Below are 144,179 nucleotides of genomic sequence, written 5' to 3'. Positions count from 1 at the left end.
TGAAATGGAAATACTTAAGGAAACCTAGAAATTACTTTGGGTTTTAGTTTATACTGCAGAATTAGGCAGATGTTGTGGATGTGGAGCTCTTCCATCTTTCTTTTGGTGCATTAGAGGGTAGTTTCCCCCCCCTCCAAAACACTGCAAATCAAGGCCTGTGTCTGTTTTGGTAGGAGGTTTGGGAAGCCTCGCCTCGCGTGCCACTGTGTGTGCATCCATCTCAAAGTTTACCCAACAAGCAGGTGGAAGGGGGCACGGTGGGCGCAGAGCGGGCTGACGGATCCTTTCTTGCAGCCTCCTCTCTTTGGCCCCGAGCTGCCCTCTCCGCTCGCCCCCCATTATTTGTCCCGACGGCCGAGCGCGCGGCCCCAATGAGCCCTTTGGAACGGAACGAAAAGAAGGAGCGAATTGCAGCTGTGACGTGGGCGTTGTTGTTCCATTCACCGCGTTCGCCATGGCAACGGGGCAGAGGCCCTGGAAGCACGCGGCCCCTCTCCCTGGACAGCGTCCTAAGGGCAGAGAGGCAGCTGGAAGTTTCTCCTCCTGATCACTGCTCACAGTCTCACGGCGCAAAAATATCCCAATTATTCAACTTAAAGTGGGTGAAAACTGGATTAAATTAAGATTTGGAGCATTTGGACATAAAGTTTTATTCACGCGCGCATAAATGTGGTCACTATGTGCAAATTCTGTGCAACTTTTACGCACCGTTTTGACGCACGAAAGCAATAAACGTGACCCACTGACCCAGATCAATGCTAATAATTTCTTTTTGTCGAGCTTTTCTGTTTACACTCGGCAGCCTGATTTCTCCCTCCACTTCATGCATGCTGCAGAACTGCTAGTATTGTTGGGCAGAGTGATTGGGGTTTCTGTACAATCTCCCGTGACCAATGAGCGGGGTGCTGTCAGGGGTAACCACATCTGTCAACCGTTCTTGGCCAATAAAGAGCGGAGCGAGGCGGACCACAGGTGCGCGCCTCTGCGTCCCCTTGGCACAGCGCCCGGGAGATGCTGGAGAGAGACGCCTAGCTGCCCCGTGGCGCAAAAGAGTTACTGTCAAAGGCAGCCTCCTTTTAACTCCGGCTATCACTCTGGCTCCGATAGTTATGGCGACCGCAACATCGAACCACTACAGCGTCCTCACCACCCCCAGCAGCGCGCCGCCGCCGCACTCGGAGTCCGGGAGCATGCAGCAGGCGGCAGCGTACAGGGACGCGCACACCTTGCTCCAGAACGACTACAGCACGTTACCGGGCGGTGGACATCCGCTCAGCCACGCGCACCAGTGGATAACAGCGCTGTCTCACGGTGACAGCGGGGCGCCCTGGCCATCTAGTCCCCTCGGAGAGCAGGACGTGAAGCCCGTGCTTCACGACAGTGACCGAGAGGAGCTGCAGAACTCCAGCAGTCTGCAGCAGCAGCAGCAACAGCAGCAACAGCGACACCCTCACCTCGCGCACCAGCAGGCGCATCACGACGCCAGAGCATGGCGAACCAGCACAGCCACCACGCACATCCCCGGTATGGCGACATCTGAGGGCCAGAGCCTGGTGTATTCCCAGTCCGGCTTCGGTCTGATGCCGGGGGGAGAACAAGGGGGGATGCACCACCACCCCCTGCGGGACGAGGACCACCACAGCCATAGCCCGCACCTTAGTGAGCACGGAGGCGGCCCCGGGGCCCACCAGCAGTCTCTCTCACACCATCACCAGCACGGGGGCCATCCGGACCACTCAGACGAGGACACGCCGACCTCCGACGAGTTGGAGCAGTTTGCCAAGCAGTTCAAGCAGCGGCGCATCAAGCTGGGCTTCACCCAGGCGGACGTGGGACTCGCTCTCGGGACGCTGTATGGAAACGTCTTTTCTCAGACCACCATTTGCAGGTTCGAGGCGCTTCAACTCAGCTTCAAAAACATGTGCAAACTCAAGCCCTTGTTGAACAAGTGGCTGGAGGAGGCGGACTCCACCTCGGGGAGCCCCACGAGCCTGGATAAAATCGCGGCACAGGGAAGGAAAAGGAAAAAGAGGACCTCCATCGAGGTGGGCGTCAAAGGGGCTCTGGAGAGCCATTTTCTCAAATGTCCAAAACCGGGAGCAGCGGAGATCAACTCCCTGGCGGACAGCCTGCAGCTGGAGAAGGAGGTGGTGCGGGTTTGGTTTTGTAACAGGCGGCAGAAGGAGAAGAGGATGACACCCGCTGGGGGACAGATACCAGGAGGAGAGGACATGTACGGGGACACCCCTCCTCATCACGGAGGACAAACTCCAGTGCAGTGACCCCTGTGCGTTACTCTGAGCAGAACATGGACCCCTAAAGGAGGAATAATGCCTCCTTATTTGTTTGATTATCTGTGCTGGACCGCTCGGAACTGGACCTCAGCCAGGTTAAATGTTGGACCCACGGACACACACAGTGGGGATATACAGTGGCACTCAAGCACTAAAAATACGCATAGCAGAGAGCTGTATGGAGGTCTCCTGCCAGGCATATCGGGATGGTGTGTGCTAACCAAAAAAAAAAAGAAAAAAAAAGAAAAAAAACAGCGACAAATGCTTTTCTATAGCTTCTACCGAGGCGCAATGTGTCGTTATGTAATGTGTCATTAAAGAAAGGCAGAGTGCGATGTGGGCACGAGGTGTCCGCGAGGGGGGAAACATATAAAAACAAGCTCGGGGCTCGATGAGAAGTCGCAGTCAGTGTGGGTAAATAAACGCCATCTTTCCATCATAACAAAAGCAACAGGGGTTCTTCGCAGCTTATGGCAAAGAGAGGGCTGAAATGGCAGACACCTGCTGTACAATGTTCAAAATACAAGCCAATACCAGCCAACTGCTTTTACTATTATTATTATTATTATTATTATTATTATTATTATTATTATTATTATTATTATTATTATAGAATTCTGGTAATACATTTAATGTGATGTATTAATTGTCAGCTGCAGCCATAATTTATTTAAATTTAAAATGTTCTCCCTTGCTATATTTTTATGTTCACATAATAATAATAATAATAATAATAATAATGCTGTGAACAATAATAATAATAGGATAGAGACTGGTTCACTTTACTGCTTTCCTTTCTGTGCAGACATCTCTGTGCGCCTGTTTACAGTGTGTTTTTGCTGTTTGTTATTTCTGTACTTTTTCCAAAATGCTGTGATGAGAAAAGACCGAGACTGTCCGGCTGGATCACTCAAAGCAATCCAGCCCCTTTTTGCCTTCCTTTTACTATGAAGATTTAAAAAGAAAAAAAAGAAAAACTGAATATGATATCCTGGTACCAGCTCTGGCCGCAGTGGCTCTACTACTGTATGATTCATTCATCCACTGAGGAGACTATTTGTGGGATGTATCTCAACCTTTTTTTATTTGTATGGCTTCGTTTGTTTGTTTGTTGCTGAGTTTTTCTGTCAGTCTGTGCCAAAGCACAAACACAGACACGTGTTCTTGTGCCACTTAAATCCTGTGATTAACAACCTGATCTGATAGTGGGAGGTTTTTGAGGGGAGTGAGTTGGGGATGAATTCTCTGACTGAAATCTAAAGAAAATATAGAAATTAAGAAACTCAAATCCAGCTGAAGGATGTAGATGACAGCAGAGAAAATGTAATATTTTAATAACCCGAAATGTGAATTTTTAGACAATTTCCATTTTGCATTTTGAAAACTTTCTGAATGTATTAGGCCTATATACGGGATGCCCCTTTCCTTTTTAATTATTTCATCGCCAATTATTGAAAAATGAAACATAGCAATATTGTTATTTTACGTTTTTTGTTTTTCGTTATTTAAGCGTATATAAATAACAATTGGCCCTTTATTTGAAGGCCCTGTATTTCTGTAATCACATCACATGTAATCCTTCAGCTTAATTTGAGTTTCTGAGGTGGAAAAAAAAATCAAAACCAAAACAAAATAGCATAGACCTGAAATCTGTGATCAAACGAAGAGGAAAAAGAAATCAACGATTGCACAATTTCTATATGCTTTTTGTCATTAAATCGTATTTGTTTTCTATGAAAAAAATCCAGTCTTTGCACGTTTATTAAAAAAAACGTCGCATCTCTGACGACTAGCTTTATTATAATTATGTATTCATTATTGTTTTCTTGCACGCGGCCTTGCATTATAATTATTGCTTTTATCAGTCCGTCTCGGCTGCTTAAAATTGTCCTTCAGCTGTTTCGGTAAAGTGTTTACAGCCGCTGATGTGCTCTGATACTGTTGTGAGGAGAGATTTGCGTGAAGATGCTCAGACAGTCGGTCAATGGGCTGAAATTGAAACACACTGTAGTGTTAATTAATATTTTCATCAGGATAAATATGGAAATTAATTGACAATTATAACGAGACGTAAATCAGAATATCAAAAGCTTTTCTGTTTGTTTGCACGCAGGCAAACGGCAGGCCTGCCTGTAAAATAAGCTCCACACAATAACATATTATAGGCCTGATTACAGGTGTAGGACAGCAGCTGATGCATTATAAACAAGATTTATTAGTGTATTATGTAAAATCTGGCCTGCTGCCTCCATGTTACATACTGAAATAATTATTAACATGTGCTATGTATATTTCCATTTTCTCAAAACATTTTAATAATTTTATAAATGTTAAATAACACACAACACCGAAATATTGTGTAAAAACATTTAAAAAAAAAAAAAAAAGAAAAGTAAATTAGAGAGTTGAGGAGCTGCAGTGTAAATTTAAAATAGCAACATTGAACCTCTCTGTTGTTTTCAAACATTTCCTAATGTTTTTATGAAGTAAGATTTTTAATTTAATTTGAACAAAAATAGTGGGGTATCATATTTTTAAACACATCTTTGTTTCACTTCATGCCTTAATATTTATAACATGCTTGGGCTGATTGGTGTTTCACAGAGAAACAGTCTGCTGATGCCACCTAGTGGCTATTAGAAGCAGGGTTTGGTTAGATTGAGATGTTTGCTTCATCATCAGTGATTGTTGATATTTTTGTATATGACAATGCTCTTTTAGAAATGATAACACACAACCAGGGCCATGATATCATTTAGGACTCTGGGCCAAACGTAAACACCTTTTGGGCTGATTCCAGTATTTTTCCATCACAGCTCTAATTTTCTCCACCAAAACTGAATTCTTGGCAGTGTGAGGGCTATGAAACTCTGAGGCATTTAAATTGTATTTTTTGGGAGAAAAACACTTTTTTTTTAACATATCTGTAATTTTCTAATCGTTTCACAGAAGTTTACTGTATATAATTATGTAATCTGGTACAAATTAAAGGAAGCATAAATTTAGAGAAACAAACCTATTTAGAATTTAATCAGGTGTGTTGAGTTTACAAGCATTTCGGGACTGTTTGTTATTTACGACGGGAAAGCAGGTGGTGCAAAACAGGGAAGGCACTTCAAATCATTTTTCAAACACAGGAAAGGTAGTTCTGTTTTTATTTGACTTTATGGAAGGACATTCAACTTCAATTTGTTGTATTTTGTATTTATTTTAAAAACTTCAGAACCCCAAAAACCTGCAAGCGGGTTTTAAGGGCATGCTTTCTTTAATCATCTCCAAATTCACACCATTTATCACAGCCAGAAACTGTGAAATATGGTTATTTATGGTGGAGGGAGGGTCATGAATTTTCCTCCAGCCACTCAGGGAGGCTGAAGGGAAAAATATTTGTAGCTCTTGGGAGGGTCATGGTATTTAATGACTTTTGGAGAAGTTTCTTGAAAATAGCTGATCCATGTAAATAAAATTGGCAGAGAATATAAATGAACGGCTAAATGGAAGATCCAACTAATTAAAATATTTTTTGGAGGGTTGTGGGCCACTCAGCTATGGCCCTGCTTGTGACCAATGACTCTTATATGATTTTGATGTTGTAAACATTGCTGCTTCTGCTCTAAAAACATGAAGTTATGTTTAAAATATTCAGTTATAATCCTATTCTGAATCTATTGGATTTTTTAAAAAAATGATTCCTTGTACAATTTACAGCATTAATTCTTTAAGAATATCTTTCATATTCAAGTAAAATGATATAAATCCTAAATAGAACTGAGTCAAATCTAATTGAATATGGACCTTGTGAATTGGAATCAAATCGATTAGGGAAATCAGTAGTGATATTCAGCCCTACTTATAATGTCTAGGTAAAGACAAGTCCTTTAAAAAAAATAAATAAAATAAAATTGTTTAATAATGTGATGACATAACAAGTGAAGACAAGTACAGGGACATATTAACATGAAATGAAAAACAGACAAACAAAAACAGCAACAATTTTATTCATCTAGCCCAGCATCACATCACAAAAAAACACATTTGGTTCAGTGAGCCTAACAATCCGCACAAAGTTATAATAATAATGAAAATAATAAACTAATTTAAGAATAACTGGGGATGAGATCAAACAGTAACATCAGAGTTAATGAAAAATTTGCATCTCTGTTTTCAATTTATTTCCTCATTTCTAAACAACTAGAAACAAGCGACGTACTTCAGTTTCCTTATTTAAAACAACCACAACTGTACATGTATTATACAGGCTTTTATTTTGAAATCTGATTGAAGATGTGCAATTTCAGGGCAAAAAAAAAAAAGAAAAAAAAGAAGGAATATTTTTGTGTGGGGGGGGGGGGGGGGTGGGGGGGGGGGGGGGGGGGGGGGTAAACCAGGTCTAAACCCAGCTCTCTGGAGGACCCTGTTGCCTGGATTCTGTCCTATCAGCAGGCGACCATCTGCCCTCCTCCCGGCCCTCACGCTCGTACAGGCATCCTCTGCATTATTCATATTTACACACACTCTCTCTCTCTCACACACACACACACACACACACACACACACACATACAAAGGCACATTCACTCCTCCCTGCGCACCACGTCCCACCTCACACATCATGCACACAGCCACGTGTTAGACAGCCAGCCTCGCACACACGCACAAACATGCGCGCGCGCGCACACACACACACACACACACACACACACACATACAAAGGCACATTCACTCCTCCCTGCGCACCACGTCCCACCTCACACATCATGCACACAGCCACGTGTTAGACAGCCAGCCTCGCACACACGCACAAACATGCGCGCGCGCGCACACACACACACACACACACACACACACACACACACAGCTGCTACCTCTGACACTGTACGCCATCTCTGACTCACCAGAGATGGTTTATACTCGGGTGTCATTGTCAGCTCTGAATTGTCTCCTCTGTCTGAGATCTCCCAGGGATCCGGCACAATGGCCACAGAAATGCAACCAGCCAAAGTCATCAAATATCATTCGTCTGTTTGTCTCTCTCCCTTTTCATGCCCTTTTCTCGCCCTCACCCACGCACAGACTCCACAGCGGTGCTCCCACGACTTTCTCTTTCTCTGCCCTCCTTTTTTTCTCTCTCCGTTTCTCCAGAGCTCCAGCTCGAGCACAAAGAAAAGGGCAGAGAGCTAATTCTTCTGCATTGTTGGGTGGGCTTTGTATTGTCATATGGTAGCAGGCACAGAGGGAGAGGGATTATGAGACAGATATATGCCAGAGCATACCCACCTCTAAGTGCTGATACTGAGCAGACAGCGGTGCCCCAAGATTTTCTTAGGGGCAGCCAGATTTGGCCAGTACAAAAAGAAAATGTCAATACAACGCACTCTCATCCCAACTCATCAAATACTGCTGCTTTATCAGTGGACCTATATGACACGTTAGGTGTCTTCCTGCCTTAATTTTGAATATTCAGGGTCTCTGTGTCAATAATCATTACATTTATAATGTCTTTTTAAAATACACTCAAGTTTTCTGAGAAAATGTGGAGTTTGTTACATGCATACAGTCTTTTTCAAATGCAACATACAAACACTTTGTTTTTAGGTTTACATCTTTAAATTTAGGCAACAAAAGTCCATAGTTTGGTTAAGAAAAACATCATGGTTTGGCTTAAGATAGGTACGGTTGTCACTAATGTGATGTAATGTCATGTGACATATGACCCTACAGTAGAATGCTGCACATACTGTATGAGCACGCTACGTCATTAAAATAACTCATTTGACCTTTGGTTTCACATGGGAAACAAACAGCAGGCATGCAGGTGAAAGTCTGGAGTTTGTCTTTAAAGGACAAATATGCAGCTTTAATTTGAAGGAATACATTGATTGAAAGGAATAAAACATTTACTGAGAACAAGTCTTCTCAAGCTTATTGGAGTTCATTGAAGATTAAGGGGTGTTTGGACAGGGATCTTGGTGTCAGAGACTGACACACAGGCACCTTTTGCAGCAGTATGATATGCACTTGGTTGTTGACGCAGCAAGCAACAACCGAACTCATTAAATACCGCCGCTTTGTCAGTGGATGTCATTGTCAGACACTGATGCACAGACACCTTTTGCAGCAGTAAGAAACGCCCCAGACGGCAGCAGTTTGTAACACCGGCAGCAAAAACTGAAAGAGCGAGGAAGTCTGCATTGAGTGGTTGGCCAAACAAACTCTGGACTTTCATCCAGAAGCTAGCTGTTTGTGTCCTATTTGCAACAAAAGTCAATTGATTTATTTTAATAACAACTTAGTGTGCTAGTATGTGTAACATCATTAGATGTGATGTGTGAGTCGATGTGGGTTTTCATGCAACACAAAAACTGAAACAATACAAGAGGAAAATACCACAGCTATATTTAATGAAATATTATAAGTAGCCCATTGTCAGACAGCTTTTTTTTCTCTAGATATGATACATTCATAAGAATCTTTTTCAATGAGTACAGAGCGATTTCTTTATTAATTTGATGTTTTTTTCCCCCCGACTCTCTTATTTACAGTTTGATGAGATTCCACAAGTGTTTCAGCACAAACAACACCACAAAGACAATATGGCTTCTAAAGTCTACAAGCAGAAATCTCGGTGGAGAGCGACACACACTGCAGGGCTGAACCCCGACCTCTGACCTCTAACTGCTGAGGAACACTGAGACAAATGAAGTTGTCCACAGACTGATCTGGAAGGACAGTTTTCCTGTGACGGGTGAGTAAACAGAGGGACGCTGATCATCAGCTGATCAGCAGCTGATCAGCAGGACGGCTGACCTCACCATGCTGATCTGAGCTCAAACACTCAGTTTGGGTTTTTACCTCAATATTTAGTTTTTTATGGCTTCAACTGAAGCTCTGCAGAGTAAAACCTCCTGATGTTTTTTTATGACAGTATTACTTGCAGCACATGAGGGACTGTAACATTTGAACACAATGATATTTATGCTGTGATTATAACATTTAGCACATGACATCTCAAAAACATGGACACATGCAACTACGGCAGTGACTGGAGACGTGAAATATGCAGTTGGTTCAGCTGAAGTCAGAGAATCTACAGTATTGCACAAACACACAGATCAATACACTTGATTGACTCGCAGCCACAGAAGAAAAATGTGTAAACAGAAGAAAAAAAGTGCAAAACAATTAACATTGTTTCTTAAATTCAAGCACAGCCACCATCAAAATCAATAAATATAAATATTAAATAAATAATAAATTAATATGACATATAAAAACATAGGTCATATGCTGGCACTGATATAAAGTAAACAGTCAGTTTCCATTTCTGACTAAGGTTGAGAGAAGGCAAGAACATGCAGGCGACAGGTTTTAAGACACAGAATCATTTTTTTCAGTTTTAGACGGCATTATTGTTTTGAAATTAATCTGCACATAAAGGCTTTGTGTCTCCTCACTAAAGGCTTCGATTTGAAGCCCAACTTAATGATGCTTTTGTTAAACAGAGAATCCAAAATGCAGTAAAGGGACAGTGGACCACATGATCAAAAAACCATATTTTTCCTCTCACCTGTAGTGCTATTTATCAATCTAAATTATTTTGTTGTGAGTTGCTGAATGTTGGAGATCTCAGTCGTGGAGGAGTCTGTCTTCTCTCCAATTTAATGGAACTAAACTGCTAACCAACACTCAGCTTGTGGTACTCAAAGTGCCAAAAAATACATCTGAAAAACTCAACAGCAATGTCTCTTTTCAGAAATCATGATGCGGTTACTCAAGATAATCGACAGACCTTCCTGTGAGAAGTTTCATGTAGGAACTATTTTCTTTTGACTGAACTACACCTGACAACCATAACACAGTGCAGAAGGAAGGGTATACTTACTGCCAGCTCACCAGGCAAATGTTAACTCACTTCAGAGCAGTTTTGGTCACTTAAAAACCTAAAATTGTTAAGCATTTAGTTGTTCTAAAGGACCCTTGAAGGAGTCGGATGTTCAGTTTTTCCACAAAGTACATTTTGTTTTAGTGGTTTTAAGAGTCCAAATATTGTTTTTTTAAAAAAAAAATCTAGGATGGCAATGGCCAAAATGCCAAACTTAAAGCTTTATAATGGCAGTTCACAAAGCAAAGGATTATGTAACGGTGGCTGCAGTCATTATTTTATACAGACTACGGTTACAGCTCATCCAGAGAGGACGCCGTTAATGTTTGCATCCTGCACTGTTAGAGTACCAACCTCTTATTCATGAGTAGGTGCACGCTTTCTTGTGTATTGTGATGCAGTTTTCGGGTGTAGTTTGGTAGAAAGAAAATAGTTCCTACATGAAACTGCTCACAACAAGGTCTGTGGATTATCTTGAGTAACCGGGTCATGATTTCTGCAAAGAGACAGTGCTGTTAAATTTTTCACAAAGACTTTTTTGGTGCTTTGAGCACCACAAGCTGAGTGCCATGTTGTTCCATCATACTGGAGAGAAGGTAGACATCTTTACTGCTGATATCTCCAACACTCGTAACTTACACCAAAACATTTTAGGCTGATATATATTAGTTCAGGTAAGAGAATTTTTTTTTTTTTCGTCTTGGGGTGAACTGCCCCTTTAAAGCGAAGGAGCCGCATGTTATGAAATCATCTTTAGAATTTTTTTTCCAAAACCATCATGTCATGGTCATTATCACCATTGTGGTCTATAAACTGCTTCACTTTAATGCTACATATTTTTAACTCGTTATAAAATTTTGTGCAGCAAAACAGTTCTGGTCAGGATTTATTTTGGTTATAAAAGAATTATGTGCTGACTTGTCAGTGCCCTCTAGTGGACAAACAATGTGATTGAGACACTTTTCTGAATTACCACATACATATTTTTGGCTTTTTACATGCTGCACTTTCTTTATACATAAATATGCCAATGCAAATAGTGTTTTATCTACACTGAGGTCTGGTCATACTAGCATTTAAAGTGGCAACATTTTGCAAAAATTTCAGTTCATTCAAATGCCTGCAGAGTAACGTCTAACACCAGTCTGAGCAACATTGAAATCACGACTGTTCGTGAGTGTGTGTGTGTGTGTAAGAGAGGAAAGAGGTGCCATCACTCACACACAGAGGGTGACTCATGGACTGAAGCTCACATCCTGTGCACCGCTTGCCTGCATCCATATTGTTTGCCTTAACACGCAGTATGTTTGTATGTGCATTTGCTGAGTGACAAACACACATAACATCGGCCGGCTGACCTGCACCGAATCGTCACACACTCCAAAAACACCACGCAGCCTGGCATAACAGTTACCTGCATCTGCTCTGTTATTGCTTAACACCATTTTCACCGAGCAAATCAATACTTTAAATCACAGAGTGTCACAAACGCCCAAAAAAAAGGTAATTTTGCAGGATGGCTACATCTTTGTGTGGCTGATTCTGCCAGAGGCACCAACAAACAAACAAAGCTAAAAAAAAAAGAAAGCCAGCTAAAGAAATGTAAATTATCTATGTGAAGTGTAAAGGGAGATTTTCGTTGGCACGTACCAGCCATGCACTTTCATTCAGACGATATATCTATTTAATCTATTTCTACATGATTGTTTGACTCGCTCTCGATGCTCCAATGCATACATGTCTATTTGACCTAAAGCTACAGTCTTTGATGATAATCCAAACTAGAGCTGTTCCGATACCGGTAACTTCAATACCGTCTAAAATGCTGAATCGGGTATTGACGAGTATGCAAGTCTATGCACCGACCTGATACCACGTAATTTATTAATAAACTTTACAGTAGTTTCACAACCAGATAAACTATTAAGGGTGCACTTTTTGGTTTCTCTTTGCTGTCTCAAAGCACTGTTGCAAAAATTATGTGCGTCATCATCTAAATACCTCTGTGAAGTTTAGCTCTTTTTTTTTTTTTTGGTTTTAACACACTTTTTTAGTTGTTTTACTTTGTAGTAATTTCATTTTGTGTGCTTTTCGTATTTTACATTGCTTGTTTTGGAGTTGAATATTTAGATTTTCTATTTTTGTTCTATGTTGTCTGTCTTGAAAAAAAAGATTTTTAATCTCTAGAGGTTTTCTTCAGGTTAAATAAAAAAAATACAAATAATTAAAACCCAGATAAATTATTTTTTGGTGCTCTAAAATAGCAGCCAGTTGTGCTGTGCAGCCCTGGGAACTACTGTTGTAGAGCTCCAAGGAAAAACTGATTTACGTTAAACACTGCAACGTTAGCCGTTAGCAAAATGTCAGAAATTTGGCAACGTCTATGACATTCGCTCTCTGAATGTTTTTCAAGGGGTCTAACCTGAGCCCTGCCATAATGATGACAGCCATCATTTCACATCCATACTGGATTAACAGCACGCAATTTATTTTTATTTTTTTAATGCGGTGGTATCAGATCGGTTATCTGTATCAGCCGTTGCTCAAGTTTTAGAAATCGGTATCGATTGAAAAATGGTATCGGCGCACCTCTAATCTAAACAATACAGGCACCTGACAATGCATGTTGTCACATTATGTTTATAATGTGGAAGAAAATGACATTTTTTGTCAAAATAATTGTCTTAATGACAATGAGTGCTTGTGGCAGATTGCGGTTTACTACCCATTATCCTCCATTAACTTTTACTGCACTATTTAAATTTGGGCAGCAGGCATCACTGTAATATCCCTGCCATGGAGACAGAAACGGGAGGTCCTCATGCTGATCCTGGACCAGCAAAGCGGGCGTTTATTCATGGAAACTATCACGAGACGATTCATGTCCAATACTGAAATACACCTACAGTATTTACACCATATGACAGAGGGGATGACTCTATATTTGCAGGCTATCTATACTATTTATACTCATATATAATCTATTAAATCTTATCCATTTATATATTTACACTGAGTTGTATTCATTCGCATGAATCCCTGTACATGTTCCCTACGATGTCCTATCAATACAAGGCGTTTAGGGTTCACACACACGAGGCCAGGCGGTGCGAGTTGCTACGAGGGATAACGGGGGTCAAGACTCACGTATTCGCCACGATTATGACGTCAGGTGGTGACTGCAGATAAGGTCGACCACATGGAGGAGTTTCTCAGCAGTGGCGTCATTTACTCCTGGCGTTTTTAATCTTGTCCTGCCTCAGTTTTCTCTTTCTCCCCACTGAAACTTCTCTCATTCGGTTTATCTCCATCTGTTTCCCTTTTTTTACTCCCTCTCCTTCTACTGCAGTCGTTCCTCCACTACAATATGCAAGCAAGACCTCCTCAACGTCTCCACTGTCGCAGGAGACACCAACAACAATTCACCGTTATGTTCTGTTCAGAGAGGTAGGGGACGCATGTGTGCAGGCGGGACACAGCTCCCCCCTGTGGTGAGCAAATGTGTGGCGTGTACTACATCTTTACGTTTCGTCAACACTTGTCGATTTCAGAGCACTCTGTGTCCATGTCCGAGTCGTACAGCGAGTGGCCGGTTGGGTCGCTGTCGGGCGACAGAGGGTCCTTTGGTGTGTGAGGGTGGGAAGTGTGCGTGTGTGTGTTGTCCTGGAAAGTGTCCGTGCCGGAGAAGAGGCCCAGGTCGGGCAGTTTGGAGGGCGCATCGCTGCCCTCTGTGGTGTCGCTGTAGCAGAAGTCCTCCAGGTCCACGAACCACTCGGGCCAGAATCGCCGGCGTATGCGCTCACAGTACATGGCCAGGTTAATGAGCTCACCTGGAGGAGGACAGACAGCTGAGTGTGTAAGGTGCTCTGAAGAAATCATGCAATCTTATTGATGATTAAACCTCAACAAATGCTTGATTAGTCAGTTGGAAGTGATTTTGATCATTTATTAATAATTGAAAGTAATATTTCACCCCTCAAATGACCATTTGTATATCAGTTAGGCCTGTTCACCTCGTGTTACATTGAGTTCCAAAGAAAGTCATAGGGGTCTGTGTATAACAGCAAAACTATATCAAAACATTTGTTTACAGTCTCTTCTCAAACAGACAGCCCTTTCCACCAGGGAACTGAACTAAAGGTGAAATTTATCTACAATCTCTCCAAAGCCAGACTCCACTGACAAAAACAGTAATTTTACCTCGCTGAACACAGGAGCTGTTGGTCTACCACGTCCAGCTAAAGACTTACTTACTAAAGATATGAGAGGAAATACAGTATGTTCCTTTACAATATGAGCAAAACGCTGAACTCACCTTTTATCAGCTGCTCTGGTCGTGTTCCTGGTAGCGTCCACATTGCAGGGGCCAGATGACTGAACACTGCAGCGTCGACTGTTGAAAGCTTAGAGCCCATAAGATACTTCTTATCACCTGAGACAGCACAAAAAAAAATCAAATAAATACAATCTGTGTGTAGACGTTCTGTCTTTCTTCAAGACATATTAGTTCTACCTTTTTGAAAAATAAGCTTCTTGGCTTCAGATTTTATATGAGAGCGTTCTCATGTCTGAAGAGTAAATATAAACCCAGATGCTGTTTAGCTTATCTCAGCATAAATACTGGAAACCCAGGGAAACAGCTGGCTTGGCTCTGACCATTTATACATTTGTACACTAAATGTACATGAGAGGAAACTGAGAGGAAAAAAAATACTTCAGGCCACACGGTAAAAGGCATCAGCGATCATTTGATGCATTAAGGGTTATAAAACTTTAACCTCTGAGAGCACTGTTAATACAACAGCACACTCTCAGATCTGCCTTTTTCATCTCCAACCACAAACTGCCAGAGGTCATGCATTGACTCCAGACTGCAGTGCTAACTTTTCACCACCGGAGGTCAGTATTATGCTTTTATTTGATTAGTACAAACAAGATGTCGCTGGTTATAGTTCTCTGGACACACATCAGAAGCGATTCTATTGGTTTTACTTTGCCATTAAAGCTGTGGATCTGCTTCCAGGGCACACAAATTGTGACAAAGTCTCACAATTAAACAGTGAAAGCTCTTTCGATACACATTATACTCATAAATGCTGAAGAAAAACGAATTATACTGTGCTAAAGGCTGTCACATAGCCAAATGAATCCCTTGAAACCTGAGCAAACTGGTGGTTTGATTTCTTTCAAAAACATGGGTAGAAGGCAGTGAGCAGCTTAAAATCACCAAGAAACTAGTTTAAAGTAAAAAAGTAAAAAGAAAATTACCTAAAAATAAGCAAAAAAAGAAAAAAAAAAAAGATTTTTTATCTGTATAATTTTTTTCTGTTACATATTTCATATTGTGCAAATATAATGTTTATATAGTTTTCTGAACATTATTCTCTACTTTTTTGTCTCTTTTATTGAACTGATTTTCAGGGTATTTTCTTTTCATCTTGAACTAATTTCTTGCAATTTGTGGGGCATTGCAAGAAGGTTGCTCATTGCCTTTTCCCCCATGTTTTCAAAAGAAATCAAACTAAATTGCTCAAGACATTTGATATACAAAAGATCACTGGGGCGTAAATTATTACTTGCAATTTATATTCTTTCTGCAAAGCACCCCACAGATAATAAACATAGATCGTAATCTTCCAAATGATGAACAACATTATTTTTTCCAGATGTCTCACCGAGTAGCGTGGCCAGGGTGCGCATGTCCTTCTCCATCAGGGCGTAAACCTCATCCTCGGAGAAACGTCCGATCCCGTGCCCGTACATCTCCCTCTTGACGATCCCGCCGGTCAGGTGACTCAGGATCCACTTGAGCAGGTCACTCAGCGGCCCGCTCACTGCCAGCATCTTCTGCGTCTCCTCCAGGTTGTCCACCCACTGACAGTAAGCTATGGTCCTGCAACACAAACACACAAACACACACACACACACACACACACACACATCTCAGGGTGAATATTCTACTACTGCTACTAGAACATAATTTCAAAAAAGTTATGTATCAATTTGGCAAATACATTTTTATGATTTATAATTCCCACTTCTGCCCCTTATCAATGAACTGTATTGATTTAGGACAACAAATCTGCAGTTTGGACGTCACTGGTTCCTCACCAGTAGAAATGCTCCTCCACCATTTTGGTTATGGCACGAGACACGGCCTTCTCCTGCGGCGTCAAGCCCTTGTTGAGGCTCGCGCCCAGCCTCTCCTCCAGGAAGTCGATGATGAATTCGGTGCCACACACCTGCTCCTGGTTGTATTCAATCCACGGCATCTTTCCTTGAGGTGAGAGCTTCCCATCAAAGTAGTTCTGTGAGAGAAAAGAGGATCAGGAGAGAGAGAAAACCCCAGTGAAGGAAAAGATGTTGAAGGAATGGAGAGAGTGGTTGATGATTGGTACTAGCTGAATTAAATTGGATTTGGATCAGGACAAAACATTTAAGTAAAATTTTAATTATCCTTTGCAGGAAAGCTGAGTGACAGCAGCAGCAGAGACTCCGAAATGAACAATAATTAATCAAAGCTGAAGTCATTATACAATTTAAGAAGAAATATGGATTAAAAAGTTCTCACAATTAATTGGGTTGCAACAGCAAGGATTAATTTAGTCTGAGATTAACTCTAATCAGAGTTTAGTAAAACTAGGTTTAAAATGAGTAAATCCAGATTTAAAATTGATCTTGGTTTAATAAAGCCAGGTTTATGTGTTTAAACAGAGTTTAATTAACAGGGACATAGTATTTTCATATTGAATTAAGATTATGTATATATATATATATATATATATATATATATATATATATATATATTTATATAAATATAGATAATCAACATGCTATCAGCACCTAGATTATTGCTCAATCCATCTCAAAAAGTTAAACCTCCTTTAACTGAAGGTTTAAAGTTAACCCTTGATCACACTTTAAATTTGAGTCTAAATTTTTGGTGCAATAGAAATAAATCTAATCTGGGTTTAGAGTAAATACTAGGCAGAGATTTAAAGAGAGGTTAAAATTGAATCTCTTGAAACTAAGTTTTAAGTTTAGTGCAACAGAATTTTACCTTAAACCATGATTTATATATGTAGACATCCAGATGTTTGTGTATTACATTTTAATTGCATTTTATTTGAATGATGTTTTACCTTGTTTTGTTATTTTTTATGGTTTTGTATTATGAAGCACTTTGTAACTCTGGTTTAGAAAAGTGCTATAGGAATGAGGTTTATTATAATAATAATAATAATAATAATAATAATAATAATAATAATATAATGATAATGATAATGATAATGATAATAATAATAATAATAATAATAATAATAATAATAATAATAATAATCAGGTTTAAAAGATAAACCCTGTTGCTGTAATCCAGCCTCGGTCAAACAGATGTGGTGCAGACACATGAGCACAGCTGTACCTTGTAGGGCAGATCAACCATACGGAGGTAGGTCTCCAGTTTAAGGCAGAAAGGGGACAGGGACGGGACGCCAGTTTTGGGCCTGGAGAACTGGTGGAGTATGATGGCATCTTTAGAGTCCAGCTCTTGCTCCTTTCTGTGTGGAGGACAGAAGGACAGAGCTGCAGATCACTCAGAGGGAGAGGCTTAAAAAAAACCAAACTTTTGTTTGTACTGATCACACTGTGGGAACGTAATCCTTTTCACAGACACATTAAAGCCGCAGTTGCCAACACTATATTCACACAGTAGTACATGAGGCAGATAATCCTCAGAAAATCTATTTCCTTTGCATACTTTAGTATTGCCTCTAATTGCCTCACTGCATGTAAACAAACACAATCTATCAGCGCCGAGGAGTCTTTAAAGCAGCTGTCAGTCTTGTCAGTCACTGCTCATGAACTGTGGTGTCAAACTAGGCAGCGCTAATCAAATATGAATCAAGATTCTGCTAAATAAAAGCTAAATATAAGGCTAAAGCCAGCAGCTGGTTAGCTTGGGTTAGCATTAAGACTGGAAACGGGAAACAGGTCGCCTGGCTCTGTCTGCTGATGGCAAAATGAATCTACCAGCAGCTGTAAAGATCACTAATTAACACAGTATATCTGCATACATAAACCTCAGGGGTAAAAATAAGACATTTTAAACCTCAGGGGTAAAAATAAGACATTTTAGAGGGTTATTTATGTTTCAGACTGAGGAAACTAAAAAGATATTTATAGTGTCCTTGTGTCACTTCCTGGAGACTCCACTGGTTTCTTGGCAACCTCTCAGTGACGTAGAGAGTCCAGGTTTTGTCACCTTGGGACGGAGCCAGGCGAGCAGTCTCTCCTGTTTACAGTCTTTATGCTGAGCTAGCCTAAGTATGTGGCGAAGGCTATCGTATGATTAATAAACGAAATGATCTGTAACCAAGGTCCTTTATCCGGCCCTGAGTGATCGTCAGCCCCGGGCCATTTATCCCAGCCAAAGGAAAAAACTGCAGTGTCAGAACGAAGAATAATGAAAGGTTATATTGCATTCACATGGAGACTGTTGGAAGCTACTTCAGTGACAAGAGCAGGCCAGGAAATAGCAACAAATTTACATGGGCACAATAACGCAGAATTACAGGGAGCTGTGTGAAGAGCTGAAATGCAAACACAAGCCTTAGGGACTGTACTTTTTTTTAATCAGCAGACTTGATTTAGTTTCTTCTCTCTTTCTCAACCCTCCCCAAAGCTACAAATATTTTTCCTTGAGCCTCCCCTGAAGTGACACAAATAACCACAGACTTATATATGTATGTTTTTTGGGTTTTTTTTTTTCAAAGTTGAAAACAAGAGTCAAAAATACTTTGTTTTCACCATTGTCATGCATGCAAGAGCACATAATTTAATGGCTGTGTTTTGTTTTTGTTTTTTTTACACGTTATTGCAATCCAGTTTTGGCAAATTAGGATCGGATGAGAAATAAGATTTTAGGACATTAGAGGCTTAGGACCTCTGTCAGAGGGTGCAAAGGATCCTCCACTGGCACTTTTTGTTGTTAACAAGCTCTATTTTATTCTGGCACAATATGTATATATATATATAACTTTATTTGTATTGTGAATTGGAAGAAATTGTTTGGGGGGCCACCTATCTGGGACCTCATTTGGTCCGCGGGCCGTTAATTGAGTATCACTGCCGTGGATTACAAATTAGTTCCGACTACGCTGATGCCATGACAACAGCACTAGGACTTCTAACTGAGCATGTATCACTCCGCTTCACAGGTGTGCTGAGCCCTATGTTAACCTACATTAAGAGTCGTCGTAGCGAACTTTTCACCGCAAAGAGGAACATTTTTTCGCAAATAACATTCAAGTTAAATCATAAATGGTCAACAAAAAAGGATGAAGAGAAGGAAAGAAGCTTGGATACCTCACTGTAAATCTCCAGGTATGCTCGTATGACATTAGCCAGTGTTGAAACGGTAACGCGCTCTTTTATAAAGCTTTTAACTCATCGGAATCAAACTTATGTCACCAAAGAGACTGTCAACAGAGTTTTAATTCTCTGCTCGCACAACAAATGGAAAAATACAGTTAAATGTACATGATATAAAGTAGCTGACCTGTGGTAACGTGTCGACCTAGCTTACACGAAGTAGCTAGCTAGTGTGTTTAAATGTCAATGTGTTGATTGGCGACAGTCCAGTTGCAGAACTATTTGTGTTGGCGGAGCGAAATAAATCGTTAAATAAACAAACAAAATAATAATCTGTTGTTTGTGAACAAGTAAATGGCGCTTGTGGAGCTTTTTTATAAAAATAATGTCACATTTAGTGGTGTACTGAATATCAGCACGGCTGTGATTAACTACACTAAAGCTCAGTACTCCCTCTAATGTGTGCTTAAAATATATTTACTGTAGCCTAAGGGACTGTTCACTATGTTTGAGAGGGAATGAGGTGGTGCAAAACGAGGAAAGCATTTCAAATATGTTTTTAAGCACGAGAGGGGCTTATGGTTTTTCGTTTGGCTTAAGTCCTAATTTTACCGGATGTGTATGTAGGCTATATATTTATATATCACGTTGTCATGAGGATATGTATGTATTTATTTATCAGTGTCTTTATTAAGATATAAACAAAGAGTAAAGAGAACATGAACAATGTATTAAAACACCACAAAAAATGGCTTCTTCAGACTGAAGTCAATATTTGGATATCTGGTGTCAAACATGGAATCGCATAAACCTAACAAAAGGGAGATTAAACTATCAATATTGAGCTTGAGCTTTGGACACGTCTTGAACTTGGTGTAAATACACCACAAGATAAGTACAGTACATCTCATATATTCTGCCCAAGACAGTTCAAGACATGATAAGTGGAAACACTAAATACATTGTAACTTTAGCCAGTTGAAGTTGTTCTTTTTTTCTGAAATATTTTCATTTTTACTACTGTATACATATTTACTTAGCTCTGGTTGTATTTTAGTAAAGACACTTCTGAGAAATAAAAATGTATGATTATTATAACCTTGCTAAAATAACGTAAAGTTTAAGGTTGCCTAAGACTTTAGCACACTAGCCTACTATATCTATACATCTCTATCTATCCATCTATTTATCTATATGTATATATATAGAGAGAGAGAGGAAGAGAGAGAGAGAGAGCACCTCCCTCTACTTCGATAAATAAAGCACAGTCCCTAATAAGGCTAAACATGATCATGAAAGACTTTTATTTGGGGCATTCTTTGTTGTAGTTTTGCTGTGGGCCTGTGATTTGTCAGCTGCAGTGGGCCTTGACTGCAGGTAACCCTAGATGTTGTTTTCAGATCAATAGACTCAAACCCTCATTCCTGCCAGTGCATAATCAATAATAATTTAAAAAAAAAAACCCTACAAATATATTAATCTATCATATTACAATTTCTTTTTAAGCAGCTGGGGCTTCAATGTAAGACTGTTTACAACAGAGGGATTTTTTTCCATCTAACTGCAGTGCTTTAGACTGAAACCAAACACCGGAGCGTGTGTGTGGAGCAGAGGGGGATCACAATGAAGCAAACACAAGAGGAACCTATACATCATGTCGCCTTGTCCTTGAGATAAATGAAAGTGACCTGATGTCAAAGTCTATGATGTCAATCCACATGACAGGAGAGTTGTTTAAATTAGGCCCAACAAACAACAGAAATTAGCCATAATTTGTTTATTATCATTATTATAGTGATTGTTTTGAATGATCAAGCCTGAAATATGAAGCATGACCCTTGCAGGAGGTCACTCGTGCATGAATTCACCATAATAAGCTAATAAAGATGGGGATAATGTGTGTTTGTGTGGTGGTGGTGGTGGTGGTGGAGGGTTCAGTTACATCACAATCCACCCACTCACGACTCCTTATTCTCCCCTGACTCCTCCGCTCTCACCCCGCCCAGCCTGACGAGATTAAGTAATATCAAACCCCAGAGAAAATACAGCAGAGCTCTGGAGTGAAAATGTGAGCAGAATGAGCGGTTTTCTGATCGATGTGGCTCACAGAGGCCTGAGTGTGAAAGTGATGAGCTCTGCAGCTTCTCTACAGTCTCCTCGGCTCTGACAGTGTTGTTTGGTACCTGATGGCCAGCAGTTCGTGCAGCAGATAAGCAGCGGCAGCCAGCAGAGCCCCTCCGGTCAAATACAGCGTCTTCCGCCACCACGAGTCCGAGCCCAAAGCTGACATGATCCCGCCGTAGTCCTGCAGTGGGTACGCGATGATGTACCCATAAAACGAGAGCTGCTCATCGGAGCCCAGCAGGCCGGAGGAGAAGCTCTGGTTCTGGCCAAGATCAACCACACACGACCGCGTCCAGGCAAACCCGACGCGCCAGTACATGCTCTCTGTCTCCGGCCACTTTCCGCCTCACTCTGGCAGCTCGGGGCTTCATCAGCGGGGGCTTCATGGGTGCACGGGGCTGCAGGTGCGGGGCGACTGCGCGAGGAGCGGCCGACTTGACACGAGCATCCCGCCCGGAGCGTGTCCCCGCAGCGGGGTCGACATCCTCCGCAGCCCGCCGGAGCTCGCTGGCTGTAGCCGCCCTCCTCTCACCGTCAAGTCAGACAAGTAAACAACAGCGCGTCCGGCTCGGCCTTTCAAACTAAAAGTTGATTATGCTCTGCAAAATTTTAGTGATGAAAAACACCAGAGTGAAAGCAAAAATGTTACAAACACCAAACCTGTACGCTTCAGATTGATTCACTGACAGATTAGATAACATTAGATTTCACTTTGGTGTCATAAATAATTCTGAAATTTGTCTAGCGGACATCATCGTCAACCATTTCACCTGTACAAAAACACAAACACTTAACTCTTTCTTGTTTTAATTTTAAGTATGAATCACTTATCCTAAGGGTAAAAAATGACATGCCTTCATTAATCCCCTAAAATAAAGAAGCTTGATTGAATTTTATACCCCAAATCTACAGTATGTTGCATGAAGAAGCAACGTCTTTCATCGAAAGCTTTTTAAATATCTAGGTTTTCCCTTTTCACAGTGCAGAAAGACTACATTTAAGACTGCATTTAAACTGTCTGAGAATAAGGCCTACCAGTGTATCTCATAGACTGTAAGTAATAATTATTATATACAGTCTATGAGTTATCTCTAGTCGCATTTAATTTATTCATGCGGCCCAATATCACAGATTTTCCCCAAGTGGGCTTCACAATCTGTTCAGCATAACTTCTGTCCTGGACCCTGACTTCAGATAAGAAAAAACTATAATGGGGAGATAAATAAAAGGAAGAAATACTTTCACTGCTCAACTCACTTTACTGCGATTATTATTCTGATGTTTTTGCTGCTTTTGTTTTTCTCCTGACAATGAAACATATCGTTTTATTTTGAAAGGGAAATCCTGCAGTCTGCGGTAGCTTCAGTGTTTTCCTCTGCTGGCTTCACGAGGATAAAGTGACGTCACGGGAACTGACTGTACCACCTTGGTACCAACACCTAGAGGCAACCACAGGTAAATACATCTTCTGATACTATGCAGTCATTTTTTTAAGTTTTAAGAACAAAAAGAATAAAAATATATAACTTCTTGTGTATACTGCATCTACTATAACTCCAACCCCCCCCCTTTATTATAAACATGCTTTATTTTAAAGTGTCAAACCTAATTTGTAAAATGTTTGGTATTCTTTGTTTGTGCCACTAGGGGTCCTACCACAGCCACTGTGTTGAAGCAGTGACTGTACACATTACATACAGTCTATGTGTTGAAGTGACATTGAAGTTAGGTAATGGGTATGAATGTGGCTTTTGTAACATGCTGGAAGTTTCCCAGCTTGAATAAGAGCAGCGCCACATTTGTTTGCACACCATACATTTTTATTACCATAAAATGATCTTCCAAAATGATAAACAGAGACTTTCAAGTAATAAAACAATTTGAGGGGCAATGTTTTTACCAGAACTAGTGGAATTATTTAGGTTGGGTGAAGCCCTTTAAAATTTAATGTGTCATTCATGTGAACAGTCATGTAACAGATGGAGCCTGCTGAAGGGGAGGAAAACGCCAGAAGGCGAAGCAGAGCGAGGCTGCATCCAACTTGCCTCAATGGCTTCTCTGTCTCACTTGTCTCAGTCACTCACTATAAGAAAGTGTCAAGAAGCCTTGAACACCATGTTTCTGTACCATTTATTTTTCCACAAGTGACAAAAGTAAAAGAAGCCGTTGAGGGAAAAATTTAAGATGCATCCAAATAGGACTGTTTGGCTTTCTGTTGTTATAATGCATTTTACAGTCTGAACAGGAAAGTGTGCTTTTATGAAGTGTTTTCTCTGTAACCAGCAGCTTTCATTTTGTAAGGCTTTTCAAGCACCGTTTTCTGAGTACAGCCACACACAGCTCACACTGTATCACATCACAAAAATATAGACATCTACAGATATATGCACACACATATTACCACAATTCAGCTGTTAAATAGATGGCAGATTGAAAATAAGAATGTACAACCAAAGACAAATCTAGAACGATTGTAATTTGCGTTTAGTCCCCCCCCCAAAAAAAGCCTTTCTTCGACAAATAAAAGTTTTACAAAATATAGCTCTAGCAACACATTATTCTACAGCTAAAGCAGAATAAATGTAAAATAATTACAATAAAAACAGCTTTGCAGCAGACAAACAGAATCATGACGGTGAATCAAACAGGGACACTTTCACCTGAAGCACAAGCATGAAGCTAAACCAGCTCATGATTTCCATTTAAAGGAATATGTCAATCCCAAATGACTATTTATATATCAGCTACTCACCCTGTGTTACATTGAATTCATGAAGAAAACTTTGCTTTCTTACATACCTCCATTGGAAACAGACATTTTGATTTAGTTTTGCTGTTATTTAACGTGGACCCTATGACTTCAGTTCATTCAGAATTTTCTGATTTTGGATTCTTTGTTCACCATGAAGGCCAGCAACAAAAACAAAGTATTCTTCACAAATTCAACACTGAATAACTGCTATCCAAATGGTTATTTTGGGGGGTTGAAGTATTTCTTTAAGTTTCATTAACTAATCAAAAACAAGAAAGATAAAATAGATGAATAGAATTATAAGGCTATTTACAAAAGGGAGGAGGGAATGGGAGGGAGGAGTTGTCATGATTCAAACAGTATATTCTTGTATTCAAAGAGTTAATTTCTGTCATAAGCAGGAGCCTCAGTTGCAGTTGCACTGGGCGATGTCCAATCAGATCTGCACTGATCAGATCATACTACAGAGAAGACTACTATAGTCCCTGAGGAATGAAAAACCACCCAGACTGGTCACTCATATTGTGTGTGTACACACACACACACACACACACACACACACACACACATACAGACACACAGAGACACACACAACACACACAACACACACAGTACTTGTGATCAAGTTTTCTCGAGTCCCACGGAGCTCCACATGAAAGACTCGCTCCTCTGGGCTGTTCAAGGATCATCAGGATCGTCACGACATTAAAGCAGGTTTCTACTGAAGCGTCACATCTGCTCTATCAGTTTTCCCCACAGCTGCCCTCTCCCCTCCCCTCCACATGTTCCTCAGTTTTTAGTTCGTTTCAAGTCTGGAGCACAGTACAGAGCCTCGTCAGAAACACGTCAGTGGCTGCTCTCTCAATCCAGAAACCCATAATGACGGGAGAAAAATGAAGACGTGGCTCTGACAGTTTGTTTGGGGTGTTGGTCGAAGATATCGTTAAGCTGGAATGTGATTTTTTTTTTTCCAGCAGACGTCACAAAGGTCATGCTGTGTGACATTTTAAAAAAAGATTCACCCCTCATTGTATCAACATTATGGACTCCCACGGAAATACAGACGCAACGCTAAGACTGGCTGTAGGAGTTACTTTGGTTCCCATTGGAGCTCTGGTCGCTCTCACTGTAGACGACACAGGAGACAAGATGAAAGAAATAATTACAAAGTGTCCAGTGATTTGCCGATATGCAATGCACTTACATGTTACTATGATACTGGTCGAATACAGCTTTTGTTGTTTATGTGCAGCTTAAAAACTTTATACTGTACTGTATATTTAATTTGAAAAAAACAACAACAAAATATATCAATGCAAATATGTATATACTGTGTGACAGCTGCGTTACACGCAGACAGGACAGTGTCAGGTTTACCTGTTCGGAGGAGGTTTGGGTTTTGGCATCTTGTTTAGCACAGCAGCTATCTCCTTTCTGTCATCGAAATTTTTCCACTGGTCGTAGAGCTTCAGAATGACACGGATGATCTCCAGGATCTTGAAAAACACAAAAACAGAAGTTAAAGGTATACTGTCCAGGTTTCCCTAAAATAAATATATACATAGACTCACACAAAAGTAATCCCTCTTAATTATCACATGTGACCCAGTAGCAGTGTGTGACAGTGTCTGTATCTGCAGAAAAGCTGCCCTCCACCTGTGTTTTCCTATTTTCTGCTTATTTTGGTTTGTTCGGGAAAGTTCTGTTAACCTTTGTGTAGTGGCGTGTCGACCCCAGTCAATAGCAACTCATGGTCAGACCGCTATAAAAACATAGTGACCAGGTTATACCGCTGCTCCATCTCTCTCCTCTGTGGATGTGAGCTGCAGGTGTGTGTGTCTTGTTTGATCAGGGCCAAGGTTAAGCCACACACACACACACACACACACACACGCACACACACAGCAGAGAAGCTGAGCGGACACGATGAAGCATGCACTGCAGCAGAATTCACAAAATTTGGCAATGCAGCATTCTCCTGCAGGGTTGTGCAGAGATGTGTGTTTGTGCTTTTTAACGTAACCACCGTGAAACAATCAGAAAATTGAATGTCTCTGATTCACTGCTTTCTTTCTCGCTCCCTCTCTCTCTCTCTTTATTTATTTACTCTCTAGCTCACTTGACCACAACTGCTGCTGCAGCTGAGGATGAGGAGCCAAGATTGAATGCTGTTTACAAACAGTAAGTGACAAATCCTTTATATTATACAGTAAACGATCAGTCTTTGTCACTCTGACTGTGTGTTAAATGCCTAAATCCCCACTGAACCTGGCATTTTATTTATTTGTGTTTGATTTTTGGGCCTACACAATTAAATGTGTTTGTGATCCTAATGACAAACACACCAGCACAAAAACAAAGACAGCTGGAAAACCAGACTGTGGCCACAAAATGCACAAAGGCATGCCAAAAAAAAAACAGTGGCCAGTGTTGTAACAAAAACAGTGGAGCTAAATGTGGAAAAAAAAGATGATGACCTATTTTTATATAATGCAGACACTATCTGCATTTAACATCTGCTTTTTGGATATCAGTTAGCTCAGTTAGCTCAGCCTCAGGCTGTGAACTATGAGAACTATGAGATGACTAACACTGCACTGTGCTGCTTTAAAAAGTGACAGGTTACATGTTGTAACTTCCTCTCTTAAAGGGCAGACTGATGTTTTTGATTCTGGGTTTTGTTCTCTCGTCACCAGAAAAATATGACATTTTAGAAAAAATTCTATCTGTGTCAAAAATACATGTTCTTACTTTGTCCATGTCAACAGAGAGCTCTGCAAACCACTGCCGGGCATCTTTCTGCTGAACCACACAGGCGACATGCAGACAGGCTGTGGGAGGAAGAGGACAGATCCTGTTACATCTAATGAATCTCATTTCAAGTCAGTAACTGCATTAAAAAGCTACGATGAGAAACGCATGGGGACAAATCTTACCCAAGGCGATCATGAAGGGAGGGTAGAGCAGACACAGATCCGTCCTGTATGTGTCATTCACTATTCGCCTGGTTCAGATAGATAACAGACACTGAGTGAGCCCCAAAAATACAGCAGCTACAATTGAGTATTCAAGGATTTCAGCAGGGACAGATAAACGGACACAGGCAGTGTCTTACCAGGCCAGAGGCAGCAACATGTCCTCCTGTCCCATGTCCTGCACATACTGCAACAGTGGTCTGTAAGGGTGGTACACTATCAGGCAGCAGTCCTGAAAAAAAAGATAAACAATAAGTAACCATACATCTAACAAAGCACATACAGCCTGCACAGTAGAGTATCAGTAGAGAGGCAAAGTCCCTCCCCTTCTGGTGTCCCCCAATGGACCTTATTTTGGAAAAAAAATTCACAATAGTTTAATCAGCTGGTAAGCAACAGAATGAGCCAGACTCGTTTCTCGTGAGTACATCCCGGTACTGTACACACAGGAATTGTAGCTTTTTCAAGAAGTTATGACGAACCTTACACGACCTGCACAGTTTTTCTAATGACATACTTTCAGTTTTATGCAGAAAAAGTTTAACAACAAACTGCAAGTTTCTTGACATAGAAAATTATGTTTTAAACTGACAAACATCATGTTAGTTATTCATGGCACAATTTGAATGAGTTTATCTCTCGCCATTAATTACTGTGTTATTTTTATTTTTATTTTTTTTTTAGAAGTAAGATCCCAGTGGTGGTCCACCAGAAGCGGATGGACTTCATCTCTCTATGATGCAAAGCTCACTCCACTTACCATCAACTCCAGCAGGTAGAATTCACATTCTAATATCTGCACAAAAAACACAAATAAAAAACCTGTATTATACCCCGTTTTACAATACATCAAAGAAAATACAGGTGACTTCAAAATCAAGTACGATATATATCTTTGGGTAGTTTATTACGTTTCCCTCTGAATTATATAGTATTAAGTATTTACTGCATATCTGGCAAAAGCTATATTTTGCTTCATGTTTACATTTCCAGATGAATGAACAACAACAAGGAGTGTAAAAAACATCCAACTATCAGAAATGTAGATCACATAAACTTTTTTTATTACCCTCAACGACCGCAGCTGTTATCGTTATATTGCCCCTGTTTGTCCCCGCCACCATCACTATTACTATGTCTCCAGTTTGGACATGAAAAATGATGCGCAGGAGTCGCAGCATCCCGCTAACTCACTCTCTGCGGTGTGAACCACTCCCTCTTTTTATCGCTCTGCCGTGGCTCGCTATAAATAATAGTTTACCAGCTTTCTGGACAGGCGGCATGTCACAACAGCCCCGCTGACGTCCTGGCAACTGGGTGGAGATGCTGGATAAATAAAATCTTGACGGTGGACACCACTTCACACCACAGTGAGAAATGCTGAACAAAACGAATGCATGCACGCAGGTAGCTATCTCCCACAGCAACAAGATTTTTATCGGAGGTTTGTGAACATTAGCTCTGGAATCTCACGTACTGATAGACACCAACGTGGCAACACTCTGATACGGTGTAAGGCGGTCCTGCTGAGCTGTAATGTAGCGCAGCAGTGCATAAATAACTTTGCAGAGGAAGCAGAAAATGAATCAGGTGGTTGATTCATAGCATCGCTGATCCACTGTGAGTGGTTTGAACTGGAGAATTATATCCAGCTTTGTTTTACTTTTTAAGCACGGCCGCATTAAATTTAAGTTTGAACTACAGTCCATCTCGTTTCAGTCTTCAACTCTAGAGTCAAGACAACCTTTCAAGTCTGACCCTTAATCAAACTTTGTCCGTGTCATTACATTTAAACACACAAATCAGTCACTTTTTGTATTGGTCACTGTGTTATTAGATTGCTGACAGGGTTGTAATTTTACTTGTCCTCAGTATGTTTGTGCATTTACTGTTTAAAGTTCCTCTCCTGGCTTTGATTAAACCCCTAAAAACTCATCTCCGTTCATCAAAATCACATATTTAATAGATTTTTTCCATGACTGAAATTCCATCATGACTTAAAATGGCTTAGATGTAACTCTGCACCTGGCCTTATTTAGGATGCATGTATTTAGGAAAATGCACACTGGACCCCGCCCCTCAAACCCCTAATAAAACAGTAAAAGTTAACATGAGCCTTCAGCTTGACTACGTTCTCTAATAGCTAATAAGAGGGTGCTAATGTTAGATTAACCTTGTCTCTGATCACCGAACTTGACAAGCTGAAGTGAAAGTGAAACTTTCTCTTCTGATACTTCTTGTTTCGCTGTAACTTTATGGGACGACTTTCTTAAGTCTTTGACATCACAAATCCTAGAAGCCAGAATAAGTGTTTTTTAGACTGTTATTGGTTCTTTGCAGTTCCCAGTTGACTATTTATTTCACTCATGATTTGTCTTATAGGATATTAAAAAAAACACCATATAGACAGGTTACCAAGGTTGATTTTAAGTGGTAGTTTTTGCATCGCACTCAGTGTAAATTGCTCTGGAAAACAGAGTCTAATTACACAGATGTTTCACTTACATGATTCATTCTGTAAGGAAACTCCTTCGGAAAGGCGTAGGAAAATCTTGTTTTCACTGTTCAAGAAAAATGAAACATGATTATACCGTCTCCACTATAGGGGAATCACAATTGTAGGGATTTCTACTATTTAAGAAAATATCTGATGGCAACTTACACACAGATGTTGCTGCAGAGATCAGCCTGGTATTTGACACAACTCCAAATTCCTGAAAGGGAATAAAATTTTGATCTCAGATCACTTAACAGAGCACTTTTGCCAGAAGCTGTTACTTTTTTTAGTGTAACATTAGTGTCCTACAGACACAGCAGAAACGGCCATACCTCAACTTTAGAAGCCAGGAAAACACAGGTAGGAGCCATGAGCACTGGATCGATACTTTTCAGGGAATACCTGCAAACAAAAGGAGATTAAGGTTTATTAGTCATGGACGAGGGGGATTTAAGCACAAAAAAGCACAGTGGAGATTAGGTGACAATGAAGATCGCGTTTACACTGCTCAGAGTACAATATGTATTACACATAAAAGGGGAACTCGCCTGTTTTTTAAAGAATAACATTTAAGTTGTACAACCACATTACTAGAGCCTGGTGATACAGAGAATATCAAATATCTAATTTTTTAACAAATACCTCGAAATAGATATTGTCACATTATTGTACAGTTGGATATTGGTGCTTTTACAGAATATTTAGAGGAAATAATGAGATTTATGCTAAATGGTTGTCAGTAAGGTAATTAAGAATAAGATTAAGAAGAAAACTACATCACTTTACTGTAATGCAGTCTTTAAAACCAGGAAAAGACAACTCTTAAAATAATCAGATAACCAAACTCTTAAGATGTAATCTAGTCTCGTACAACCATATCGATACTAATTGATATTTATAGCTCACCTGGCATAGAAGCGTTTGAAGTAAACAGTTGCAGTGGCGATGACCTGCTGCCGCAGCTTCAGGTGTTCCCCCAAAGCCTGGATCACTGAAACGGACAGAATAAGACACTGACCTATAAATGTCCATACGAAATTTCAAAATTTCCTTCACAGCACTCAAAAAAAAGTTAATTTTTAAATCAGTCAAAGTATGAGACAGCAGCACAAGTTTTTCTTAACTTCCTTTTTCTTTTTTAAATCAAGTGGTTGCTTGTCGTTTAATTTTCGATAAAAACACATCCAAGACAAAAGGTCAGGAACTATAGATCTTAATAATGATTCATACACACATTGTCCAGACTTCTATAAAAATAGATTCAAAAAGAAAAATGACAATCCGATTATTTTTCTGGCTCCAGTGTTGTTATTGTGCACAGCAGAAAGGCATTTTATATTGTATTCCTATGTTTTTTTTTTTATGTGAATAAAGTATCAGTTTGAAATCTCAATCTTCCACCCAAACTTCAAAACAGCCAGTATGTAACTAAAAAATACATGTTGGGTTATAAATAATAAATAAAAGGCAACAACACTGCCCATATACGAAAAGCAGAAACAATGCGATATATTTCAGTTGAACTGTTTAAGTAACATAAATACGATGCTGCGTTATTTAATGTAGTCTAAGAAATAAAACAACTGTTGTAAATGAATGCAGATCTCAAAATATGAAACGCAAATAAAGAAATGTAATAAATTACCATTGGCAAAGAAAATCTGCAGCTTCCAGTACTCCTCTTCTGAGAGAAACTTCAGATCCTTCTGCCGCTCTTTCATCAGATCCTGTTTGTCCAAAACCCACTGCAAACTTTGACGAATAACATACAAAATATCATTTCTGTATACTCAAAGTTTCGCTGCAAACTGTCATCGACCAAGCTAGCGGGTAGCACGACAATATCAACATTAAACCCGTGTGTTAGCCTTTTACACTGCTGTCGCAAAGCATGAACAATATAAAACGAAGGTCGCATAATTAAGCTTTAATAATAACCTTTGTCTTTAATAGTTTTGTTTTCTGTCTTTGTTACATTTTATTTCTAAATCGTAGCACTCATTTAGGAGAAAGTGTTAGCAGCCTCACAGACTCCGCTAACGTTAGGCCTCACAACACAGACGGCGATTTACGAAATAAAAACCTAACAGGTCAAATTTATTATCAAAACTTACTAATGAGAACTTTGCCAGAAGTTTCCCGCCATGTCGTAGCAGTTGAGGTAGAGAAGGACACTTTAAATTGGCAAAAGTTTCCAACAAAGACGCTGATAGCACAAGCAAAGTAGATATGCTAGGCAGACACTGGAGTCACATCAAAAACGTCCCGGAGGAGGATTGGGAGCACAATGGAATGGTTCCGGAATTTTAGATCCGCATGTCAATCTATGTAATAATAATAATGCGGATAATACATAATTCCGCACTTATAATGTCAACCTATATAATAATAATAATAATAATGCAATAATACATTATACTATAGGCTATTTTTCTTCAACAAGTATATGTATGGCTGTTTTCTTATTGTCTTAAATTCGATATAACCTTTTGCAGTGGTGCAAAGTAACTGAGTACATTTACTTAAGTAATAATAATAATAATAATAACAATACTGATAATGATAATAATAATAATGGTTTTATTGTATAGTACTTATCTAAATAAAGTGACAAAGTTCTTCACAAAGTGCATAAGAATAAAACAAAGAAATATACAGATACAATAAATAAAACAATGTGAAGATATAAAAGTGTACACTGGGGCATAACAGAGCAAAAGTAAATTAAACAAAATGTTTATATTAAAAATGTACTAATCGGTCATTAAAGTACTGTACCTTAGTGCAATTTTTTGGGGTACTTGTACAGGGAATGTGACTAGGCTGTGACTTTGTTTTTGTTTTTTTCTGTCATGACCCTCCCTGGAGCTACAGATATTTTTACTTGAGCCTCCCTGAGTGACTGGTTGAAATTCATAAATACTTGAAGTGCCACTCCCATTTTGCACAACCCCATCCACTCTCATAAAAAACAAACAGCCCTCTCTACTTCAGTACATCTCAAGTGATGTGATTTTTACTTCCCTAAAATTATCTTTACATATTTAGTCACTTGTTACTTTACAGATTAGGAATTAATAAAACATGTGATCAGTTTATAAAATATAATACTGTGCAATATGTAAATAGCTATATAATGCTATCCCACAGATTATAAAGGAGTTAAAGTGTATTATTTGAATGCTGCTCATATATTAAATTATAAATAATGATATTCCAATCATAAAATATGTAATAATTTAAACCCTCAGTGAGTATTTTTGATATAATATTTTGAGTGAAATCCTGAATTCAAGACTTTTCCCTCCAACAGTGTATTTTTACAGAGTGGCATTGTTAGTTTTACTTCAGCAAATTATTCAAGTACCTATTGCAATTAGAAAAAGATAAAATTAGAAAAAAGGTGGGTATATGTGTGAACTGACAAACTGATGAAATCAAAAACACTATATTATTTATTAATTAATCTTCATTTAACCAGGCAAGTCATAAATAACAAATTCTTATTTAAAAATAGAATTATTATGAATAAATGTTACAGTGGTGTGTCCCATTAATGTGGGCTCACACATTCTCATACCGGTCAGTCAACAGATAATTTAAGCTTTATTATAAAATCCAGATTCTTTCAGCCACCTATAATAATTTAATTGACGTCACCTTGATAGATGTTTGTGGGGACACTCACTGTTGGGTTGGGGAGGTTCAACATTCCTCTGTAGTGGTCAGGGTGAGGGTGGGGCTGCGGGTATAAAGACCCCACCACAGTCTGAAAGGTGTGAGTGACCAGTTTCCAGCCTCCAGCTGAAGTTGAAGTTAGTTACAGGAGCGTCAACATGAGCCGCAGTCCAGAGAGAATGTCTTCTTACCGCCGGCATTTCGAGGGCACATTTACCGGCCCTCCTGCCTTCCAACTCCGGGTGTCGAGTCCCTCTCCCACCCACCCGCAGGGACACCCGCCACCGGTCGGCCAGCTACACCCCGCAGTGGTGGGATGATGGGGCGCAGGGCCCTCTCCGACAAGGCTCGCATGACCAGGTAAGAATCAATTATGATGGGTTTTTTTGTGTGTGTTTTTAAAAATCAAATATTTCACTTTAAATTACGAAATGTACTATCCTTTAGGTTTCATTTGTCCCCAATGCAGCTTTAATGAGAGATAAATATCACAGTTATTGTAGTGTGAGGACATTAGTGAGCTTTATGTTGTGATATTGCCTTCCGAGTATTCAGTTTCTGCTTTTGCTTTGCTTGTCAAAGCACTTTGTTGATTCAGTTTTTGAATAAAGTTATTATTATTATTGTAATTATCATTATTATTAATACATTATTAGTATAATTACTATTTTAATTATTATTATTGTTGTTGTTATTGTTATTATTGTTATTACTGAATGCACTCGTAGAAATAAAGGTGTTTCTAGAACCAGAAAGAGTTCTTTGGCTTGTTCCCATTGGAGAACCCTTTTTAGGATGTCCACTCTGTCCATTGAACCAACCCCGGGGGCTCAACCCAGATCCCTTTCAGATCCCTTTATTCTATTCTTTATATATATGTATATATATATATATATGTATATTTTTTTTTATTTTTTCATGTTCCAAGGATTAAATTTAGACCCACCCAGGGAGTTCAACTGGGACCTTTTATATTCTATGTTTTCAACAATTCTTTAAGAACTTATTCTTTTAAAAAAAAAAAATCTGTGGTTCTTTATGAAACCCTTGGTCACAAATTACCCTTTAAGAACTCCTTTTTCTCAAAAGGGTTCCTCAGAAACAAATAGTTCTGGGTAGAACCACAGTCCTTCAGGAAGAGCCCTTTTTGAACCCTTATTTCTAAGAGTGTGGGTATTTGAGTGTGAATATTTAGTACCCCCATAATTCAATGAACTCCCTTCAAATGAATAAAAAATACATTTGAATAAAATCAAAACAATTGTTAATCTCCTGGAAATCCTTTTCTCTCCTCAGCAGTGTGAGTATGGGAGCGCTGTGCTTTGGTATGTCCATTGGGCTTGGCCCAAAACTGGACCTGGAAGCAGCTGCAGCAGAGAACCAGGCCTTCATGTCGACTCGCAGCTCTGAGAGGCAGGAGATGGTGGCCCTCAACGACCGTCTGGCTGCGTACATTGAAAAGGCAAGAAGAACAGCCATTCACATTTGCACGCTTCAGTCCTTTAATGCAACAAAAATCATTAATATTTTAATTTCTTGGAATCTAAACTTTTGCAGTCTGACTTCTTTTTGGCTTTTACCACTGTCTTTTTGTTTTTAGCCCATAACTTTGTCTTTAATTTTTCCCATAAAGTATAATGACAAAATCAATCCATGTATAAAACAAGATACTGTCATCTTACAGGTTTATGTCTATTGTATTTCTTCCTGTAGGTGCGAAACCTGGAGTCACAAAACAAGCTGCTGGAGGCTGAGATTGAGGTCCTGAAGAGCCGTCATGTCAGACCATCAGGCCTCAGGCAGCTGTACGAGTCTCAGCTGAGAGAGCTCAACAAGGACGCAGAGAAAATGAAAATCCAGAGGGTGAGGGAGGTCATCTGTCATGACGGAAACATATTTTTAAATCATGGTTTGTTGTGTATAGAAACCAGCCATGCTCTTTCTACCACATTATCTGCTGTATTTCTTTTTCCATTTAACAACTGTTTGATCATTGTATATCTGATCCATACAGGATATGTCTTTGGCTGCCAAGGAGGCCATGTTGGGCCAGTTGGACACGCTGAAGGCGAAATACGATGACGCTGTGGGAGCTCGCAAAAAGACAGAGCTTGACATTGAAAATCTCCGTCCGGTAAGAAACACTGGGAATTTTTTTAAAACTTACGTTGGTCAATTTGCAGAATTTCTTTTACTTCTCCAAAATATTTACACCTTATGTGGCTCATTATCTCAGGATGTGGATAGAGCAACTTCAGCACGAATCGCGTTGGAGAAACAGCTGGAAAACCTGGAGGCTGAGCTGGCCTTCCTGCAGAGAGTTCACAAGGAGGTAATATACACTCGTCTGCCCATCTCCTGCATACTGTGTTTATGAGTCGGCGACTGGCATTCTTTTCATTTTGTCATTAATGGTTTAATGGGCTGCTAATTATTGCAGTGACAGGTAAATCGAGACCTTGTTGATGGATAGAGTGAGTAAGGCTGTAAACATGGCAATTATCAGCATGGTGTGAGGAGCTCATAGTAGGCTGAAGGGGGAAGCTGTGTGACTAACGTGTGGTGCAGAGTGGATAAATGTTTACATATTACTAACCCAGATCAAATACTGTTTATATGTCTTTATAAAGTATTGGTTATAATATTGCCACATGTGGGAACAGGGTCCAAGCAGATTTTTGAATTTCATACAAATCCTTGTTTACAAGATATAAACTTATGGCAGAATATCGTAAGACTGCGAAGCTCAGCTCGGCCCTAGCATCCGAAAATGTACTCCCAGTTTGGTTTCAATTGCTTGAGCCAATTTTTATTTCATTGTTTCATTTACGTTCATTAATCATTTGAGCTTAAAGTCCTAAAAATTAACAGTTTAAAATGGATTGATGCATTGAATTTTTTATGGTAACTATAGATCAGTGATGTCCGTGGACGATTCCGCCAAAGTTTTAGGATGTTTGGACCAACATTTTTTGATGAGTTCTCAAAAACAGGGTTTTGAGAAAATTGAAAAAGTTGCAAAATTTGACATTTCTGGAGCAGAAGAAGAAAGAAAATGTAAATTATTTAAAAAATTAAAATGATGTTTTTGACTCTGAGCCAAGTAGTTTTTGAAATAATTGTGAAAACATAGCGTTGGTTGCTACAGCGTCACCTTCAGGTCATAAGTGCCAATTTATGGGTGGAATCTGCAAACCACAAGGAATCCCAAACCTTAACCTTTTGAAAGCTGGATCAACAGATTTTTTTGTGCTGCCTTCAGGCGTCTTTCACAAGCCATTTAACCCTTTCAAACCAGAGGGAAATTGCTTTTGGTGATCTGTAGTTTTTTATTGAACATACACTTGTTTGTTGTGCACAGAGAGAGAAAGAAAGAATGAAAGAAACATACAAAGACCTGTATTTCAAACCTAATTTGAGATGCAAACCAGACTATTTTACTGCTGCATGTATCACTGTGTTTCTAACTCTGGTTGTTTCTGATCCACTCAAAGGAAATTGAGGAGCTGGTGCAGCAGATCTACTCAGCAACCGCTAAGGTGGATGTGAGCTTCGGCCTCCCAGACATGTCCTCTGCTCTCAGGCAGATTCAGTCTCAGTATGACAGCATTGCCGCCCAGAACCTACAGGTAGGATACAACAGTTAAACCACATCATTGTCACTTTGACTCCGCTAAGGTGCGTCAGTTTTAAAGGGACAGTTCACCCCTAAACCAAAAATACATATTTTTCCTGTTTTGTGCTATTTATGTCTAGATTGTTTTGTTGTGAGGTGCTGAGTGTTGGAGATATCAGCCGTAAAGATTTCTGCCTTCTCTCTGATATAATGAAACTACATGACACTCAGCTTGTGGTGCTTAGAGCGCCAAAAACACATTTAAAACTGTCCCCTTGGGTAAAGTGTCCTTGACACCACATGAAGAAACTGTGACAGATACTAGTACACCTTTAGCATTATTGACACATATCTGATCATTAGAATTAGGGTTATAAACACTCTTAATGTTTGTCACTCTCCAGGAAATGGACACTTGGTATCGCACAAAGTTTCAGGACCTGACCGACGCCTCCGCCAAACACGTTCAAAGCACTCGAAGTGTGAGAGAGGAAATCGCAGGCTTTAAGAAGGATGTAAGCATAATTGTCTGTCATTGTTTAAAGTTACAGCTACTGCCACATCTCAGCGTAAAACAGCTGCGTGTTTGTATGCGTGTGCATAGCTACTTAGCAAGGAGCGTGAACTGGAGGTGCTGAAGACGAGGAACGAGTATTTGCAGGCCCAGATTCGTGATGGAGCAGAAAAATTCAAGAAGAAGGAGGAGGAGCTGCAGGTGAAGGATGCATGCAAGATATTTTTAACAGATATAAAGACCTTTTCGATTCATCCTTTGGCCTTAAACTCCTTTAAATTAAGCATTCTGTTGTATTCTTTTGCACCAGGAGCGTATAGTGGCAATTGAGTTGGATCTGAAGCTAACCAAGGAGAAGATCGCCCTGCTGATGCGGGAATACCAGGACCTGCTGAACGTTAAGATGGCTCTGGAGATTGAGATCACCACCTACAGGTGAACAAAAATCTGTTTCTCATTCATTATTTTGCAAATCAATTTGAAATCCAAAATCAGAAAATATGAAAACAATTCTTGATTCATTTATGGATTTGATACCAAAAAATGTATGTTTGTTTTTTATTTTTTGGATTTTATGGTCAGATCAAAAAAAGGAATGAAAAAACAGGCCACCGTCTGAACTTGGTTTTTATATTTCATTTGTCTGACTTGTTGTTACCTGGAAGTTTCTCCTACGAGCAAGCGGCTACCCTGCGGTTCCTCTCTGTCTCATCACAGTGTACAAGACTACTTGTGCTGTGAATCTTTTTAAAGATTACTTTTTTGGGATTTCAAATTAAATATCAAAAGAACAAGTGATACAGATTAACAAAAAAATGCCCTTTCCGCAGTATGTAAACCTGATTTACGCAGGATATTTTTCATTTTGTATGTAGCATTCAATCTAACTTCACTCCTTTTTGTTTATTTCAGGAAGTTGATCGAGGGGGAGGACAGCCGTCTGAGCACCATGGTCAGAAACCTGTCCCTGACTGGAGGCATGCATCTCACTTCCAGCGTTAGTGTGCATGCTGCCTCAGCCTCAGCCTCAGCCTCAGCCTCAGCCTCTGATAGCTCCGCCTCTGCAGCCACTTCAAAGATAGACAAAGGCCCCACTGCCTCGACCAGCGGCAAGGATGAGAAATCTGGGGGTGCTGCACGAGTGGAGATGTCCTCCTCAGACACCCAGACCGACGGTAGCTTAGAGGAGCAGGCGACCGAGCTGTCTGAGAGGAAGACCGTCCTCATCAGGTAGAGGACACCGAATGTCCATCATCTAACATTTATGATTTGATAATCAGAATCTCTTACTGATATTGTAAAATTTCTTATTTCTCCACCCGTTTTTTCCCAGAACAGTTAAGACAGATGAGGACACTTATGAGAGCGACACACAGGAGCGCACCATCACTATTTCTGGAGCAGCGGACGACACAGATGAAGAATAGACCGTTCATCAGCCAGAGTACCATGTCATGTTGTTTTGGTTTTTCAATGCTTTAAAAAAAACCTTCATTTTGAATTGGAGAGAAAACACAGCTTGTACTCATGCAAATTTCAAGGGTTTTGTTTATCCTCCATGGAGTGTGTCCAGTCACTCTGCTCTGCTTGCTCCTAACTCCCTGCCAGCCTTACACTGCCTTTCTGCCCTTTAAAATCCTCCTGTGTGTCGGGAATTTGTCTGTTAAAGTAACAAAAATAAACAGCAAGCAATCATAGTTGTGGTTTTTATGTGAAGCAAAAGAGACTCTCAAAGCATTTCTCTTTTTCATTATTTATTTAAACCTGAGCAGCAAAGGCTTTCCAACAGAGTTATGGGAAAAAACAGCTGCTACAACTCCCATCATGTAAACTTGTGATTTCACTGTTTCCAAAAGAAAAGAAATTACCGACAGTAACCAGTCAAAAAGATTCAAATTAATCGGAAGCTACATGATAACCAAAAGTTAACTGAAACCATTGAAGGAATACTTCAGATCCCCAAATGACCATTTGTATGGTTGCTATGACCATGCAGCAGATGCAGCAGCCAGTAACATGGTTAACCCCTAACATCCCGGACCAAGCTATTGCACTGGATTGACGGACCTTGTTCAGAGCCGACAGGACACAAGACTCCAATGCAAATTCTATCTACCTTGTACACTGTACATTGTAGCTTGTACCTTGTACATTGTAGCTTGTACCTTGTATATTTCACCTTCTACATTGTACCTTGTATATCAGATGCTAGCCCAATGTTATGTTGAATTTGTGAAGAAAGCTTTGTTTTTCATTCCTGTCTCCAGTGAACAAAGAATCCAAAAAACTGATGAAAGTCTTGATGAATTTAAGTCACAGGTGTCCACGTTCAACAACAGCAAAACAATATTAAACCATCTGTTGAAAACCTCTCACAACAACTCATGCAGTACAATCCAAGTCTTATCCAGTCGTATGCTCAGCACTTCCCAAATACTTACATTTCCGCTAAAACCTTGCTATTTAAAACAAAACTTAAAGTTATCTATGCTTTCTCTAAGGCCAGACTTCAGCAGCTCCCGCATTTAGTGAGGTAAATTCTCTGTTTTTGTCAATGGAGTCTGGCTTTGCAGAGAGCGTAGATAATTTAGTTCTCCATCAGAAAGGGCTACAGAGCATATGGCTGGACAAATGACACTTGGATTATACTGCAGTATATATACTGCAGTTGTGTGAGAGTACCTAAACAGAATTTTTAATATAGTTTTACTGCTGATTAACGCAGGCCCCCGTGACTTCAAGAATTTTATCCCTTTTTCGATTCTTTGTTGGAGACGTGAGAAAAATAGTTTGTTCTTTATAAATTCAACGTAACACAGGGTGAATAATTGATATACAAATAGTAATTTTGGGGGTGAAGTATTCCTTTAAAAACTTGCTTTTGATTGATGTTTCAATTATGGTATATATACAATAAACAAATACCTGCAATGCGTTACAGATATCCGCAATGCGTTTCAAACAAGTCCTGTTCACCTCCTCTGCCTCCCTGCCCGTCACTCATCTTTGTGCCACTGTTCAGTTTGTTTGTGTTACGTTTTAATCAACTGTATAAATCCTTCTTGGGTATCATGAAAGGCGCTATATAAATTTAAGATGTTATTATTATTATTAGTATCATTATTATTGAAGTAGCTTATTTATAGTACATAGAAAGACATAATTTACGCATAGGCGCATGGCAGCCTATTTGAGATAACAAACATTACTTAAAGTATCATAAAATCCCTTCAGTCTCCCCAGTGACAAATACAAAGAAGTAGAAAACTACAGTGAAGTACCAAGTGCAATTAACAGTACAAAATAATTTGGCATCTCACTGAAAGGAAGCAATTTGATAAATTACTTTAGAGAGTGTTGTCGATTGAGATTCATTGCACTGATCGATTAATCAATGTTTGAAATTATGCGTTTCTAGTGCAGTGGTTTGGGTTCGTCCCCGACTCCCCCTGCAAGACGATAAACTGCAAGGCTGACTTCATGTGCCAGGGCATCAGCACTCTCCTAAAACACAAAGATGTGTCAGAGACTTAAAGCAAAAAGACAGAAAAAATGTCAAAAAAAGAGGATCAAAAAGAAGTTCTCACCTGTGTCTCTGCTTCAGCGTAAACTCTCACCACGTCCTCGGTGCCGGAGGGTCTCACAAAGGAACGGGCCTGTCTGTAGTTCTTCACTAAACTGTCAATGGTCTCCTGCAGTCCTGCCGGGCTCACTGCTCGTCTCTCTGCATCTGTCGTGTCTATGACCCTGCGGTCTGACACCTACAGGCAAAAAATCAAGCGCAGATACGGCTATCTATAACTGCTTGAGCACATATGTATATGGAGAAAATGGCACTTATTGGAGTACAGATTAAACCGCAAAAAAGGGAAAGCCTAAAATAACAACTCTGCTCTCCTTAAGTCTTTGAAAGTGTTCTTGACCGAGACATTGACACCTACCAGGTCTAGGGTTACTGCAGTCACAGGTATATCAAATTTACAAACTTTTATTAATAATAAAGGCCCTGATGTTGAAATTTAAGGACTCATTATGAATGTCATGTTAAGGTCAAAGTTTTTTGCTCAAAAACTCATCATGAAATTAAAGTTTAAACTGCTATTATATAAACACTACCTTTCAGAAGCAGCTCTCCACAACATGAACAGTTGAACAAGGGGAGAGTACTGAGATGTACTCATCACGTGCAGTATTTTGTACAGATAATATATCAACTCAATTACACATTTTCCCTACAATTCAAGGACTTTCAAGGCCTTTTCTGTTGTAGCTTCGTACTTGGGGCTACAGAAAACACTTTCCCCACAAGATTAACTATCAGAAATATCATACATTATGCTGCATAAATGAATGACTACCTTGACTTTGAGCTGCCTGTTCGGCAGGTCACTGTAGATGGCGTCCCACTGCTGGACAGTCAAACCCTTGATGGCCAATATGGCCTCAATCAGCAGCATGTCAGAAATGGCATCACCTACAGTCTTTGGAAGATAAAAACACAAATGCTGTTAAAGGGCAACCATTGTGCTTTTCCTTAGTTCATGTCATTTATATAATGTTACAATGTTGTATACTCATGTAAAACCAGCCAAAGGTGCAAATAATGAGGTAAACTTATGTAACTTATGTAAAACAGCAGGGCTTCATGCCGTTCTGACAACTCTGTTATAATGTTTTTTTCTATTTTAAAGACAGGCTGCTTTTAGCTTGTCACAGATTTCTTTATATGGTCATCTGCTCCAGGCACGCTGCTTCAAGCGTCTACAGTAGCCAACATACAATGCTACATGTAGCTACATGCTAACGTCAGGGAAACATGTAAAGTTGGTTGCTGATGTTGTTTATTTCTCTGATTTCAGAACATATTCCTGCTAAAATACATGTCTGGTTGGCAAATTTCTTTTTCCTAGTACAGTGAAGGCATAATCATCCTATTCTCCCTTTTTTTTCTTCTGATGCCTTAATCTGACATTTTTACCCTAACCTTAACCTTAACCTAACCAACCAAACCAACAAAGGCAACGAGTACCAGCTAATCAAGATTGTATATAGTTATAGTTTATATAGTTTAAGAAAATTTGATTATTAATTATCAATTATTTTCAATAACTGATGGAGAAAGGGTGGGATTTAATAAGTTTGCACTTTTCCCCACTACTTTTCGGACATGTCTGTATGTTTGTGTATGTTTACATGTTCATTCTTCCCTTTCCTTTTTTACATGTTCAAACTAAATATCAATTTCAGAGTAGGCCAGGTAATGCCTTCACCATTCTGGGAGAATAAAATTTGCATCTGTTTTTGTTAAGTAGCTTTTATTTGGTGCTGAGACGCCGAGATGTTGAAGACCAGAAAATGACGACCAATCAGAGCAGACTGGGCTTTTAAGGAAGGGGGTCAAACAGAAACAGGCACTAAAGTGTGTGCTTCAGACAGAGGCTGAACACATGTAATCCAGCACAGACAGTATGAAGAAAATAAAGTGTTTTTTAAACATTAAATCATGTAAACATTTTCTGGTAGAAACCTTAAAATACATGTATGAACCTGAAAGTGAGCATCGTAGGTCCTCTTTAATAATGCTGTTTTGCTTTGTTGGTTCAGTGTGTGTTAGGGTGCCCGTTTACCTGGTTGATGACGTTGATGGTGTTCTGCAGCAGGAGCGCTGCTCTCTTCCTCTCGTCGTCGGTGCCGGAGTCCTCTGCCAGCTGCTGGATCTTCTCTTCAGCTGATTTACTGAACAACACCTGAAACACATCATGACACAAGTGGTGGAAGGTAAGTACATTTACTCAAATACTGTACCTGCTTACAACTTTAAGATACTTGTATTTCACTGAGAAATGCTGTACTTTTAACTCCCCTACATTTATTTGACAGCTTAAGATAGCAGTTACTTTACCAATTTAGGGTTTTACTCACAAAACAATATGTGACATATGATGTTTTGATGTAGATTATACTAACTGATAGTATATTTATGTACAGCTAAAAAAAATATGGGGTTTGCAGAAAATCAATTATCTAGATAACGAATTTCATATTTCACAGGTCCAACCTCAGATTTGCTGCTTTTCCTTTTAATGATTTTGATTTATTTTTTTAATGATCATGAGGTTTTTCTGCATGAAGTACTTTTACTTTAAATACATTTTTGTGATTATTATTCCTAAGTACTTTTACATTGTGGCTGTTCTTTTACTTTAGAAAAGGATCTGAATACCTCCTACTCAAATGATTTTAGCACCTGTATCAGTAATTCATTAATGACGCCAGATATGCAACACTGACACAGGGAAGAATGGTTTTTATTATTGTAATATACTGGTGATAACTGGTGCTTTATGTGATCTCTTTATGTGTGACTGATATACTCACAGTGCCGTGACCGTTGGCCTCAAAGTAAACACCAATGTCAAACTCCTGGGCTGCATGATGAAGGTGCTTCACTCCAGTTTTAGTACACCTCACTATCACCTAAATCATATGAAAAGTTGTGAAGTTATTCATATATATATAAAAAAAACATTAATAAAGGAAAAACACTTGCGTTTTCTCACCTTCATAGTGTTTTCCAAATAGTTTGTTGAGCTTCCGTTTGCATAAGCAGTTTGTACTACTGCTATCTTCAAGTCTAAACCAGCCTGTGTAAACAAAAACAAACTATTTACTAAAGGTTTGCGCACATGTGCATCTATTTTGTGTGGTTTATATATAAGAGTATACCTGTGTGAGCAGCTCTTTCAGAAAAGTGCTGATGAGAGTGGCGATTTTATCTCCATCCAGCAGGTGAAACTGTCCTTCAGAGTCAGCGTAGTAGTAAACTATTCGGTCAGCGTCACCGTCAAAGGAACAGCAGCGCTCCCCCGGGTTCATCTTAATGCCTTCACATAGAAAGAAGAGGAGAGAGGCGTGAGATGGAAGTGGTAAATTTAAAACTGCACCTGTGTTTCTAATAATCAAGTTTTCTTTTGGTTTTATATGTTCATTTATTTGACAAAAATTACATTTATTGGGACAAAGAAAGTAGCACAAATTAGTGTAAAACCAAATATTACAGTGATTATTTAGCCAATTTTCTGATTAACAGTCTCCATCTTGTGGTCAAACTTTACACCTGAGTTTTCATATGAAATCAACCCCAGAAACATTATGTTATATCTGCTAATTTGTTGTCGCTTTACTTATGATACTTAGTAAGAAGATGAGTGTTTTCGTTTTGAGACAAATCATTTTGATCTGCATCACATCTTGTGTTTCTTCTCCTGACAGGTCTAGAAAGCAGCGCTTCACCTGTTGGAGGCTTTTGCTGCACTTTGACAAAGTCAGCTCCACACTGGTGGTTGAGCTTTCCTTCACTGCCGTCGTTGAACAGCGATATGTGCAGCTCCTTCTTCAGGTGACTCTCCATCTCACGCACCTTTAGAGCCCCAATACCATTAGCACCATCCACAGAGAGGTGCTTCTGGTCATCTGTGCAATTAGACGCCTATGAGGAAGAAAAAGACAAAGGGAAGGGAAGCAAAAATACATCCACACAAACACACCCAAATGTAATTAAGTCACAAATCAATAATGCACGCCCTGTTTTCTTACGTTCTTCGTGAGCTGAATGAAAGCTTGGCAGAGCTTCTTATAGTATCCTTCCACTGTGGCTTCTCCGTATTTACCCTGTGTGTTCTGACAGCAAACCATGTAGTGCAGCTGTGGGGTCGTCACCAAACCATAATCTGATGGAGTCAGAGAGCAGATAGGACCGCAACAAGGAGAAAAAGAGGAGAAAATGTTTAAAAAGTAAGTAAACGACTTAGTTTATATGGAATATACACGTTTAACTAACTCCACCTTTGCTGTGACCATCGAGTGCAGATACTCCGTCCAGTACTGCCTGTGAAAGGCTGGCACTGCTGCTTCTATAGTGAGAGGACACGAGTTTTTTAGTCTTTAAGAGTAGAGTGAGTAGTTTTCTGTCGCAGTAAACATTAATTATATCAACGTAGACATGATAAAAGTGCGTGTTATTTTTTTCATCTACTGTTATCTAGAAGACAACAAACAAAAATTGCTTTAAGGTACCTAGAATGTATTTTCCCAAGTTGTTGTGTCTAACTGACTAATGGAGACATTTTTTGTTTTTAAATTGGTCCAGTATTTAGTGAGAGTGCTGCAGCAAGCAGCTGCAAAACAGACAATTAATGGGCAATTGTGGACCGGCAATTTAAGTGCACTAAGTGTATATTTTTCCACTGACAAGCTCAGATTATTTTTTAAGTGTCTGACAACATTATGGAAGGGATGCCTATAGAGACAAACCTTTTTTGTGAAAAAGTCAAAACCTTTTTGTTACATCAGAAACAGCTACAAAATCTTTGTCTCCAAACCTACCAGACCCCATTTAAAAAAACAACAATCTTATCATCGTGAAACACACTTCATTCAACTGTTGTTCCCATTAGTCACTTCGACACAAAAACATAAAAACTTACGGTTCAGGTTGAGGTTAAGATCATATACCTGGTGTCTTTGCCCACGAACACGTTAGCCTCCTGGCTCATGTTTATGGCCTCCTTCTCTATAATGTCCTTCAGAGCAGCGAGCAAATCTTCCTGCTCAGCGTTGGCCAGCTGGGTGGCATAGCCCTCCCATGTCGGCGTCACCATTTCACCCATGGGGTCGACCAGCTTCACCCCGTTGTCCTCCTACACAAGTAAAGAAAGACAGGAGAGAGGAAGTTTGAGGAGGAGTCGAGGATGTTTAAACTTTACTTTTTATAATCACATAAAATTTGCTCAGATGTAACCTATTAGTCCATTTTCTACTGAAAATATGAAAAGAAAACAACATTCTGGGGTCAAATAAGAAAGGCTATGACTGGAAAAAAATAAATTACCTAAAATATTTACACAAAATTCTAATTAAATCATAGATCTATGGCAAAGACACATTATAATATTTCTGAATGCCTTTCTCACCTCAGGGTTGTGCGATGCGGTGACCATGACTCCGATGGTGGCTCTGGTCTTCTTGGAGCGGAGAGTGGCCAGCAGTCCCATCCTGAACATGATGTGGTCCAGGTGTTTGGCGTTGGTCCTGAAACCAGCGGTACCGTACTGCAAAACCAACCCTGCAGGCTTCGGGTGCAGAGCGGACTGCTTTGATACTTCCTGAAACTGGGCCATCGCTGAAACACATTACAAAGACAAAAAACAACAAAAACAAAAAAGTCAGTGGTGAAAGTCACACCCTGAGGTGGGGGAATCGAGTCACAGAACTTGACTCGAGTTAGACATGAATCACAAATTTGAGGACTTGAGACTTGCTTGACCAACATTCGGTGATGTTGTTAGGCCAGACTTCAGTACTTGATGTTTTATTAATAGCCCCAGATCTAAATATATAGGCTATATATACATTTCAAGAATAAGAATGGGCCTAATAACAATATATTTTTTAAAAGCCCCAAATATAATAATAAGTCACTGTGTTCATGCATTAAAGCTCTAAAAAATAATAGATCATTTATCAAAAATGCAAGTTTGGGTCCTCTGTGTTGTTCAAGCAGCACAGTTTGAGCGCACTGCTTATCATTTAAATGTTGCTGGTAAGGGTGGAGCTCATTTTTCTGAGTAGTTCATTCTTTAATAATACATTATTTATTATTTGATTATGGCAATGAGTATTAAAGCAGCATAATATGGAAAAACTCAAGTACAGTAACATCAAAGAATCAGAATAAAAAATATTTTATTGATCATAGATGTTTAAATAAGTACAAGTTTAAAGTATGTAAAAATATAAAAGAATACAGTAATAATAGATACGATGTTAACACACGATGTAAAATATTTAAAATTCTAATTATGTATAATGTGCTGAGTGTGTAAAAATATAGAACTACGGGCCTTATGCTACAATAGTTTGTAAAGATGAGTTGCAATGACAATAAAAATCAATTAATTTTATAAATATACATACATACATACATATATACACATATACATACATACATACATACACACACACACACACACACACACACACACACACACATAACATATATATATATGTATATATATATATATATATATATATATATATATATATATATATATATATATATATATATATATATATATATATATATATATATATATATATATATATTGCACAATGAAATTCCTGTAGATGAAATATTGCACCAATTCTACATCATGATTCATAATTATTCTGAAAAGGCAAAAAGTTTTATAGGTCAATAAGATGCAGAAAGACATTAAAAAAACATCAAAAAAGAGCTTTTAGTTTAAATAAATAAATAAATAAATAATCCTCCTACAGAAATCCAGTATAAGCCCCCAATGTTTTAAAATCCTAGAAACTAACATTGATAAAACAAGACTCAACTTGACCTTAACTTTGTATTTATGGCTTAAGGTTTAACTTACATTTTTAGACAGATTTCTTAAAGGCTCTAGACTTGTTTCAATCATATTTTTGAATTTTTTTTCTAGATGAAGTTACGTTTTTTCATGCGCAATGCGCTCGAACCTGGCAACCCACGACGACGTCAGAGCAGCAGAGGCCAATGCACGAGACGGCTAACGAGGAGGCGGCTAATCCAAAAATGATACAATTTCGGTGTTTTGGGGGACGATAGTACGAAGAAAATAGCTGCCTGAAGCTCAGAAATCAGCGGCACGACGACCACATCATCCGACTTCACCTGTCACTACAAACTCCACGAAGAAAGGTGAGCTAAAGTGTTTTTTAGCTCGCATATCAGCTGGTCACGTTAGCTTGCTAACGTAAACAGGCTGCAACAGTTTTCTTTTAAATTAAAATTAAAAGTTTTCGTGGCCACTGTGTGTTAACTGATATAAATGTGGAACCTGCGAAAAGATCATCAGAATTTCATATGATTTACTTGTGACTTGATTGATTCTCATCACAGATGTGGTCGACTGTAACGAAGTAGCTACATTTACTCAAGTACTGTAGGATACTCAAGTAGCCTACACGTTTGAGGTACTTTGTATAATTTGAGTATTTGCACGTTATACCCTGCTTCACTACACTTCAGAGGAAAATATTGTACTTTTTACTCTATTACTGTTATTTGATAATTAACTATAATACTACATATTTGCTCATGAGCCTTGTGAAAAAAAGTTAGTCAATTATTTAGAAAATTATTATTATTTATTTAAAAAAAAGTTGTATGAGGATTTGCTTCATTCTTTTTTAATATAGTATATTTATTACATTATTTAAACATTACGAATACTTTTACTTTTAACACTTTAATATATTTGCAGTATACTGTAGCACAACAATTCAATACAGCAATACAAATTTTTAATTAAGTCAATCAAATGTTTAATTAATTTATAAAGAGGTACTATCATGGAAATGTCCTTAAAGTATCAGAAGTAAAGTACTTCTTATGTAGCACTATGATCTGTTAGTGTTACCATCATATTATTGGTTTATCATTAGGGCTTCAACAATAAGTTGATTAGTTTTTAACTAACTGCACTAAAATTGATAATTGATTAATCAGTTGAGTAATTATTTGAAGTAAAATTTCTTTGATTCCAGCACAACAAACAAAACTAACAATTAATCGATGAATCGACATTAAAAAATAATATAGTTTCAGCTCTATTTATGATTGCTTTGTGCCACTATTGTTGCTGCATAAAGAAGCATTTTGAAGCTGTATCTGGTTGAAGCTGAGCAAATTTAAATATTTTATATAGAAAATACACTGAGAAAAACTTATTTTTACCCATTCAGATGAATTAAAACATAATGTACATGTCTTTAAAAAGCCTACTGAAACAACGCCTAGACCATATAACATGTCAAAGGACAAGAAGAGGGCAAAGTTTGCAGCAAATCACAGCAGCAGTTATTAAACAGATAAACTCAATAAACTGAATCATATCAATTGAATGACAGAGCAGCTCACTCAGACTCACAACAACTGGCTAAAAATACGTGAACACAAAATAAAAGCAGCTGTTTCCAGTGCTATACGCAAGAGACAAACTGAAGTTATAAATATAAGCGCATTAAGCTGTTTTTTTGTCCACATACCGTTTTATTTTTCTTGATCTTCAGCAGTGAAGTGTTGTCAATGAAACTTCCTGTTTCTCCGGTTCCTCCTCTTCTGACGACGTGGCTGAAGTTCCGTGTACGTCACGTGACGCAAGGACGCACAGCGTGCCTTTTCTCAGTGCTCTAATTTGTGCTGATGCAGGGACGCCCTGAACACCACAAACACGCTAAATTACTACATGCATATTTAGATTTTTTTCCTTTTAATTGCTCCATACACATTATAAAAAAGTTAAAACAAAAAAAAGTGGATTTTCGGCCGTCACACTGAGTTTAGGCAAAAATTTATCTTGGAAAAAAAGCATTAATCTGCTATTTTAGGTCCATATAACACAAAACTTGAGCCTAAACACATTTTTAAACCCTTATTCAAGAATTTTCAACATAGAATAAACGTTCAGTGTCAATGAAACATCTCAGACACGAAATTCTTTACAAATAGAAAAAAAAGTCTCCAGCATCTACAGTGAAAGTATATATATATATATACACACACACAGCGATAGAGGGTTTACTGTTAATCTGTCAGTTCATTGCAATCCACTACCCTTGAGATACTGTACAAAGCTCCAAATCCTCACAAATATTTGATCCTTGCTCTTATTAAAGAACCTTATCCTTTCTCAGTACAATGTATCCATCAGTTCTCTTCCACATATTTTACTGTTTGTTTGTTCTTGTAACAGCATTGCGTGTAAAATTATAACAGCTGATCATAAATACAGATGTATACATGGCATATTAAAGGGTCTGCTGGAACACGTTTCACCTGCATGGTCTGTCACCGTGCATGCAATACGTGCAAACCTGTGTGATGCAAAGCATGCAGCAGCACACAAGCTCGTGCATTAACCCTTTAGGCGAGTTTCTCATATAGTGACTCCCCTTTAAGAGATGCGACGTGTGTCATCCAACCCTGTTCCGAGCACCCGCTGGGGGAGGAGAGTCTAGATGGACGTATAGATAGGCCAAATAAATAAACAAACGACAGGACGGAGGGGAGGAGGGAGAAGGAGAGAAAAAGGAAATTCCCTTCTTCACGAGCATCTTGCGCTGCGCAGTGCTGGCGACACCACCGGGGAGCGGTGCGCATTTTTCTGTCGATCTGAGGAGAGGAGTCACATCTCTGAGGAGAAACGCACAGAAACACCGCAATCTGGAGGAAACTGCGGGTTATTCTTTTATCTTGAACGCTTCTTTTTTTTTTAATGCGAGAGGAGACACAGCCAAACCCGATGCCCCCTCCAAACGGGATATTTGACCGACCTATGGAGTGTTGATTTAAGATTTTTATTCCGTCTTTGGACACGCAGAGGAGCGTCGCTTGCACCGCATTTTTTGCCCCACGGGTCTATTTTTGCGTGAAATTGCTGCGGGGTGAGAAAATAGCTTTCATTGCCAGTTGAGTGTTACATAACCGAGTGGCATTAGCTGTCCAAGGTGCTGAACTGAACGGTCGGAGCCTATAACGGGACGAGCCGAGGGGGAATTCACAACCTTGCGTAAGTCTACTCATGTCACCGCGCATATCATCAACGTGACCGCACGATTTGATGCGAATGTAACGTTTATGTGGCGCTTATGAGCTCATTTTATGTGCTTTCTTTCCGCCCACACAGAAGGTCACAGGCCTACCAGTCGGGGGAAGAGGAAAGCGAAGGGATCCGGGAAGCAGCCGGGTGCTATTCCTACATTTTCTGTCACCGTGGTGAAATACATTCCTGAGGTGGTCGATTCAACGGAGAGAAAATGTCGGGGCAAACGCTCACGGATCGCATCGCCGCTGCGCAATACCAGCTAACGGGATCAGATATGGCCCGGGCTGTCTGCAAAGCCACCACTCATGAAGTGATGGCGCCCAAGAAAAAGCACCTGGAGTGTAAGTCTTCTTCCTCTTTCCTACACGCTGGCCTCACTGGGCCTTTAGAGGCTGCACGCACATCCACCCCAAACCACACGTGCTTTCACAGGCATGTAATTATGACCAGCCATTTCTTAATTCCCTTAGCTTTAATGGGTGTGGTGCCCTAATGAATTGATGCAGCCATGGTGATGACCCCTCTGGTGACCCTTGGTGTCAGCCTCCAGTAAAGATGATGGAAACCCAGAGAGAGAGAGAAGGAGAAAGGGAGAGTGAGGGAGGGAGAAAAGGTCATATTTTAAGGCAGAGTGACAAGTCATCCTTAGAACATTTAATTTCTCCTCTCCTGCAAAGCCACTTCCCTTACAGAGTTGGAAAAACGACAGTAAGCTTTGGCATTGAAAATAAAATTTTGCATTAATAAAAGAAAGTAATAGCACTCTTAAAAGGTCCACCAAAAGTAAGACCCATGCATTAAAATTATTTTATTTTAAGATTTTTTTTTGCAAAGTCACTCGAAGGACTGTGAGTCAAGATAAGACAGAAGTCTATTCATCCTGAGGGAAATTACTCTGCAGCTGTTGCAAGACAAAGTTCAAGGAAGTACAGATACAAAGCAGGCAACGTTCAAGGTCTGAAGTAGAAAAGCAATGTATAGCACATATAAAATATGATATATATATAAAATTAAACATAAACTAGACAACAGTAAGGTACAATATATAAGAACTAGCTCACAGTAAGGTTCAAAATATAAAAATGAAAACTAGCTAACAGTAAGGTCGAGAATCAAAAACTAGGTAACTGTAAGCTGCATACAAAAGAAGACAATGTTCTCTTTTTACTATAAATCATGCTTTCCTTCCCCCTTCCTCAAATTTCTTCTCTCTACGCCAAAACAGTGACAGAGAGTTGACACTGAAAAAAACTTTCAGCTTGTAAAAAAAACAAAATTAGGTCATTTTGAGTCTCATTGGGGCAGTTTGGTCTCTTTTGAGGTAATTTTGTATACTTTTGAGTTCATTTTGTGTCTTTCTTTGTAGTTATTTTGTTTGTCTTTCAGGTAATTCTGGGTCCGTTTAAGCTCATATTGTGGTTCTCTGTGGTTGTTTTAACCGTTTCTGTAGTTAGTTTGTCTCCTTGTAGTCATATTGTGTCTTTCTAAGGTCATTTTGAGTGTCTTTGGGGTCATTTTGTCTCTTCTGATGTCATTTTGAGTCTCTTTGTAGTGATTTTGTGCATCTCTGAGGGCATTTGGGTCTGTTTAAGCTCATTTTGTGTCTTTCTGTGGTTGTTTTGCCCCTTTCTGTTGTTATTTTGTGTCTCTTTGAGGTCCTTTTGTGCCCCTTTGTGGTCCTTTTGTGTCCCTTTGTGGTCATTTAAAGCCTCCCTCTGGTCAGTACATTTTAATACCAGTGACATTTTGAAAGTGAAAGCCAGGGGACCCCTGACACTTTTGGCCCCTGGGCCTGTGCCCAGTAGGCTTGTTCAGTAACACATCCATGGGTATAGGGCCATAAAGTCACAGCTCTGAATAACATTATCAGACCTCACAGCTTTATTGACACATCTCCAGATGACAGCAGGGTCCACCTTATGACAAATCGAGATTAATCACTGTCATCTACCACAAATAGTGAGTCATGGTGTGACGCTGCACACAGATGACGGGCGGTCAGATTGACATTAGTGTCTTTTAGTGTCTGTGTGTGTCTGTGTGTGGTCGCTGGGCAGGTCTGGTCCTGTGTCTTGGGCTAGGACCTTATATCTTGTGATCCGCTCCCCTTTTGAATAATTGAATAATCAGCCAATGACTGTCTTGCATTATTTACACAGCCAAAGGTGACCATGCTAATGCTAGCAATGCACCAGAGACCAGTGCTTCCTCACTCTCTGCTGTTTGTATTCTGTGTCTTTAACTTTCGACTGTGCAGACGTGAGCAAACTGTCACTGTTACAAGTCATTACCTGTTTGTCTAGCTACAGGAGGCTGCTTCTGTTACCTCAGACACTCCAGACACATGGAAATATTCTTGCAGCGCTTTATTTATAAGATAATCCAGAAATTAGGGTACACACACACACACACACACATGTTGATGCTGTCTTCAATGAGGTTTTTAGTCTGTGAGGTTGAGCTGTATCCATTTCTAGGGCAATTCAAGCTTCTTGTATGTAGGCCACTGTGCTTCTCTTGCATGTGTGTCTTGGCTGGAGGAAATTCCTAACCTCAAAAAACTCAATGTTGATGAATATTTTATGTCTTCATGGCCAAAAATAGGAAGTTACTGCAAAAAGTACAAGCAGAGGCCGACTGAACCATTAGCTATCTTTTAGCATGTTTGATTTACTGTATTTGTTGATATATGAAAGCCAACAGGTCGTGTGCCTTTATCACAGCGACACAGCCGTTGACCCTTGGGGTGGGTGTGGGTGTGTTGTTAGTGGTGGTGGTGCATTGCAGTTGCCGTGGCAACAGATTACGAGTGTCAGGGGATGGCACTGTAATGACAGAGGGCGACTGTGAGAAGGAAGAGAACAAATGACAGGCCTGTCATCTGTGGAGTGCAAAGACAATCATAGTCAGGGGCGCAGGTTTCGTTTCAGCTTTGGCGTGGACACATAGCTATGAAAGACGGTTTGGGGGTCCTATAGATCATTTTGAGCATCAAACAGTTAATTTCTTGGATTCTGGTGTATTTTCATGCATTCATTTTTGCATTTTCTGCATCACTTCATTAAAGATGGAAATCCTCAGAGGCCCCACGACACAATATTATCATGATAATTAAGTCACAATATAATACTAATGCGATTTTACACCTGTTGTGATATTCTGAGAATTGCAGTATATCACAATTTATTTCCCTTTTCAGATGCATTTTTGCCATAAGAAAAACTTGATTTATTTATCTAATAAGATGGTTTTTTTGTCTGTTCTTCAGTCATTTATATTGCAGGAACTTTAAATTTAAATATTCTAGTAGGCCACAAAATGTTAATTTGTATTTTTCATTAGTAATCATTTATTTAATGAATAATCAATACTTTGCATCCATGTTTCGATACAATTTGGCCACAAAAAAAAAAAATCTGTAATTTTGTGAAAATAAAAGTCCTCTGCTGCTTTAATGTGTTTACCTGGGGGGACAAATGCATGTTTCAGATACTAAGGGATACATGTCCTCTGCGTCCTCCGTCTCTGTGTAGATTTTTTTGGGGCATTTTTTGGTCATTATTAGACAGGACAGCTTCAGTATGAAAGGGGGTGTGTGAGGGGATGACATGCAGCAAAGGGCCGAGGGTGGAATTGAACCCACGGCTGCTGCGACAGGGACATAGCCTTTGTACATGGGGTGCTCGCACTACTAGGTGAGCTACTGGGCGCCCCACTTAATGTATTTGTAATTCAACATGATTCAACATGGCGCAATGTAAACGTTAAACCGCCTGAAGTTGTTGGTGTGAGTACAGGTGTGTCACAACTGCCTTTTCACCTATGATTCAACTACAAAATAAAAGCTGCAGCTGTAACATGTGCAGCTCTTTCCTCTGTATGGAGAGGAAACATTTCTTTTTGCTTTGATTTCTGCTTTTGATTTCAGTGCAGAAACACAGGTCTAAAAGGCATGCTGTCTCTCTCTATTAGCTGTATAACACACTCAAATTCAGTATTTCAGGTCATTTAGTCATGTGCTGTATAAAAACACGGTAGATGCAGTGAAAACCGCTCTGTACTGGAGGGCATGTGTTACAAATTTCTAGAAAATGTGGTCCATGCAAGGTCAACTAAAAAGAGCGCAGTTCACTCAGCACCAGAGGCAATAGGTTTAAATTCATCTGAGGTCATGTTGAAAGTATAGTGGGAGTAGAAATAGCTGTTTGAGGATTGAAATCAGTGTGGACCTGAGCAGGGAGCTGATAATCACGTACAGAAGAAACGAGTAGTTAGATTATGTCCAGTGTGTAGTGTAATGTGCATCTGTGAGTCACTTTAGCTGGAGCCACAGCTATCATCTCTGTTTGTCTTGTTCAAATAAAACTAATTGCAGGAGTGTAGTCCATAAAGGAATAGTTCAACTTCTTTGGAATTACTGTTGTTTGCTTTCTTGCTGAGAAATGAGAAGATTGAGATTGATATCACTTTTCTTTGACAGCCAGAAGCCAGTTGGCTTAGCCTGGCACTGAGACTGGAAACACGGGGGAAACAGTTAGCTGTTAGCTCTGTCTGAAGGTAATAAAAACCATCAAGGTTCCTTTAAACATGATTTCTACATCTTAAGGCAAGTTATGTTTTAAGGCTTTTTAAAACTGTTTTAAATGCCATTCTGAATGAAATTTAAGTCCAATTTTCCAATAACTGAAATTGAAGAAAAAAGGATTTGGGAAAATTTCAAACAAAAGTTTACCTATTATATAAAATATGACTTTTATTGTTGACTTTTCTCACTCTGCTTTTAGGATTTCATTGTCTTGATTTGCATTGTACTGAGTTTGAATTATTTATTATTTTGTATAAGATACACAGAGCTTCTTTTGCATTGCCTTCAACCTGTCAGAAATATTGGTTGAATTGCCAATTTTTGTTGAATTTGCTGTTGTTAAGGGTAAAGTGGGAGCTGGCGAGTGGACGGCGGATTCTTTGCTCTGAGCAACTCTGCCATCAACAAAATATGAATGTTGGTTCCACTGATCTGATGTGAGAGGCATTTGGTAAATTATTTTAAAAAATCTGTAATCTGCAATGTCAGAAAAAAACAGTTAATAAAATCCTACTTTTCACATCATAGCATTTTTAAGACTTTAATACCAATTAAGGCTTTAAATTTTTTTATTTTTTACAAAGATTGAATTCAGTGCATTTAAAGACCTTGTAAGGATCTATGTGAACCTTGTCTAAAGCTCACTGATTACCACATTTGCATCTCTTTTATTTAATCCAAACAAAAACCGATGTGTAAAAACAGCTGCTGCTTTACAGGGCGTTCTGTGTCAGAGTATTTCTGAACAGGGAGCTTCCTGAAGTCTTGTCACTGTTACCTTGAGACAAAGTCGGGCTCGCTGTTTCTCTCCTCTTTCTACTGTTTGTGCAAAGTGAACTAACTGTGGTAGCTGTGGTAATGTCCGAAATCACACCCTATACACTATATAATGCACAGTATTTACTTTGTGGTCTTTTACTTGAGTGTCTGAATTCTGAGAGTGAAATCTTTTAAGTGTTAGCGTAGTGCTAACAGTCCAATAAAAATACAATTCCTCGCATTTTGTAGGCACAAAGGTTGGCAGTTGTACAACTCTACACCTGTGGAGGTTTTAAAAAAGCTCAATTTATTGCTCGCTACTGAGTGTCTTTTATACAGGGAGTAGTGAATGAAGGACTCGTTCGTTTTTGACACAGCTCAGATGTAAATCAATCCAGCGGCTGTCAGGATGTCACCTTAACTATCTGAGAGGAGTAAAACTTTCTGAATGAACCTACACATCAACACACAGTTAACTTGTGAATTCTTTCTAATTTGATCTTGAATACTCCAGCTACTACAAGAGGGGTTTGCTGAGTAAACTATAAAAAACAATTACAGCAGGTACGGACTAGAAAAAGACACTTGTACACAGACAGAAACACTCGCACAGCATGAGGCCTCAGTTCATTCTTAGAGCTCTCCTGTGGGCCGTGGATTACCGTCTACAGGCTTTATTTAGCTCAGCCAATCCTCATTAGACACACACACACTCGTATGTCGATGTGTGTTTGTTTCAGGTAATGATACCACAACAGAAAGCATGGATTATATCCCAAGATATGGCCCATTAAACACCAGTAAACAGATATAATAGCATATTTTTTTGCAGTTATTATCGTGTGAATTATGAGCTGAAAGTCTGGCTGAGGAGAGCGCTGTGTTCATCGTGCTTGTATTAATATTAAGTTGTAGCTGTGCCAGTGACATGATAATGTTATATAATCACATTTCAGCCATTGTGGGCCATGTCTGTGTGTGTCTCTGTGTGTGTTTGTTGAAAATGCTGCAGGGGAGTGTAATCATCAGCCATTTCGCAGAGAAGTGAGGCTAAATGAACAGAAAAAAAGCAGATATAATAAAAAATATGGGTGCCTTAAACCTATTTTGCGTTGGGAAGATATTAAAATAAACATGAATCATTATAACAACTCAACAGCAGTGGTGACGAAAAGCTGATAATAGAGATGTGTTGGATGGTGTGAAACAGGTGGTGTCATGACAGGTGTGTGTACTGTTCGGGGGATGGGCGCCACCGCAGAAAGACCCGCACCAGTGATTAGTAATAATCTGTTTACAACCCGCCCCCCACCCGTAACCCCCAGCCCCTCCGTCCAGCCCGATATGACCTTGACCAGTCTCACTGCTCTGACTCTCATGTCTCTTCATTTCTTACACATTCACATTAGTGCTTCTCAACAGACTCCCCGCTGCTCCCTCGAGGGTCTTTCTCTTCCTCGCAGTCTGTCTCTAACTCACCTGCTTGCTGTATTATTTTCAGTCCTCGCTTTGCTATCTACTCGCTCAAGGCAAAGCCAAGGCCTGTTCAATATAACGGCCTTCCTCTCCTTCTATTACCAGACGTGCCTGCCAATATTTGCTGCAGTCGTCTTTGGCACTCTCGATGGATACACTCAGTGCTGCCCTTGTTGCTCGGCTGTCAATGTCAGGAGGATGAACAGAAAGATACATTTTCAGATTATGAGATGTGGCGGCACAGTGGTGTCGTGGCTCGCACTGTCGCCTTGCAGCAAGAGGGTCCCAGGTTTGAACTCTAGATGAGGAACGGTTCGGACCCTGGGTTGAGGGGCCCCTTCTGTGCAGAGTTTCCATGTTCTCCCTGTGTCAGCGTGGGTTTTCTCTAAAGAAACTCTTAGACAGGGCCCATTCATTCCTATGAGAGCTGCTCACTGGCGCATGAAGCAAAAAAGCTCTTTTTAAGGGCCCATGAGGCTTTCACACTAAAGACTTGTGGTGGCTGAGTGTGACTGAGTGTGCAATCAATGCAATTAACATGCACAGTTCTTAAGGACACTGTTTTTGTGGCACTTTAAGACTTTTAATGATTGGAAATGACTGATCTCTGCTTTTATCAACATTTATATATATTAATTACTTTTTTAATGGTTGACTGAGCTCACTCTTTTTATTGACAGTATCAAATGAACTTCATTGATACTTTAACTTTCACTGCTGATCGGGATTGCTTTTAATCAGCTTTGGTTGTGTGCTGCTATGATGTTTTATGTGTCTGTTTATTGTGTGTTTGTACAATTAAAGCTCTGAACTGAACTATTTGAGTGGGTAACTTCCGTCAGCATACTGACCGGCTTCTAGTTTAGGTCTTCGCTAGCTTGAATTGCGGTCTAAAAAATGTAATCTTGTGGCTCTTTTAGACTTTCCAAATGTTATCAGACTGGATGGAGTAAATCTAGATAGTGAAGTTTGTCATTTCACCAGGGTTTTTCCACTCACCAAAAATCCCCCCGCGACCCTTAAGTCGATAAGCCAATGAATGAATGAAAGATGATGAGATGTTATATATTTCAGGAAAGTAGAAGATATTGTTGTTCTGTTCTAATTCTACCACTCCTGTGCCCATAACAATACAATATGAGCCCCTGTATCCATTTATGTTTTTATGTCACTCTCTCTATATATTTGCAAGACTTTTTCTTTGGCCATCTGTCCACCCCTTTCTCTCTCTCTTAATAAGAAACTTCCACATCACATCATCCAAGAATAGTTTGGACCCGAGAACCCCCTCCTGCTCTGCGCCTCTGGTCTGGACTCTATTGGACACCTCTTTGTCTGTCTGAGAGTTTTAGGAGGAGAGCTGACACAGCATTTTTCTGTCTTACTGCATTGTCAGCATGGGTGTGTGCCCTTGTGTGTGTGTGTGTGTGTGTGTGTGTGTGTGGACTCGTGTGCCAACATCATTTCATATGTACATCAGGTCTTCCTCCTGGCTTAATATTCTCATGGGTGTCTGGAGCAGCTCTGCAGCGAACACTTAGCCTGCCAGCTTAATCAAAGTTTAATCAGAGCTGTTCAAATTATGTCTGCATTTGTCTAAGACTAAACTAGCCGTGCCTCTCCTCTTACATATGAAATTTCTCCTTCTAGAAGACTCCTTCACGTCATCAGAGCCTCAAAATTTCACATGTTAATGATGATACTGTTTCTTTTATTCTGTGTTGCAGACCTGGTGTCAGCCACCAACACCACCAATGTGAATATCCCTCAGATGGCTGACACGCTGTTTGAGCGAGCCACCAACGCCAGCTGGGTGGTCGTCTTCAAGGCCCTTGTCACCTGTCATCACATGTGTGTCCATGGCAACGAGGTTGGTGGTTCATATTTATTCGATATTAAATACAAGGATTAAAGTGGTTACTACTTTGTTTTAATGCCTCCAAACTGGTAATAGCCCTGGCCGAATGCATTATGTATTCGGGTTATCTGTCCATCCTAATGTCTTTAAGTCTTTCCGTCCCATTCTTGTGAATTTTGGTGGTCAAAGGTCAAAGCCGAAGGTAACTGTGACCTTGTGAACTTCTTCAGATTTGGCATAAACATCCACTTGGACCTGACAGGAGAATTTGGGATGGGCGTATTTGAGTTTGGTGGTCAAAGGTCAATGTGACATAGCAAAACATGTTTTTGGCTATAACTCAAAACTTCATACACCAATTATGATAGAATTGGATAGAAGATAGATAGAATAGGATACAATGATGTACTTCACTGGGACATCATTTGTTTTGCAAAACACTTTTCTGGCCATTACTCAGCATCATAAGTGAGGAACAGAGGGGTAGACATTTGGTCAGATGTTAAACTGGTGACACTAATCTTGAAACTGTGCTGATTATATAGATCTTTCTTGCTGTCGGGGGGAAGATGTGTGTGAAACATCCATGTTTACGCACTTATGGGTGTAAACTGTAACTTGACTGGTGTGCGGCGGCATACAGCCACAAGGCGCTTACTCTAGTTTTGAAATTAACGATGGACATCACTTAATGGATTTGCTAAATTATCCTCAATCCAAACATACAGTAAAACTCTCAGTTATTAACTTGTGTGGTTTGAGGTTCGGAAAGCTCAAACTGGTCTTCTGAGTGCTGTTTGAGTTGTCTGAGGTGCTCAGGGGAGCTAGCTGTTTTGTGGTTAAATAAAGTCTTTGACCCCAATTCCTCAAAGTAATGAAATGAGTCCTGAGGGTTCAGTGTGTGAGCAGTCGTCCGTTGAATCAGACCTGTAGAAGCTGTTATGTGATAGAGTGAAATGTTGTTATAAATGTACAGCAAGAAAGGTTCAAATTACAGGTTTGTTTTGTTGTAGTGTTTAACTTAATTTCTTTCCTCCACTGGCCTTGATGGGTATAATTAATGTGTTTCCTTCCCTCCTCCTCAGAGGTTCATTCAGTACTTGGCTTCCAGGACCTCCCTGTTCAACCTCAGCAATTTTATCGACAAAACCGGCTCTCACGGTAAGAACAACTTCACAGTTTCTGGCAGAAAACAAACAGGAAGAGATGAAAACAAAGCGAGCCATCTGGCAAATAGGAGGGGAAGACACAAACTGCAGGAGGGACTGGACATGATCACACACATAAAAACAGATGCTGGCATTTCTTTCTCTAATGCCCGATGTCTCAAGTGTGATTTCACTCTCATAATCAGATTTTTATAGCTAAATGTTGTGGATCTGGATATTTTCTTAGCTTTTGGACAGTTAACTTTTTCCCAGCACCTGCTAAAAAAATGTATTGTTGTAATTATTGTTGTTAAAAATGCCAAATCTGAGGTAGAGCAAACTGGCTCGAAACATCACTTGTTTTGCCATCCACCATACCCTCCACCTCCAGATGATAAAGTCATCTCATACACATGTAATCTGATCCATGATGTCTCCCCGCCTGCTTTCTTACATGCATTTCCTGTTTAGGCTATGACATGTCTACATTCATCAGACGGTATGGACGATACCTGAACGAGAAAGCCTTCGCCTACCGCCAGATGGCTTTTGATTTCACCAGAGTCAAGAAGGGGTACGTCAAACATGGTTTTGCTTTCCCAGTAGACTTTTGCTTCCTCATAACTCTACTTTCGACTGTCTCGACTAAGGGTCGACCGGTGTTGGTTTTTCAGGGCTGATACTGATACTGATTATTAGTAATTAATGAGACTGATACCTGATATGCATTAACAATAAAAAAAGGAAAATCTGTCTGTCAATATTTAAAATTTTGAATATAACAGTCTCCAACATAAAACTTTGCTTAAATGTCTTTAACAAATGATCAATCAAAACTGAAATGTTCAACATCATATGTGGCAAGGTCCCAGCAACTTTTTTTATATAAAGTCATGAGAAAATAAAAAAAATGAAAAAGAATGAATAAAAATAGTTCCCTGAGGTTTTACGAAGTAAAAGTTCCTCCCATGCTGCCCCTTTCTTTGCACTTTCAGGATGATAAACTGTCACCCCATAGTCTAGACAGTTCAGGCTTTTTTTTCTATTATATGCTATATGTAACATCTTTTCTTATCCCTGTGAAACATCTAACACTAATGTTCTTCAGTGCTGACGGCGTGATGAGAACCATGACCACTGAGAAGCTGTTGAAAGGCATGCCTGTTCTGCAGACTCAGATTGACACACTCCTGGAGTTCGATGTGAGTCAGACTTTGGCTCGATATCTGTGCTTATTTTACAGTAACAGCAACATAACAAACAGGTAATCCCAGGGCTCATCTGTTCTCTTCCTCCTCTCAGGTTCATCCCAAGGAGCTCAACAATGGGATCATCAACGCTGCATTCATGCTTCTCTTCAAGGACCTTGTCAAACTGTTTGCGTCCTACAATGATGGAATCATCAACCTATTAGGTCAGCAGACCATGAGTACCTCCCACTTGGCACCTCAGCTATAAAAACATGCACCACAGAGAATCTGAACCTGCAAACTTTGTTTCCCCTAAATAGAGAAATACTTTAAGATGAAGAAGAGTGACTGTAAGGAGGCCTTGGAGATCTACAAGAGGTTCCTGACCAGAGTGACAAAGATTGGAGAGTTCATGAAGCTGGCTGAGGTAAGGGGCAATCATCAGTCCTTGAAGCTGGAGTTGGCAGAAACCTGAAAAAGACAAAACAAAAGAGAGTGGGGGAGGTTTGCAGCAGGTGGTCTAACCAGTGTAACAGCAGCAACAGAAAGTTTTCTGATCTAGTGGGGAGTCAGAGCTATGCAGTCCTGTTGCAGGATTTGGGTTGCTGCAGCTGACTGTGGGTTTGTCTCAGGAGCTGCTGTCCGCTCTCCTGATGTCGAGCTCCTCTGTAGCGGCAGAGAGTGAGCAGGTGACACACTGTGATTCTAGGCTCTAGCTAATGTTAGCTACATAAACGTTAACTTGAAGCCACAGCTGTAAGCCTCTAATTAGCCAAATGCTATTGTACTAGCTACATTTTCTCGCCATTCCTGTAATGCTTCGCCGATATTGACACACGTTTTGTTTCGTTTACTGTCAGACTTTCTTTTAGACTGTCTTAATAGTCTGTGTTCCTTTCTTAGGTTGTTCTGCAGTGCAGAAAGTTGTTTTTAATGCTGGAGTAGTAACACTGCAGGATTCTCTGCCATTGAATCAGGCTTTTACCAAAGGAATGTGCACACCCGTCTGCATTTTCAGCACAGCCAATAGGAACGCCTTCTTTTTGAAATGACCTGTGATTGGCCAAAGTCTAAAGCTTGAAAACAGCCAAGAGGAGGAGCAGAAGTTTAGTTTTCTCTCAGACCACTTGATGCTCAAAGTTTATTATGGGATTTTGTCGAATGACACCAATAAAACTGCCTTCTCCAGCTTTAATACCACCTTAATAATAACATATTATATAAGTCATGTGTGGGAACTGTGCAGTGTCGTAATGCTGATTTCAAATTCTTTTCCCTTTAACAGACAGTTGGAGTTGACAAAAACGACATTCCTGACATCAACTACGTAAGTTAACACATATCTTCACTCTTATGTTTTTTTGCCTGGAAGTATTGAGACCAAGAATGTAAAACACATGAATAAAACCAATCCCACCTCACACACACATACAGAAACACCCATGACTCACCATAAATTTCCCCACCCCAGTGTCTCCACCCGGGGGTAGTGGTGGATCTAGCAGACTCAGATGACGAAGACTGTCCTTTTACACCTCTTGAGGACCCGGTAACCACAGAAACTCAGGGTGCCCTGGCTGAGTGCCTGTTTACAGGATGGCGTGTCGGCATGTTGAGCCTAATTAAATTTCAAACACACAAATCACGTGTGTTTTAAACATGCATGTGGGTATTGCAGTGAGATTTTCCAAAGCCCTGTCCCTCTTTCAGCCACTTGGACTTTCACAGCCTGACATTGTAGGAGATTGTAGGAGTGATGCTAGAGATAAGTGGAAAGGATTGTTTATTGATTACTCCCGTTTCGATTTTTTTTTTTTTTTTGTCAGGCTCCCAGCAGTATCCTGGAGAGTCTGGAAACACACATGAACGGTCTGGAGGATGTGAAGGGTGGAAAGAAGGGGTAAGACACTGTCAGTTTGGGTGCTTCTTGCTCTCACTGGGAAGCCAGATAAGAAGAATTAGGATTGTTCAGATCTGACAAACTCCCTATTTATTTTTTATAGAGGAAAACACGTATTTAACCAAAAAAAATGTTGGTAGAAACAGGCCTCAACAAGTGCTATATTTCTATAATTTCCTTTAACCCTTCCTCTCTTTTATCCCCTTTTATGTTCATTTGGAATCACCAGTGAAGGGTGAGCATATGCTGTATGTTTTGTTTGGAGTTCACTAACTTCTCTAGAAAAATTGTTTTGGTTTATTTTACCGTCATTTCCCTCCCGCCAGGTAAACTTACACATTATTCACATGTGAATCACAGTGTGTAGGTGATCTCCATGTGAATAGCAACATAACCGCACCACAGCTAAGCTTGGGTTTACCTGTGGAAATGTCTGTATTGATGTGATTACATGTGAGAAATACATGTTTTAATCAACAGTAGGTCACCTCAAGTGTATGATCACATCTTGACATGCAATGTGAATCAGTATATGAAGGTTTTTTCCAAAGATATATTGATTAATATCCCAAAATTTTAAATGTTATCTGATAATATGAGATTATTTTAAAAAATTGGACATACAGTTTATTGCTTTGGAAATTAAATCTTCTTTTGATCACATGATGTAATTCGTCTTGCATATTTGTTCTTTACCTTTAAAAATAGACCTATAAAATACTCCTCAGTCTGTGTCCAGAAGATCTGTTTCAAGCAAAAGAACTAACAACTCCTTCTTTGCTCTTTCAGGTCTCCAACAAAGGTGAGAGTCAACATTCAAAACAGTCAATATCTTTACTGAGCTCTTCCAGTCTGATGCACCGCTGTAAAAGGGGCTTCTCTGTCTGTCTTTCAGGGGTCTCCGACAAACAATGTGTCTCCAACATCAACTCCTGCCAAGTCTTCAAACGCTGTTCCTGCATTGCAGCCTCCTCCTGGGGAGACAGCTGCTGCTGCTGCTGCTCCTGAGCCAGCTGAAGAGTAAGTGCCCTTTAAACTCTGTGACCTCCTCGCTGCACCATTCTTGCTAAAATGTGAATCACATTTTTTCCCCAAAGAATCGAGATCACAATTCTCAAACATCATTTTTTAATTTAAAGGGCTTTTTAAAGGGCTTGACTTACATATCATGTATCAATGGGCTGGACCTAAACCTAAAAGTCTCTTGTACCAATAAAAAACCCTTTAAGGCTCTTTAGGTTTCTTAGTTTAGATTAGAACATCATTAACTTAAAAGCTACTGAATGTAGGAAAAAAACAATGGAAAGTTGTGGCTTTAATATCAAAATCAGACCATTATGTGACGCACTTGTTTGTCTTGTCTTGGTCTCAAACAATGATCTACTGCTGTCTGCTGCTTGGCAGCTGTCTTGCGTAGGCATCCACCATCCCTTCCACCTCCTCATAAGAAACTCAGCTCATACACATGTACTCTGAACAACATCAAATACTGATGATACATATAAAGAATACAAATGTTACATATCTGTGGTTTGCAGAAACGTACAATGTTTATTCTGGCGACTGTACTGATCAGCTGTGGTTTGTGCTAAGTGCTTATTAGCAAATGTTAACATGTCAGTACATCGTAACGTCACAGCTTCACTGCATAGCTGTAGATCTTCAGTCTTGTTTTTGGCTATCGCTGATAACAACAAGAGGGCCATTCAGAGAGCACAGACTTCTGCCAAAGCCAAATGCTCTGTCTGGCAATGTTAACTAAAGTGAAAAATAATTTGTGCATGCCCACTGCATATATTTAATGGATTCTTCCTTGGCCCGTGTTACACCCTTCCACCAAGTTCCATGAAAACCGGGCCAGTATTTTTTCTGTAATCCTGCTGATAAACAGACAAACAATCCAACCAACAATCAAATCAAACCTTATTGGCAGAGGTTATAGACTTTACTTACTTCTGCAACAAGCAGATGTTAAATAAACACCTTCTGCAATGTATGGTTTATTGAATGTCTCTCCCTGTTTGTGTCTCTCTCCAGTTCCTTGTTGGACCTGGATCCGCTGTCCTCCTCAGGTCCCTCAGCACCATCAGCTGCCCCCACGTCTTGGGGAGGTAAGTTTCCCTTCCTCCTGCCAACTGGTTTATTTGATATGATGCAAATCCACTGTGTAGCATTTACAGTATATCAGTGAGTAAGTACATAAAATAGTTTGTCTTGATAGTTGAGTTTTGGTTAGAAATGGCTTAATTTGCAGTGTAGGAATCAACTTTTCATTATATTAGAGTAAACAACCAGGGAAGTGTCATAAATTGTTTGGCCCTTTGAAATCAGGAGCGAATCACTTTTCTTGTATTTGTATTTAGACCTTTTAACCCCGAGCACATAGGTGCGAATTTAAAATCATTTTAGAAAATAAATACTGTTAGATAATAACATATACATTACATTACCCACATATACATTACAATACATTAAATAGTATTTTTAATTATAGCTAAAGTATTTTCTGTAGATTTAATATTTAAAATTTTATTACAGAAGTATCGTACCTTTTTACACACTTTTCCCATGTTATTTTTCTTTTTTTTCTTTTTTTCTCTGTTTTCTTTCTTTCCCTTTCATTTTTTAAAAACATTTTTAGATTATTTTTTTTTTTTGTTCTTTTTGCTAATTTCTTGCAAATTTTTGGGTCATTTCTTCTTTCATTGCTCATTGCTTTTTTCAGAAATCAAACCAGTTTGCTTAGGTTCCAAAGACTTCAGCTTAGACTTGAACTGAAATGCATTTTCCCTCTTCCTTTGCTTTCTGCTTACGCAGATCTTCTTGGATCAGGTGAGTCAGACTCTTCACTTCAGCTCCAGCCTCTAGTCTAGACGTGTTGTAGTTTTATCTTTAATCATCCTCCAGGACACCTCAATGTCAGTGGCTCTCTTTCTGAACAAACTCTTCTCTGAAATTAAGGCGACCTGGAAACAATATCAGTGTTTTAATCCAAACTGAACATAAAGATAGACTGTAATGTACAACTGTGACATGGTTACCTCCCTGTTTGTGTCCTCAAGCTGTTTTTTTTAGTCTGAGTGGTCTCTTTGTTTCTCTCTGCCCTCTCTCTCCCTTCCCTCCGCATACTCCATTGTCTGTTTTTGCTTTACAACGGGGGCTTTTTTGGTTGTTTTTTTATTTGTTGGTCATGATCGGATGGTGTTGGATCATTTAACTTTACTTTGGTTAAATTTGCTTTGCTTGGTGAAATCCAAAATTTCTTAATTGGCTTTAATTTGAATTGGACCTTTTTGTTTTGGATTGCTTTTGTTCACTGTTGCAACGGTGACTCAACTGGTTATTTTGGTTGCTCTTTTGGGGTTTATTTTGGTACCTTTCTTTGGGGATTTCGAACACCCCGTTGGTACTCGCAGAAATGGGCGATTCCTTGCTATCTGAACCCACCCTCACGGCAGAGCCCGCCCCCTCCCCTGCAGCAGCAACGCCCACTCCTGCAGCGGCAGAACCCGGAGTCTCTCTAGCTCCTCCCACTAGCACAGCAGCCGCCACCTCCCCTGGCGCCGCCAATATGGATCTGTTGGGAGGTTAGTGGGCTTCCAGAAAATTCTCTACGAAAGAATCACTCTGGGAAGCTCAACCCCAAAAACATCACACAAATATAATAACACAAAGATGACTGCATGCTCTGACACAAACAGTATGTAGACAGAACTATGCTGATTTATCACTGATGTCTGTACTCTACTCACAAAGTTGCATCATCAAAAACAGTATTTATGATGCACTGATGCACACCTCCATCATTTTCAGGTATCAACTGCCAAGTGTTCCCAGAAAAGTAATCAATTAAATAATTATGAAATACATTTTGTAAAATATATAAATTAACTGATAAAATGTGAAATAATTTAACTCAACTCATTAGAAACGTTATTTCATTGTCTGTTTCAGCTACTTTATGTAGTACACTGTCTCATAAAGCCCCACTTCAAATTTACCGAACTGTCCCTTTAAGAAGCAGGGGGTATGCGATTGGCTGAAAAGGTGACAGGGCAATGACTGGTGATAATGCTGCAATCTGCTGTACTCAAAATTTGGGAGAAAAAAAGACCTCCGACACAAAAAAGTGCAGTGAAATGGTCTTTGAAATCAGGTCTGGATGGATTAGCAACATGGCGGCGTACACAGTCAAGGAAGTAGAATAACTTTTGTATTTATTACATAAAGTAGTATTTAATGTAGTGTGTGCTGCAACAGTGTTGAAGATTCAATACAGATGATTTTTGCTTCGTGGAAGTCTTTGCAAACATGCGTATCTCTTTCTGCATCTAAAGAAAAAATGAATGCACACAAGTTTTACCACCTTATGCTGTTGTCTGTGGTTTACATTATTACACTCAGCAGCAGTTGACACAATTTTGAGTTGTACGTTATTTGAATGAGCAAAGACGAGCAAGACAGTTGACTTGATTTGATACAGCGTTTTCCTTCCTTAATGTCGCTGTGCCAGTTCATGTAGGTCATCTGTAGATGCTAGTAAAGCTCAGAGGCTTCACATCGAAGCATCAGTTAGCTGTGGGCGTCCATATTGTCCCAGCCAGATGCACTGGGACACATTTAGATCATAAGTCGGGAATATCAACTCCTAATTTTTATCATCTGACTTGCAATGCATTGCAACATAACACCGCTGTCATTAAAAGTGACATTTTGACATGAAATGTGACTTAAAAACAAATAATTATTGGGGTAAATGCTATCATGAAATAAAAAGACTTTTCAAAAATGAAAGTAATGATGAAATAACATTTCTCAGTAATGGGTTGCTTTATATAACAAATGATTGCTTCATTTATTATTTCACATTAAGTATTCATTTGATGATATACTTTATAGTTACTGATTTATTTAATATGACCACTTTTAGGGTTTCATACATAATAGGATGATAGCACACAATCTCATTCCTTCACTTTCACAAACACAAATACGGTACTCCTGCACAAATACTCCACACACTCACAGACATTTCCTGCATTATGTAATTATGTTCAGCCACACGCTCACCTTCGGCTTGCATATAAACATACTGCTGCACTCATTCTCCACATGCGTCTTGTTTGATAGGCAGACGTGCTTTTCTTTGACCGCAGTGAAAAGCAATTCTATCAAACCTTGTCACATGGCTACAGCTACAGACGGCAGCTGTAACACTTGTAGATTTCAGGCTTATTTCGTTCGTGCAGTAGATGAATCCTGTAGTGCCTCCTGTCTGTATTCCCATTTGTCCATTCACCTGTCAGTCATTAATGTTCCGTATTAAAGCTACAAAAGCTACCGATTGTTACAGATGAATACTAAGCTCACCTTTATTTTCCTGATGCTCTCTTCTCCTCCTCATGTTTCTTGATTCCTCATTTTCTCTTTTCGTCTTTATTTCTTCATCTGTCTCCGTCTCTCCGGGTGTCTCTGTCCTCTGCTGGGGTTTGTGTGAACCCCAGATGCCTTTGCAACACCTGCTCCTGCCACTGAGGCCTCTGCAGCAGCAGCTGAAGGTGGGGCCGCTGCCACGTCCGCCCCAGCCGCCAACGCTGGAGCTGGTGGGTGACAGAAAGTCTGTGTGTGTGAGCGTCTGTTTGTGTGAGTGACTTTGAGCCAGTGGTGGAAAATACGTGTGCACTGAGCGTACAAAGTACCTGATTGAACTAGCTCCACACTGCAATACAGCAACAAGGCTGTTTGTGTTTTCTGCTTTCTGTAGATCATAAACTGGTGGATATGATGACTTTTTGCTAGAGACTGTTCAGCTTAAGCCTCAATATTTGAGCATTATATCATGTATATACCCATTAATTGCACTTTTAAGATCCCTTGGTGATTAATGAGGTGTATTACCAAGTAGGGGGGTAGATTATCAAGGAGGGGAATGCTCGCCTAAATATTGAGGCTGATAGGCGGGTATACTGTAAACAGCCAGAAAAAGAGGTGGGTTTAACCCACTGCTAGGCAACAAAAACAAGGGCGCCAAAAGCGAAAAAGAACTCTGTGACTAAAATTACAATTATCATCCATTAAATTGCCAGAGAATTCATCAGAAAACATCGGCAAACACATCACAACTTGTGAACCGGGAGCGTTCCCAAAATTTCCACTTCAGCGGTCATAAAGAGCACAAGAGGGAGGTGGTTTTTTTAACTTTTCTCGTAAATGTAGTAAACATGGTCCAATTTAAAGAAAGCAGAAGAATGGTAGCTATTTTTCTCTTCATCTAACTCTGCAAAAAATAAATAAACATATTCTCCAAAATATAGAACTACTTCCTAAAGTAAATTTTGACTGACAATACTTGACTGATTAGTTCATGTCTTTATTTCAAACATGTAAAATACAACAAAAACAGGAGTTAAAAACATATGAATGACAATAGGAAAAAAAAGACACAAGAAATTCCTTCTACAAATTGCCTTAATTTACATTTGCGAAAAGGAGTAGAAAGAAGTATAAACTTATTTAATCCTACTCCTTTACTCAGTGAATGACTCCCTTGAAGAAATCCTAAATATGTTATATATGTACCCTTGTACACATATATACACACCTATATGTAAAAATGTACAATTCTGTCAATACATCTGTTATACAATAAACTATACAAAATACAAATATATTCACATACTCATATACATTCATATAAACAAACTAGATATTTACACATAGCTATATTCCTGTCTAAATAAATATCCATGTAAACACCTGGTCATTGTCTTAGTCAGCAATCCTGGAAGACATTTGAACCCAACACCCAAAAAAAGTATGGATAATTGTGCCTTTTCTTTGTTTTGCCATTAACACACAGAATGGACCTAAAGGAGACTAAATTTGACAAAAACTTAACAGGATTAGAATCATTGGCTGCACCTTTATACAGCTTTCAAAATAGCCCTCACAATGGAGTATTATTTTGTTTTGGTATTACTGCTTTACTGAGGTCAAGGATCTGAATGTTTTTTCAACCTCGGGTTTGATGCCACGACTGTGAATGAAACAGATGTTTGGTAACTTACAGATGTGCTTGTGTCGGCGTGGATGTTTTAATCACAGTTTCATCTCAAGGCTTTGTGCAGGGACAGTAGGCGTGCAGATTTGCTGTTGGTGTCCGCACGGTGCTATTGTTGTTACCATGGCGATCATGCACAATGCTCTCACTTGTTTTGTATCTTTTGGCATCAGAAGATTTGTGCGTTTTCTGTTCTTGAGAAACACTGCCTGTGGCTGCTGTCTGGTTTTAGTTGTAGTTTAGTTGTGGTTTGTTGCTCAGGTTTATACACCGTGACAGTGTTTTTTTTCCCATCAGACATGCTATTTTAAGCGGTTTCGACTGATGGCAGGAGTGTGTCGGAGCTCTGCACGTTCTGTCCTATTCTTCCTTTCAGATTCTTTTCTTCCTCAGCTTTCATGTCTAAAGCTAGGGATGTCCTGCTTGGATCAGAGGGATCAGTATCGGGCCAGATAAATGCACTTTTCAATAGATAGGGATTGGTTATTTTGAGCATGTTCCCCACCTGATCCTTTGTCAATGTCCGTCGTCACACAGATGGACGGAGAGCATGATTTGTGGCAAATTTTCAGGTTTTATGGTTATGCTGCTGCTCAAATAAGTAGAAACTGTTGCTACACAACTTTATGTGGAATTGGTATTTTTTATTGTTCATTTTTAGTGAACAAGTTTCACAATAATGCTGTAATAAGCGAAATTGTGACCGATTTTTATTTGTAGTGACCGAGAATAGAAAAGTTCAGCTATAACATGACTGTGAATTGGCATTATGATGATATTATTCATTTATAGTGTTCTATAATTTTATTATAATGCTACACTAAGAAGAATTGAGACCAATTTCTGAAGACACATTTTGGTTTACTTTATTTTCTTGAAAAAGCAAATGCTGCACTAAGTGGAGTTGTGACAAGCCACATGAAAATATTTTTAATTTTGTTTACTTTGTTATTTTTGTAAATCTACATACAAAAAAAACCTAAGGAACTGTTTGGATGCAGACATTTTCTCTTGTATTGTGTTGTAAGGCTATTAAACTGTCAAGCATATACAGTGGATCAATTTTAATGACTTTAAAGCACTTGAAGTGTGCATTGTGCAGCTGTATTATCCAGGTAAAAAAAGTATCAAATGACTCGAATTGTAATTGGGGCAAAAAGTAGACTCGATTGGGACATCCCTATCTATAGTTGGACTTTTATCATCCTCACATAAAACATGCATATTCTGTCTTGTATTGAAGTCACAGACTAACGTCCTCCCTCCCTATTCATGTGTCAAATTTCCTCCCCACCCCACTTCTTCCCCAAAAGACCCCTTTGCTGCCTCGGATGGCGGCACCAGCGCAGCGCCTTCAGGTCTAGATCTTTTCAGCATGATGACAGCAGAGAATGATAACCCGGGCAGTTCGCTGGATGCCTGTTTTACCTCTGTGGTGCCCCAGCCCTCCCCCTCCCCTTCCCCTTCACCGCTCTTCACCTCCAGCACCATCACCACCACTGCAACCATTTCAGCTCCCATAGCTCCCAGCACCGCCAACCCTGCGACTGACCTTTTCAGCGGTAAAGAGATGTGTGTGGTCCGGTATCTTAATGCTTTTTGCTGTAATTGATTGGCATCCTCCTGAATCTGATTCTGCTTGTCATCCTCTGCCCTCTTTTATTCTTCTTTGTTGGTTTCATCAGACTAAAGTACACACACCAAAGACGTTTTTTCACTTGGCTGCTGTGTGTGAGAGCATCCTCACCATTTTAAAGCGTTGTAATATTCCCGTCTCTGGGTGCGCATGTGTTTCGTAGATCTCTTTGATTCCATGCCAGACACGAGCTTCACCAAAGCCGACCCCGCGCCCAGTGTTGACTTGTTTACAGCAGGTACCCTGTTGCAACTCCTTCACTCTCATTTCCTGTCTTGCCGTGCCTGTTTTTCAGCTTTGTCCTTGGCTTTGATCAAAGGAGGAGAGAAAGAAAAGGAAATGAGATTGCTCTCTTCTGGGTCAGCTGAAAGCTATTGAGCTGAAACGTTTACTAAATCACTGTCACCTTCTTTCCCATTCGAGCATGTCCTGCGTGTGCTTGATGAATGTGCATTAGAATGAATCACAGTTAATAGTTTGTGTGTTTTTGTGTATTCGGGCTCTAAACATCATCTCCACCTTGCCCTCCTCAGCGGATGTGTTCAGCTCCCCTGCCCCTATCCTCTCCTCCGCACCCCCACCCAAAATTGACACGGGAGCCATCATGAACCTGTTTGGTGGTGGGTAACTCAAGTGACTGCCTGCCCTCACTCTGCCTCCCCATGTTTATGAACACGTCACCAGAAGAGGAGTAGAAACTGTGAAAGATCACATGAAAAAAATGATATTGATGTTAAGCTTTATCAGTGTCAGAAACACTGGGTAGCTCTGTTGTTGCATAATTTATTTTTGTGTTAAAACTCAAAGATATCTTGTTACTATGAGAATTCTTTCTTTGTGGGTTTATCATGGAGGTATTATTAGCAGATATCTTAGTGTCAAGTTGTCAAATACCGACACATGGTCAGTGGCCCTCAGCCTTAGATATCAACACACTCAGGCACCATTTAGCAGCAGCATTTTTTGATGCTCCGAGCAACTGTTGTAGTGAGCTGCATATTTTGTGGAGCTGGATGAGTTAAGCCAACTCTGGACTTTCACTCTGGAGACCACTGTTTTTGTTCCATGTCAAACCAAAAGTCAGTAGTTATTTAAATGACAACATGGTGTGCTAATATTTAAAGCAGACTAGGCTAGTGACATATGTCATGTGGTGTTATATAACATTTATAACAAACATACTTATTTAAAGCCAAACCATGATTTCCTTTCTCAACCTAACTACGTACCTTTGTTGCCTAAACCTACAGAGTTGACCTTAAAAACAAAGTGTGTGACCCACGTTCTAATTTATTCTGAAAATAGACTGTATCCATTTAACAATCAGAAACTGCATTTCCTATTAAATTGGAAGTTTGTTTATAAAAGACACAATGCATGTATGGACCGGAAATTTTAATCGTGGCAGGTTGCCACAAATAAATAATGTGTGGGAAACCCTTGAGTTGATATGTAGGGCCACTGACCAAGCGTTGGTATTTGATGAGTTTGGGGTGAGAGTGTGTTGCTTGATTTTGTTAAAATATACAGATTATTTATGAACTTCAAGCTGTGACTTCAGACCTGGAATTTTGTGTTTTATTTAGTTTTTTACTTCTTTTTTTCTGGCTTTAGTGTCTTTGAAAATGCTCCTGGACGCTTTACTCTGACTGTCTAATGAGTATTACATTATGATGTTGTGTGTATGTGTGCATATGAGAGTATGTTTAAAATTCTGAAAGCAATGTTTCCCTGTTTATTCAAATATACGTGCATCTATGTGTTTTGCCTTCCTGTCTAACTCTAAGCACTTTGTTTGGCATTACCAGCGTGAAGCCGAAGGCTCACTGTTACCCCCCTTCTTTGCCCTCATGCTGCGATGGGAATGGCTCATCAACCTACTTTGACCCTGCGTGGCACGGTTTGGTATATTTTGGGTTGACCTGCCAGAGTCCACAGGAGGAGATGCCACAGCCGCTGCTGCTCCTGCTGCCCCCGGTGCTGAGCTCATGTCAGGTAAAAAAAACTTTTTTTTAAAAAACCTGTATAAAATTTTGAATATTTTCATATTCAGAACAATAGTGGAATATTAACGTGCATGTCAGCAGTCAGTTTGCTGCTTTGTGGAGTCAGTCATCCACTGTTTCTATTAACTTTGGTAATGGTTAATGAAATAGTTTGCTGTTAGCTATTCTACATTTTTGTTTTATGTTTGTATATTCTGAATACAGAATTACTACTCATTAAAAAGCTTGGGAGTTATTTGACTGTCTCTGGTTCAGTATTAAAGCAAAGTCACTGTTGAGTCCTACAGATTCACACTGTGTCCATATATGGTCATATTAACGTCATCATCGCGTCATCTTCATTTGCATAGTATTACTGTGGTCATTACTGTCCCGGGGGAATACCTCCCGTCTTTGCCACCTTTCTGTGACTGGTAACGGTAGTAGTTGTTACCATGGCAACGTGAACCCCTCCTCACCTGGTCATCTCCTGTCCTGTGCTATTGGTCTTCATGTTATATAACTGACGGTCTGCAATACTACTGCTTTGAGGCTTAACTCTTTCTTTCCCCTCTCTCTCTGTCATTCATGCAATAAACTCGAATGGTTTCACTGTCGCCCGCTCCTTTAAACCCTCATTGCATTTTTTCTCTCTCTGGCATCTGTGCGTTTTTTACTTTCCCCCCTCTCTCTCTTTCTCTTTTCCTCCCTCTCCATCTGGCTCTTGGGCTGGCTCATTGCTTGCTTCCTGCCATTTGATTGGGTGAGTTCCCTTGCTCTTTAACACGCTAATTTCCCACAGTGCACTGCTGCATTGCAGTGGTGCAAGGCAAGCTCAGCTGCACTGTCCCTTTCCACCACGAGATGCTTGACGGTTACAGAGAGTGTGTGAAATAGCAGTAGTGTTTAGTGCTTCTTTAGCAATTACCCCAGCTTCATTGTAGCTGCAGCGCTTCTGCCCTCATCATAATTTCTGCAGCAATCACACATTTCAAATGTACCAACAAGCACTGAAAACAAATTCTCGAAACTGTGCATGTTGTTTTAATGGTACAATACAGTTTTATTTGCCACATACACGGTCTCAAATACTGCTTTATATTAATCCTACTTAAATATTGTTAAAGTCGGACCAGTTCTTATTATGCCCTTATTGCAAATTAGCATAGTAGTCAGGAGCTGACCTGACAGATGTCTCCTGTTGCAGATATGTTACACACCATCTGCACTAATTGACAAACCATATGTCTTTTTTTTAAAACCTTGAAATTGCCCTTACTATATACTTTAGATGTTATTTAATTTCTTATTTTATAGCTCACATTCCAGTGCTACCCTCTTCTCTCTGTTGTCATGGAGACTTCTATTGGTTGTCATGGTAATCCTCAGTAGTAAGGAGGACTGCTCGCATTGAAGGATGCTAATATCTCCCTCCCTCTCCCCTCCTCCCCCTCCTTGCTCCTTCCTCCCTTCCCTCCCCTCTGTAGTATTTGATGGACTAGGGGATGTAATGAAGCCCACTTTGACCCCTCAGGGGGGAGATGTTGACACCTCCATGGCTAACATGGCAAGTAGTAAGTAGTCCTTTAGATGTCGTAGATGTTTATTTAAATACTCGAGGGAATACGCTTATTTACTTTCTCTGTGACAGTTAGATGAAAAGATTGACGTCATGCTCATGTCTGTCAAGACATAAACTATATCAAAGATGTGAATGTAGCCACCAACACATCACCCACTGGTTTGTGGAATACTGTTTTGAAGCCTCGAGTTCGGCTTTTTAACTCAAAAAAGAAAAAAAAAAACGGTCAACACAGTGTCGCTTTCTTAAATGCAGTTCATTAGCACATCATGAAAAATCATGAACTCTGAGCTTTCAGAAAATTTCCACTTACGAGGTTGTGAATACCACATCAGGAGAGTGTTCATATGGTCAGCTCTCGTAAACACGGTAAACACGTCCCTATTTTAATGCAGCACGTGCCATTTTGTTGCTAAACTTTAAGATATATATGAGCATATATAACGGTATAAATGAGGTTAAATAAGTGTATTTCCCACAATGCTGAACTCCTTAAATTCCTTAAAGTGTGGGGCTAGAGACAGGAGGTGATTAGCTCATCTTAGCGTAAAGACTGGAAGCAGGAGGAAATAGTTGCAGCACTGAACTCTCCAATAAAGTACAAATTGGAAGTTTTAATTTTTGTTTGTGTACATATTTCAAAAGAGAGGGTAAAACCTGTTGATTAGTGACCTTTAGAGGTGCTGGTAGCTGCTTCCAGTCTTTATTCAGAGCTAATCGCCTTCTGACTCCAGCTCCGTAATTCACCTTCTTTTATAACTTCATGTATGATGTGTGGTCATTATGACATCGGTAAATGAAAACAGTGTTTTTGCAGTACTGTTCTCTCTCTTTCTCTGTGTCTTTCTCTCAGACCTCACAATGGGATCCGCAGCGGCACCTCAGGTAGCTCCCCCCTGTTGGGGTGCTCCCATGGTAAATGTTGTCTGTGTCTTATAGCATGGAGTGGAGCCGCATGACAGCAACAGACAGGGCATAGCAGCAATCACAAGCATTGCCTTCATCTGGCTCTCCAGGTTCCCGGTCCAAACACAGACCCAGGAGAGGCGTGGCAGTGAAGAAACAAAACTTATAGTAACCTGTAGCAAACTATAGGTTACTGGTGGGTCTTATTTAAAGGGCGGTGCCATCTGTGTTCTTTTTTAGTGTTTTTTAAATGGAAACACAGCTGTTAACAAAAAACGGAGAGCAGTAATCCCCCTTCACCCTCAGCACGTGCGGTTCACTAACAAGATAAGATTTTATCTTGGAGGTGGAACATAAAATCTGTAAAATCATTAAATCTTAATTTAACCAGGTGAAGATGCATTGAGATTTGATATAACTCTGCATTTGTACTTTATAAACACATAAATAGATCCATAGTCAGTGTATTACTCACAGTTGATGCAGTTTGTGTGCTCCCAGTGTGGAGGAGCAGACAGGAGTACCTGGGTTCATAAACTAAGCAATTTAGTGTTCTGCGGTGGACACTAAAGGTCACTCAATAGCACAAAATAACTAATTGTCCAGAGGCAGTGGTAACAGTAAGTTAAATGACTGTTTTTATCAAAGGAGTCTGGTGGCTGTGGACTTTAGGCGTAGAAAATATTTTTAAGCCTAGTAAAAAAAAAGGGACCATGGAAAAAAAAACAACTGACACTACTGAAAGATACCATATGATATAAAAGCAAACAAAATAATGGAGCCGCCCTTTAAGTAACACAGCTCATAGAGCCTCGAATGGCACAGATACACTGGTTATAAATGTTAACAAAATTGTCCAGATCAAACTCCAAACATTAAGCAGATTTTAACATGCAGTCTGTCTTTAAATCATTGTTATATCTCTGGAATATCAGCTGGAGAGTGATGAAGTGGCGAATGATAGTGCCAAATTAAGAAGCTGTTGCTTGGAAACAGCTTCTTCTTCACTTAAGTTTTCTTTTTTGGTCTGTTAGAGTCCAGGCGAGCCACCTGGTTTTCCCGTCATGGCTAAACTCACCCGTTCATTGACACATTTGCTTCTTGTGGCTATTTCGGTTGTCTTTTTGGCAACAACAGAAATGACACTCATCTGAAGGCTACCTGCAAAGAGCTTCCTCTGCTCTCTAAATCCTTGCGCATGTGTAATTACTATTAACTATTAGGTTAATTTAGGGCTCTTGTCATGTCGTTTTTTTGTTGTGTGCCTTTTTTTGTCCAGATTTGCCGTGTCTGTCTGTCCATCTTTACTGTCACTCATGTGTTGCTAGAAATCTTTTAACGCATTGTGTATTTTTTTTACATTTGTCTGACGTTTGTGCATTGTTTTGCAGTGTGTTTGTGTCTGTCTTATATGTAGTGTAGTAACATCCCACCTCCTCCTCTCCCTCCCCTCCACACCTGTAGACCGTACCCATGGGTGTTCCTCCTTTTATGGGGACTCACCCCAGCTTCAGCATGGTAAGACCATCAGGCCAGTATGGTCTGGTAATGTCGCCCGATTCGGTCTGGACATTACAGGACATTATTGGACAATTACCCCCTTTAGGTGGCCCTCACACCCGTCAGATGGTCGACATTGTGTCTTACTCTCTCTCTTTTTTCTTGCGTCTGTCTCTGTGTAAGCCCGGGGCACCGGGAGCTCCCATGATGCCCATGGTGAGGCCAGGCTTCCCTGCCACCGGAGCGACCCCTGGAGCACCGGTAACACTCTTACATGGATTATACACGCTCATAAATATGAAGGTTACAGCTGCTCTGACAAAAGGAGTTTAAGTGTTAAAAGTAGATGTGTCTGCAGATGTCTCCTGGAGCAGCCCAGAGCCCCAGAAAGCCTCCACCACCGAGGAACGCTCTGGATGACCTCAACATTAAGGACTTTATGTAGACTGACTGGCCTGAAAACCCCCAAGGTATGAAGAAAGCTGCAACTGAAAGAGTTGAGATGTGTTATTTTCGCTTGGCATGTCAAAGCAAACCTTAGGAAGCAGAATCCTTTTCTGCACCTGACAACATTAGCTACACGTGAGCCATGTTTAACCCTTCAGATGCTCCCAGCAGATAGTGTCATGCTTTTATAAAAAAAAGTAAAAGCTGAATGCTTACCTTGTGCAACCTAGGAGAAAATGTTGAAACAAAATCAGAAAAATGTTGCAACATAGGAGAAAATGTAGCAACATGTGAGAAAATGTTATAGCAACATAGGAGAAAATTTAGCAACATAGAGGAAACCGTTTTTTTCTCTTAAATTAATAACAGTTTCAGAGTTATATGTTGTTTTCAGAGCAAAACAAATGTGGTGTCTGCGAGAGTTAATTAGTTTCTCTTAGAAACTGAGGGATGCAACTGCTGTTAAATTCACATTTGTCACATTTTTATTCTTTTTTGGGTTATTCATAAGAAATTATTCCATGTGATTGATTTCCTGCGGCCTCTACATGAACTTATAAATGGCTGAACAGGCCACATATGTAGAACTGGGGATGTGTAGCATTCCTGTTGCACCAGACAACATTAGCTTCATTGGAGCCATGTTAAACCCTGCAGTCTTGGCTAACTAACACAGTTAATGCACCCTGAATGTGAGAATCCAAGAAAACTGTCTAAATACCAGATACTTTTACCTCTTAGGCCTTTGTAAAGACTCAGACAGGAAACAACCTGAAAAAAGAAAATGTCACTGATGGAATAACCTGTCACAAGAGATAACATGTATATATCATCATTACACCTCATAATAAAATGTGCTTTGGTTGATCAGATTGAAATCTGACAGTGCTTGACCACATGAAAGTACAGGTGTAAATGCTCCCAAAAGTCACTGAGGATGAAATGTTATCCTATAGGCTCAAACCACCTTCAGAGGTGGTCAGGGTGGCTCTGTGGCAACATTGAACACAAGTGTAAATGCAATTCCTTTTTCATTTCACATTCTGCAACTATGTGGGTGGAAATATGTAATCATGCGTAACAGCTCCAAACCATCAAGGCAGCAGTGGCTCTCCCTCACCTGACACTGAAGCTCCGGAGGGCATAGTGGTCTCTCCCTCATCCGATGTCAGCACTGCTGCAGTGTCTGTAATGTTTTCTTTTCCTGTCTTTTAATGTCTTAACAATCAGTTAGACCTGTTTCATCCTCACTGACCTCGCTGTTGCGCTCTAAATCTTCCTTACCGTTTATCATTTGAAGTTTGGGAAAAGTCATAGAATTTTAATGTGTATAATGAAATTGTTAGAGTGAACTTCAGTGGATAAACTTCCATGAGCTGAATGGCATATTCATTTTCTGTAGTTTTCGACTCAACGTTTTGTTTACCGGGTTTCCAGGGTCATGAAAAACCTGAAAAAGTCATGGATTTTCACAAACACCTGTCCAGGCCTGAAAAAAATGATGAAATAAGTAGAAAACCACTGAAAGTTTTTTTCATTTTGTTGTGCGTGATGAAGTTGTTACCCTAATTCTTCTTTGGATAATGTCCATGTAACAAAACAGCAATTTTATTTTCTGTAGCTTTCGATGTAGCGTTGCTGCTTGTAACATTTAATTTACGGTCACGTACGTTTTTCCAGTTTTTGCTGGCATCGAAATTATGTTTGAAAAGAGCTTGAATCGGATATATTTGAAAACCACTGGGCGCAAAAAAAACCTTTGAGTCCTTGCAAAATAATGGAAAAGTTTGATAATTTCCTGAATCTCCTTCATCTTATTGGATGATATATAGTTAGACTTCACTTATCTCTACTGAGAGCACTTGTTATAATGAAATCACGTCTCTCCCCTCTCTGCAGGTTCGTCATTGTGTCTGGAGCTCTGTGGATGTGGATGTCTGCACTCCCCCCACTGCCTTCCCCTCAGTCACACCCAAACCCCTTCAGCCAACCAGCCATTACATCTGCGTTCTCTGCCCTCTGACCTCCGCGACCCCTAAAATTAAACCTGCCCTCCTTATCTAATGTTGTAGCACAACTGTGAATGTGAACCCTAGATACAGAAACTCCGTTTATGTGTGTGTGGGTGTGCGTGTAATTCAGTGTTAACCTTTACTTAATATACTACGGAAAAACGAACAAAAAAATAAATTAATGTGTATTTAGATTCATTCTGGATTTCCGCGTATCAGCTGACTTGGAATGGTGGATAAATGTTGGTTTCTTTGCGCATCTCCCAGACGAGGACCGTGTTGTTAAATGTGGACTGTGTTCGGTGTGTGTAACTTCACTGGCCAACCCCCGACTCCCTCTCCTCTCCCGCGCTGTCGTCCAAAAACTAATACTGAGCTATGTTTATGTCATTAAAAACTTGGTTGTACCTATATCTGCTTGGCCATCCATCCTCCCACTTGTTCAAGTTTTTGAAAATGTACCTGAAAATAACTTGCAATCTGGACTTATCATCAAACACACCAAGCTGTGTTCAGTTTTTTCTTTTTTTTTTTATTTTTGGATTGTGTGAAACATGCAAAAATTTGTGAACTGTGTTCAAATTGACATATGCATTTTAGACTGTTTTAAATAATAGACATATTTTCTTTAATCTTTATTTTGAGAGAAAAATGTATCATATATTTTTAGTTAAATTATATGGTTGAAAATAAGGCAAGTAGACTCAAAAAAAAAATCCCCGCCTTCTTTGTACATACCTCTCAATCAGTAATCAGAGGCAGTATTGAATGGAAACTTTGCCCTGAGTGTTTACTGTTGCGCCCCCAGCTGGTGTGGAGTGGCACTGCATCGTAGCATGCGACACAGGTCAATCTGGGATACATAAAACTCTCAGAGCGCTCCTTTCCTTGTCTTGGTCTCCACACAAGATGTTAAAGCGGAAATCAAGAGGACAAGGTTTGTGTATGTGATTGGGATGTGGCCTCGGTCCTCTTTGCAGCAGCGGTTGGTTCGTTTGTTGCCGCTGAAAGTCTCGAGGATTCTCACTGTAAAGCACTCAAGTATACGCTGGATGTTCTGTGTGTTGTTTATTTCCAAAAGTGACCGTATCTTAATCCATTGTGGCAAGTGTTGAGAGAAAAATAAAGATGACTACGACTCATTAAAAAAAAAGAAGAATGTGGATAAATAATGTTTGCTAAGTATTCAAAATGAAGGCTGTGTTGTTTTTCTTTTGGGTTATTATGGATGGCATCGTTCTTTCTCCCTCACCCCCACCTGCATGTGAGTCCAAATGAGATGCAATAAAAGACAAATACACTGATCCAAACGACCCTTACGGCTCGTCACTTAACTCTGTTGTGCTTTTGTCGGCTTGTTTGAAAGCTCAGCATTTTTATTTGTTGTCGGCATGAATTTGTTTTACAAAAAAGTGATTGTGGCATGAACATTTCTGCTCAGTAACAGACAAAATAACATCAGGAAAATACATGTATATGCTGTGTAGACCTAATATTGTGAAATGACGACCAACAGGTTTTACTTATGCATGTGTCTATACAAAAGTAAACAAAGCAAAGTGTTTACATTGTGAAACATGGAAAGTTTCGCAACATAGGAGAAAATGTTGTCTTTTACAGTTTCAGAGTTATATAAGTTAGGTGTTTTAGAGACAAACAAAGGTGGTATTTAGATAATGGATTTCTCCTACAAACTGAAGAATTTAACCACGATCAAATACAAATAATTGTCTATTTTTTAGCCTTTTTTTTCCCAATCATTCTCAAGGATCTACTGCATGGGGATTTCCCTTCTGTCACTAAATAAACTGACAAATGGCCGAACAGGCCACAGATCCAGAATTAGTGACGTGCTTAAGTCCTAGATTATAGATTTGCCTGATTAACTGTGACTGAAGAGGTGAGCTGCTCTCAGATCAGTACTTGGCCAGTATGGTTGAAGTGAAAGATTCTTTGTGCCACTATCTTGGCATGAAAAGCAAACATGTGTCTTTAAAAAGCAACTGCTCTGCATGCCTAAAAAGCTGCTTGAAACACAGCAATGACTGGCTAGATCACAGCGGTTTTGTTGTTTGTTGGTCTTGAACAGTGGCCTGCAGCTTGGCAGGTGTCTCGCCTGCATGGAGGTAACATACCATCCAACATCTTTTCCACCTCCTGATGAGAAAGTCAGCTAATGCACTGCGTCACTTGAGAAACATTGACATGACATGTATGAAACATGTAAATGTAACATATTGATGGTCTGCAGAAACGTACAATGTCCATAGTCTCTTCTGGCAGTTGAGCTGTTTCTCATGATTTGCACTTGATATTTTGTTTAGGTGCAGCGTTGCAGATAATTGAACCAATGCATTATTTATGGGTATTCTGTATGTCCAGCAGGGACATACATGAGGGGGTGCAAAGAAATATATATTTTCTATCTCTTTAGGAGTCCTTGGCTGGATTGTTTTGGGCAGATTTTAATCCTTGTTTGACAACACCGCAGTCTGCTCTCAGAGGTCGGCTTCTTTGTACAAAGCGTCTAAGTCCTACTTTTTACTACAAAAAAAAAAAAAAACAACAACTCATAAGTCAAAGTTTAAGACAATTCTTAAGACTTAAAAAATCACAAACACAGGCCCAGATGTTTGAGTCTCTTTGATCCATTGCTTTGCGGTCAAACCTCCTTACAGAGACTTGGATCTCCGTGGATCCAGTGGCAGATCTGGGCGTATTTGGGCGGAGTTATCCTCACTGCAACATTAAAGTCCTTCTGCTCGCCTCCCTCCACCTCTACCCACCGATGGCCTGAATACACCCCAATCACCTTCCGCTGCCACTTCCCTCCCCTGCCTTCTCCTCCTGCCTCCTGTCTCAGCCGAACATAAACGCCTGCACCTGTGGCGCCCAGCTGCGCGTCACAGTGCTGGTACATCAAATCGTCAGACTCCTTTGCCACCGAACAAAACCGGTAGACCACTTTTTCATCTCCACGCCCGTCCAGCAGACTTTTGTCTGCATCGTAGCCTGAGAAGTGGATCCGTGCTGGAAAGGTGGCAGAGGGCGCCACTCCCAGCTCCATGTGCTTTTGTTTTAGGGGTCGCTTGAGCTCCAGGAGGGCGTAATCGTAGTCGGGGGACAGTGATTTGGTGGAGCTCTTGGTTTGGATCCATCCTTGAGGGATTTTGGTTTGTTTGACTCGTGTCCAACGGAAGACGGGCTGCTTTCCAGGTTCACTGCGTCGAATACGACTTCTTTGTTTCCCCCCTCTCTCTGACTCACCCATACTCCCGTGATCACCCTCTCTTCTTCCCCTGCGCCTCCTGCCTTTGCCTCCCTTTCTACCACTCACCACATCTCCATCTATACTATTCTGCTCCTCATCTTCCTCCATCACCTGCACCTCCACCTCCTCTCTCCTCCCACCCCTCCGCCGCCCTCCTCTCCTCCTACCCCCTCGTCGCTTTTTGGTCTTCAGCTGCAGCACCCCGACTCTCAGCCTCCTGGCGTTCTCCAGGTAGTCCTTCCCGTCATGGATGCAGTGTGCCGCTGTCAGCACGTGCTTCTGGGATATCAGGACGCCGGAGCAGCCTGTGGAGAGACGGACGGCGGTGGAGAAAGGGTAGTTGGTGATGAAGTGCGAGTCAGAGATCACAAAGCGTCCATCAGGTCCATAAACCTGTCGTTTCCTGCGAGTGTGAGCCCGTGTGCGGGCCGGTGTTCCTGCAGACGTCTTGTTGAAACCCCGCAAAGTGATATCTGTGTGCGTGCGGGTGCCATTGTCATACATAGTCTCATATCCCAGAATCCTCTCTTGCTCAGTCTGGTCCAGAGGGGGCAGGCTGCTTTGACACTCTATTCCACAGAGTGTCCCTCCTCTCTCCTCTCCCTCCTGCCCCCTGAACAAAGCTGTGTTTAGAGGCTCTGTGTGTGTTTCCAGCAGCAGTGGGACGCTCTGTCTGGTCCACCTGTGCGCCTTGCTGATCCCATCTTTACCCAAAACTCCAGAAAGCGTCAGAGCTGCTGCACAGAGCAGCGCGCACAGGAAGCGATTGGATCCCATCTCACTGAAAAGGAAGAGACACAGTGTTAGGGAGTGATAAACTACATATAGTTGAATGAGTAGTTTAACTACATTTTGCAGTAGCTTGGTGATTCACACTGTTCCTTTTTTATCCATTTTACCTGTGTAACAGGTGCAATACTTCCACCTGGATTCTAGATGACATTCCTTGCACATTCACATGAATAACAGGATCTTTTTTATTTGTTTTCATCACCTGTAAACATGTGGGCACTTTTTGCAATAATTACAACTAAACATAATAAGTCATAAGTTAAACTAGCACAGGGCTTTTTTTTTTGCAATACATTTTGTTGTAATTTAATGGTATAATTTTATTTTATTCTATTTTATTTCTTTTCTTTTTTTATTTTACAAAGTAGTTTGTAAACTAAACTAAACTAAGCTCCTTTTTCTTAATAGCTTTAGTTTAGCTGACTAAATTTCTCCCTGGTGTAGCTCCCTTGTGTGCAGTAATTGGTAGCTCAAAGTGACTTCCCCAACCCTGCATGTTACCTCAGTGGCATTGATGTTGCTTTTATATATTTTAAATATTGTGTGGCCAGCAGGAGGCGGAAAAGCTCTATTTCTAAACAATAAACCACTAAGCAGCAAAATGCGACTGTGATATTTTACTTTTGCATGAGATGTCTGCAAACTGAAACATTCATATATAGTTTAAAATACAAGCATTGCTATCTTCATTACATGCAACATCAATTTAATGATACAAAGAAAATTTTTGGCGAAAATATTGACTTTTTTTATTTGTATAAGTCTAATAGTTTTATATGAGCTTATTTTAAAGAGTCATATATCATAGAACAAAATTCCCCCTGGCTGGATAAACAAAAATAGAAGAATATTAGTCTAAAACCCAAGATAATTAAGAAACAGCACTGGTAATAATAAAAACTTAAAAGAATAATAAGATGCAGATGTGGAAAAACCTTTGCAAGCAGTATTAAGAGGAAACATGGTGATTCTATTTTGAACAGATTGTCACGAAATACCTTAAACTTTCCTACCTGCGGACATAAAAAAGCAACACCCCCAAAAGTTCCTGTAAAATTTCTCCTTTCTCATCAATAAAAAAGCCTCTCCATCCAAACGGCTTCCAGCAGACTGGCTCCCATCATTTACTTAAAAAAAACTGGAGCGCGAGGAGAGGCTGCGTGCAAGATCCTCAAAACTCTACATCCCACTCTGCTGCAGAAAAAAGCGACGAGCAAACAGACAGACAGACAGATGGACAGACAGTCAGACAGACAGTCAGACGGGGGAGTCAGCCGGGAGGGGGCCAGCATGAATGAAGGTTTTGATCATGTGATGACATTTTGGGTCAAAAGTGGAACCATGTGCTGGGAATTTGGGGTATTTTTTTCTCGAATTCTGCAAATATTTTTAATACATCTTGAATACGCTGCAGAACAGTGACGCTTTCTGTGGAAGAAAATTAAATTAGATGTTGAAGTTATTTACAGACATCCACAGACAAAATGCTACCTTTGAGCGCGTGTTTAACCGGTGCGTTTGTGGTCAAAAATGTAAGTTTAGATTTATGTCAGCTGACGTTTGAAGTGTTTCCAGATACACACAACGCTGCATATCTCGGGGAACCTGTGTTTTAACCACCGTTGGTTTATTTTGACAAGTGTCCCTCCGCTCGGTGCAAAAGAGTTCATTCAGAGCAGGAACTCCTCCTTCTTCTTTGATTAGATGTTTAACACACGCAAACACACACACACACACACACACACACACACAACACACACACACAACACACAATTAATCAAAGGCTCAGTTATTACTAGGGATGCACTCAAGTGGATTTTTTTGCCGAAATCTGATATGTCAATATAAAAAGAACTAATTTGGCCGATATTGATAGGCTTTATCTATTTATTTCCTCCACCTAATTTTAGTGATCAGAAGTCTCTTCTGTAGGGGAATTAACATGGCCCACCAGCAGATGGAGACATAAAATATGATGCTTTGAAGTGTATGTAATATTTATTAATTGTGAAAAATAAGGAAAAATACTTCAATTTAGGTTTGATGTTTTGCACGTTCACTTTGCCGACAAAAAAAGTTAACCCTCTAAACATCTGGATCTACAGCAGTTTTCTTTTGCTGCGTTCAAATGCCCTTTTACAAGCATTGAAACCTCTAAAACTTAAGAAAAACGATTTGATTTCTGAGCAATCTGGCAAGAAATTGCAATACAATTTGAAAAAATATATTAAGATGTTTAAACGTTATATTCTAAATATGTGACTTTAACGTCTGCCAAAGTCATTCTCTGTAAGGAAATTGGCTCATTTCGTGACGTCGATTTGTTTTTCATTATTATGACATCACATGAATGTAACGTTATCACAAGATCTTCCCTTTTGTCACTTTGCGTTTAAAACACTCAAATTGGCAAAAGTCACAAAAAGTAGTTTATCAGCGGCTGTTTTCACGGTAAAGAACAGGATCGAACGAGGCATCAGAAGTTCGAGAACGCCTTCGAACGTTCGGACCATTCGAATCCGAACCGACCGGAGCTCGTTGATTGTATCCTTCTTTTTTAATGTCAGCAGTCACTCACCGCGTGTAGTCTGTTCACTGCAGGTGCCAGCTAGGGGTGCAATGACCGGCATTGACCGCTTGGGGCAGCAACGCGCCAAGTCTGCAATCAATCACCCAACAGAAGAAGAATTTCTGCAGGACCTCCTATCAGTTTTAAATTTTTGCGGCAAAAGTAAACAAGCGAAAATTTCAAAAAAAGACGACGACAGGAGTGGAAAGGAACGCATGCCGCAAAAAAAGAATTAAGATAAAAGCGCAAAACGAGGATAAATGCGCCGGATCGACGGATGTTTTGTTTCGTGAAGGACCGAGGACGTTTGCGCGGTTTATTATTTATGACTGCTGAGGCCTCCTTCCAGCCAGGTGACGGCAGGTAGGACAACATCCATTTATTTGGGGTTTTTAAGATTGATCTCTCTGTACCTCAGGAGGCTGTTTGTTTCTGTCTTAAAATGTTTGATTTTGATGATAAGCTGCTTGTTTGCATTTCTCGCTACACATTTTTTTCCCTCTATTTTGGGGGGCTGCATGTCGATTTCGATAATATTGACAAACACTGAGTGTTTACGTGTGCATGTGTGTGTGAGCATTTGTTATTATAGCACTGTATTGACACAAAACTGTACATGTTTTGATAGTATACAGAAGTTGGCATTTGTCTAACCTATAGCGACCAGTAGAGACTGTGACATAAATTAGACAAATAACACAAGCATATTTACTTAATTTAATTTAAAAAATGGTCTAGATCAGGGGTAGGCAACCTGTGGCTCAGAGCCACAGGTTGCTCTTTAGCCCCTCTCCAGTGGGTCCTGTGTCTCTGATTAAAAATTATATGGAAATGAATGATTGATGCAATTATTTTTAAAGATTTTCATTTAAATTTTCAGTTGCAAAAATATGTAGCCTGTATACAGAATGTGAAAATGTATTTGCATTTCATTAACTAAAATATGCATCATATTTCAGTGGCCTTGGTGCCTTTTCTGCTAAATTTTGCCAAATTTCAAAAGTGGTGGGCGGTCCTGAATCAAAAAAGCTTGACTAGCTATGGATTCAAAAGGTCCCAGAAGAAAATAGAGACATTAACATTGCATGGATAGATCTGTTCATATTTACCACCAACACTGCAAAGTTATTGTAACAAAAAATAATAAATAGTGGTAAAAACATATTAATGAATGCTCATATAGACCCATTAATAGTATTAGTTTGACTAAATGTGTTGTGTTGCCCGCAGCTATTTTTTTCTTTTGTTTTGGGCCAGAAATGGCTCTTTTGATAGTAAAGGTTGCCGACCCCTGGTCTAGACCTATGTAAAATGTGACCTTAGATGACTTTTGTTGTGATTTGGTACTATATATTAAATTTAAAAAAAAATGTGTGTGGGGTGTCTCGTTGGGTCGGGGACCCATATAATGGTAGGGGAAACACTGAAATACATTAGCACACCGTATTTCTGTATTATTTTTGTTATGTTTACTTAATATTCTGATTACATAATTATTATTTTAGACAGCGCTGTGTGGTTACCTGTAGTAGCAAAGCAATTTCTATATATGTACTATTTGAGTATATATTATCATTCTGTGTCAGAGTCTGTTTATACCACAAAAACTGCCAGAATTTACTGCCATGAATTGATATCTAAAAAAAGGCCTGTCCATCTCAAAATCCCAGGCTAGATTTTAGTCCTAGTCTGCTCTGGTAAAGACTGAACTCTGAATCTCAAATTTTAGGTCAACATGGTCAGTATGTTCTTAAAGGTCCAGTGTGCAGGATTTAGGGGCAGCTGTTGGCAGAAATATTTCTTTATATAACTGTTTTCATTCGTTTGTAAATCACTGTGTGTTTGTTACCTCAGAATGAGACATTTATATCTATGAAGAGGAGGCTGTACTATTAAGCAGGATTATAGGTTAGTGAGGTACCTTCAGGGTTAACTGTGGTTTTCCAGTTTTTCATAAGATTCTGGTACTCTTTTAAATGGATAAGTCACTGGTAAGTGCGTCGATGACGATGATAATCTATGGTCATTTTTCCTTGATATGGATAAACCCAGAAAGATTCAGACAGCTTGCCCACTGTGCTGTGTCACACAACAGAAGTTATTAGTCGACACTTTTAGTAGTCCTTTAAATAAATATTTATTTATTTGTTTGCTTAAATCATATATTATACAGAAAAGTACACCAGTTTTCCATTCTGCCCTCATTCTCATACAAACTACGATGCAATCCAGCCTCACTTATCATGTTTGTTTAAAAAAAAATGCAAAAAATAACTTACAGTTATTATAACAGCAATAATCCCACTGAGATTCAAAATCTCTTTTTCATTTCTGACCAAGACAGCCGCACGACGAATTTTACATAAAAGAACAGACTAAAGACACAACAAAATAACAAACAACATAAAGATTTTTACAAACAAAAAATACTTACAATATCATCCAATTTACAACAAATCAATAAAATTAGCAGCATTCAGTAGCCAGGAAAGTACATATTTAAATCATATATTATAAAAGAAAAGTGTACCTGTATTCATTCTGCCCACGTTCTCATACAAACTCTCGTACTAACATTTTCAAGCAAGATACATTTGTGTGCGTGTGTAAAATGTCACAATCAACTGCTGACAAAAGATTAGCTTGAACCAGTTTCTCCAATTACCAAAAAGAGGAACACAATTGGTTTCTATATCAAAACCAAACTTCACCCTAAAACGTTTTTGCACGACACTCAATGTGATGTTTAAAAGACAGGATGTTTTCTAAAAAAAAACCCCAAAAAACATATATATACTGATTTATAGCAGTAAGAAAGCAATATAGCCTGTATATATGTGCACATATGCATTCACCTTTAATCCAGTTTGTCCTCACTTTGTCCTCTTTCTGCAGCTTCTCCAAGTTCACTGAAAAGTCTCTCCTTCCACTCCTTCAAGTATCTTTCATTGACTTTTTATAGATCAGGCTGTGTCATATGATTAAACATCTAGAAACAGCGAGCTTCTTCATTAACAACAGTATTTTTGTTCCCTTTTTCAGCACACAGTGCACATGCTCCTAGAAGCAAATGCATAAAGGAGTGGATTTATGCAGCTATTTACAAATGTCATTGATGCAACGATGTTCCAGCTGTTCACACAAAACTTCAACAGACGCTCATTGTTGAGTGAAACAGCTGCCACACCAAGAATGTTAATGAAGTAATATGGCATCCACAGGACAAAAAAGGTTATGATGATGCTCGTGACCAGCCGGGTCATCTGTGGGTTGTTGAAAAAGGCTGCCTGGTTCACTTTTCTGTGGAGGCCGATGTATGCAAACGCCACAACAGAAACTGAGGCAAATCCTATCAGGGTTTCTGTTAGCAGCACGGCCACCTGCTGGGTCTCTGAAGAGTAGTGAGATTGGCATTTTAACCAGTGCTGGGTCTTCGGTCAGCTGCCGAACCACTAAACGAGTGATGGACAGGGTCATCGCAACCAGCCAGAGCAGAGCCAACAGCCTCTTTCTTCCTCTCTGATCTAAGAACTTCTGCAGACGCACCACCAGTAGATAGCGCTGGACGCTCAGCACCGTCACTGTCAGCATGCTGCTGTAAATGCTGCAGAGAACGAGATACGCCAGGAGCTTACAGGTCACCAGGCCAAGGATCCAGCCGTACAGTAAAGTGTAGATCCACAGGGGCAGGGTGAGCAGGCAGAGCAGGTCTGATACGGCCAAATTCAGCATCAGACTCTGGCTCAGACTGGACAGGTGCTGCCAGTTTGGTCTGAGGATGATCACAGCGATGTTTCCAGGAACTCCCAGCAGGAAGCAGACAGACAGTACCATCGCAGGGACCAGACCTCTGGAGTCCCAGGAGGGAGCAGGTGGATGTCCAGGAGAGGAGAAGTTAGAAGGGACCACAGTGGAGTTGAGTTGTTCCATGTTGGCAGAGAAGCTGAATGTTGTGCACTGAGCCAGTGAGTGCAACTGCAGTGAGTCAGTCAGTCAGTCAGTCAGTCAGAGAAGCACGATCATTTCCTGTGCTGCATTCAAACTGGAGCAAATTACAAAGAAATACTATTTTTCATGTGCAAATCGTATTGCACAACGTATGTACGTATAGACTGACTCACTGGAATCGCATTGCTAAGCAACAGCTGATCTAATTTCCATTCAGCTGATGTCATGGTGCATACACAAGAAAAACAAACTTAGATTATAGATGTTTATCTTAAGTTTACACCTGAATAACACTTCCCATGACTAACATGGAAGACTTCACATATTCATATACAGTCAATGACCATTCATCCATCCCATCCATCCATCCATCCATCCATCCATCCATCCATCCATCTCCCCAGCAATGATTTCCTGCTCCTCTTGAAGGATCCCGAGGTGTACACAGGCCGAATGAGATATATAATCTCTCCAATGTGCTCTGGGTTGAACGCTGCGATCCAATCAGTTTTACTTAGAAAACTTCACACAGGATGTGCCCCAGAGGATCCTGATCAGATGCAAGAAACGTATTAACTTGCCCCTTTCATAGCAAAGGAGCAGTGTGTTTAGATGCAGTGGTCATACTGATTATCTGTGGTGAAGCTGTTTTCATTGAACAGCAAAAAGTAGTCATCACAAATGTAAATGAAAGTCTATAATCTTACAACAGAACAAAAAAATGTAGAAGCACTGCAAATAAATTCCAAATATAAAAAGTAGGCCAAGACCTGTAAGTAGGCTGTATATGAAATACGTAGTCTGGGAGTGAGTATTTTTGCTATTAAGTTGAAAAATGAAGAAAAACTACTCAGAATATGTCACATAAAACTCTTGCCAGCATGTTTCTGCTGCTGAAGTAAAGAGTGAAAAAGTAGTTAATAACTGATGAGGTCTATAATCACAGGAGCTAATAACCAGTGTGTATGGATTATTTATTTTTTTCATTTTTGTTTTTGTTTCCAGTGATCGCCACTCAGGAATGTCATGTTATTCTGAGCTGCAGTGATGAAATCAGACTATAAAATCAGCAACGATGCCAGAAATCACTGCAGAGATTTAGGGTCGGAAATGATCTCTCCGTTTGTTAGAAGCTCTTTTTTTTTAAGTCTGACCGCAAACAGAAAGCCTGGAACAATAAAATGATTCAACTAACCTATAATAATATATACTTGCTTCACCTGTCCCTCAGGACTTTGTCCATGTCGGGATCATTTTTTCTGATGATCTCATGGTCATTCATCCAATACTCTAAAGTATACTTCCTGGGGAGCAGGTTATCTGTTCAGCATAGGATGGCAAATATGATCACAATAATTTTCCCATTTTGATCGATATTGATTTTTATCAAGATATACAATTCAATAATGCTGTCGGTTTGAAAAGTAGCAATGCGATTCCAGTGAAATGGTCTTTGGCCGACTTACATTATTTTTGGCTGCATCACAGTAAAGCATTTACTGTTGCTGTAGCGTGATGAGTTTGTTACTTTACCTGCACAGCTTCACACAGTTTGATGCATTTGTGCTATTTGTAGTAAAGTGAGGGGTGTAGCGTCTGTGTGGGCGAACAAGTAGCAGTAAAGGTGTCAAGTGGTAGATGATGTAGGTGTCAGTGTGTGAGACAAAGCAAAGTCCTGAAGCTGATGTAGAAAAAGTTATCTTGCTCAGTTTTCGGTAAGACCAACATTTGGTGTTGTGGGGATGTTCATAACGGACGTAACATCAGTCTGGTAAGGCAAGCCCTTCAATCATTTGATATGTAGCGATGATAGCAATTATAGATAGTAGTAATTGCCTCTTGGTGATTTCGAACTCCAAGCCCACATATCTATAATGTGATTTTGACAAGTTAGAATTGATTTTATTAGTAGTCGATGATAAAAGTTGACAAGTTGTACAAGTTGTTACAGATATCTACAATGAACAGTAGTACAGTTAGTAGTATTAAAACTATTAAGAATCTAATTGTTGATGTCAAAAAATAACATTTTAACTGGCGAGAATTGAAATGTAGATATCTTTAATTAGAATTACAACTAGTCAAGATTAAGTTATAAAACAATGGCTTACAATTGTGACTAGTAAGAATATGGCAAGCCCTTTTTACATTTAATCAATGGCAGTAATAGCACATTATAATATTTGAATTCCTCACAGATATATCTATAATGTACTTTCTCACCAGTCAAATTTTAATTCTTGACATAAACTGTTTATGTTGTAACATAAACAGCTGTAACATGGAACAACTTAACTCCACTGTGGTCCCTTCTAACTTCTCCTCTCCTGGACATCCACCTGCTCCCTCCTGGGACTCCAGAGGTCTGGTCCCTGCGATGGTACTGTCTGTCTGCTTCCTGCTGGGAGTTCCTGGAAACATCGCTGTGATCATCCTCAGACCAAACTGGCAGCACCTGTCCAGTCTGAGCCAGAGTCTGATGCTGAATTTGGCCGTATCAGACCTGCTCTGCCTGCTCACCCTGCCCCTGTGGATCTACACTTTACTGTACGGCTGGATCCTTGGCCTGGTGACCTGTAAGCTCCTGGCGTATCTCATTTACTGCAGCATTTACAGCAGCATGCTGACTGTGACAGTCCTGAGCATTCAACGCTATCTACTGGTGGTGCGCCTACAAAAATTCTTCGATCAGGGAGGAAGGAGGAGGCTGCTGGTTCTGCTCTGGCTGGTTGCAATAATCCTCTCCATCCCTGTTTTAGTGGTTCGGCAGCTCACCACAGACCGGCAGTGGATAACCTGCCATGCTGTCTTCTCTTCCGAGGCCCAGCAGGTGGCCGTGCTGCTCTCAGAGACACTGATAGGATTTGCCTCAATTTCTGTTGTGGCCTTTGCGTACCTCAGCCTCAAAAGAAAAGTGAACCAGGATGCTTTTTTCAACAACCCACAGACCACAAAGCTAGTCACGACTATCATCGTGACCTATTTTGTCCTCTGGGTGCCATATCTTATCTTAAATATGCTTGGTGTGGCAGCTGTTTCAAGCAGAAGTGAGGGCCTGCTGGAGTTTTATGTGGAGAGCTCAAGCATTGTTGGAGCGCTGACATTTGTGAATAGCTGCGTGAATCCGCTCCTTTATGCATTTGCTTCTAGAAACATGTGTACTATATGCCAAAAAAGGGCACATTAGTGCTGTTGTTAATACAGAAACTAGCCTTTCCAGGAAGTTTAATCATTTCTCAGAATGATCTATGAAAAGCCACCTGATATGTGTATAGAGTGCAGGACCAAGAAAAAAAGGCATCTTTGGTCATATGATCTCATTTCTCCGGCTTAGACACAGTGTGAGGGTGGAGCGCTTCAGATGATGATGAATTTTGAGGTTTAGCAATATTTTCCTTCGATCATCTGTGTGCTGATTACAACTGGTCCTCAGCCAGAGCTGTAAAAGTAGAGGTTTGTCAAAAACTTTATCAGGCAAAGAGTCAAATAACATTACCATACCTTACCATACCATACCATACCATATCATACCATACCATACCATATACATATTGGACTCAGTGCTGCACATATAATGCCTCCACAATTATGATAAAAAAATAATCACACTGTTACATTAAAAACACAACAAACAAATAAAAACATTAGATGTATCATTGCACACAATCCCAGTTACACTCAACACAGTATTGTGCGAACATAGCACATATTGCACTCAGCCAGCATTAAAAAAAACACAATAGGTCTGTAAAGCACATAGTTCCTCAGCCAGCATTATTTAAAAGTTTGACATGATGGGAAAATTGAAATGATGCAGGCACACATTCACATCAATCAAAGGCTCAATTATTACTGTTACTCAGACAGATGGTGTTGATGAAACAGGATTAATTGGGGTAAATCACCTGAAAGTTTTTATTGCAAATATATATACAAGTCCAGATTTAAAGTTTATTTCTGGCCTAAGAAAGCATCTATCACTTCACACAATCTTCCAACATGTTCTCATCCCAAGTCGTCACATGTCGCCACTTTGTCAGTGGACTTCCGCGGCTACATATTACGCTCTAGGTATCCTTTTGCGTCTGTTGTAGACGATTCGGGAGGCTGTACCCAATGCTGGGATATCAGCGAAAGCACATGGGATTAGGCTTAAAAGGCACGTAGTTGGGTTAGAAAAAAAAAATGTATATGGGAAGCAAACACTGTCCTTCCGGGTGAAAGTCTGCGGTTGTTGGACCCATCCACTGCCCCTTCCACCCGCGCTCTAGGTACCCCTGTGCTCCTTATATAACATTGTTACTGGTAGCATTTCAACCTGACACCATCTGTCAGCTAATAATATGGCTGTGACAGGTTCCATTTGTCTGTGTTATCCACCGCCAACGCCCGTTTGCATATCATACTGCCGCACCAGCAGCTGTCCGTCCGACTGGTGGCACGTCATAACACCACCAAAGGTTCCATCCGGCCACATAACAAACTGACCCTGCCCGGCGGTGTATCATACTGCTGTGCAAGGTGGCTTTTGGCATCTGTATCTTATGCCGAAATCATTGACAAAGCGGCGGTATATGATGATCAGTTTGGACATCAGTTTTCTTGTGCTGTTATCAGACACTTTTCATAAGCACTTAAACCTTCAAAACCTGATTAATTTGGAATCAATTTCTTTCCAAAACATGGGGAAAAGGGCAATAAGCAACTTGGCAAAAAATTGGTAAATGGTGACAAGAAAACAACCTGAAAATTAGTTTTAAAAGAGAGAAATATTTAAAAAAAAAAAAAAAAAAAATCAAATCAATAAATAATTAAATAAAATATAGAATATTTCCAGAACACAGTATTAATTGTTTAGACTTCTTATTTAGGCTATTCTTGTTTGTTTGTTTTTTTGCGTTTTACTTTTATTAATTTATTTGTTGATAATTTTAATGTTTTTTCTTGTAACTTTTTTTTGTAATTTAATAATAATATATAAATCATAATACATCAGACTTATATGCAGGGTCCTCAAAGACGCTTCACATAGGATATATAAATAGATAACAAAAATAAAATTAAAGAAATGAAATGCTAAGCAATAAATTCTTAAAAAAGTTTTTTGTTACTTATTGTAAAGTTGCGTTTTGCCTTCTTACTTTGTTTTAGAAAGACATTAAGCTTTTTTTTTGCTCAGGTTTAAAAGGGCTAACAATATATTTAAAAATGCTACAGTTATGGCTGAAAATGACAACAGAAATAAACAAGTTTGCCATTGTTGCATATCTGCAATTGAAATCAATTGCTGGTTGTCTCCTCTGAAGTGACTGCTGTTTTTAGCGTGACGTCAAATGACGTTAGATAAGAAACAAATTGAGATTACTATGCGGAAAATACTGTTACTCTGGCATCATTTTCACATGTAGAGTCCCGTGCAGGAAACAGAATGAGGGGAAATGCATCAGATGGAGCAATGTAAAACTGCACAGCTGTGACGAAATGTGTGATGTCTGAACAAAATACAAATTCATTAGGACCAGTAAGTGCATTTATAGTTACTTCCCCTTTGAACATATCAAGTGGAGCTTCTTGTTCCTTTAACTGACTGACCACACAGTTGCCCTCGCAGTGGCTCAGTTCTCATAACTCAGCTTCTCTGCCAACATGGAACAACTCAACTCCACTGTGGTCCCTTCTAACTTCTCCTCTCCTGGACATCCACCTGCTCCCTCCTGGGACTCCAGAGGTCTGGTCCCTGCAATGGTACTGTCTGTCTGCTTCCTGCTGGGAGTTCCTGGAAACATCGCTGTGATCATCCTCAGACCAAACTGGCAGCACCTGTCCAGGCTGAGTCAGCATCTGATGCTGAATTTGGCCGTATCAGACCTGCTCTGCCTGCTCACCCTGCCCCTGTGGATCTACACTTTACTGTACGGCTGGATCCTTGGCCTGGCTGGCTGTAAGCTCCTGGCGTATCTCATTTACTGCAGCCTTTATGGAAGCCTGCTGACTGTGACGATGCTGAGCGTCCAGCGCTATCTACTTGTGGTGCACCTGCAGAAGCGCTTGGATCAAGTGGGAAAGAGGATTCTGGCTCTGCTCTGGCTGGTTGCAGTGATCCTCTCCGTCCCATCTCTAGTGGTTCGGCAGCTGATGAAAGACCGGCACTGGATAAACTGCCAAGCTGTCTATTCTTCCAGCACCCAGCAGGTGGCTGTGCAGCTGGCAGAGACCCTGACAGGATTTGCCTCAATTTCTGTTGTGGCGTTTTTATACATCGGCCTCTACAGAAAAGTAAATGAGGCAGCCTTCTTCAACAACCCACAGACGACCCGGCTGGTCACAAGTATCATCGTGACTTATTTTGTCCTCTGGATGCCACATCATGTCATAAATGTGCTTGGTGTTGTAGCTGCTTCACTCGGAAACCAGGACCTGTTAAAGTTTTGTGACGAGGTCTCGAGCATTGTCGGAGCCCTTGCATTTGTGAATAGCTGCGTGAATCCTCTCCTTTATGCATTTGCTTCTAGAAAATTGTGCACTGTGTGCGAAAAAAGGCAACCTTAATGCAAAAGCTCCTTTTTCCTGGAAGTCAAATCTTTTGACATGTCCTGCTCCATGAAAAGCTGTACAGATTGCAGAACCTTGATAATGCTTAGAGGAACTACTTTTGCGCTTGTGGTAATGTCGAAAGGTTTTTTAGTTACAAGATTGTATCTCTCCTGCAGAGAGACAGTTTGAGTGTGTGTTTCTCACTAGTCACCGAAAGCTGTGGATGCTTTGTGGTTTACTGGTGAACTTTGAGGCTAAGCAACATCTCCACTCAAATGAACTCTGTGTTGATTACACGTGGTTCTCAGCCAGAGCTGTAAAAACAGGTTGAAAAAAAGGTGAAAAATTAATCAGGCAAAGAGTCAACAGATCAACATGGAAACTATTGATTCGATTGAATTTCCAATACAAAACAAGTGAACCTAATTTATCTAAATTTCTACTTGAAAATGCATGTTTTTTTGTTTGTGTGTTGATATATAAAGCCTTATCCATCACAGTGAAATAATGTCTTTTTTAACTGATAATGACATTGCATATCTTAGCATGTTAGCTTTTTAGGGAGAGATCCAGGTAGAGGAAAAGAGAGTTAATGAAAAGATTGAATAATGTTTGTGTTGGAGAGCATTCAATGAGAGTATTGACCATTTGTCTTCAATGTTCGGCAACAGAGGGACATAAAGACAGACAAGAGGAAGGACAAAGAGTGAGTGAGCTATTCTGCTAAAACAATAAGATGTTTAAACTCTTATACTGATTCATTCATGTATTCCTTTTTTGTGTCTTGGATTACTTGAATGTAGACATATTTTCTGGCAGATTCGTCAGCTCTCACTGTATTTTTTGGTGTTGTGTATATAGTATATATTTTGCCTCCTGTAAACTGTGTAGATGTATAGTGGTATGTCATTTTAAACAGAAACAATTTACAATACATCAACAGTATATTAACCTGGTGTTACTCCCAGCTTGTCAGATTCAGACGCTTGGTCAGTAGCCCTCTGCATCACATACCAACACACTGGTTTGCAGCATTTTTTGGCACTGACGTGGTTTAAAAAGCAAAGACATCTGCAGAGAGCGGAGGTGGATCCAAACATGTACTTTTGTTGCCTAAACCTAAAGAAGCAAATCTCAAAACTAAGGTATTTTTATAATGTACATTGTAAAATTATTTTGAAAAGAGTATACATTTAAAAAGCAGAAACTGTACATTTCCTTTAAAAACAAATGTTTATTTTGAAAAGACAAAATGCATGTGAGGAGCATAATTGACACTCAATCCTTGAACGTCCAAAACTGATGCTGGAGGGATACCAGAGGTGTCATAGTTTGACTTGTAGGGTCTCTGACCATATGTCTGTATTCGGGAGTGAGAATGTGTTATATTTATTATTTCACTTAATGATAAAATTTACTTTTGTATTTTCACGACCAAAAGTGTCACACTGTAAAGTTACTCCTATTAAAATTGCTGCATTAAAATTGCTACTTGACGGAAAAGTTTTGTTCATTAGTAGACTGATACCACTCTTAACGAGAGGGGAGTGGTATCAGTTCTCTCATCTCTTTGCAAGAAGGCATAACACATAATAGTATTAGTATTGCAAAAGTATTATCAGCAAAATGCACTCAAAATATTAAAGTAAAAGTACTTAAAGTACTAAAATGTCCCTTGTGACTGTAACAATATATAATTATATTATAGCTTTATGTTACTGTTACTGGTGCACTACTTTTTTTTAAGTTTTTGGGTTTTTTTTTTTTTTTTCAAACTTTTGCACTAGTTTACGAGTTTAATCTCATATTGCAGTACTCAAGATCAGTGTTGGTCTTGAGACCTATCTCAGGACCACTTTTGGAAAGTTTCAGGATTTAGTTTCAAGACTGGGCAAGACCACAACTGAGGGGGTACCACTAAATTGCCTGTTTAAAAAATGAGTGTTGAAAAACGAATGGTTAAGTTGATTCTAGCTCTCTAGTGTTTGTTTGTATTTGTATGCTCACAGAAAATAATTGAAATTCCTCTCGGCAATGCTTTTTGATTAGTTAATCAAGACATTTGTCATGGTTCACTTTTACATATGGTGCAGCTATGGAGAACTTGCACAAAGAAAGCAAAAAAGATTTAGACTGTTGTCTGGATTTTTAAATGTTAAAAGATGCAGAAATGCAAATGTTTCAGTCTATGTTGAACTTTCCTTGGTGCAAAATGAGGTATTAATCATGAGTCACCCTATATGTGGGTTACTCAGGTGCATTTAGACACTCATCAGGGCCAAACCAACTGCCAGCAGGTCAAGCCATTTCAAACATAAAAAGCAATACAGCTGCATATCAGTGTGAACCACAGAAGCAATAAGAGGCGAATGAAGAGGAAACTTTATTTGTTTTCTGTGGGTGTTTTGGGGATGTGGATTTTTAAGATCAGTTTGAGGAGTGACTATGTGTTGCATGATCAACATTTTATCATAAGTGTGTCATGCAGTGTGAGACGCACACTGGTCTGGTTTTGACTTTATCTCGACCCTTCATGGTCTTGATCTTGTCTCAGTCTTGATATACTTATTCATGACTTAGTCTTGGTTTATAGGTGGTCTAGATCAGTGGTTCCTAACTGGTGGGTCGTGGTCCAAAAGTGGGTTGCGTGTCCATTCTGTATGGACCTAAAGTGACTCATGATCATGTAAAATTTGTAAAAAAAAAAAAAAATCAGAGTTTTATTTTGAAGTGCTGTTTTTGTTTATTCTTGTAATAGGTTTTACTTTTTTATGTTCTAAGCTAATATTTTGCATACATTTTGTGTCATAAAATTAAATATATGGTAATTTATCATGTGCAGTACTTGAACTGATGACTAAGGCCTTCTGACTGTACTCTGCGTTCACTTTGTCCATATTTGTGCAAGTTTTCGGAGAGCTTATGGATATTAAAGAAATCGAGCAGTACTACTGGAGATAGTGGAGGCAGTGTAGCATAGTTCGATAGAGGTATGACGGTAGGATACGACAAAGAAATTTAAATAATGGTGGAACAAAACAAATTGGTAATATTGTTGTATATTGTTGTATGTTAATAAGCTGAAAGTAGTAAAAATAATTCTCCGTCCACACGTTGAGATGTATATAATGGCCACAGACATCTGCAGTCGACAACGCTCCATTGTCTCCTCGTTTGTTGTGTGAAACTCTTGACCTCGCCCTTCAGTGCCGTCTACTGGCTGTATTTATGCCAATATACAGGACACATGGAAGTATTACGGCAGTGAGGATTACAACTTTTGAAACCGAAGTATCTATTTTCATACATAAAGAGAGTATAAATGAACCTTGAGCAGAATTCTGGACCTCATGATTGGACCAGTTTGGAACCACTAATCTAGACCACGACTCTGGTTTAATCTTTAACAATGTAAAATATTTTTATAAGCTCATCATGTCTTTTGTATGTAACTAGCTGTCGAAGAATTGAAATGGTGTAAAAGTGCAATATTCTCTTCTTAATTGGAGCAGAGTCATTGACATGAAGTGGAAATACTCAAGTAAAGTACAAATATCTTATTGGTTCTTATGCACAAAACTTGAGTACACGTAAAGACATTGTTATCTGCTCTTCGACTGACTGTGTGCTCATATAACTACGTGTTGGTCATTGTAATGTCTTCTTGGTGGTATAGGAAAAGTTTCCCTGCACAGTAACAGTCAGCTTCCAAATATAGCTTTCAGAGAATTTCTTTGTCATTGTGAAAGGTTTCACTTCATTTTCTTAACAGCTTCTGTTACTCAGCTTAGTTTCTATTCAAATAACTCTCAATAAACCTCTCAGCTGTTCTTCTACTGGTGTGTCTCAAGATATTTGGCTACATCCATCACTGCATCTTTTTGTTCTCCTTCTCCTCCCCTCTGTCTCTTCAGCCAGTTCACCTCATGTGCTCTCTTTTCATTAATTTCTGGCAGGACTTGGATTGATACTTTGATATGTTTGGTGATCCAGGGGGTCCAGGGGGTGTTTCCCTATGAGTGGCTGAAAAGGGGGGCTTTTTCCTGCAGTAATTTACAGGTCGTGCCCTGAGAGGCCGAGGAAGCGCCACCATTTTCACTCTCTCCTCCGGCTGTGTGGACAGCAGGCTGGGTCACCTCATAATCCTTGTTGTGCCGAACCCTGTCTAGACAGCACTGTTAATAAAAAGCAGTCCAACCAAAGGGTCAGGACTGCTGCAGGAGACAGTTTGTGTATGTGCCGTTTGTGACTCAGTGTTTCCCCCAGCTGCTCCTTTGGGCCCTGGCAGGATTTTCTCTGGCTGGAACTCAACAAAGAAAGCATCCCTTTCCCATGCAAAGATGACTTCTCCTCTAAATTCAGCGTACGTGCTGCTGCCAAGATGCTTGCTTACAGTTTTCATGATCTTTAGCACACATTTTTAGTCATCGGAAGGGGGCTTTCTTGACCCACAAAGGGAAAAGTCATCTGAGACAGAACCATTTTTAAATGTAAGCTGAAAGGCTTGTGTAGTGTTTGTGAGCGTGAAAACAAATTTAAACATCCTCTATGCAACATATATTTGTTTTATTATGTTTCTGTTATTGCACTACATGCAGCGCAGTGAAAAAATGCTGTTTTGTCATGCAAAGAATAAATTATGGTGTGATTACGGTTATGGTGCCTATAAATCACATTCAGTGCTTTTCAAATTATAATTAGATTTTAGTCACTGATTGCACCATGATAAACTCCAGCTCACTTCTCTATTCATCTAATCAAGGAGTATTTACAATAACGCAGAGCTTATTCCTGTTTTTTCTCAACAGTCTGATGTTTAATGAAAAGTTTACATTTTGAGAAATGCACTTGCTTTCTTGCTGAGAGTGGTATCAATCTTCACAGGTATATGGTGGACAACAGGGGCAAAAACACTGCTAAAAACACATGCAAATAGAAAAAACACAAGAAAAAATTAAGAAACCATCATTATTAATTTGATGACACATGCGCAACATTTTGAGAACATGCTGCAATTTCCACAACACATTTATTATGCACAACATCACATCACATTGGAAATATTTCCAGAGGAATAGTGATGCACACACCCAGGCACGCTCTTTTTGGCCGAGGTTTGTGATTTGCATTACTGAAGTCAGCTATCTGTCAGCGGTACTATAAAATGAGCTCAAATGTAAAAGTTTTTTACTGCATTCAAACCAGCAATGACTCTGGGAAGGAAGCCCTAAATAGTTCCCTTCTAAAAGTTAGATTAAATCGGAATAATGAGCGTTTGTTTTTGGGATAATGGGCTGTCGGAGAAATGGGTTTTTGTCCCATTTGGGCATTTTTTCAGACTAATGGGGCTTTTGGATTTTGGGTCGACAGAACAAAGGCACGGACCCGACAAACCTTGTAATTGCTGTTGCTGCTGTAGCTGTTGTTTCTGTTGCTGTTGTTGCTGTTGTTGTTGCTGCTGTTGTTGCTGTTGCTGCTGTTGTTGTTGTTGCTGCCGTTGCTGTTGCTGTTGCTGCTGCTGTTGCTGTTGTTGTTGCTGCTGTTGTTCTTTTGCTGCTGTTGCCGTTGATGTTGCTGTTTCTATTGTTGTTGCTGTTGTTGCTGTTGTTGCTGTTGTTGCTGCTGTTGCTGCTGTTGTTGCTGTTGCTGTTGTTGCTGTTGTTGCTGCTGTTGTTGCTGTTGCTGTTGTTGCTGCTGTTGTTGCTCTTGCTGCTGTTGCTGCTGTTGTTGCTGTTGTTGCTCTTGCTGTTGTTGCTCTTGCTGCTGTTGTTACTGTTGTTGCTGCTGTTTCTGCTGTTGTTGCTGTTGTTGCACTTGCTTCTGTTGTTGCCGCTGTTGTTTCTGTTGTTGCTGTTGTTGTTGCTGTTGCTATTCCTGTTGTTGTTGCTGTTGCTGTTGTTGCTGTTGTTGCTTTTGCTTCTGTTGTTGCTGTTGTTGCTGCTGTTGCTGCTGTTGCTGTTGCCGTTGTTGCTGTTGTTGCTGTTGTTGCTGCTGCTGTTGCTGCTGTTGCTGTTGTGATGTGAGCTGCTGTAATACCTCCATTTACCCTCATCAGGGATCAGTAATTACAGGAGTTTACCATATCCTCCTCTGACTCCCCAGCACACACAAAACTGCACGTAATACATTTTTCAGGCCTGACTTTTTCTGTCTACAATTTGAAAAAAGGAGGCCTAGACAGAAGAGGTGATGTTATGTTTGACCTCTTTATATATATATTTTTTTTTAATTATCCACATTTTGTCCACACGGTCTCCAACTTGCTGGTGCTGCCGCTCAATATTTTGAATGCCTCTGCACCTGTTGTCAGTCTGTCCATTTCATTCCAGTGAATGTGAAATCTCAAAATCACCTTGAGGGAAATTTCTTCCAATATGGCACAAACGTCCACTTGCACTTGACACTAAGCTGATTAGATTTTGGATGGTCAAAGGTCAAGGTAACTGTGATTTTGGGTCAATCTCATTCTCATGAGTGCAACATCTAAAGAACACCATGAGGGAATTTCCTCAAATTTGGCACAAACATCCACTTGAACTCAAGAATTAACTTATCCGAATTTAGTGGTCAAAGGTCACTGTGACCTGTGGCTACTGTAGAAACATGGTAATGCAGCTGGTGGACCTGTAGAAGTGGATCTGCTCCTAATAAACGGCTGATTCTAAGCTAATAAAAACACAACAGTTCTTTATTCTAGGTAATTATACACAAATAAAAACATAGTTATGAATGTTATATTCAATTTCTGTTAGTAGATCCTCCTAAATCCTACACACTGGACCTATAAAGACCTACAACCCAGTCAGAATATTCAGTCAGTAAAATTTTAAAAATGCTTTATTATTCTAGATAATCTAATAACTGAGGATGTGGGAAGGAAGCAGAAGCTGATGCCATGAAGTAATGAGAATTTTTAAAATAAGACGGGTCAAGTCTGTAGAGGACTAGAGATAACAGTTACATTATTGCCCTGGGATTGTAGATGACTCACTGTTGCCTCCTCATTCCTCTCTTCTCACGCATCTAGGATTTGCTGCCCCCCCCTTCATCCTTCAGTTACTAATCTGTCCTGTCCTGTCCTGCCCTTTCTTTCAAGTTATCTACTGTCTCTCTGTTAAGTTTTACTGAAAGACATCAAGAGTGTTTGTCTATCTCTCTCCTCCAGGTTTCTTCCAGCTGGCTGTATGAACAGAGAAGCCAGGTGCTAGAGGGAGTGAGGAGAAGAGGAGCTGGTTTACTTTGGCTTTCTGCTCCTCCTCGTGTCTTCTAATAGAGCTTTACTGGTTGATGTCCAACAGTAATTCTTAGTTTGAGTGGGATTTTGCAGCTAAGTGGAAAGTTTCCCCCTCAGCACCAGTCTAATGAGAATATTCAGGCTCGATGTGACCTGCTGAGTCGAGGGATATGATATTTATTGATAACGTGGCTTTTGGGATGCTCAGATATCTCCAGCTGCTCGGATATCTCCAGTATAAATCAGCAAACCTATGCAAATATCAGACTGTCATAAATCTGCAGTGTTTAGCTACTTTCTTTTCAAAAGTTTATTGGGGGAGAAAGATTTATGAGATGAAACAATCAGAAAAATATCTTGAGGTGGGTGTGGATGTGTGTTTGGTTCATTTCTCGTGTGTGCACATGTTGTTGGATGAGTTGTTTTATACAGACGGAGCATTCCTGTTGATTTGCGTAAGGGTCATAGAGTCAGACAGGTATTAAAGTGCATGCACTGAAAACTATAATTATGCAATAGCATGAAGTGCCTTTCAGAATGCAACTGAATATTGGTTGAAACACAGTTGCAGCATTGCTGCATATTTATGTCCACAAGAATAATATTTCTCTGACTGTCTCTGAAAAAGCCTGGAGGATGTGTTGCTTCTGTTTTGTTGACTTAACATGGTGTCCAGGATGTAAATTCATGTGAATGGGGAAGCGCAATGAAACTCAAACACTTCAGATGTCTGACATGGTAGACAAAACAAATTCAGATAAGTCAGTGGTGCAAGTATTTACTTCCTTTACCTAAGTAAAAGTAATATTACACTGTGACAATACTCTGTTGTAAATAACAAAACCATACTTAAAGGAATACTTCTCTCCCAAAATGATCATTTTTTTGTCAAATACTCACCCTGTGTTACATTAAATTTAGCAAGAATGCCCCCCCCCATACCTCCATGGAGATAGTATAAAAATTTCAACAAATAAAACAAAACAGTCAAACATTCTTCATAAATTGAAGTCATATGAGTCCATATTTAACAATAGCAAAACTATATAAAAATATCTGTTAACTCTCACACAACATGAACAGTATAATTCAAGTTGAATTTATTCAGTCATATGCTCAGTACTAACCGAACATTTTCACTGAAACCTTTCTTTATAAAATAATTACACAGCGCAAGTGCACTATCCGTTGTTCTGTGAGAAATTTTATGTGAAAGTGTTTTAAATATTACACTTGTAGCAAAAATGCATGTGTTTTGGATTTAGTTTTGCTGTTGTTAAATGCTGACCCATGACTTTGAGTCATCAAGAATTTTTACTGGTTTTAGATTCTTTGTTCACTATTGAGAAAAACTATTTTCCCCCCAAATTTAATACAACACAGGGCAAGTAATTGATATATATTAATGATCATTTGGGGTGGTGAAGTTTTTCAACTAAAAGTATGCAAGTATTATCAGCAACATTTACTTACAACCTTACAAAATTGTACGGTAAACTTTCTAAAATGTTAAATATGATATTTTTGGATTAATGTTTCACATGTTAATAATGTGTGTTTAATTTTAATGCTGTAGATGTTTAAGGCTGTGCTGTTTAGTTCATTCTACAGAAAATAATCATTTTGTAGAACCTCATACCTGAAGGACAATTCAACCAAAAAAAGAACATTTTATTGAAAATAAAGATTTGTAGTTTTCAGTGGACAGAAAGGTATGACAACTTTTAATCTGAAAAGCAACTAAAAGTGCAATATTTGCCTCTTACATGTAAGATAATACACAAAAAACTATACCTCAACTTTTTTACTTATGTACAGTACTTGGGTAAATGCACTCAGTTCCTCTCCACCACTGCATAACACACACACATGTTGAGGCATTCATTAGTGCAGCAGACGTTGGCTTGATGCAGTGCTTGTGACTGAAGTGACAGTGGAAGCAAAATGCTCTGGACGCACAATGACATCAGACTGCAGACAAATTACATGCAGACAGATCAAAGTTATATCATGACATCTGACACATAGGCTTTAGGTGTGTTTTTTAGGATTCATGTGCTTGCATTGAGAAAATACATTTCATGCAAAAATTAAAAACAGAACAGAAATGTGCATTCATTATATAGGTGTGTGGGGGGCGTAATTACATGCACAAGCACAGACATTTGTACACACACCAGTGTACAAACATAAACCATAATCTGCTTCTGTTAGTAAAGTGATAGAGAGTAAACTTGGTGTCTCTCATGAACTCAAATGCAGCCCGTGTTGAGCAATCAAATTGGTTACTCAACCCACAAACATTTTATGACTGCAGGTTTAACACTTGTGCCTAAATAAGCAGAGTAACTGTGACTGTTACATTAACTCTAAAGTGCAGATGTACATCTGCAACCATTTGACTGGCTGATATTAGGAAAGAGTCCTGGATGAAAAACAAGCATGCATTAGCCTGAAATAATCCAGACAATAGAACAGGGCACTGTAACATAACTTTCCAGAAACTCTTTGTTCATTTGCATGAAATCTAACAGTTGTTTTGTTTTGTTTTTTTTAAATATCAGCTTAGTGACATTTAGCTAGAGTTCCTCAGAAACTCACATCAGGGACTTTCCCCACTGCTGCATGCTGATGGACTTCTTTTTGATGAGAGACAAACAAATCACCCACAGCTCTGAAAGAAAAGAGGAATCTAATCCTGTGGTCAATTTGAACTTGTGTTTTACGGCTTTCTGCAGCCTCAGTAGAGGATTCATGTTGCATGCCAAAGTAAGGGCTGTTCTGAAGAAAATAGGTGTGTGTTTTCTTGGCCGGTGCTCTCCGCTAATGGGGAAACAATATTGTGTTTTGGACAAAACCATGAAGATACAGGCAGCAGACACTGTAAATTCTTTGCAGTACTGTTATTAAAGTCATGTGTATATACTTTTGGATAATAGGTAATGTTACTAACAGATCATGGATAAAGACGTATGTCTCATTATCTAATTAGGTTGTGATAAAAAGCAGTGGTTTATATAGTGCATGGCATTAGTTCCCAACAATTGCACAGTTATTTATATTAAGTTTTAACTGTCTAAAAGAACTTTATTCACTGCAAACTACATGCCAAGTATTCCATGACGTTACTTCAGCTGGTTATTTAGGTATTAACTTTGGTTTTAAAGGTCCTGTGTGTAGCATTTAGCGGCATTTATTGTCAAAAAATGAATATAAAATTCATTACCATATTTTTATTACTTTAGAATCCCCTACAAATTTGGGTTTTTTTTTTTAAAGTCATTTATATTACACACAGAGTGGGTCCTCTTCGAAAGAGTCCTCCATTTTGTTTCTGCAGTAACCCAGAATACACAAACCAAACACTTGTTTTCATGTCAGGCTCTGTAGTACTCCTACACATGTTGGCCTGTGGGAGAATTGATTGTAATCTGCAACCTCAACACTGGATGCCACTAAATCCTAAACACTAGACCTTTAATGTACTTGTCGAGTAAGAGAAATGGTTGCAACTGGAAAACTAAAGTTATTTTAAGCAAATCTGGTTTACTTTATTGAATTGTCCATATGTATTATTTTTTTGACAACATTCATTACAAAACATTTTTTCTTATGCAGTATGTGATACTGAGAGCATTCACACTGACTAATAAGTTGATATGGTAAACATGTTGGCAAATGTTTATGGCACACCCAGCAGGTACAGCACAAAATTAGCATTTATTTCAAATCATGGTACAAGACAAGTGGTGAATTTACAAGTCCAATACTTAAGTCTATATTTTTTTGCTCTGATTTTGGTCTCTACCAACTTCTGAGGGAAACATCTCTCTTGCTCAACTCTTTAGCTAATAAATGTTTATCCGCTAGCTGATTGCTAACTTTTTCTGCATTTTGATGCTGGGCATGTAGGGTACAGGGGGTTAAAAGAGCTTTCTTGCTGAAAACTATGCCTTTGAGAGTGAGACAAATTTGCAATTACCAACCGATAAACAGAAACAAGAACTTAAAACACATTAAAACGTTGGACTCCATCCTCTGTGGGGTTCTTACTATGAGCAAAAAAACATAATTCATGTGATCAAGTGGGATATAAAGATATTGTTACAACTGCTTTAATGTGATTTAACATAAGTCTCATTAGCTAGCAAAGAATGCTACTGCAATGGTCTACACACTGAGGGTTTACAACACAGCACAGATATAATGGCATCTTCAGCTCATCTAAAGGGGCCATTTACCAGAAATAATGAAACACTTTGTTTCTAAATAGCATAAAACACAGCCTATACAAGCTTTCGTGAAAGAGCAATTCAAACTTGACAAATGAAAACAAATTTTAAAGTACTTGTCTTTGTTTTTCTGTAGTAGAAAGCCAAGGTGACGTGTTTTTTGTCCTGTTTGCAAATTCTACTTGGTTTACACTGTTTACTAGCAGATTACAGCCATGCGTAAATTGTAACCTATACCGCCAACTTCTGACATATTCCAATGAAACTACACATTGCATTTCATTTTTCGATGGATCATTTCAAAAGTTCACCTAAAATTTGCTCGACATGAATGAAAAAACAGCAATTAAAACTCCCTGTCTTTTGTCTTCACACACGTGAAATTAGCTTTAATTCACATTAACTCCCAAAATGTAATGACATTTAATTCAGAAAACATATGTTAAGCCTTTATGTCACTTGCTCTAATAGCCAAAGTTCTGATAAACAAGCTGATGTGTGCTGACTGTCATCACGTTATCTCCAACAGGAGGAGGTTTTGTTGTTCTGTTATTCCAAATCAAAACAGATGTGTGCATCTGTGTTTGTGCGACTTGGACATTCATACTACTGTTAGTATTTGTGTGTGTGTGTGTGTGTGTGTGTGTGTGTGCCTACAAATGTGTGTGGTCCATAGTCTCTGTTTATAGGCTCTCTGCCATCATAAGGCTCACGTCTTAGTGCTGTTGTTGTATTTACTGTCTTTTATCACTCAGCTTTAGTCATCACAGATCTGACCACCATATGTTTTGGACAGATCTCAAGACATGTAAACCTCAGATGAACCTGGACATTGATTTGTGGTGAGACAGGCCAGTCCTGAGTGAAGAAAAAAAACATGTTTAGGTCTGGTGTCAGCAATATTTAGGTCCATAGAGAGGTAGAACAGTGACAGCATTTCTTGGCATCAAAAATAAAATTTGGCATTAAAAAAAGGAAACATTGGAAGTGAAAAATTCCTCTGAAACATTAAAATAAAAATAGTTTATTAATTTTTATTTATTTATTTTTTTTACATAGGGGAGTTAGGGGCACATTCAAGAAAAACAGATTTTGAGAATAAAGTCATAATTTTGAGAATTGTTTTTAATAATATTACATGAATTAAGTCACTATTTCAGGAGAATAAAATTGTAAACTTGAATGAGAAAACATATCATAATATTACATGATTATAATTTCACATTTAGGATTTAATTTAAGGCTAGGAAGTCATATGAATTTTGTTCTTACAAATTTACATCTAATCTTACAACTTTTTCATGTAAAATTCCAACTTCAGTCTTGTGACCTCATATTACAACTTATTTGAAATAACATGTCTATATTCTCATTAAATACCAGCATTATTCTCATATTATGACTTTTTTTCCTCAAAATTATGACTTTCTTTTCATACTGTTATAACTTTATTCTCAAAATCTATTATTTTCTCCAATGTGGCACTAATACTCCATTGTATTTTTCAATAACAATCTTCAGAATTTTTTCTTCATGTCATTCTTTTTCCAGTGTTGGTTTTTTAAACACGCCAAAACTGTGACAGAATGTTGAAACTGAGAAAAAAAGATGAAGAAACTGATGAAAAATAAATAAATAAATTAAAAAAACTGAGAAGAAAAAAACAGAGTTCTGTCATTGGGAAACACACCAGAATACAAAGACCATGCAAATTAATTATTGTCATTAGCTGTTTTTCTTTTATTGTTTATTTTTCAGTGCCAAATTTTCCTGATTCAGTGACAAAACTTTCTGTCACTTTTGTAGCTCAGTAGATGTCCACATACTTCTGGCCATGTCTCCTCCTCTTCCTTCCTCCTGATTAAGGGCTCTCTGGGTGTTTGCTAAAAGGTGAAAAAGTTGACTAAAGCCCCACATTGCTGTAATAAATAAGCACTGGAGTCCCAGGCAATTTACTGACCTGTGCCCTGTTAAAATGGGAAGTTGATTGGATCCATATATGTCTGTAACAAAAGCTCATAAGCTTGGGAGCTGTATTCTCGGTGTAATTACAACATCTGACATCTTGGAAAATAATATCAGTGCAGTATATTGATAACATATGCACTGAATTTTTGCCATGAGGCGAATTTAGAGGTAAGAAAATGTTCTGTCCGGAGCTTTCCTGAGAAACTAATCTGGGATGAGAACCGGTTCCTTTTGGTTACGGTTTAATTCGAAGACACAGGCCAATATTTTTCTTGGATGTATACTTTGTAGGAGACTGACTTTTTGCTAAACTGCATTTTGTCTTAGGGTGCGGTGCTAAATAACATATGTCTTTAGCACGATTATGAGGATTTAGTACCTTGAAAAGTGACTCCACAAGCTTGCATGAATGTAATTTAAGGGCATTTTTACTGCATGGTAATCTGGCCTCAGACACAACGCCCTCTAGCTGGTGAAGCTCTCAGATTTGGAAGTGATTTAGCCAAAGATGCACACACCCATTCATATTTCCAAAGAATTCAACTTCTGCTTCAACTCCAGCAAAAGAAATATGAGAGCTGATGTCAGACAACTTCTGTGGAAACCTTGCAGCTCAGATTTAATTTTAAATGTTTAAACCACAGCCACATGTCTCTTTTGTGTGTCTGTTAACAATGCATACTTTTAAACTGGGCTGGATGAAGACCTGGCACGTGTAATGGTTACTATGAGTTATGTTTACCAGCACACAGCCTGTGCATGTTAAATCCATGGCACTGACCGAACAAACAAAGTGTCTGACTGCTGGTGCTTAGTCTGAAAATATTTGAGTTCAACCTACCTGGCTTTAAAACATGACCACCAACATGCTGGTGAATTTATGTGACCAGAGTTTGACCCTTTTCTACTTCTTTGTGCAGCAGCTGTGTGCTATATGCTTTGACAGCCGTCCAGCTTGTTTAAGAAGTGGTGTTCACTGTTTTGGGAGTAAAGCAGAAAACTCCACTCATTCATGTCAGATAGCAGGAGACAGTTTGGCAAAGTTTCTGAATACATAATGACACATGGATAAATCATCCACCTCCCTACTGTATGTTTTTGTCTTCTTTGTCTATGTCTGTATGGAAAAGATGATTAGCTTTGTTGCCAAGTTTCAAAACACAAAAACAACTGGAGTTAAAGCCAAAGATAATGTCACTTCACCACTTGATTTTTCTCTGTCCTGTTATGACCTCTGTATGTTCTCCCTTTGTTCTCTCAGTTAGCCCTTCCTAAGTCCCAACACTTTCTTTACTCTGTGCTCCAATAATAGTTGAGCAAGCTTGGAGAAAGGCAGAACTTTGGTCAGTTTTCTATATGTTATATGCTATATGTTATTTGAAACCCAAATTATTGCTGTAGATGTGGCTGAGGAACTGTTGTAATGTCCACAGACGCATTACATATAGCCCTTTTTCCATCAAAAAAGATTGTCTGGTGGCCCAACCCCTGGTTGGGCTCAGACCAAGAAAAAAATATGGTACTGCCGCCCTGTGGGCCCACCATCCCCAGGGACAGGCATAAGGGTCGGGTGCAGTGTGTGCCGAGTGGGAGGCAGGGGTGGGAGCCCAGGTGTGCTGACCCAGGGCATTGTTGACTGGCTCTAGGGATGTGAAATCTTACCTCCCTGGCTGGGAAAGGAACCAGAGTTGGTGCCAACTAAACATAGTTAAGCTCACCTCTACGCACAGCACTGGTTCTGGGCTGGACTCACCTTTTCCATAGTTGCTCAGGGTGTGAAGGGCTAAGCATGTTTGGGGATATTCAAAAGCCTCAACTGAGTGCTGCTGTATTGGAGTTCCCCTTGGGATACAGAAGGTCGCCTCAATGCGACTGCGAGTCTGACTGTTGTTGCTGCCCATCCACCGAACAGCAGATCCAACAACCCGACCTTCTTGGAGTCTGTTGTGTTGTGTCCTGGAAAAGGTGCAAACCGAGGACTCCATAGTTCTTCTGGAGTACTTCAACGGTCACATGGGCAACAATGGAGACACCTGGAGGGGTGTGATTGGGAGGAACAGCCTGGCTGATCTGAACCTGATTGGTATTCTGTTATTGGGCATCTGTGTTAGTCATTATTTGTCCATAAGAAACACCATGTTAGAGCATAGGGAGTTTCATAAGTGTTCTTGGTAGAAGACCGACCTACGCCAAGAACTATAATTGACTTTGGCCCTGTCCGCGAAGCCTTCAACTCACACCTCTGTAAGAACTTTTTTGTGCATCCTGGGTGATCCAAAAAGTCCATGTAAAAAACCTCAAAGGACACAAAGGAGCAGCGTCTCTACTTCGAGCTCCTTCTGGATGTCTGAGCTCCTCACCCTATCTCTAAGGCTGAGCCCAGCTACCCTCCGGAGGAAACTCATTTCGGCCGCTTGTTTCCGCGATCTCATCTTCTCGGTCACTACCCAGAGCTCATGACCACAGATGAGGGTTGGGACATAGATTGACTGGTAAATCGAGAGCTTTGCCTTCCGGCACAGCTGCTTCTTCACCACAATGGTCCGGTGGAGAACCTGAATGAGATGAACTAAAGACGGGTGTTTTGATTACCCAATACAATGAACTTAACTCATAATTATGGTAAATGCTGTGTTTTCCTGCGCAGGTAGCACAGTCACTTCAAGAGCAGCGCAGAGCCAGACCCGCAACCCATAAGTGGTCCAGTCCCAGAGCCAGAGTGGGTGACAGCTGAGGTGTGGTGTACCTGGTGCAGCAGTGTGTGACCTGTGTCTGGAAGAGAGGGACGTCTGCATCATTGCCATGAGCTGCTGGAGGAGAGGAAGGCCCGACTTTGACATCATTGAGACTGTTGGACAAAGAAACACAGCAACTGGGGGTGACTGTGTTATTCAGCTGTGATAAAGATACAAAAACAGAGACTTGGGAATGTCAGAAGAGGACGAAGGGGCAGCTGCTCCCATGGCAGGATCCTGCCATGAAGAGGACACAGTTTCTCTATCTGATGATGGAGACAACCCACTGGCACAGCTGCTGTCACAGATTTTTGAAGTGAGTAGAAAACATGATGTAGTAATGTCAAATATTGCTAATCTGGGTGCTGTTGTTTGCATTCCAAAAGAAAAACACATTTTACCTTTTTGTGGTGATACCGGTACAGATGAACACTGTAGATGAGTTCATAGAAGAAGTGGATAAGGCAATAAGAGTGAGGGGGCAACATAGAGAGGAACAAGTCGACTTTGTTCTTCACTGTTGAAGGGTTCAACTTTAGAGGAGGTCAAACTACATATGGGAGGGCGGCCTTAGCAACCTAGTCACCTGTTCTCATACTTGAGGGGACTTGTCCGAGTTGGTCATTTGGCTAAAAAGTGTGCTGATAGTGTCGAAGATATAGTCCAAAAAGTCACCATTTAAATACCTAAGTCATAGTGTACTATGTCAAAAAACGCCATACTATAGCATGTCTGTGTAGGTTCTCAGTCATCCAGGTCATGTTAATCTGAGGTTTCTTTTAAAGTGGCAACTGTTGACTGGCCGACCATGAACTTTTACAGCTTTTAGAACTGAAGAAGCCTTTTGGAAAAGAGGTGAAAAGTCTTCAAGAAGTCCAGATGCCACTTTAAAAGAAACCTCGGCATACTATATAGCATGTGAAAAAACGGTTAAAAAAGTCACCGTGCTTACTGAGGAAAAGTCATAGTATAACATTTTGATGAAGATTACAATATAGTGTTGAAGAAAGGGTCCAAAAAAGTAACGTTAAAATGATGAAAATGTCATACTATGGTATGTCAAAAAACGCCATAGTACAGCATGTCAAAAAAACTGTTGAAAAAGTCATCATGCCAAATGTCAAATAAAAATTAACGTATAACATTTCAATGAAGATTACAGTATAAAATTTCAAAGAAAGGGTCCAAAAAATCTAAATTAAAATGTGGCAAAAGTCATGTATAATATGTCAAAAAACGGCATACTATAGCATGTAAAAAAAAAACCTATTGAAAAAGTCATTATTCCAAATGTCGTGAAAAGTCACCGTATAGGAAGTGGAAGAAGGTTTTTGTATAGAATATCGAAGAAAGGGTCCAAAAAATCAACAATAAAATGGTGAAAAAGTCATAGAATAGTATGTAAAAAGTCATGGGGAGTTCTGGTAGGAGTCTCTTACCTGTGATTCTCCTGCTGCTCCACTCATTAGTAACTCAGCACATTTGGGCCCCGTGTGCTGAAGTTACTTAAGCTCCTGCAGCCAGCTCTCTCTGTCCCCCCTGGCTGAATCCACAGGCTCATTTTGGGTTTGGTAATGATGGTCTAAGTTTTCCCTTTTGCTATGTTCACACTTTACAACACAGCCACACACACATATTCCACTTCTGCACATCACACACCACTTATTTTGCCATTTAATTTGGTCTAATTTGGTTTAATCTGGTCTATTTTGGTTCAATTGGTTTAATAAAGTATTATATGAACATTTAACATGGTGTTGTTTCCCTTTTTGTTGTGACTGCTTGAGTCAGGTCATGACATGCACAGAGAGTTTGGACCCTGGGGTGAGACATTTCAACTTTATGTCCCTACTTAGTTTGGCAATATCACAATCAGTGTCTAAACTGTAAGAATCTACCGCCAAATGATATTTTACGGCATACATAGAATAAAATAAAATACTTACACTGGGGCTCGAACCGGCGTCCTACTGCACACTGACTAAATATATAGACCACTGAGCTAAACTCCTTGATCCTTTGTTTTACTTTAGCTCATTTATAGGGAGTGATGTCCGAGGAAAACTTGGTCGATGGATTTGTCACACCAATAGTCAACCAAGATTTTTCAGGGCAAAATTCAGTATCGGCAGTGACGTCTGTCGAAAGTCAACTGATATATAAGTCCGGCCAGTATTCCCTGATTTCAACAGCTGCATCAGCCGATACTGCTTTTACTTTTTTCGGGACCACTTCGCCTCATTTATGGGCCAAAACGACATATTACGCAACTTTAAGCACCTTAATTTATCTGCAATGTCACACAGTGTGTAAACTGTATGAATCTACCACCAAATGATATTTTACAGTATATAAAAAAATATAATACTTCTTGTTAGGTTCAAATCAGCATCTTCCCATACACTAACCAAGTTAGTAAACCACTAAACTAAACTTCTCATAGTGATTACATTTTACTTCAGCTTATTTATAGCAAGTGACGTCCGAGGAAAACCTGGTCAATAGATTTGTCACACCAATAGTCAACCAAGTTTTTTTGGGGCAAAAATCAGTATTGGTAGCGACTTCTGTTGAGAGTCCACTGATAGGTGATTCCCATCCTTTATTTTGACAGACACATCTGCCGATACTGCTTTTACCTGTTTCGGGACCGCTTCACCTAATTTATGGGCCAAAAGGACTTATTATGCAACTTTAAATGCCTAATTTGTCTGCAATGTGACAACCAGTGTCTAAACTGCATGAATCTATTGCCAAATTATATTTTACAGCATAAGAAGAAAAAAAATACCTATGGGGAGATTTGAACCAGTGTCCCCTCACACATTACCCAAATATATAGACCACTGACCCAAATTCCTCCTCATGCTTTTGTTATACTTCAGCTTATTTTTAGGGACTGAAGTCCAAGGAAAACTCGGTCAATAGATCTGTCGCTGATAGTCAACCAAGATTTTTCAGGGCAAAATTCAGTATCGGCAGCGACGTCTATTGAAAGTCAACTGATACATGAGTCCGGCTGATATTCCCTAATTTTGACAGCCGCAATAGTCAACAACAAAGTGCCTTAATATGTCTGCAATGTGACAATCAGTGTCTGATCTGTGTGAATCTACCGCTAAATTATATTTTACGGCATAAGTAGAATAAAATAAAATACTTCTTACAGGGCTTGAACCAGCATCCTCTTGCTTATTAGCCCCACAGGTATTCCACCAAGCCAGATTCTCTGTTGCCTATAATACCTTCTTTCAGCTGATTTGTAGGGAGGAAAGTCCAAGGAAAATTAGATCAATAGATTTGTCACACAAATAGTTTAACATGTACTATAACGTGACTCGACATGCTATATTATGTGGTTTATAGCAGGTTTATCCACATGTCATCTTTTGACATTTTTCACCATACTGTACTATGCCGTTTACGTTGACATAATTTTGTTTTTTGACATGCTATACTATAACGTATACCAACATGATATTCTATGCGGTTTGTCATAGTCTCAGAATACTCAAAGGTGCTTAAAAGAGACAACTTACATCAGTTAAAAAAGGGGAGTAAATGAAGAAAATATCTGTAAAAGCAATACAGACTATGTGGATTAAAAAGTGTTGAGGTCAGTGCAGTCTCTGAAGGGTTGAGAAAGTGACATCTATAGCATGGGGGAAGCAAAAGAGAAAGCTCTGTCCCACAAGGTTTAGCACTTGGTCCTGAGACGGGTGGGGAGGAGGTTGGCAACAGGGGAGGGGAGTGTACAACAATGTAAAGTAATATTAAAAAATGACAAAAACAGTAAATAAAACCATAATATGGCATGTGGAAAAAGTGAGCCACAAAGAAAGGCTATAGCGTGGCAAAAAATATTAAAAAATGCAATGTACAAAAAACAACTTAAAACAGCTGAAACCTGCATAAAATAGTGTGCTGAGGCACGCCACAGCATAGAATGTTGCAAAAATGGCTAAAAACAACACAATATGTCATGTCAAAAAAGTGACCAAAAAGCAAGTCTATATAGTATGGCAAAAATGTCAAAAAATGACATGTCCCAAAAACAGCTAATGAGAGCTTAAAACCCCATTACATACTGTGCCGAGACACGCCATAGCATTGGAAGTCTAAGAAATGTCAAAAAACATCACAATATGGCATTAAAACCTCTTTAATAAGTTTTAAGCAGTTTCAGATGTTTTTGGGACGTGCCATTTTTTGACATTTTTGCCATACTATAGCCTTGCTTTTTGGGTCATTTTTTGGACATGCCATATTGTGTTGGTTTTAACCATTTCTACAACTTTCTATGCTATGGCGTGTCCCGGCACGCTATTTAAAGAGGTTTTAAGCATTTTTCAGTTGTTTTTGAGACATGTCCTTTTTGACATTTTTGCCATACTATAGCCTTTTTTGGCCATATTATGTTTTTCACCCATTTTTGCAACTCTCTATGCTATGGCGTATTTCGGTAAGCTATTTAATGAGGTTTTAAGCAGTGTTCAGCTGTTTTTGGGACATGTCATTTTCTGACAATTTTGCCATACTATAGCCTTGCTCATTGGGTGAGTTTTTCGACATGCCATATTATGTTCTTTTTAGCTGTTTTTGCAACTTTCTATGCTATGGCGTGTTTAGGAATGCTATTTAAAGATGTTATAAGCACTTTTTAGCTGTTTTTGGGACATGTCATTTTTTGACATTTTTGCCATACTATAGCCTTGCTTTTTGGCTGATTTTTTGACATGCCATATTATGTTGTTTTTAGCCGTTTTTGCAACTTTCTATGTGGTGGCATGTTTCGGCATGGTCTTTAAAGAGGTTTTAAGCATTTTTCAGCTGTTTTTGAGACATGTCCTTTTTTGACATTTTTGCCATACTATAGCCTTGCTTTTTGGGACATTTTTTCGACATGACATATTGTGTTGTTTTTAACCATTTTTGCAACTTTCTATGCTATGGCATGTTTCGGCATGGTATTTAAAGAGGTTTTAAGCATTATTCAGCTGTTTTTGAGACATATCCTTTTTTGACATTTTTGCCATACTATAGCCTTGCTTTTTGGGTCATTTTTTCAACATGCCATATTGTGGTGTTTTTAACCATTTCTGCAACTGTCTATGCTATGGCATGTTTCGGCATGCCATTTAAAGTCATTATAAGCAGTTTTTAGCTGTTTTTGGGACATGTCATTTTTTGACATTTTTGCCATACTATAGCCTTGCTTTTTGGGTCATTTTTTCGACATGCCATATTGTGGTGTTTTTAACCATTTCTGCAACTGTCTATGCTATGGCATGTTACGGCATGCCATTTAAAGACATTATAAGCAGGTTTTTAGCTGTTTTTGGGACATGTCATTTTTTGACATTTTTGCCATACTATAGCCTTGCTTTTTGGGACATTTTTTTTCGACACGACATATTGTGTTGTTTCTAACCATTTTTGCAACTTTCTATGTATGGCATGTTTCGGCATGGTATTTAAAGAGGTTTTAAGCATTATTCAGCTGTTTTTGAGACATATCCTTTTTTGACATTTTTGCCATACTATAGCCTTGCTTTTTGGGCCTTTTTTTTTTCGACATGCCATATTGTGGTGTTTTTAACCATTTCTGCAACTGTCTATGCTATGGCATGTTTCGGCATGCCATTTAAAGACATTATAAGCAGTTTTTAGCTGTTTTTGGGACATGTCATTTTTTGACATTTTTGTCATACTATAGCCTTGCTTTTTGGGGACATTTTTTTCGACATGCCATATTATGTGTGTTTTTAGCTGTTTTTGCAACTTTCTATGCTATGGCGTGTTCAGGCATGCCATTTAAAGACATTATTATAAGCAGTTTTTTTAGCTGTTTTTGGGACATGTCATTTTTTGACATTTTTGTCATACTATAGCCTTGCTTTTTGGGACATTTTTTCGACATGACATATTGTGTTGTTTTTAACCATTTTTTGCAACTTTCTATGCTATGGCATGTTTCGGCATGGTATTTAAAGAGGTTTTAAGCATTTTTCAGCTGTTTTTGAGACATGTCTTTTTTGACATTTTTGCCATACTATAGCCTTGCTTTTTGGGTCATTTTTTCGACATGCCATATTATGTTGTTTTTAGCTGTTTTTTGCAACTTTCTATGCTATGGCATGTTCAGGCATGCCATTTAAAGACATTATAAGCAGTTTTTAGCTGTTTTTGGGACATGTCATTTTTTGACATTTTTGCCATACTATAGCCTTGCTTTTTGGGTCATTTTTTCGACATGACATATTGTGTTGTTTTTAACCATTTTTGCAACTTTCTATGCTATGGCATGTTTCGGCATGGTATTTAAAAAGGTTTTAAGCATTTTTCAGCTGTTTTTGAGACATGTCCTTTTTTGACATTTTTGCCATACTATAGCCTTGCTTTTTGGGTCATTTTTTCAACATGCCATATTGTGGTGTTTTTAAAACCATTTCTGCAACTGTCTATGCTATGGCATGTTTCGGCATGCCATTTAAAGACATTTTATAAGCAGTTTTTAGCTGTTTTTGGGACATGTCATTTTTTGACATTTTTGCCATACTATAGCCTTGCTTTTTGGGTCATTTTTTCGACATGACATATTGTGTTGTTTTTAACCATTTTTGCAACTTTCTATGCTATGGCATGTTTCGGCATGGTCTTTAAAGAGGTTTTAAGCATTTTTCAGCTGTTTTTGAGACATGTCCTTTTTTGACATTTTTGCCATACTATAGCCTTGCTTTTTGGGTAATTTTTTCGACATGCCATATTGTGGTGTTTTTAACCATTTCTGCAACTGTCTATGCTATGGCATGTTATGGCATGCCATTTAAAGACATTATAAGCAGTTTTTAGCTGTTTTTGGGACATGTCATTTTTTGACATTTTTGCCATACTATAGCCTTGCTTTTTGGGACATTTTTTTTTGACATGCCATATTGTGTTGTTTTTAACCATTTTTGCAACTTTCTATGCTATGGCATGTTTCGGCATGGTATTTAAAGAGGTTTTAAGCATTTTTTCAGCTGTTTTTGAGACATATCCTTTTTTGACATTTTTGCCATACTATAGCCTTGCTTTTTGGGCCTTTTTTTTTTCGACATGCCATATTGTGGTGTTTTTAACCATTTCTGCAACTGTCTATGCTATGGCATGTTTCGGCATGCCATTTAAAGACATTATAAGCAGTTTTTAGCTGTTTTTTGGGACATGTCCTTTTTTGACATTTTTGCCATACTATATAGCCTTGCTTTTTGGGACATTTTTTCGACATGACATATTGTGTTGTTTTTAACCATTTTTTGCAACCTTTCTATGCTATGGCATGTTTCGGCATGGTATTTAAAGAGGTTTTAAGCATTTTTTTTCAGCTGTTTTTTGAGACATGTCCTTTTTTGACATTTTTGCCATAACTATAGCCTTGCTTTTTGGGTCATTTTTTCGACATGCCATATTATGTTGTTTTTAGCTGTTTTTTGCAACTTTCTATGCTATGGCATGTTCAGGCATGCCATTTAAAGACATTATAAGCAGTTTTTAGCTGTTTTTGGGACATGTCATTTTTTGACATTTTTGCCATACTATAGCCTTGCTTTTTGGGTCATTTTTTCGACATGACATATTGTGTGTTGTTTTTAACCATTTTTGCAACTTTCTATGCTATGGCATGTTTCGGCATGGTATTTAAAAAGTTTTAAGCATTTTTCAGCTGTTTTTGAGACATGTCCTTTTTTGACATTTTTGCCATACTATAGCCTTGCTTTTTGGGTCATTTTTTTTTCGACATGCCATATTGTGGTGTGTTTTTTAACCATTTCTGCAACTGTCTATGCTATGGCATGTTTTCGGCATGCCATTTAAAGACATTATAAGCAGTTTTTTTAGCTGTTTTTGGGACATGTCATTTTTGACATTTTTGCCATACTATAGCCTTGCTTTTTGGGTCATTTTTTCGACATGACATATATGTGTTGTTTTTAACCATTTTTGCAACTTTCTATGCTATGGCATGTTTCGGCATGGTCTTTAAAGAGGTTTTAAGCATTTTTCAGCTGTTTTTGAGACATGTCCTTTTTTGACATTTTTGCCATACTATAGCCTTGCTTTTTGGGTCATTTTTTTTTCGACATGCCATATTGTGGTGTTTTTTAACCATTTCTGCAACTGTCTATGCTATGGCATGTTATGGCATGCCATTTAAAGACATTATAAGCAGTTTTTAGCTGTTTTTGGGACATGTCATTTTTTGACATTTTTGCCATACTATAGCCTTGCTTTTTGGGACATTTTTTTCGACACGACATATTGTGTTGTTTTTAACCATTTTTTGCAACTTTCTATGCTATGGCATGTTTCAGCATGGTATTTAAAGAGGTTTTAAGCATTATTCAGCTGTTTTTTTGGGACATATCCTTTTTTGACATTTTTGCCATACTATAGCCTTGCTTTTTGGGTCTTTTTTTTTTTTCGACATGCCATATTGTGGTGTTTTTAACCATTTCTGCAACTGTCTATGCTATGGCATGTTTCGGCATGCCATTTAAAGACATTATAAGCAGTTTTTTAGCTGTTTTTTGGGACATGTCATTTTTTGACATTTTTGTCATACTATAGCCTTGCTTTTTGGGACATTTTTTTTTCGACATGCCATATTATGTTGTTTTTAGCTGTTTTTGCAACTTTCTATGCTATGGCGTGTTCAGGCATGCCATTTAAAGACATTATAAGCAGTTTTTAGCTGTTTTTGGGACATGTCATTTTTTGACATTTTTGCCATACTATAGCCTTGCTTTTTGGGTCATTTTTTCGACATGACATATTGTGTTGTTTTTAACCATTTTTTGCAACTTTCTATGCTATGGCATGTTTCGGCATGGTATTTAAAGAGGTTTTTTAAGCATTTTTCAGCTTTTTTGAGACATGTCCTTTTTTGACATTTTTGCCATACTATAGCCTTGCTTTTTGGGTCATTTTTTCGACATGCCATATTGTGGTGTTTTTAACCATTTCTGCAACTGTCTATGCTATGGCATGTTTCGGCATGCATGCCATTTAAAGACATTATAAGCAGTTTTTAGCTGTTTTTGGGACATGTCATTTTTTGACATTTTTGTCATACTATAGCCTTGCTTTTTGGGACATTTTTTCGACATGACATATTGTGTTGTTTTTAACCATTTTTTTGCAACTTTCTATGCTATGGCATGTTTCGGCATGGTATTTAAAGAGGTTTTAAGCATTTTTCAGCTGTTTTTGAGACATGTCCTTTTTTGACATTTTTGCCATACTATAGCCTTGCTTTTTGGGTCATTTTTTTCGACATGCCATATTATGTTGTTTTTAGCTGTTTTTGCAACTTTCTATGCTATGGCATGTTCAGGCATGCCATTTAAAGACATTATAAGCAGTTTTTAGCTGTTTTTGGGACATGTCATTTTTTGACATTTTTGCCATACTATAGCCTTGCTTTTTGGGTCATTTTTTCGACATGACATATTGTGTTGTTTTTAACCATTTTTTGCAACTTTCTATGCTATGGCATGTTTCGGCATGGTATTTAAAAAGGTTTTAAGCATTTTTCAGCTGTTTTTGAGACATGTCCTTTTTTGACATTTTTGCCATACTATAGCCTTGCTTTTTGGGTCATTTTTTCAATATGCCATATTGTGGTGTTTTTAACCATTTCTGCAACTGTCTATGCTATGGCATGTTTCGGCATGCCATTTAAAGACATTTTAAGCAGTTTTTAGCTGTTTTTGGGACATGTCATTTTTTGACATTTTTGCCATACTATAGCCTTGCTTTTTGGGTCATTTTTTCGACATGACATATTGTGTTGTTTTTAACCATTTTTGCAACTTTCTATGCTATGGCATGTTTCGGCATGGTCTTTAAAGAGGTTTTAAGCATTTTTCAGCTGTTTTTGAGACATGTCCTTTTTTGACATTTTTGCCATACTATAGCCTTGCTTTTTGGGTAATTTTTTCGACATGCCATATTGTGGTGTTTTTTAACCATTTTTGCAACTGTCTATGCTATGGCATGTTTCGGCATGCCATTTAAAGACATTATAAGCAGTTTTTAGCTGTTTTTGGGACATGTCCTTTTTTGACATTTTTGCCATACTATAGCCTTGCTTTTTGGGACATTTTTTCGACATGACATATTGTGTTGTTTTTAACCATTTTTTGCAACTTTCTATGCTATGGCATGTTTCGGCATGGTATTTAAAGAGGTTTTAAGCATTTTTCAGCTGTTTTTGAGACATGTCCTTTTTTGACATTTTTGCCATACTATAGCCTTGCTTTTTGGGTCATTTTTTCGACATGCCATAATATTATGTTGTTTTTAGCTGTTTTTGCAACTTTCTATGCTATGGCATGTTCAGGCATGCCATTTAAAGACATTATAAGCAGTTTTTAGCTGTTTTTGGGACATGTCATTTTTTGACATTTTTGCCATACTATAGCCTTGCTTTTTGGGTCATTTTTTCGACATGACATATTGTGTTGTTTTTTAACCATTTTTGCAACTTTCTATGCTATGGCATGTTTCGGCATGGTATTTAAAAAGGTTTTAAGCATTTTTTCAGCTGTTTTTGAGACATGTCCTTTTTTGACATTTTTGCCATACTATAGCCTTGCTTTTTGGGTCATTTTTTTTTTCGACATGCCATATTGTGGTGTTTTTAACCATTTCTGCAACTGTCTATGCTATGGCATGTTTCGGCATGCCATTTAAAGACATTATAAGCAGTTTTTTTAGCTGTTTTTGAGACATATCATTTTTTGACACTTTTGCCATACTATAGCCTTGCTTTTTTGGGTCATTTTTTCGACATGACATATTGTGTTGTTTTTAACCATTTTTGCAACTTTCTATGCTATGGCATGTTTCGGCATGGTCTTTAAAGAGGTTTTAAGCATTTTTCAGCTGTTTTTTGAGACATGTCCTTTTTTGACATTTTTGCCATACTATAGCCTTGCTTTTTGGGTTTTTTTTTCGACATGCCATATTTATGTGTGTGTTTTTAACCTGTTTTTCTGCAACTGTCTATGCTATGGCATGTTTCGGCATGCCATTTAAAGACAGTTTTTATAAGCAGTTTTTAGCTGTTTTTGAGACATATCTTTTTTGACATTTTTGCCATACTATAGCCTTGCTTTTTGGGTCATTTTTTCGACATGCCATATTATGTTGTTTTTTACCTGTTTTTGCAACTTTCTATGCTATGGCTTGTTCAGGCATGCCATTTAAGACATTATAAGCAGTTTTTAGCTGTTTTTGGGACATGTCATTTTTTGACATTTTTGCCATACTATGGCCTTGCTTTTTGGGTCATTTTTTCGACATGACATATTGTGTTGTTTTTAACCATTTTTGCAACTGTCTATGCTATGGCATGTTTCGGCATGGTATTTAAAGATTTTAAGCAGTTTTTAGCTGTTTTTGAGACATGTCTTTTTTTGACATTTTTGCCATACTATAGCCTTGCTTTTTGGGTCATTTTTTCGACATGCCATATTGTGGTGTTTTTAACCATTTCTGCAACTGTCTATGCTATGGCATGTTTCGGCATGCCATTTAAAGACATTATAAGCAGTTTTTAGCTGTTTTTGGGACATGTCATTTTTTGACATTTTTGCCATACTATAGCCTTGCTTTTTGGGTCATTTTTTCGACATGTTTTTGCATGACATATTGTAATAGCCTTGCTTTTTTGTTTTTTTAACCATTTTTGCAACTTTCTATGCTATGGCATGTTTCGGCATGGCATTTAAAAAGTTTTTAAGCATTTTTCAGCTGTTTTTGAGACATGTCCTTTTTTGACATTTTTGCCATACTATAGCCTTGCTTTTTGGGTCATTTTTTCGACATGCCATATTGTGTGTTTTTTAACCATTTCTGCAACTGTCTATGCTATGGCATGTTTCGGCATGCCATTTAAAGACATTATAAGCAGTTTTTAGCTGTTTTTGGGACATGTCATTTTTTGACATTTTTGCCATACTATAGCCTTGCTTTTTGGGACATTTTTTTTCGACATGACATATTGTGTTGTTTTTTTAACCATTTTTTGCAACTTTCTATGCTATGGCATGTTTCGGCATGCCATTTAAAGACATTATAAGCAGTTTTTAGCTGTTTTTTTGAGACATGTCCTTTTTTGACACTTTTGCCATACTATAGCCTTGCTTTTTGGGTCATTTTTTTTTCGACATGACATATATGTGTTGTTTTTAACCATTTTTGCAACTTTCTTGCTGCTATGGCATGTTTCGGCATGGTCTTTAAAGAGGTTTTAAGCATTTTTCAGCTGTTTTTGAGACATGTCCTTTTTTGACATTTTTGCCATACTATAGCCTTGCTTTTTGGGACATTTTTTTTTTTCGACATGCCATATTGTGGTGTTTTTAACCATTTCTGCAACTGTCTATGCTATGGCATGTTTCGGCATGCCATTTAAAGACATTATAAGCAGTTTTTAGCTGTTTTTGAGACATATCCTTTTTTGACATTTTTGCCATACTATAGCCTTGCTTTTTGGGTCATTTTTTCGACATGCCATATTATGTTGTTTTTAGCTGTTTTTGCAACTTTCTATGCTATGGCTTGTTCAGGCATGCCATTTAAAGACATTATAAGCAGTTTTTTAGCTGTTTTTGGGACATGTCATTTTTTGACATTTTTGCCATACTATAGCCTTGCTTTTTGGGTCATTTTTTTCGACATGACATATTGTGTGTTTTTTTAACCATTTTTGCAACTGTCTATGCTATGGCATGTTTCGGCATGGTATTTAAAGACATTATAAGCAGTTTTTAGCTGTTTTTGAGACATGTCTTTTTTTGACATTTTTGCCATACTATAGCCTTGCTTTTTGGGTCATTTTTTCGACATGCCATATTGTGGTGTTTTTAACCATTTCTGCAACTGTCTATGCTATGGCATGTTTCGGCATGCCATTTAAAGACATTATAAGCAGTTTTTAGCTGTTTTTGGGACATGTCTTTTTTTGACATTTTTGCCATACTATAGCCTTGCTTTTTGGGTCATTTTTTCGACATGACATATTGTGTTGTTTTTAACCATTTTTTGCAACTTTCTATGCTATGCATGTTCGGCATGGCATTTAAAAAGGTTTTAAGCATTTTTCAGCTGTTTTTGAGACATGTCCTTTTTTGACATTTTTGCCATACTATAGCCTTGCTTTTTGGGTCATTTTTTCGACATGCCATATTGTGGTGTTTTTAACCATTTCTGCAACTGTCTATGCTATGGCATGTTTCGGCATGCCATTTAAAGACATTATAAGCAGTTTTTAGCTGTTTTTGGGACATGTCATTTTTTGACATTTTTGCCATACTATAGCCTTGCTTTTTGGGACATTTTTTCGACATGACATATTGTGTTGTTTTTAACCATTTTTTGCAACTTTCTATGCTATGGCATGTTTCGGCATGGTATTTAAAGAGGTTTTAAGCATTTTTCAGCTGTTTTTGAGACATATCCTTTTTTGACATTTTTGCCATACTTACTATGGCATGTTTCGGCATGAAAAAATACTGAAAACTGCTGAAAACTGCCTAAAATGCATGCTGAAACATGCATAGCATAGAATGTTTTTAAAAATTCCCAAAACTCCATAATATGGCATGTGGCAAAAATGTCCCCAAAAGCAAGGCTAAAATGGCATTTTCGCCAAATTTTTTCGACATGCATGATGTTTTTGTTTTTTATGTCAACGTTTTTTATACTATAACTTGTCTGGACATTCTATTTTTATTTGGTCATAGGCTCTTTTTTGGATATGTCATGTTTCAGTGTTTTTTTACATACTATACAATGACTTTTTCTTTCATTTTTTCAACAGTGTATACTGTGATATGTCTCGAAATGTTTCATTGTCTGGACACCAGCCAAGAATGGAAACTCGCACTCAGATCCTAACCAAAGCTGGTCCTTCCTCCCGAAGGAGATGAACCCCTTCATTAGCATGCAACATTTTTGCCGCACCCTGACTAATGAGCATGTTTAACATGCCATCATGAATCAGCAGCAGCAGCCATTTGAACAACTGTGGATAGGAAAACACATGCTGAGGGATTTGGAAATTCTCCAGCTGCAGGAGGAGGAAGCTTCTACCTGAACATGACACACCAAGTAGGAGTAGGAAGTTTCTACCCACCCCAAGGCCAGCTTAATTAGGAGAGATGGAATTTGGAAACTGGAGAGAGGGATGAAAACTTCCAGATAAAAGAACAACAGATCACTGTGTGCTTTTGGTGACTTTGCCTTATCTTGCTTACACTCTGTGTTGTAGGATATATGTAACTCCTGTACATTTTTCCAATTACTTCAGTAGTTGGAAGAGAGTTTTTTTCACATGTTTCAGTCTTCTTCAGCTTGACATCACAATTCTCCACCTGCTCATTGATCTTCTTTTTGCAGGCATCCTCTTTGACATTTTTTAGCTGTTTTTGAATAAAGCCTGCCTTTTTTGAAACCTTTTTGCCTATCATACCTTGCTTTTTGCCATTTTTTCATCCTTCTGACAATGTAGTGATTGGCTGAAAAACACAACAACAAGACAAAAAAACAAACATGTGGCTGGACATAGGCAAATTTTCAGGTTTTTGGTCATAGGTTTTTGGGCAATAAAATCAAAAGAAAATGCCATACTATAGTATGGCAAAAAATGTCAAAAATATTTCATGTCCCAAAAACTTGAAAAAACCTAAAAACCTCATTAAGTAGCGTGCCGAAACACGCTATTTAGCAAGAAAGCTGAAAAAACTGCTAAAAACAACATAATATGGCATGTCGAAAAAATGATCCGAAAAGCAAGGCTATAGTATGGCAAAAATGTCAAAAAATGGACACGTCCCAAAACAGCTAAAAACTGCTTAAAACCTCATTAAATAGTGTGCCGAAACACGCCATAGCATAGAAAGTTGCAAAAACACCTTAAAAAACAACATAATATGGCATGTCATAAATTGATCCAAGAAGCAAGGCTATAGTATGGCAAAAATGTCAAAAAATGACATGTCCAAAAATCAGCTAAAAAAACTGCATAAACCCTCATGAAATAGCGTGCCGAAACACGCCATAGCATAGACAGTTGCAAAAAATGCCTTAAAACAAGATGATATGGCATGTCGAAAAAATGATCCGAGAAGCAAGGCTATAGTATGGCAAAAATGTCAAAAAATGACATGTCCCAAAAAAAACAGCTCAAAACTGCATAAACCCTCATGAAATAGCGTGCCGAAACACGCCATAGCAATGGACAGTTGCAAAAAAATGCCTTAAAACAAGATAATATGGCATGTCGAAAAAAATGATCCAAGAAGCAAGGCTATAGTATGGCAAAAATGTCAAAAAATGACATGTCCCAAAAACAGCTGAAAACTGCTTAAACCTCATTAAATAGCGTGCCGAAACACGCCATAGCATAGAAAGTTGCAAAAACAGCTAAAAACAACATAATATGGCATGTCGAAAAAATGATCCAAGAAGCAAGGCTATAGTATGGCAAAAATGTCAAAAAATGACATGTCCCAAAATCAGCTGAAAAAACTGCATAAACCAGCATGAAATAGCGTGCCGAAACACGCCATAGCATAGACAGTTGCAAAATGCCAAAAACACCATAATATGGCATGTCGAAAAAATGATCCAAGAAGCAAGGCTATAGTATGGCAAAAATGTCAAAAAAAACATGACATGTCCCAAAAACAGCTAAAAAACTGATTAAAACCTCATTAAATAGCGTGCCGAAACACGCCATAGCATAGAAAGTTGCAAAAAACGCCTTAAAAACAACATAATATGGCATGTCGAAAAAATGATCCAAAAAGCAAGGCTATAGTATGGCAAAAATGTCAAAAAATGACATATCCCAAAATCAGCTGAAAAACTGCTTATAACCTCATTATGAAAATAGCGTGCCGAAACACGCCATAGCATAGACAGTTGCAAAAATGCCTTAAAACAACCATATGATATGGCATGTCGAAAAAATGATCCAAGAAGCAAGGCTATAGTATGGCAAAAATGTCAAAAAATGACATATCCCAAAATCAGCTGAAAAACTGCTTATAACCTCATGAAATAGCGTGCCGAAACATGCCATAGCATAGACAGTTGCAAAAAAATGCCTTAAAACAACATAATATGGCATGTTGAAAAAAAATGACCCAAGAAGCAAGGCTATAGTATGGCAAAAATGTCAAAAAATGACATATCCCAAAAACAGCTAAAAACTGCATAAAACCTCATGAAATAGCGTGCAGAAAACACGCCATAGCATAGACAGTTGCAAAAAATGCAGCAAAAACAATATAATATGGACATGTTCGAAAAAATGATCCAAGAAGCAAGGCTATAGTATGGCAAAAATGTCAAAAAATGACATATCCCAAAATCAGCTGAAAAAAACTGCATAAACCCTCATGAAATAGCGTGCCGAAACACGCCATAGCATAGCAAGTTGCAAAAACGCGTTTAAAAACAACATATAATATGCATGTCGAAAAAATGATCCAAGAAGCAAGGCTATAGTATGGCAAAAATGTCAAAAAATGACATGTCCCAAAAAACAGCTCAAAAAAACTGCTTAAAACCTCATTAAATAGCGTGCCGAAACACGCCATAGCATAGAAAGTTGCAAAAACGCCTTCAAAAAAACATATATGGCATGTCGAAAAATGATCCAAGAAGCAAGGCTATAGTATGGCAAAAATGTCAAAAAAAAATGACATATCCCAAAAAACAGCTGAAAACTGCTTAAAACCTCATGAAATAGCGTGCCGAAACACGCCATAGCATAGAACAGTTGCAAAAAAATGGCTAAAAAAAACAACATAATATGGCATGTCGAAAAAATGATCCAAAAAGCAAGGCTATAGTATGGCAAAAATGTCAAAAAATGACATATCCCAAAAAACAGCTGAAAACTGCTTAAAACCTCATGAAATAGCGTGCCGAACACATGCCATAGCATAGAAAGTTGCAAAAAATGCCTTAAAAAACAACATAATATGGCATGTTGAAAAAATGACCCCAAAAGCAAGGCTATAGTATGGCAAAAATGTCAAAAAATGACATATCCCAAAAACAGCTAAAAACTGCTTAAAAAACCCTTAAAATACCGTGCCGAAACACGCCATAGCATAGAAATTTTTGCAAAAAAACGCTTAAAACAATATAATATGGCATGTCGAAAAAAAATGACCCAAAAGCAAGGCTATAGTATGGCAAAAATGTCAAAAAATGACATGTCCCCAAAAAGCTGAAAACTGCTTAAAACTCATTAAATAGCGTGCCGAAACACGCCATAGCATAGAAAGTTGCAAAAACAGCAAAAAACAACATAATATGGCATGTTGAAAAAAATGACCAAAAAGCAAGGCTATAGTATGGCAAAAATGTCAAAAAATGACATGTCCCAAAATCAGCTAAAAAACTGCTAAAACCCTCATAAATAGCGTGCCGAAACACGCCATAGCATAGACATTTGCAAAAAATGCCTAAAAACAACATATATGGCATGTCGAAAAAATGACCCAAAAAGCAAGGCTATAGTATGGCAAAAATGTCAAAAAATGACATGTCCCAAAAACAGCTGAAAAACTGATTAAAACCTCATAAAAATAGCGTGCCGAAACACGCCATAGCATAGACAGTTGCAAAAATGGCCAAAAAACAACATATATGGCATGTCGAAAAAATGATCCGAGAAAGCAAGGCTATAGTATGGCAAAAATGTCAAAAAATGACATGTCCCAAAAACAGCTGAAAACTGCTTAAAACCTCATTAAATAGCGTGCCGAAACACGCCATAGCATAGAAAGTTGCAAAAACAGCCAAAAAAAACATAATATGGCATGTTGAAAAAATGATCCAAAAAAGCAAGGCTATAGTATGGCAAAAATGTCAAAAAATGACATGTCCCAAAACAGCTAAAAACTGCTTAAACCCTCATGAAATAGCGTGAAACACGCCATAGCATAGAATTTTTGCAAAAAAGCCTAAAAACAATATAATATGGCATGTCGAAAAAAATGACCTGAAAAGCAAGGCTATAGTATGGCAAAAATGTCAAAAAATGACATGTCCCAAAAACAGCTAAAAACTGCTTAAAACCTCATTAAATAGCGTGCCGAAACACGCCATAGCATAGAAAGTTTGCAAAAACGCGTTGGTGAACACATAATATGGCATGTCGAAAAAATGATCCAAAAAGCAAGGCTATAGTATGGCAAAAATGTCAAAAAATGACATGTCCCAAAAACAGCTAAAAACTGCATTAAAACCTCATTAAATAGCGTGCCGAAACACGCCATAGCATAGAAAGTTGCAAAAAACGCAAAAACAACATAATATGGCATGTCGAAAAAATGATCCAAAAAGCAAGGCTATAGTATGGCAAAAATGTCAAAAAAATGACATGTCCCAAAAACAGCTAAAAACTGCAAAACCCTCATTAAATAGCGTGCCAAAAACACGCCATAGCATAGAAATTTGCAAAAATGCCTAAAAAAAACAACATAATATGGCATGTCGAAAAAATGACCAAAAAGCAAGGCTATAGTAGGCAAAAATGTCAAAAAATGGCATGTCCCAAAAACAGCTAAAAACACCTTAAAACCTCATTAAATAGCGTGCCGAAACACGCCATAGCATAGAAAGTTGCAAAAACGCCAAAAAACAACATAAATATGGCATGTTGAAAAAATGATCCAAAAAGCAAGGCTATAGTATGGCAAAAATGTCAAAAAATGACATGTCCCAAAAACAGCTGAAAACTGTTTTTTAAAACCTCATAAATAGCGTGCCGAAACACGCCATAGCATAGAAGTTGCAAAAATGCCTTAAAAAACAACATAATATGGCATGTCGAAAAAATGACCCAAAAGCAAGGCTATAGTATGGCAAAAATGTCAAAAAATGACATGTCCCAAAAACAGCTAAAAACTGCTTAAAACCTCATTAAATAGCGTGCCGAAACACGCCATAGCATAGAAAGTTGCAAAAAACGCCAAAAACAACATAATATGGCATGTTGAAAAAATGATCCAAAAAGCAAGGCTATAGTATGGCAAAAATGTCAAAAAATGACATGTCCAAAAAACAGCTAAAAACTGCTTAAAACCTCATTAAATAGCGTGCCGAAACACGCCATATAGAAAGTTGCAAAAACGCCTTAAAAACAACATAATATGGCATGTTCGAAAAAATGACCCAAAAAGCAAGGCTATAGTATGGCAAAAATGTCAAAAAATGACATGTCCCAAAAACAGCTGAAAAAACTAAAAAAAACCTCATTAAATAGCGTGCCGAAACACGCCATAGCATAGAAAGTTGCAAAAACGCCAAAAAAACAACATAATATGGCATGTTGAAAAAAATGACCCAAAAAGCAAGGCTATAGTATGGCAAAAATGTCAAAAAATGACATGTCCCAAAAACAGCTGAAAACTGCTTAAAACCAAAAATAGCGTGCCGAAACATGCCATAGCATAGACAGTTGCAAAAATGCCAAAAAACAACATAATATGGCATGTCGAAAAAATGACCCAAAAAGCAAGGCTATAGTATGGCAAAAATGTCAAAAAATGACATGTCCCAAAAACAGCTGAAAACTGCTTAAAACCTCATTAAATAGCGTGCCGAAACACGCATATAGCATAGAAAGTTGCAAAAATGCCAAAAAACAACATAATATGGCATGTTGAAAAAATGATCCAAAAGCAAGGCTATAGTATGGCAAAAATGTCAAAAAATGACATGTCCCAAAAACAGCTGAAAAAACTGCATAAAACTCATTCAAAATAGCGTGCCGAAACACGCCATAGCATAGAAAGTTGCAAAAATGCCAAAAACAATAATATATGGCATGTCGAAAAAATGACCCAAAAAAAGCAAGGCTATAGTATGGCAAAAATGTCAAAAAATGGACATGTCCCAAAAACAGCTGAAAAAACTGCTTAAAACTCATTAAATAGCGTGCCGAAACACGCCATAGCATAGAAAGTTGCAAAAACGCTAAAAAAAACAACATAATATGGCATGTTGAAAAAATGATCCAAAAAGCAAGGCTATAGTATGGCAAAAATGTCAAAAAATGACATGTCCCAAAATCAGCTAAAAACTGCAAAACCCTCAAAAATAGCGTGCCGAACACGCCATAGCATAGAAAGTTGCAAAAATGCCAAAAAAACAACAAAATATGGCATGTCGAAAAAAATGATCCAAAAAGCAAGGCTATAGTATGGCAAAAATGTCAAAAAAAATGACATGTCCCAAAAAACAGCTGAAAAAACTGCTTAAAACCTCATAAATAGCGTGCCGAAACACGCCATAGCATAGAAAGTTGCAAAAACGCCAAAAAACAATAAATATGCATGTCGAAAAAATGATCCAAAAAGCAAGGCTATAGTATGGCAAAAATGTCAAAAAATGGACATGTCCCAAAAACAGCTAAAAACTGCTTAAAACCTCATTAAATAGCGTGCCGAAACACGCCATAGCATAGAAAGTTGCAAAAACGCCTTAAAAACAACATAAAATGGCATGTTGAAAAAAATGATCAAAAAAGCAAGGCTATAGTATGGCAAAAATGTCAAAAAATGACATATCCCAAAAACAGCTGAAAAACTGCTGCAAAAACCCTATGAAATAAATAGCGTGCCGAAACACGCCATAGCATAGAAAGTTGCAAAAACAGCCAAAAAAACAACATAATATGGCATGTCAAAAAAATGACCCAAAAAGCAAGGCTATAGTATGGCAAAAATGTCAAAAAATGACATGTCCCAAAAACAGCTAAAAACTGCTTAAAACCTCATTAAATAGCGTGCCGAAACACGCCATAGCATAGAAAGTTGCAAAAACGGCCAAAAAACAACATAATATGGCATGTCGAAAAAATGATGACCCAAAAAAGCAAGGCTATAGTATGGCAAAAATGTCAAAAAATGACATGTCCCAAAAACAGCTGAAAACTGCTTAAAACCTCATTAAATAGCGTGCCGAAACACGCCATAGCATAGAAAGTTGCAAAAACGGCCAAAAAAAACATAATATGGCATGTCGAAAAAATGATCCAAAAAGCAAGGCTATAGTATGGCAAAAATGTCAAAAAATGACATGTCCCAAAAACAGCTGAAAACTGCTTAAAACCTCATAAAATAGCGTGCCGAAACACGCCATAGCATAGAAAGTTGCAAAAACAGCTAAAAACAACATAATATGGCATGTCGAAAAAATGATCCAAAAGCAAGGCTATAGTATGGCAAAAATGTCAAAAAAATGACATGTCCCAAAAACAGCTGAAAAAACTGCTCAAAAAACCTCATTAAAATAGCGTGCCGAAACACGCCATAGCATAGAAAGTTGCAAAAAACGCCAAAAAACAACATAATATGGCATGTCGAAAAAATGATCCAAAAAGCAAGGCTATAGTATGGCAAAAAATGTCAAAAATGACATGTCCCAAAATCAGCTGAAAACTGCTTAAACCCTCATGAAATAGCGTGCCCGAAAATGCCATAGCATAGAAAGTTGCAAAAAAATGCCAAAAAAACAAGATAATATGGCATGTCGAAAAAATGATCCAAAAAAAGCAAGGCTATAGTATGGCAAAAATGTCAAAAAATGACATGTCCCAAAAACAGCTGAAAAACTGATTAAAACCTCATTAAATAGCGTGCCGAAACACGCCATAGCATAGAAAGTTGCAAAAACGCCCAAAAAACACATAATATGGCATGTTGAAAAAAAATGATCCAAAAGCAAGGCTATAGTATGGCAAAAATGTCAAAAAATGACATGTCCCAAAATCAGCTAAAAACTGCATAAACCTCATGAAATAGCGTGCCGAAACACGCCATAGCATAGAAAGTTGCAAAAAAATGCCTAAAAACAACATAATATGGCATGTCGAAAAAATGACCAAAAAAAGCAAGGCTATAGTATGGCAAAAATGTCAAAAAATGACATGTCCCAAAAACAGCTGAAAACTGCTTAAAAACCTCATTAAATAGCGTGCCGAAACACGCCATAGCATAGAATTTGCAAAAAAACGGCCAAAAACAACATAATATGGCATGTTGAAAAAATGATCCAAAAAGCAAGGCTATAGTATGGCAAAAATGTCAAAAAATGACATGTCCCAAAAACAGCTGAAAAAAACTGCATAAAACCTCATTGAAATAGCGTGCCGAAACACGCCATAGCATAGACAGTTGCAAAAATGCCTAAAAAAAAATAATATGGCATGTCGAAAAAATGATCTGAAAAGCAAGGCTATAGTATGGCAAAAATGTCAAAAAAATGGCATGTCCCAAAAACAGCAAAAAAAACTGCTTAAAACCTCATTAAATAGCGTGCCGAAACACGCCATAGCATAGAAAGTTGCAAAAACGCCTAAAAAAACAACATAATATGGCATGTTGAAAAAATGATCCAAGAAGCAAGGCTATAGTATGGCAAAAATGTCAAAAAATGACATGTCCCAAAAACAGCTAAAAAAAACTGCATAAACCTCATGAAATAGCGTGCCGAAACACGCCATAGCATAGAAAGTTGCAAAAAAAATGCCTAAAAAACAAGATAATATGGCATGTCGAAAAAATGATCCAAGAAGCAAGGCTATATAGTATGGCAAAAATGTCAAAAAATGGCATGTCCCAAAAAAGCTAAAAACTGCTTAAAACCTCATTAAATAGCGTGCCGAAACACGCCATAGCATAGAAAGTTGCAAAAATGCCTTAAAAACAACATAATATGGCATGTCGAAAAAATGATCCAAGAAGCAAGGCTATAGTATGGCAAAAATGTCAAAAAATGGCATGTCCCAAAAACAGCTAAAAACTGATTAAAACCTCATTAAATAGCGTGCCGAAACACGCCATAGCATAGAAAGTTGCAAAAAACGCCTTAAAACAACATAATATGGCATGTTGAAAAAATGATCCAAGAAGCAAGGCTATAGTATGGCAAAAATGTCAAAAAATGACATGTCCCAAAAACAGCTGAAAAAACTGCATAAACCCTCATGAAATAGCGTGCCGAAACACGCCATAGCATAGAAAGTTGCAAAAAATGCCTTAAAAACAACATAATATGGCATGTCGAAAAAAATGATCCAAAAGCAAGGCTATAGTATGGCAAAAATGTCAAAAAAAATGACATGTCCCAAAAACAGCTGAAAAAACTGATTAAAACCTCATAAAATAGCGTGCCGAAACACGCCATAGCATAGAAAGTTGCAAAAACAGCTAAAAAAACAACATAATATGGCATGTCGAAAAAAATGATCCAAGAAGCAAGGCTATAGTATGGCAAAAATGTCAAAAAATGACATGTCCCAAAAACAGCTAAAAACTGCAAAACCCTCATAAAATAGCGTGCCGAAACACGCCATAGCATAGAAAGTTGCAAAAATGCCTAAAAAACACATAATATGGCATGTCGAAAAAATGATCCAAAAAAGCAAGGCTATAGTATGGCAAAAATGTCAAAAAATGACATGTCCCAAAAACAGCTGAAAACTGCTTATAACCTCATTAAATAGCGTGCCGAAACACGCCATAGCATAGAAAGTTGCAAAAAATGCCTAAAAACAACATAATATGGCATGTCGAAAAAATGATCCAAAAGCAAGGCTATAGTATGGCAAAAATGTCAAAAAATGACATGTCCCAAAAACAGCTGAAAACTGCTTATAACCTCATTAAAAATAGCGTGCCGAAACACGCCATAGCATAGACAGTTGCAAAAACAGCTAAAAACAACATAATATGGCATGTTGAAAAAAATGATCCAAGAAGCAAGGCTATAGTATGGCAAAAATGTCAAAAAATGACATGTCCCAAAAACAGCTGAAAACTGCATAAAACCCTCATGAAATAGCGTGCCGAAACACGCCATAGCATAGAAATTTGCAAAAATGCCTAAAAAACAACATAATATGGCATGTCGAAAAAATGATCCAAAAAGCAAGGCTATAGTATGGCAAAAATGTCAAAAAATGACATGTCCCAAAAACAGCTGAAAAACTGATTAAAACCTCATTAAATAGCGTGCCGAAACACGCCATAGCATAGAAAGTTGCAAAAACGCCTTAAAACAACATAATATGGCATGTTGAAAAAATGATCCAAGAAGCAAGGCTATAGTATGGCAAAAATGTCAAAAAATGACATGTCCCAAAAACAGCTGAAAAAAACTGCATAAACCCTCATGAAATAGCGTGCCGAAACACGCCATAGCATAGAAAGTTGCAAAAATGCCTTAAAAACAAGATAATATGGCATGTTGAAAAAAATGATCCAAGAAGCAAGGCTATAGTATGGCAAAAATGTCAAAAAATGACATGTCCCAAAAACAGCTAAAAACTGCCTTAAAACCTCATAAATAGCGTGCCGAAACACGCCATAGCATAGAAAGTTGCAAAAACAGCTAAAAACAACATAATATGGCATGTCGAAAAAATGATCCAAAGAAGCAAGGCTATAGTATGGCAAAAATGTCAAAAAATGACATGTCCCAAAATCAGCTGAAAAAACTGCTTAAACCTCATTAAATAGCGTGCCGAAACACGCCATAGCATAGAAAGTTGCAAAAAATGCCTTAAAACAAGAATATGGCATGTCGAAAAAATGATCAAGAAGCAAGGCTATAGTATGGCAAAAATGTCAAAAAATGACATGTCCCAAAAACAGCTAAAAACTGCTTAAAACCTCATTTAAATAGCGTGCCGAAACACGCCATAGCATAGAAAGTTGCAAAAACAGCCTTAAAAACAACATAATATGGCATGTCGAAAAAATGATCCAAGAAGCAAGGCTATAGTATGGCAAAAATGTCAAAAAATGACATGTCCCAAAAACAGCTGAAAAAACTGCTTAAAACCTCATTAAAGCGTGCCGAAACACGCCATAGCATAGAAAGTTGCAAAAACGCCTAAAAAACAACATAATATGGCATGTTGAAAAAATGATCCAAGAAGCAAGGCTATAGTATGGCAAAAATGTCAAAAAATGACATGTCCCAAAAACAGCTAAAAACTGCTTAAACCCTCATGAAAATAGCGTGCCGAAACACGCCATAGCATAGACAGTTGCAAAAATGCCTTAAAAAACAACATAATATGGCATTCGAAAAAAAAAATGATCCAAGAAGCAAGGCTATAGTATGGCAAAAATGTCAAAAAATGACATGTCCCAAAAACAGCTGAAAACTGCTTAAAACCTCATTAAATAGCGTGCCGAAACACGCCATAGCATAGAAAGTTGCAAAAACGCCTAAAAACAACATAATATGGCATGTTGAAAAAATGATCCAAAAAGCAAGGCTATAGTATGGCAAAAATGTCAAAAAATGACATGTCCCAAAAAACAGCTAAAAAACTGCATAAACCCTCATTAAAATAGCGTGCCGAAACACGCCATAGCATAGAAAGTTGCAAAAATGCCTTAAAACAATAATGATATGGCATGTCGAAAAAATGATCCGAAAAGCAAGGCTATAGTATGGCAAAAATGTCAAAAAATGACATGTCCCAAAAACAGCTAAAAACTGATTAAAACCTCATTAAATAGCGTGCCGAAACACGCCATAGCATAGAAAGTTGCAAAAAACGCCTTAAAACAACATAATATGGCATGTCGAAAAAATGATCCAAGAAGCAAGGCTATAGTATGGCAAAAATGTCAAAAAATGACATGTCCCAAAAACAGCTGAAAACTGCTTAAAACCTCATAAATAGCGTGCCGAAACACGCCATAGCATAGAAAGTTGCAAAAACAGCTTAAAAAACAACATAATATGGCATGTCGAAAAAATGATCCAAAAGCAAGGCTATAGTATGGCAAAAATGTCAAAAAATGACATATCCCAAAATCAGCTAAAAACTGCATAAAACCCTCATAAAATAGCGTGCCGAAACACGCCATAGCATAGAAAGTTGCAAAAATGCCTTAAAACAAGATAATATGGCATGTCGAAAAAATGATCCGAGAAGCAAGGCTATAGTATGGCAAAAATGTCAAAAAATGACATGTCCCAAAAACAGCTAAAAACTGCTTAAAACCTCATGAAATAGCGTGCCGAAACACGCCATAGCATAGAAAGTTGCAAAAAAACAGCTAAAAAACAACATAATATGGCATGTCGAAAAAATGATCCAAGAAGCAAGGCTATAGTATGGCAAAAATGTCAAAAAAATGACATATCCCAAAAACAGCTGAAAAAACTGCTTAAACCCTCATAAAATAGCGTGCCGAAACACGCCATAGCATAGAACAGTTGCAAAAATGCCTTAAAAACAAGATAATATGGCATGTCGAAAAAAATGATCTGAGAAACAAGGCTATAGTATGGCAAAAATGTCAAAAAATGACATGTCCCAAAACAGCTGAAAAACTGCTTAAAACCTCATTAAATAGCGTGCCGAAACACGCCATAGCATAGAAAGTTGCAAAAAATGTTTAAAACAACATAATATGGCATGTTGAAAAAATGACCCAAAGAAGCAAGGCTATAGTATGGCAAAAATGTCAAAAAATGACATGTCCCAAAAACAGCTGAAAAAACTGCATAAACCTCATTAAATAGCGTGCCGAAACACGCCATAGCATAGAAAGTTGCAAAAACGCTAAAAACAACATAATATGGCATGTCGAAAAAATGACCCAAAAAGCAAGGCTATAGTATGGCAAAAATGTCAAAAAATGGCATGTCCCAGAAACAGCTAAAAACTGATTAAAACCTCATTAAATAGCGTGCCGAAACACGCCATAGCATAGAAATTTGCAAAAATGCCTTAAAACAACATAATATGGCATGTCGAAAAAATGATCCGAGAAGCAAGGCTATAGTATGGCAAAAATGTCAAAAAATGACATGTCCCAAAACAGCTAAAAACTGCATAAACCCTCATGAAATAGCGTGCCGAAACACGCCATAGCATAGACATTTGCAAAAATGCCTTAAAACAAGATGATATGGCATGTCGAAAAAATGATCCGAGAAGCAAGGCTATAGTATGGCAAAAATGTCAAAAAATGGCATGTCCCAGAAACAGCTAAAAACTGATTATAACCTCATTAAATAGCGTGCAGAAAACACGCCATAGCATAGAAAGTTGCAAAAACGCTAAAAACAATATAATATGACATGTCGAAAAAATGATCCAAAACGCAAGGCTATAGTATGGCAAAAATGTCAAAAAGACATGTCCCAAAAACAGCTAAAAACTGCTTATAATGTCTTTAAATGGCATGCCGAAACATGCCATAGCATAGACAGTTGCAGAAATGGTTAAAAACAACACAATATGGCATGTCGAAAAAATGACCCAAAACGCAAGGCTGTAGTATGGCAAAAATGTCAAAAAATGACATGTCCCAAAAAGAGCTGAAAACTGCTTATAACCTCATTAAATAGCGTGCCGAGACATACCATAGTATAGAGTATTGCAAAAAACAGCCAAAAACACCTTGACATGGCACATTGAAAAACCCAAAAAGCAAGGATAGTATGGCGAAAATGACATTGACATGCGATGACATTATTACTTAACAGGAAAATAACAGGATGAAAAATAACAGGATGAATAAACGAGTTGCATATAAACCCACTGTTGAACACTAAGCAAGGGTAATGTCCAATTTGTCATTAACAGGCAACATGCAAAATCGTCTACTAATTATTTTTGTTGAAAGATTTTCCCTCTGGTGTAATTCTTGCTAATTGTAATCCACCACACACCCACAGATACACACTTTTCTATGACCACAAATGAACTTTCAGTGTTTTTCCTCTCTGTTCCAAACAGAAAAGGCTCTGACTATAAACACAGCAATTATTTATGAGGCAACAGCAAAAAATCCAGTCCAATAGCCTAAATACTTTTCATGGAACACAGTCCAGAAAAGATTCAAATGGTTCAAGATTTGTTTAAGTGCAAGTGATTACTGAAAGTTGTTGATGGTCCCCTGGCCATGTTAAATTTTGGTACAGATTTATTGTAATTTTGATTTGTTTTCACAATTGCATGTATGGATGGGAGAGTGTAGTAGAATTAATGCTAAATTACTCGAATCTATTGCAAAGGCCATGTGGAGGGCATCCTGGCAGCTCAGCAGAGAGCGGGAAACAGGAAGTCTGCTAATGCATAGGCTGTCCTTGGGCCCTCCAGCTCCAGGTGCAGCCAACCAACACTGATGGACCTCTTTGCACTTCTGGAAGACAACTAGAGAGACTTGACTAGAGAGACTTGGGCTGTGTTCAGCCCCAACAAAATGTAGTGAAACGTCTATTTAAACAGTGACGGTGGTGCTTTTAACACCATGATGGTTAACGCAGGCGCACTGCCCTTTGATGCAGTCGAGTTTCCCACATCAAGATATTTAGATTTTGTGGTTTTGTTTTGCAGTTAGTTTTGCAAACTAAAGCATGGCTTTCAGGAGGGCTCAAATAAAACAAACTATGTGGTAATTTCTCTCATGTATACACCTTGAACTAATGACTGAGGTGAAACCTGGATCCAGTGGCTGGGCCAGTTGGGAGCCACTGCTTTAAAGAAAATCCAGTGCTTAGCTCTATGACTCAAATGTAATGGTAGACATATCATAATGGTAGTCAGGAACAAACTGTATGATATGCCACGTGTGTGTTCTGTAGTTTGTTAAACCTGCAAAAAATCCAGGTGTTGGATCTTCCTTTAATCATGATTAATCAGTGGCTCACTAAATACCTTTCTGATTAAATAACAGACAAGCAAAGACAGAAGTGCATGCAAGAGATAAAAGTTGGCTCGGGAGTTAAAGATAAAGGCAGAAAAAGCTCAAACAAAGTCAAGAGGAAACTGTGAGAAGTAGGCCATGGAAGGAAGGCGCTCTCATGTGAGAAAGCTGTGGTATGTGACATCAGGCTTGGATGGACCAGCTGGCTGGATCCTCCATGTGAGGCGGTGACGTGGTCCTCTGGGGCTTGAGTTAGCAATTTTATTTCAGGCTCTTCATGGTCTATCCACCTCCGCTCCTAATGTTTTGTTTATGCTTTTCAGCCCCCTCCTTTTTTCCCAGCGGTCCCTGATGTCCAACTCATCATCACTCCATGCAGTCCTCACTCTGCTCTTTATTCCACTCCTCTGTCTCTTCATCCAAGACCTCAATTATACACCAGAGAGTGTTTTTCTTGTTTCATCTTTCAATCACTGTCCTCTTCCCTCCCATCGCCCACCACTTGTCTGTCTGGTGGGAGTGAGAGAAGAGCACCTCACCCTAAATCACCGCTCACCAAAGTCGTACTCCAAAAGACGTCGAGACAGACGAGCAGCAGAGTGGAGCTCCACCCGAAACCTTTCATGATAGAGCAAAGAGCCAAGTCACTGACCACGGCGCAAAATTGCTGCCACATCACCTGCAGCTGCAGCTCGTGCAGGGCTGCACCAAATCAAGCCGGGGTGGATTTCCTTCAA

General features: G+C 38.9%; 9 protein-coding genes and 1 pseudogene across 10 annotated transcripts; 5 read left to right on the top strand and 5 right to left on the bottom strand.

Annotated features, from left to right (window-relative positions):
• Positions 1-893: 893 nt before the first annotated feature.
• pou3f2a (POU class 3 homeobox 2a) lies at positions 894-2,282 on the top strand. The gene has a single exon (XM_042503965.1). It carries the CDS (start codon positions 894-896, stop codon positions 2,280-2,282), a length of 1,389 nt encoding a protein of 462 aa, XP_042359899.1.
• Positions 2,283-12,701: 10,419 nt separating this feature from the next.
• On the bottom strand, positions 12,702-22,184 carry faxca (failed axon connections homolog, metaxin like GST domain containing a). The gene is made up of 6 exons (XM_042503778.1): positions 21,728-22,184; positions 17,596-17,731; positions 16,287-16,483; positions 15,851-16,068; positions 14,491-14,607; positions 12,702-14,005 (listed from the first exon to the last, which is right to left on the bottom strand). The coding sequence occupies exons 1-6, from the start codon at positions 21,985-21,987 to the stop codon at positions 13,707-13,709; spliced, it is 1,227 nt and encodes a 408-aa protein (XP_042359712.1). The 5' UTR covers positions 21,988-22,184; the 3' UTR covers positions 12,702-13,706.
• A 2,362-nt stretch (positions 22,185-24,546) lies between these two features.
• Positions 24,547-32,130, bottom strand: ccnc (cyclin C). Its single transcript, XM_042503423.1, has 12 exons — positions 32,007-32,130; positions 31,538-31,644; positions 30,799-30,883; positions 30,225-30,294; positions 30,058-30,109; positions 29,901-29,956; positions 28,156-28,191; positions 27,536-27,627; positions 27,357-27,424; positions 27,172-27,251; positions 25,798-25,916; positions 24,547-25,546 (listed from the first exon to the last, which is right to left on the bottom strand). Exons 1-12 carry the CDS (start codon positions 32,036-32,038, stop codon positions 25,492-25,494), a joined length of 852 nt encoding a protein of 283 aa, XP_042359357.1. The 5' UTR covers positions 32,039-32,130; the 3' UTR covers positions 24,547-25,491.
• Positions 32,131-33,719: 1,589 nt separating this feature from the next.
• Positions 33,720-39,127, top strand: ngs (notochord granular surface). The gene is given in 13 exon segments (XM_042502868.1): positions 33,720-33,830; positions 33,832-33,873; positions 33,875-33,930; positions 34,867-35,032; positions 35,284-35,433; positions 35,585-35,704; positions 35,807-35,902; positions 37,065-37,199; positions 37,591-37,701; positions 37,791-37,901; positions 38,011-38,135; positions 38,613-38,930; positions 39,034-39,127. Coding segments are annotated over 13 exon segments (1,626 nt in total). The 5' UTR covers positions 33,720-33,728.
• A 314-nt stretch (positions 39,128-39,441) lies between these two features.
• pgm3 (phosphoglucomutase 3) lies at positions 39,442-49,860 on the bottom strand. Its single transcript, XM_042503834.1, has 13 exons — positions 49,800-49,860; positions 46,673-46,881; positions 46,215-46,399; positions 45,546-45,613; positions 45,297-45,430; positions 44,994-45,189; positions 44,427-44,584; positions 44,261-44,344; positions 44,079-44,177; positions 43,328-43,447; positions 42,059-42,181; positions 41,288-41,461; positions 39,442-41,204 (listed from the first exon to the last, which is right to left on the bottom strand). Exons 2-13 carry the CDS (start codon positions 46,877-46,879, stop codon positions 41,115-41,117), a joined length of 1,638 nt encoding a protein of 545 aa, XP_042359768.1. The 5' UTR covers positions 46,880-46,881; positions 49,800-49,860; the 3' UTR covers positions 39,442-41,114.
• An 886-nt stretch (positions 49,861-50,746) lies between these two features.
• LOC121955757 (clathrin coat assembly protein AP180-like) lies at positions 50,747-81,574 on the top strand. 2 transcript variants are annotated; one of them, XM_042503831.1, is made up of 27 exons: positions 50,747-51,322; positions 51,440-51,699; positions 59,906-60,048; positions 61,122-61,197; positions 61,656-61,758; positions 62,293-62,386; positions 62,487-62,598; positions 62,695-62,801; positions 63,660-63,701; positions 64,201-64,274; positions 64,504-64,509; positions 65,064-65,076; positions 65,170-65,294; positions 66,312-66,385; positions 67,092-67,106; positions 67,691-67,861; positions 69,779-69,877; positions 72,648-72,896; positions 73,134-73,208; positions 73,504-73,590; positions 74,900-74,965; positions 76,443-76,529; positions 77,391-77,452; positions 78,908-78,961; positions 79,127-79,204; positions 79,302-79,413; positions 81,290-81,574. In XM_042503831.1, the coding sequence occupies exons 2-26, from the start codon at positions 51,570-51,572 to the stop codon at positions 79,386-79,388; spliced, it is 2,229 nt and encodes a 742-aa protein (XP_042359765.1). In that variant the 5' UTR covers positions 50,747-51,322; positions 51,440-51,569; the 3' UTR covers positions 79,389-79,413; positions 81,290-81,574. The 2 variants fall into 2 exon arrangements, with proteins under 2 accessions (XP_042359765.1, XP_042359767.1); XM_042503833.1 differs by lacking the exons at positions 72,648-72,896; positions 73,134-73,208; positions 73,504-73,590; positions 78,908-78,961 and having other exon boundaries at positions 50,755-51,322.
• Positions 81,575-81,661: 87 nt separating this feature from the next.
• LOC121955759 (serine protease 23-like) lies at positions 81,662-86,673 on the bottom strand. The gene is made up of 2 exons (XM_042503835.1): positions 86,479-86,673; positions 81,662-85,454 (listed from the first exon to the last, which is right to left on the bottom strand). The coding sequence occupies exon 2, from the start codon at positions 85,448-85,450 to the stop codon at positions 84,065-84,067; it is 1,386 nt and encodes a 461-aa protein (XP_042359769.1). The 5' UTR covers positions 85,451-85,454; positions 86,479-86,673; the 3' UTR covers positions 81,662-84,064.
• A 4,372-nt stretch (positions 86,674-91,045) lies between these two features.
• LOC121955828 lies at positions 91,046-92,000 on the bottom strand (annotated as a pseudogene).
• Positions 92,001-94,263: 2,263 nt separating this feature from the next.
• LOC121955827 (leukotriene B4 receptor 1-like) lies at positions 94,264-95,169 on the top strand. The gene has a single exon (XM_042503917.1). The coding sequence runs from the start codon at positions 94,264-94,266 to the stop codon at positions 95,167-95,169; it is 906 nt and encodes a 301-aa protein (XP_042359851.1).
• A 2,423-nt stretch (positions 95,170-97,592) lies between these two features.
• LOC121955826 (leukotriene B4 receptor 1-like) lies at positions 97,593-98,531 on the top strand. Its single transcript, XM_042503916.1, has one exon. The coding sequence runs from the start codon at positions 97,629-97,631 to the stop codon at positions 98,529-98,531; it is 903 nt and encodes a 300-aa protein (XP_042359850.1). The 5' UTR covers positions 97,593-97,628.
• Positions 98,532-144,179: the final 45,648 nt, after the last annotated feature.

This window comes from Plectropomus leopardus, chromosome 16 (genome assembly GCF_008729295.1).
Source record: "Plectropomus leopardus isolate mb chromosome 16, YSFRI_Pleo_2.0, whole genome shotgun sequence".
In the NCBI taxonomy this organism is placed as follows: domain Eukaryota; kingdom Metazoa; phylum Chordata; class Actinopteri; order Perciformes; family Serranidae; genus Plectropomus; species Plectropomus leopardus.
This window is presented reverse-complemented; position numbering and strand designations above follow the sequence as displayed.

Coding starts and splice junctions, on each gene's coding strand:
- LOC121955826 (XM_042503916.1), top strand. CDS start 97,629: ATGGAACAACTCAACTCCACTGTGGTCCCTTCTAACTTCTCCTCTCCT.
- LOC121955759 (XM_042503835.1), bottom strand. CDS start 85,450: ATGGGATCCAATCGCTTCCTGTGCGCGCTGCTCTGTGCAGCAGCTCTG.
- LOC121955827 (XM_042503917.1), top strand. CDS start 94,264: ATGGAACAACTTAACTCCACTGTGGTCCCTTCTAACTTCTCCTCTCCT.
- pgm3 (XM_042503834.1), bottom strand. CDS start 46,879: ATGGCCCAGTTTCAGGAAGTATCAAAGCAGTCCGCTCTGCACCCGAAG. Junction 44,585..44,993: donor GCAGCAAAAGCCTCCAACAG/GTGAAGCGCTGC, acceptor TTCTATGTGAAG/GCATTAAGATGAACCCGGGG. Junction 41,205..41,287: donor ACGCTGAAGCAGAGACACAG/GTGAGAACTTCT, acceptor TTTGTGTTTTAG/GAGAGTGCTGATGCCCTGGC.
- faxca (XM_042503778.1), bottom strand. CDS start 21,987: ATGTACTGGCGCGTCGGGTTTGCCTGGACGCGGTCGTGTGTGGTTGAT. Junction 17,732..21,727: donor CACGAACTGCTGGCCATCAG/GTACCAAACAAC, acceptor TCCTCCACACAG/AAAGGAGCAAGAGCTGGACT. Junction 16,484..17,595: donor TGGTTGATCTGCCCTACAAG/GTACAGCTGTGC, acceptor TTTCTCTCACAG/AACTACTTTGATGGGAAGCT.
- pou3f2a (XM_042503965.1), top strand. CDS start 894: ATGAGCGGGGTGCTGTCAGGGGTAACCACATCTGTCAACCGTTCTTGG.
- ccnc (XM_042503423.1), bottom strand. CDS start 32,038: ATGGCGGGAAACTTCTGGCAAAGTTCTCATTA. Junction 27,628..28,155: donor TCTACCTGCTGGAGTTGATG/GTAAGTGGAGTG, acceptor CTTTTTTTTCAG/GACTGCTGCCTGATAGTGTA. Junction 25,917..27,171: donor TCTCTGTTGACATGGACAAA/GTAAGAACATGT, acceptor GTGTTTTTCAAG/ATCCTGGAGATCATCCGTGT.
- LOC121955757 (XM_042503831.1), top strand. CDS start 51,570: ATGTCGGGGCAAACGCTCACGGATCGCATCGCCGCTGCGCAATACCAG. Junction 67,862..69,778: donor CAATATGGATCTGTTGGGAG/GTTAGTGGGCTT, acceptor TGTGAACCCCAG/ATGCCTTTGCAACACCTGCT. Junction 77,453..78,907: donor CCTGTTGGGGTGCTCCCATG/GTAAATGTTGTC, acceptor CCACACCTGTAG/ACCGTACCCATGGGTGTTCC.